This window comes from Oxyura jamaicensis, chromosome 3 (assembly GCF_011077185.1).
Source record: "Oxyura jamaicensis isolate SHBP4307 breed ruddy duck chromosome 3, BPBGC_Ojam_1.0, whole genome shotgun sequence".
Lineage (NCBI taxonomy): Eukaryota > Metazoa > Chordata > Aves > Anseriformes > Anatidae > Oxyura > Oxyura jamaicensis.
The window spans coordinates 85,112,106-85,256,284 of record NC_048895.1 but is presented as its reverse complement, the minus strand read 5'-3'; the positions used below and the strand labels follow the sequence as shown (position 1 = coordinate 85,256,284).

Here is a 144,179-nt window from a genome sequence, read left to right as displayed (position 1 = left end):
ACACGTTTTTTCCAAAGCTTGTTCCTGAAGCTGAAAATTTATGATGAATAACACATAACAAATAAAAAGAGACTGATACAAAATGTCCCATACTCACTATAAGGGAGCTGTTTCTACCAATAGCATTGAAGGACCTATCCAAGAGCCTGTTTAGAAGTTTGCGTCTTCATCTACTTTCCTTGTCCTATTTGTGACACTCTCACTCCTGAAGTTCTGTTTCATTACTTAGGTAACAAAGAATCCCCTTGTCTCAGGAACAGAAAGGAATTAGAATGTATGTGTCACAGAAATCACAGATTTCTTAGCATGGCAAAATATTTTAGTATACTGTGTTTAGTATACTATATAGCCTCTGAGAGATGTTAAAACTTGTATGCCTATGCAACATAAATGTTTATTATTTTTCTTTTCAGGTATGGAATAAAAATAGTCACAAATTTAGAGATTGCTACAGAGGATTTCAGTTGAAAGTCAGCATCAATACTATTTCATAACAAGATGTTCTTGCTTATTCCTTGATTGCTAACCTTGATTATTCCAGGAACTAATTGCCACTGAAACTACACAATGTTGACCCACTGATTTCTGAATATTAAAAATCTGACATGGAAGGAGAGAAAAGCTTTACAGAGAGTTCCTTTAACAATAATAAGTAGGCAAATGTCATCCTTAGCACTTGCCCAAGGCAGCTGTACTGAGGGACAATGCCATCTGAGCACATATTCAAGTATGGCGAGTCCTTCGAGATCATATTCAGAGATCCAAGTAGGACTGTGTCTGATTACAATACAGTTTCTTTTTCTCCTGAAACATTTACTCCAAGACATCACCTGTGAGAAACAGAGTTCTGCTTTCATAGTATATCTCCTCTTTCTGTTCTGTAATTTACTCAGGTTTTATAATAAAGTTTTTGTAATTTTAAAAGAAAAAGTAAATAAAAAATATTATATTATTATATCACAAGCAATCAGAAATGCTGTTGTTACACAGAGGAAATATATGTTTTCCAACTGTTATATTTCCCATTTTTTATTTGGAGATGATGAATGTTTATGAAAAATAAAACAAAAACAAAACAAAAAAAAAACACAAACAATACAAAAATAAAAACAGCCCCCAGTCTACCAGTGGAATATACAGGCAGTAAATAGATAAGTAAATGAAGTCTGCTTATAGTATGGTCAGGTTCCCTCCTAGCCCTTTTTGAACAAATGTTCAGTATCACTTTGCTTCTACTTCTTTTTTACTTTTTTCATTTTTCCTTTTACATTTATTTCCTTTTCCCTTTTTCATTTTTTCCTCTTTTTTTCTTTTTTTCCTTTTTTTTTCTTTTTTCCTTTTTTATTTTTATTTTTTTTCCCTTTTTTCCTTTTTCCTTTCTCAAGTGAAGAGTAGAGCTCCTTTTTCAACTTTGGGTAGAAATGTTAGCCCTGACTTTTGCAATGAGCTTTTATGGATTGCACACATACCATGCCATAACAGACATCACTGTCTTGAGAGTGAAGTGTTCTTGTTTATTGAAGAGCAATGTCCATTAATAATTAAAAATAATAATAATAATAATAAAATCAATTTTATCTAATTACTCAAAAGAAAATCTGGCAAACACAAATATTCACAGATTTGATGACTACTGACCCAAACTCAGCTCTTCAAAGACGGTGTTTACCTTTTTGTCTTTTGCTGTAAATATCACGTTTATGTGCATTCACTCATGAAGAGCAGCAAATCTTCCCTGTCAGAGGGAAGCATGATCCAAGCAGAGAGAACAATCTAACTTATGAGAGTCAAGTGAAAGACAAATGCCTTGTTGAATGTCCTTCAGCCTGTAACTCCACTAAAAAAAAGAATTAAAACATGCCAGTTTTATTAAGCAACATAAAACCACTCTATATTATGTGGGTTAAACTCTGCTACACCTGAACATTACTGCAGCAGATGTCCCTTGCTTTATAACATCTCAGACACTAGTCTGTAGTGACAGGTTTTTAAACTGCCTCAATTAAGTTGTAGTTAATTTCTAACTCTAGATTTAAGAAAAATCCGTTCCCTTCCCTTCCCTTCCCTTCCCTTCCCTTCCCTTCCCTTCCCTTCCCTGTGAAACAGAACATTATCAACTTTTTTCCACACTGTGTCAGGAAGGGAATTTTTTCCCTGTTCCTTTCCCATTAGGTTTTGCTAAATAAAAAGTATCCCCATGTGAGTAGGCATTAGCTTTGTTTCTTTACTGGCAGACTCCAGGAAACATGCAGTTAGAGATATGCCTTTTAAACTAGGTTTAAAAAGAGAGGGAAAAACAAAATCAAAAATAATTTAGAACAGTTTTTTTTCTTATTTGAAATAAACTTAGCTATATAACCTAAAATTTGAGAAGGGAAGTACATTTTAATGCAAGTTTATTTTTGCTGCAGTGAACTATCTTTACTCTTTATCTTGGGATGACTGGTTCAGACCAGTGTTTCAGGAACAGTAACAACTTAGTAAGGGTAAAAGGTGCAGCATTTTGGCTTCAGGAAGCATTGACAATCTCACAAACATCTGAAACAGCTCCTCCCTCCCCCCTCCATTTATTCCATTGTGAATAAATATTATGAATACAATGTAAGCTTTTTTCACAAATAATTGTACATTGTACAATTGTACCCAGTGTAACCAATATGAGCAGTTATACAATTACACTTGCTTTACTGACTGAAATCTTGACTGCCACACTGCAGGAGCAAGTCAAAGAGACTGGTTAAAGTTGAGTTGGCTAAAGATTAGTCCATTCTTTTGCAGGGAACTAATTCATTCCACTGCTCTAGTCTTTGAGTCAACTCCTTTCCAATAATTCCTGCATCCCATGCCACCTAGCTAAGTGGGGAAAAAGCAATTTTTAATTAAAGTCAATATTAGGCAAAAGAAATTAGCTCGTTGTTAATTTTTCCCATGAGCTCCATAGTATATGTTTGTGTGAAGAAAAGAAGAAATTAAACAAATAATGATAAAACTTACTCCTTGATTCTCTCTAAAGCACTAAAAATGAGAAATTTTTGTACTGCTGTTGTGAGTTACAGAAGGAATAGGCAGCACTAGAAGGCTTAAGGAAATATTTTTCCCTCCATGCAGGCAAAGAACACAGAGCCTGTGCATCTACATCTCCAACCATTGTGCATTTGCTTCCAGCGGGCTGGAAGAAAGGTTGCTGAGAAGGGAACTTGCATGAGCTTTATACTTTTGCTTTTGTGACAGTATTCTGCACAAAGAGCATACTGATATATAAATTCAAAAGCTAATGTGTGAAAATTCAGAAATCCCCTGGGGAAAAAGAAAAAAAAAAAAAAAAAGATAAGAAAATCTTAATTTCTGATTTGTTTTTATTTTTTATTTTATCAAGCACTAGGAATGTTGAAATGAAAATAATCTCATTCTTAAGCATTTATGTAATCCTGCTGTGTTGTCTTCATCTGGTGTCATCTGTGTCAGAGTAATGTCTCCCTTTTTCCTTTTAGAGACAAGCAGTTGCAGGACTGAAGAGAGACAAGTAGAAACTGGTGGTTTAGACTCTGTGAACATGTTTTGAGTGTTGCAGGAAAGAGTGAGTTCTAGTTTTAATGAATTTATTCTATAGATGTGGAAGAACTACATGAGCACAGCACAGCTGCAGTGGTTGGCAACACAGCTCCAGAGGAAACAGTTCTGGAGATCAGCCATACTGGAAGGTCTTTGCTTTTCTCCTTAACTCCAGAAACTCTGCATAGAACTGTCTGGTACTGGAGGTTAACACCGTAACTCTTTAGAGAATTGGGAGTGCTCTCCCTGGATGAGTTTGGTATCTGCTCTGCAGGGCACAGAGGTGAAGTAGTAGTCACTTATATGAGTGTTTCCTTCCTTCCATAAGGTAATGGCCCAGCTGAAGTGCATCTACACCAATGCACGCAGCATGGGTAACAAACAGGAGGAGCTGGAAGCCATCGTGCAGCGGGCAGGCTACGACTTGGTTGCCATCATGGAAACGTGGTGGGACCAGTCTCATGACTGGAGTGCTGCGATGCCTGGCTATAGGCTCTTCAGAAGGGACAGACAGCACAGAAGGGGTGGCGGTGTGGCTCTCTATATTAGAGAGTCTTTCGATGTTGTAGAACTCGAGGCTAGGAATGACAAGATCGAGTCCCTTTGGGTTAGGATCGGCAGGGACAACAAGGCTAGTGTCCTGGTCGGGGTCTGCTATAGACCGCCGAACCAGGATGAGGAGACGGATGAGGAGTTCTACAGGCAGCTGACAGAAGTTGCGAAATCTTCAGCGCTGGTTCTCGTGGGGGACTTCAACTTCCCTGACATATCCTGGAAGCACAACACAGCCCAGAGAAAGCAGTCTAGGAGGTTTCTGGAGAAAGTGGAAGATAGCTTCCTGACGCAGCTGATTAGTGAGCCTACCAGGGGTGGTGCCCCGCTAGACCTTCTCTTCACAAACAGAGAAGGACTGGTGGAGGATGTGATTGTTGGGAGCTGTCTTGGGCAGAGTGACCACGAAATGGTGGAGTTCACTATTCTTGGCGAGGCCAGGAAGGGAACCAGTAAAACCACTGTACTGGACTTTCGGAGAGCTGACTTTGGGCTGCTCAGGACACTGGTTGGTAGAGTCCCTTGGGAGGCGGTTCTGAAGGGCAGAGGGGTCCAGGAAGGCTGGGCGCTCTTCAAGAGGCAAATCCTAATGGCGCAGGAGCGGTCTGTTCCCATGTGCCCAAGGATGAGCCAGCGGGGAAGAAGACCAGCCTGGCTGAACAGAGAACTGTGGCTTGAGCTTAGGAGAAAAAAGAGGGTTTATAATCTTTGGAAAAGTGGGCAGGCCACTAGGGAGGACTATAAGGATGTAGCGAGGCTGTGCAGGGACAAAATTAGGAAGGCCAAAGCTCATCTGGAGCTCAATCTGGCTACTGCCGTTAAAGATAACAAAAAACGTTTTAATAAATACATCAACACAAAAAGGAGGACTAAGGAGAATCTCCATCCTTTACTGGATGCAGGGGGAAGCTTAGTTACAAGAGATGAGGAAAAGGTGGAGGTGCTCAATGCCTTCTTTGCCTCAGTCTTTAGCGGCAATACCGGTTGTTCTCTGGATTCCCAGTACCCTGAGCTGGTGGAAGGGGATGGGGAGCAGGATGTGGCCCTCACCATCCATGAAGAACTGGTTGGTGACCTGCTACGGCACTTGGATGTGCACAAGTCGATGGGGCCGGATGGGATCCACCCAAGGGTACTGAGAGAACTGGCAGAGGAGCTGGCCAAGCCACTATCCATCATTTATCAACAGTCCTGGCTATCGGGGGAGGTCCCAGCTGACTGGCGGCTAGCGAATGTGACGCCCATCTACAAGAAGGGCCGGAGGACTGACCCGGGGAACTACAGGCCTGTCAGTTTGACCTCAGTACCAGGGAAGCTCATGGAGCAGATTCTCTTGGGAGTCATCATGCGGCACTTGAAGGGCAAGCAGGCGATCAGGCCCAGTCAGCATGGGTTTATGGAAGGCAGGTCCTGCTTGACGAACCTGATCTCCTTCTATGACAAAGTGTCGCGCTGGGTGGACGAGGGAAAGGCTGTGGATGTGGTCTACCTTGACTTCAGCAAGGCTTTTGACACCGTCTCCCACAGCATTCTCCTCAAGAAACTGGCTGCTCTTGGCTTGGACTGGCGCACGCTTCGTTGGGTTAGAAACTGGCTGGATAGCCGGGCCCAAAGAGTTGTGGTAAATGGAGTCAAGTCCAGTTGGAGGCCAGTCACTAGTGGCGTCCCCCAGGGCTCGGTGCTGGGGCCGGTCCTCTTTAACATCTTCATCAATGATCTGGACGAGGGCATTGAGTGCACCCTCAGTAAGTTTGCAGATGACACCAAGTTAGGTACGTGTGTCGATCTGCTCGAGGGTAGGAAGGCTCTGCAGGAGGATCTGGATAGGCTGCACCGATGGGCTGGGGTCAACTGCATGAAGTTCAACAAGGCCAAGTGCCGGGTCCTGCACCTGGGGCGTAATAACCCCAAGCAGAGCTACAGGCTGGGAGATGAGTGGTTGGAGAGCTGCCAGGCGGAGAAGGACCTGGGAGTGATAGTGGACAGTCGGCTGAATATGAGCCAGCAGTGTGCTCAGGTGGCCAAGAAGGCCAACGGCATCCTGGCTTGTATCAGAAATAGTGTGACCAGCAGGGCTAGGGAGGTGATCGTCCCCCTGGACTCGGCACTGGTGAGGCCGCACCTCGAGTACTGTGTTCAGTTTTGGGCCCCTCGCTACAAGAAGGACATCGAGGTGCTTGAGCGGGTCCAAAGAAGGGCGACGAAGCTGGTGAGGGGCCTGGAGAACAAGTCCTACGAGGAGCGGCTGAAGGAGCTGGGCTTATTCAGCCTGGAGAAGAGGAGGCTCAGGGGTGACCTTATTGCTCTCTATAGGTACCTTAAAGGAGGCTGTAGAGAGGTGGGGGTTGGCCTGTTCTCCCACGTGCCTGGTGACAGGACGAGGGGGAATGGGCTAAAGTTGCGCCAGGGGAGTTTTAGGTTAGATGTTAGGAAGAGCTTCTTTACTGAAAGGGTTGTGAGGCATTGGAACTGGCTGCTCAGGGAGGTGGTGGAGTCACCATCCCTGGAAGTCTTCAAAAGACGTTTAGATGTAGAGCTTAGGGATATGGTTTAGTGGGGACTGTTAGTGTTAGGTTAGAGGTTGGACTCGATGATCTTGAGGTCTCTTCCAACCTAGAAATTCTGTGATTCTGTGATTCTGTGTGATTCCACCAATGGGTTAAATTCATTTATTTAGTTTTGTGCCTGGAGCAATGCCAAACAGAGCATTCTAAAGGACAGTTTCAGGTGGGGATGGGCTACTGATTGAATAGCTGAGGCACCATGGGCACTAATGTTTTTGGAAGTTTGCCTCCTCTATCTTTCACATGTGGTCCAGAGTTTAACTGATGACAAGATTCAAGTCAAGCTGAAATTTTCTGCTGCTAAGATTAGCAGAGATACTTCTTGGGGGAAAGGTGTTTCTTTTGCTGTTGTATTTTTCTGCAGTAGAACAGAGTACAGTCTATCTGAAAATGGTTTATGACAAATTTCCAAAATTACAAGCAAAAAAATTGCTGATGGTGCTCTTCTTTTTGTGCTGTTCTCATAGGTGCTGCTGTGCTTTAGTATTAGCTTTATATTTGCTATACTAAGACACAGAGTGGACGTTATCTCATGCTTTGGAGCTATCCAATCTTTATTTTACATTTTTCTGTGAAGTACCAAGTGTATACTTAAGAGCACTTGTAAGAGATAAACCTTGGGCATTTTGAAGCAGTTTGTACTACATTTCTGTCTTCCAAATACAGATAGACTATTTAAATATGCAAGAATTTTAATTTCTGAACCTTTCTGTCACTAACATTTTGTTTTACACTGTCTTTAGATTTTATTATTATTATTATTTTTACATACAGTGTGTCTTTCCGTGTGCTCTCTCTAGTTTTAGTAGGAACAGAATAACTGTAGAGCAAAACAATTTAGATGTGTGGAATGTAACTTACAGAAGAAAATGCTTTTGGAAAATATGCTAATTTAGGCAGTTTGTTGCAGTTCAAAGGGACTGTCCACACATTGCAACAAACAGCTTGTTTTTTTCTCCTCTGTCATAATTTTCCTCGTTTGGAATGTTTGGAGCATGGCAATAACTCATTGGTATAAAAGGTCTCTCTTTGAAATTTAGCCTTCATCAAGGAGTGCTACTCTGGTTTAACTGATATTGTAATCAAAAGCTATATGTGTGTGTGGAGTGACTTTGAACTAGCTGTGGCTGATAGTAAGGATACACACCTACTGGCATCCTTGATCCATCCCACATGGGCTCAAAGACAGTATCATGCCTGGGAGAAAAAAGGAACTTAATTCACGGAGGCCTCATACTTGCACTTTGGATGAATGTTCTGTAACGTGTTTCTGCATACAATCTTCAATGAATTTTCACTTGCACTAAACTCCGTGACTGTTCTGATATGGACACAGGAGCAAGTCAATTTAAGACTACTTGAGTAAGCCTACACAAATGATACATACATCTTCTGTGTTTCATTGTGGATCTTTTGACTGCTGGTTATTAGCCATATTTTTGCTTTTTAGAAAAATACGTACCCTCAGGTAAAAAAGAAACAGTCCAGACCCCAAAGAACATGAAGTTTGGGTGGACAGCCTTAGGAATCACCAAAAAGATATTTTTCTGTCAGACTGTCTGTCTGTTAAGCTGAACTGGAGCAAGTATGGGTGACACAACGAGGTTAGATTTCCTTGTAGAAGTTCCCGACCTTATCGTCATTCTCCCAGTCACTCCTGCATGGTCCTCTTACCATCCATGTCTTAGCTCAGCATATCTTTCTTCAAACCAGCCACAGTTTCTCTCAAAATCCATAACCCCTTGTCTTAATGGACATGTAGTAATCACTGTTAAATCTGAAAATGGAGTTTGTGACACTGGAAGAAAGTATTTCTATTGCCCATTTTGAGGACACAAATAGATTCTTCATTGACATTTTTACTTTCTTATGGTTATGGTAATGCATTTAATGTATCAGAAACCTTACCACTTCACATGTCTAATAGGCTCTCCAGTGGGTCTGTCTCTATCTTTGGAAATGGTATAGATCACCAGAAACCATAATTAACAGGGATTTGCACTGGCAAAAAACAATTCAAAGGGTAGCTGAGTGGAGCTCGGAGAAAAGTGAGTTTATTTGCTCTAGCCCCAAGTTAGATGGCAGCTACTCCATGATGGATCAGTATTTTCACTGGTGAATAATGCATGAAAATGCAGTAGCTTCCAACATTTTTTCCAACCATTACTTTATTTTCCTGGAAATACCAAATATTTGCCATTTTCATTTGAAATTTTATTGAAAGAAATGCTATCAGGTTAAAAAAGAGAAATAGAATAAACAAACAAACCAAAAAAAAAAAAAGAGGAGCATTTGCAAATAGTAACTGAAAGGGTTCCTCCAAATTTTGGAGTGGTGATGTCTTTAATTCAATGACAACATGAGCTTTCAGAGGTAAGGAGTGGATGAGAGATACTGTCAGGGAGGTGTGAGGGCTGGCTCCCCCATGAAATAAAGCCCTTCTTGAAATATACATAGATTTTATTTATTTATTTATGAGAAGAATTATTCTCCCTGTGTTGGAAATCAGATCTTCTCCTGCGGGCCACAGCAGTGTCCCATGGGTGGTTGCCCACTGCAGCCTCCCCCAGTTACCCCTGTCTCTCAGCTGCTGCTCTGGCACAGTGCAGGGCGGAGAAATGCATGCATGGGCTTCTGAAGAAGTTATTGCTTGTTTGCTTCGTTTCAGCAAACTGGGGGTAGCTGAAGGCATAGAATTGAAAATGTGGTATCTGTGTATCTCATTACAAAAATGTTTACAAATTGATGAACTTCAGAGTGAAAGAAAGCCTTTTCTTCGGCTTAAGGAGGAATAGCTTCAACACAAACAAACAACAACAACAAAACAATCTCCGTTGAAGAAAATTTCAACTGTTCAACTTTGTTGTCCTTTGAGGCATTCCAAATGTCCTTTGCTATTGTAATATAGCCTATCACCATTTGTTCTGTCCTCAGTTAACAGGCAGGATAGGTGTCATGGTTTTGGCTGGGACATAGTTATTTTTAAAGTCTCATATGATGCTATGTTTTCAGATTTGTAATGAAAATAATGACGATAACACACCAATGTTTAGTTGTTGCAGAGCAGTGCCTACACAGAGCCAAGGCCTTTCCTTGTCCTCATGCTGCCCTGCCAGCGAGGAGGCTGGGGGTGCACCAGGAGCAGGGAGGGGACACAGCCAGGCCAGATGGCCCAGGCTGGCCAAAAGGATGTCCCACACCAGGTGGTGTCATGATCAGCAATAACAGCTGGAGTAAAGAAGGAGAAAGAGGAGATGTTCAGAGTGATAGCATTTGTCTTGCCAAGAAACCATCACCCGTGATGAGTCCTGCTTTCCTGGCAGTGGCTGAATGCCTGCCTGCTGATTGGAAGTAGTGAATGGATTGTTTGTCTTGCATTTTTTGCCATGTGGCTCTTGCTTTACCTAGTAAAGTGTCTGTATTTTAGCCCATGAGTTCTCACACTTTTACCTTTTCTTTTCTCACCCCCATCCCAGCTGGGGAGAGTGAGCAATCAGCTGTGTGGTGATGACCTGCCTGCTGGGTTAAACCACAACAATAGGGCACTGCCTGTCCTATCCTCAGCTTGTTACCTTCTGTCTTGATTCTCTTGTTGGGGAAAAATTGATATGAAAATCTCCTTTACCATGATGTCCCTGCAGCACCTTCTTGAATTTTGGTTTCGTTTGTTTTCATAAACCTGTCTTATGGAACAGTTGGTTTCTGCTCCTTCCATTATGAGAAGTTCTCATACAAAGCTGGAAAAAAAAATCCTATGAAAACAGCTGCTAGTTAATTTCTATTCTAGTTTTTAAGAACCATCCTTTTTCCCCATCCTGTTTTTCCTTTGAAATGAAAGTTGTAAAAATCTGTAATGGAGATCATGGGAACAGATGGGGAGGGAAGAATAAATGTGTTTAAGTAGGAATTAAAACAGAAGACAAATCCCCTTTTATGCCAATAAATTTTCTGTAAACATCATATACTCTAAAATCAATACCAGAAGCAATTGAAACTCTTGACTAATATAACTTAATTGACAGTTTGAAGAAAAAGAAATCATATATGACTGATTTTATTGAGATTTGCATAATTTTAAATATGACCAAAAGGGTTTTAGACTACTAACACTACAATTAATATAAGATTGAAAAAGGCTTTGCTTAAACAAAACTGAAAGTTTATTCAAAGTTAATATTATTTAAACACACTGGGTTATTCTCTTTATACTTTGCATAACTTGAGGTATTGTCCCATAAGAATATTTGTGTCAATACTTTCCAGCACCTACTTCAATATTTAGCATGAGAATTAATTGATAGATTATCCCTATTTATATAGAGTGTAAGCAGTCCCACACTGTTATATCTACCCCTCTCAAATATTTATTAAAAAAGTTCTGCCTTGCCACAGAGATAATAAAGTTTGTCTACCACGTTGTTTTCTATGATGTATATTTCTATAACATGAATGTGATGACTGATTTTGTTACCAGAGGCAGAAGTTAAAACTTTTTTTTTTTTTTTCCTTTTTTTTTTTTTTTTTTCTCAGAGTTCCTGTAACGGTTAATTTAAAAAATAAAAATAAAAATGGAATTTATGTGATGGGTGTTTTGTTCTAAGATGTCAAACAAGAAACAGGTAAAGCATATTACTATTTCTAAATAATTGCTTGAAAAGACTGTGTTCATTTATATCAATTATAACTACTTTGTTACACAACAACACTTGAAATTGTTGCTTGAGGAGTACTGGTGCTATTATTCTTCTACATATGATGGAGTCATAAACATTTATAAGACAAAATAGTAACATAATAAAAGTAATTTTTGTATGTTTGAAATTTATTTGGATTCAATGGATGACACATTTAAACTTGAGATATGACTTTTATAACTAGTTGGCAACTGTAGCTGGTTGCCTGTAGTGAATATTCATATTAGAGCTGCAAGGCAGCCGGATTGTAAAAGATGGAAATTGTTTTATTTTTACAAGCAGCTCAGGGTAATTTTTACTTTATTGAGTACAGTTGAAGGAAAATTTCTTGCATGGCAATATTTACTTCAGGCTGTTTCTGCTCAATAGTAAACTAATTTTCTAGGCAAAATTAGAACTTCAGTGGGAAAACTCAACCCATTATGTGAAATTAATTATTTTTCTTATGAATTGATTTGAGATAACTTAAATGACTTCATGTTTCAGCAGATGAGCTCTCCATCTTCAAGAAACATTGACCTACTCATTACTAATCTTGTCCCTATATAGTCAACAACAGAAATTCCTGTTTCCAGAATAAAGATCAAAAGAATAGAAGGAAATTTTCAAAAGCCTTTATATTATTGTTAGTGAGCGTTGTGGTGCCTGTCCTTTAGACATTCTTGAAAATCTTTACATCCACAAATATTAGTTCTTACTCCCCTGTACAGCTTTTCCCTGTATAAAAGAAGGCATCTTATGGGGAAAACCTAGCTGTTCATGTAGTGTAGGTACTTCAGTATGTAAGGATGGCTACTAATATCAGATTATCACATTTCTGGTAGCTTTTATTTCAGTACTGTGCTCATAACAAGCCCAAGAATGGGATGTGCTTATGATTTCAGGGAAGCTTTGCCTGATAGAGGTTTCTTTATGAAACCTTTTTTGCTGAGTCTTCCCTCTGGTAGTGGCACCCTTGCTATGTATAGCTTTTGGTTCTCCATGAAAAAAAAAAAAAAAAAAAAAAAAAAAAAAAAAAACACTGCTGCTTTTCTCTGGCTGCAGACCTGAAACATCTGAAGGAAAATCTATTTTGGTTCCTGCAAAATCCCAAAGGTGATGTGGCTCTTGTGTTTTTGACTTTATACAGACACCTCAGCAGAGAAAGCAGTAAAGGCACGGAAGCAAAAGTGAGTAAAGGTGAATGGCCTCTGCAAAAGAACAAAACCACTTAAGATCAGTTAGGTGACAGTGAGATTTTTGGCTGATGATGTGTTCTTTACTAGGAGTTAGTTCAATATGGAGCTACGTTACTGCTGGATGGAACATACTCTTATTGCAGAAGAACTGGAATGCATTCCTAGATGTCACCAGCACTGAGCTCAAAAGTAGCAATAAGAGGCCATTTACAACAAACTTTAAATCATAAAAGGTACCACAGAATCTGGGCATAAAGTTTATCAAGTGCATTTTCTGCATCTACTAAAAATTATTCAGTTATTGAAGGTCTGTTGTTCTTCCTCAGCAGCAGAAAGACATACCAGTTTTACTCTTGTTGACTGCAAACAGGACCTCTGTTTTGGTGCTTTTAAAAGAGTCGTTTTCTGTTGCTGCTAGTCTTGCTGATAGTTTAACAAAAACTCACTTCATTTCCACAAGACTGACTCTGTCAGAAACTTGCACCCACCAGTTCTCTACAGTCTTTAGAGATGTCTCTGAGTCCTTTTGTTTAAAAAATTAAGCAAATTAATATAGAACTTCATAACTCAGATGCGATTCTGGTACACAGAATTCTTGAAAGAACAGGTAAATTCTGGCAACACAATTTAAATGAGATAAACTTAAAAAATCCAATGAGGATATCAGTGTATATCTAGAATACTGATTTTGACAACACCATTGAACATAGGTAACTCACAGATGAAGCCAAAGGAACATTTCTTAACTGAAAGCCTGAATAGTGATTGAGTCACATATACAACAAGAAACAAAGATATTTTCAGTTTGGAAGTGTGATGAAGTCAAATAGAATTTAAAATAAACGCTGCTTGTGTATGGCAAGAACAGAAAGAACAAACAGAATACACCGAAGAACTGAACATTGTAGTTCTCTTTGCTCACACTCTGTATACATGGAATTTCTCTCTTCAAAACAATTTAGGAAATCTATTGTCATGAACATTTCTTAGGAAAATATGTGGAGTTTGTCTGCTCGGGACTTCGCCTTAAGTAGGGGTTATTTGGGCATGCTTTTTTTCAGCAATGTTTCTTACAGGGTGAATGGGACTTACCTGAGGATGCATCATGGGTGTCAGCATAGTCCCCCCACTTATGTTCTTTTGCATCTTTCTTTTCCCCTTTCACAACTGAGCACATAATTGATATCCTAGGAAACATTTGTCCTTGACAACAGGCTTAACAGGAGTGTTAATTTAGGTGTACACAATATGATTGGCCTGTGTGATTAGTATAAAGTAGAAAAAAAAAAAAAAAAAAAAAAAAAAAAAAGATGACGAAGCATGTTTCTACATGTTCAGATAAAGTTATCACTGTCCTGGACTCTCTATCAAACTTCCTGCAGAATTTAGTGGAAATCAAGACAGATTCAAAGACCCCACCTCCCAGAAAAATCACACTGCTCTCAAAAGTCACTCCTGCCACAAAACACTAAACACAAGAAATAATGAAGAGTCTGAAAAGTACCGGTTAGTTTGAAGCCCTGTAAACAAACAAAAAGTCTGTAGCTACTACTGCAGTACTGCTCAGAGATGGTGCCTTGTTGTTTCTCTGTTGTCAACAAATCACTGAAACTTGGTAGCGAAGAGTGCAGCTTCTTCCCATCTAGTGATTGTCCATATGGAGGAATGTTACAGCCAGCTGTGTGTTGGCTTAAAAGGTGGAAGTGGAGAATCTAAAACTAGACTTGTTGATTTAAGGGAGCTGAAATCAGTTTGTTACTATATGATTCTTCCCTTTCACTTTGGTTTTAAATGTCAAGAGGCACTGTGGATCTCTCCAGATATATGCATGTTGCTAGAAGGGTGTATTTAGTAATGGTCAGGGTTGTTAGCAAAACCCAGGAAACCAGGGTTGTTAGCACAAATATAATTTAGCTGTCTAACTGTGCACTTCTTGAGGATTTCTTTATTCAGTGATCACATTTCTTTTTCCAAGACAGTAGGTGAGTTTTACTGCACAGGATACATCTGTCCAGTACACAGGGATGAATTAAGGTCATGTAGCAGAGGCTCCTGGGTCCTTGCCTCATTTGATAATGAAGTTGAGTATTATGCAGAGAATAAGAGAGGTGGCAGAGAGAGAAAAGACACTGAGGCTTAAGGAATATAAATGTAAGTTGGGGAAATCGGTTTCTATACCTGCTTCTGCCACAAAGTTGATATATGAGAAAGACCAAATTACTTAAACAAAAATCTTCTGAAGTGGACATTGAAAGTGCATTATCTAGGGATTCAACTTATGATACCTGAAGCCTTTTTAATAATTGCTGAGTAATCACAGCTGCAAGTAGAGTTGCTTGGAGATGTGCTATGAATATATAAATTGCTAAGAAGATATTTTCTTTATCTTAAAGGCACCAAAGCATTTCAAACGTACTACTTCAAAGTTAATAATAATTAGAATCTCATTGTTTGTTCACTAACTGTAAAAATTAGAATAATAAAATTTAATCTTTAACCATCTTCTTTTTGTATTAAAATCTGTGCCCACAGAGAAAGAAGTGATATTGTATTCACTGTGTGACTAGAGTAGCTGGCAGATCTAATGACTAATATTGATTAAAGAGTTAAGAAGGTTAGGTAAGGATATCAGGAACCTTTTAGAAATCATCTTCCATTACAGTATTACAGTATCAAAAAAAAAAAAAAAAAAAAAAAAAAAAAAGGTTTGCTAAGAGTCACGTAATTGACATTTGTCAGTTTTTTGAACAGTTTGGTTCAGACACAAATATTTTTCATTTTTAATGGACTGGGTATTATATGAGATGGAATAATAAAAGGTATTGCTTCTGTCAACTTTCACTTGATAATGTCTTATGTTGTCAAGGCTGTGATTCAGCTATTACTCTGAATCATGGAATCAATGTATGGGAGCAGTGGGAAGTGACCTCTGGAGATGGTCTAGTCCACCCTTCTTGTCAAAACAGGCTCAGCCAGAGCAGTTTGCAGAGAGCTGCAGTCTTTCTCCCTCTCTCATTTTGCCCCACCCCTCTGGGGCCTCTCCATAACCCTCAGCTACATGCTCTCAGCTGGCTCATTACCAAGGCAGAGCTCCATTCATTCTCACTTCTTTCTCACATAAAAGGTCTTCGCAATCTTTGGTAACTGGTATCATAAAAAAAATCATAATACTCTTGCAGTGTTCACATCAGCAGCATGCTTATCAGAGGGTTAGGGTTTTATGCTACAATGTGGTTTTAAAACACATTTTCCATTAGAATGACACATTTTCCATTAGAATAATTTCCTTCACAGTAGTAGTCCCAATTTATAGCTTGTTCTTGCAAGACATGAGAAAGACTTTCAAAGTGGAACTAAGTCATGACAGAGGCTATTCGTTCTCAAGACCAAATGCCAGATGTTGATACAATTAATCAAGCAAAAAGACAAGGCTACATAGCAACTTTTGATATCAAGTGCAGGTGCACAGATACAGTACCATACAGCATATTTGTATGGGTGAAGCATGTAGTGACAAAATTATATCATAGAATCATAGAATATCCTGAGTTGGAAGGGACCCTTAAGGATCATCAAGTCCATGTGATATGTGATATAGAGCACAGTACGTTGCTGGAAGATCTGGCTTCTATGTACTTTCTGTGTTGGAAGAGATCCTCCCTACAACACATTTCAGCTGAACTAATTTACTCAGCTAAACAGAAATGCAGATAATGTTTATTATTATTATTATTGTTATTATTTAATCATTCATTCATTTATTTATGTCATAATTCCCAGTTTATTTCTCCAGCTCTCTTAGCAGAAGTATAAGAAGCTTCAAATCAATGTGGGAGTCTTTCTTTTTCAAGTCTCTTCCATCTAATAAGGGAAGCAGGAGCTGTACCATGCAGTTCAGAGGATCATTTGCACAACTCTAAATGCAAAAAACAGATGGAAGCAGGCAGTGAAAGCCCATGGTACAATACACATGTATGTTTGTATAGGAAACATATACACTACAAAACTTCCCTTTGGTTTATTCCACACAACCTGGTCAAAAGCAAAACAAAAACAAACAAACAACAACACCAAAAACAAAGCAACAACCAATTGGGAATATAAATAAAGGTCTATGTTAGCAGACATTTTCTATAATAAAAAAATTATAGCCAGATATCCTGGTGATGTTTTCAAGATAATAACAGATATCATTGTCTACTTACAACCTTTACACAAGCACCAGCAAAGCATGCTGCAAAAGTTAGATAAAATGGGCAACCTTACACAGGATAATAGGAAAAATCAGATTGGAAGAAACCTCGGGTGTCCAGTCCAACCTCCCCCTCAAAGCAGGGGCAGGTCTGAGAGCAGACCAGGTTCCTTGTTGCTTTATCCTGTTAAGTCTTGAAAACCTTCTTGGATGGAAACTGCACGTTCTTTCTGTGTGATTTGTTCCCGTGCAGGGACATACAAGGAAGAAAAAATCAAAGTGTTGCTGAATTTTGAATAGCAAATAGGAAAAATTTATATTGGTATCTTTGTGATAAGCTCAGCCCAGGGTGCTCTAGCTACATGCTGTATTTTTTAGGAATAGGTATTTACACTGAGATTATTGTCGTTTATAAAATGTCAAGTGCTCCAGGCAAGATCAACAGATACATTTACCCCCTAAATCGTACCCACATTATAAGAAACTCCACTTTCTTTAGAACTCTTATGAAGGGCTAAAATCACAGAATCACAGAATCACAGAATTGAAGGGGTTGGAAGGGACCTTGAAAGATCATTGGGTCCACCCCCCCTGCCAAAGCAGGTTGCCCAGGTAGACGTCCAGACGGGCCTTGAATATCTCCAGAGAAGGAGACTCCACAACCTCCCTAGGCAGCATGTTCCAGTGCTCTGTCACCCTCACCATGAAGAAGTTATTTTGCATGATGGTACGGAACCACTGAGAAGAAAAACCACTGAGAAGAGGTTGGCCAAATCCCTCTTTCTCCCACACCTCAGGTACATATTGATGAGATCCTCTCTGAGTCTTCTTTTCTCCAGGCTGAACAGACCCAGGTCTCTCAGCCTTTCTTCATGAGGAAGATACTCCAGGCCCCTTATCATCTTTGTGACCCTCTGCTGGACTCTTTCCAGGAGATCCCTGTCTTTTTTGTACCGGGGAGCCCAGAACTGAACACAGTATTCCAGACGAGGCCTGACCAGGGCAGAGTAGAGGGGAAGGATCACCTCCCTTGACCTGCTGGCCACACTCCTTTTAATGCACACCAGAATCCCACTGACCCTCTTGGCCACAAGGGCACACTGCTGGCTCATGGTCAACTTGTCTTCCACCAGGACCCCCAGGTCCTTCTCCTCAGAGGCAGTTCCTTCCCAGGTGCAGGACTCTACACTTGTTCTTATTAAACCTCATTTGGTTTCTTCCTGCCCATCTTTCCAGCCAGTCCAGGTCTCACTGAACAGCAGCACAGCCTTCTGGATTGTCAGCCACTCCTCCCAGCTTTGTGTCATCGGCATACTTGCTGAGGGCAGACACTATTCCCTCATCAAGGTCGTCGATGAAGATGTTGAACAAGACTGGACCCAGCACCGACCCGGGGGAACACCGCTAGTCACAGATCTCCACCCGGACTCTGTGTCACCGATCACCACCCTCTGAGCTCAGCCAGTCAGCCAGTTCAAAACCCACCTTACTGTCCACTCCTCTATTCCACACTTTATCAGCTTTGCTATCAGGATGTCATGGGAGACAGTATCAAAAGCCTTGCTAAAGTCAAGGTAGATGACATCCACTGCTCTTCCCCCATCTACCCAGCTGGTGATGCCATCATAGAAGGCAATGAGGTTGGTCGAGCATGACTTCCCCTTGGTGAATCCATGCTGACTACTCCTCATAACAATCTTATTTTCCAATTGCTTGGAGATAGCATCCAGGACAAACTGTTCCAACACCTTTCTAGGGACAGAGGTTAGATTCACTGGCCTGTAGTTTCCCAGATCCTCCTTCTTGCCCTTCTTGAAGACCAGAGTGACATTGGCTGTCCTCCAGTCTTCAGGCACCTCTTCTGTTCTCCAGGACCTTTCAAAGATGATAGAGAGCGGTTCGGCGATCACCTCTGCCAGCTCCCTTAGCACACATGGATGCATCCCATAGGCACACATGGCTTTGTGTGCGATCCTAGAATCATAGACTATCCCGAGTTGGAAGGGACCCACAAGGATCATCGAGTCCAACCCCTGGCTCCACACAGGTCTACCCAAAAGTTCAGACCATATGACTAAGAGAACAGTCCAAACTGTTCTTAAACTCTGCTTCTTAAACTCTGCTTCTTAAACTCTGACAGGCTTAGTGCCCTGATTATGTCTCTGGTGAGCCTGTTCCAGTGCATGACAATCCTCTCAGTGAAGAACCTCTTCCTGACATCAAGCCTGAACCTCCCCTGTCTCAGCTTGACTCCATTCCATTGGGTCTTATCACTGGTCACTAAAGAGGACAGATCAGTGCCTGCCCCTTCACTCCCCCTCACAAGGAAGCTGTAGACCGTGATGAGGTCTCCCCTCAGCCTCCTCTTTTCCAGGCTGAACAGGCCAAATGACCTCAGCTGCTCCTTGTATGTCTTCCCCTCTAGGACCTTCACCATCTTTGTAGCCCTCCTCTGCACCCTCTCCAACAGTTTCACATGCTTTTTGTACTGTGGTGCCCAGAACTGCACACAGTACTCGAGGTGAGGCTGCACCAGTGTGGAGTAGGTTGAGACAATCACTTCCTTTGACTGACTAGCAATGCCATGCTTGATGCATCCCAGGATACAGTTTGCCCTCCTGGCTTGCAGGCACACTGCTTGCTCATGTTCAGCTTGCTATCAACCATAACCCCCAGATCCCTCTCTGTGAGGCTGCTCTCCAGTGTTTCGTGGCCCAGTCTGTAAGTATAGCCATGGTGCAGGACCCGGCACGTGCTCTTGTTAAACTTCATGTAGTTGGTGATTACCCAGCTCTCCAACCTGTCCAGATCTCTCTGCAAGGCCTTTCCACCCTCAACAGAGTCAACAACTCCTCCCAGTTTAGTATCATTAACAAATTTGCTCAAAATACCTTATAGTTCTACATCCATTTTTTTGTTTTGTTTTGTGGTGGTTTGTTTTTTTTTCAGATTTTTTTTTCAAAATTGTTCAGTTAAAATGCTTAGTAGCAAAGGATGAGACTAGAACCTGTTGTTTTTCTATGAAACTGAGAGAAAATACATCCTTTTTTGCCCCCTAAATTTTGAGGTTAAATGATGTTCAGCCTCAACTGTAATGATGGCAACTAGTCCCCATGCAAGTAGCAGAACTGTGCAGTAAAGTTGCAGTACTCTCCTGATATACAAAGTAGTGATTTTCACCCAACAAATAAATAAATAAATAATAAATCCCCATTTTCCTTGAAAGTAGGTTAGGGTTTAGTGTAGGTTTATGAGTTGTATTTCAGGAGTCAGGCCTAAATATTAGGCATAATGTTGAAGAACATTCCTTTACCTATAAAGTCTACAGAATTGCAGAAGAGGTTAGAAGTAACCTCTGGAGGTCATCTGGACCAACCCTTCTGCTGAAGGCTCAAGCATAGCTACCTAGAGCAGGTTGTCCAGGGCTACTTTCAGAAGTCTTTTGAATATCTCCAAGGAGGGAGACTCCATAAGCTCTCTGGGCAACCTATGCCAGTGGTTGGTTACCCTCACAGTGAAGAAGTGTTTCTCGATGTTCAGAGTGAACCTCCTGTGTCTGAGATAGTGCCGGCTGTCTCTTATCCTGTCACTAGGCACCCCTGAAAACACTCTGGTTCTGTCATCCTTGTTGCACCCTCCCTTCACATAATTTAAGACATTGTCATGACCTCCATCTCTTGTTTTCCAGGCTAAACAGTTCCAACTCTCTCAGCCTTTCCTTGCAGGAGAGGTGCTCCAGTCCCTTCCTCATCTTGGCAGCCCTTTGTTGGGATCTCTCCAGTCTGTCCATGTCTGTTATGTATGAGGGAGCCCAGAACCAGATACAGAACTCCAGATGTGTCTCACCAGTTCTGAGAGGAAGGATCACCAGCCCAAAACTGCTGCTGGCACCACTCCTCTTAATATGGCCCAGACAAGTGATACAGGTTCCTCAATGGTCAATCTTCGTCCTGTTATTTTTCACATTTGGTTGATCTTACATTAGAAGGTTAAGATCGTGATGTGGAAGCAGATGTTTCTAGCATTTTTTTAACCTAATAAATTCTCCAAATACTTTGCTGGGAGGGGACTTGTTGGGGAAAATACCCAAATAACCTGCTCCTTTGTCCTGTTTGGAATTTGCTTTAGTGATATTTAGTGCAGTTGGATTCAAAGAGCATATTTCATAGTGACTGCCTTGCTGTTGTATGAATACTTCTATGGTGTCTCTTCAAGTGCAAATGAAATTCAAAAAATATTAGTGTGACTAATGTTCCTTGAATTACTCCAGAGACAGATGTTTTAGGTCCCAGTCCTGCAAATATTTAATCATGACTGTAACCTGATGTTTCCAAGGATTGACCATTTCAATGGCTGTTCTGTACAAAGGCTTTTCTTTGTAGGTAATTTTGCACATGCATGAAGCAGTCTCTGATTTAAGTTTCTGTTCTTCCTTTTTTGAAGATTTACATACGGATATAGACCAGCACCCTCATCTATGATTCCTATGATTGTCTTTTTAATCTTTTGTAGAAAAGCTATAATAATTTATTTTAAGATAGTTTTCTGCATCTATCTAATGGTTCCAGTCCTCTAGTCCTCCTGGTATTAAAAAGTGTGAGTCTTAAGTGCTTGATGATATAACAAATTTAAACAATGGAGAAGAGAAGGAAAACTCATATAAGTTGCTCTTTGATTTTCCATTACTTTGAATCTAGATCAAAATCTCAGATTACAACTGAATAACAAGAAGATGGGGAAAAGGCATTTCCATTAGTTGTGAATCTAATTATCAGTTCTCTGTTTTCATTCAAGTCAATGGAATTAGATAATTAAAGTGGAAATTGATTGAGAGAACATAATTTGATTAGGACACTGTAAGAGACTGGGAGGATAGCACTTTATTGCAAAAGTCTTACTCTTGCTAGTTTTGTTGTTGTTGTAGTTGTTTGTTGTTGTGTGTGTGGGTTTTGATTGTTTTGTTTTTGGTTTTGGTTTTAGTTTGGTTCACTTTCCATCTAGCTGAACTTGTTTCAGAATTTCTTGGTTGACAGCTGTTTGCAAAGCTCAGGATGAAGTGGTTTATCTGTAAATATAAAATGGGCAGGGTTCTGATGCTGAAGCATAACAGGAAAGTAGTATTTCACTTTGTATTAAGGTATTTGTGAAAACATACTTGCAGAGAAAAACGTTCTGGAGAAATGCAACTTAGATTTCCAGAGTTGTCATGATTTCCTTTTTCTTAACAAAATGACGCTTCTTCAAATCAACTTCCTTATGGAATCAGATTGTAACAGCAGACTATATTTCTGTGCATGGTTTATAGACAATCCAATTCAAAAAAAAAAAAAAAAAAAAAAGCAAAAAGGCTCAGCTTCGTCTTAGTGCTCCTATAGTACAAAGATTTGTAGGCTCTGGCTTTCTGTAGAACCCTCTGAGTAGTGGCTGCCAAAATACTGTCAGTTTAAGAATGTGCAGCAATTTATGTGGTAGTACTTAAACCCCTGGGATTCAGCTAATTGTACCCATTCCTTGCCTACACAGTAGAATGGATTTATAATCATTGTAACCTTAGAAAACACTAATTTATTGGTGTTGAGCATGGGTTGTTTCACATTATGTTAAAGTAACTAAAACTAAAGTCAGTGAGAGAATTTTCTCTAAAGGCCCAGTGAATTGAGAACCCCTCGATAAACGTATGTATTACAGGCACTTTGAACTATCTTTAAATGCTGTAAATTCTCTTATGATTTGTTTAGGAACACATACTGCTCCTGTAGAACTCCACCTATTTAATTTCCTCTCTATTAGGGCTTTTATCTGAAAAGAGGGAGTATGATTTTTGTGATTTATTTATCTGTTGGAACTCTCAATGAGTTTGAATATATATGCATTATTGAATCTGTTTCTAAATTTGGATCTGGCTCTATTGATCAGGTAATTGTTAGCTGAAGACAGGTAGTTGCTTTCTTAGTAGAGAACCTCCAAACACATCCTTCACCCCCACACAGAAGCGACTCACAGGATGTGCATAAATGTTCTGTTCTATTCTTAAAGATATTTTTGTTTTCTAGACCACACTAGAATAATATCTCCCCTTCCCCTGGGGCTTTCCTCTGTTAAGAAACAAAAGGCACACAATCTCAGCTTGTAGCAGTCTTTTAGCCCATGTCAGCAATTAGCTCAGGCAAGCTGCGCTATTTGTTCAATAACTCCTTCATGTACCTTGTGATGTAGAACTTCCTTTACTTTATAGCCAGGTTACAATTTACAGAGTTCAGAATTCTAATACCAAGTTAAATGCAGGGGCACTTTCATCCATCAGCAGTTAGGTGACATTTTAGAGCTACTGCGGTTTGCAAATGACCTTTGGGGTGGTAAAAATATCTGTGCAGACACCAATGTGCTGTCAGCTCTGCTGCAGCCCCAAAATCCCATTGCCTTAAAAATATATCCTGAAAGACATTACCCTTTCCAGGAAATAAATTGCTTGAGTTTTGTATCCATTTTCTTTCCGTTTTCCTTGCAGTTCTCCATTGAAAATGGCTAGGTTGGTGAAACTTTCAAAAGAGAAAAGTTTGACCCTGAATTACACTTCTGCCCAAATGAAATAACTTGGCAATTAATGCCAGTAAAAGTAAAAATAAATATCTGGATATCCTTTTAGAAAAGTTAAGTGCTTAAGGCATTTGTAATGCATTTCCACAGCTAAAGTGTCCCAGGTGCTTCTCAGAAAGCACAACAAATTTTAAGAGTCTGATCTCAACCAAGAAACTTCCCTACAACAGAAAAAAGAGTATTGTTCCTAAAGCATCAAGAAGATTACTGCATAGAAAGTATACTGAAAAGTTTATCACATGATGTGATAAAAAGGAAAAACTTGTATCTGCCTACAAAGAGAAAACATGGGGGGTGAGTGTGTCTTTCTTTCTCTCTCTCTCTTTTTTTTTTTTTTTTTTTTTTTTCCCTTCTCCTTTTGGTAGTTTAATGATTGATAGAAAACATAACTTTATTAGAATTTCATGAACAATCTAGAGAGACTGAGCACCTATGTCAGTTTTACTAAATAGGGGTGGTGGTGTCTTCTCTTTTCCTCTTGTTTTCTCAGAGACACTAGTAGGAAAGACTGCTACATGGGGGGTAGGAAGGACATCTTCAAGTCTCAACTCTAAAGCCGTATCTTCTCTAACACAGACCAGGAAAGTTCTTAGATAAGCCTTGTTTTTAGGCTTTCCCCATGAAGCAGAATTGCCTAGTTTCCTTTAATACACAATACATGTATGAATAAGTATAATAAAATGTAAAAATTCTTAGCATTTTATTGTGGTTCAGAGTATTTGCAGAGGTTTCCAGTCAGGACAGAGTTGTAATTTGAAAATTTAAGTGGAATGAAACTCTAATGTGGAAGTATTCTAGAGTAAAAAAAAAACCTGCCAACAGTAAGGTTAAGATGGGCGTATGCTTTAGTACTCCAAGAGGCTGGGGACTCTCCTGTAGGACCCCACCCTCATGATTCAGGAACATTAGTTTCATGTCTAGTAGCAGAAAGGAGAAAAAGTGCAAGTCTTTCCCCACACTCTTCTGTATGTCTTATTGCCAGCTTGCCACACTTCTATAGACTTCACAGCCCCATTCCCAACTTTAATCTCACAGGTCTGACCTCCTGATTCTCTCAGGATGTGGCTGAGAGACACAGGCAAACAAGTACAGGACAGTCTGACCGCATAGTCTTGGTGACTTTAGGCAAGGTTAAAATCACAGCAATCACTTTATTTTGGATGGTGAACAATATTGCAGCTGCTAAGAGCAGCTAGTGAGTAGAACTAAGGAAATGATGTATTTTTGTAATTTGTTTTTTCCTTCTTTCGACAACTCATGAAATTTACAGAAATGTACTTAAGCTGTTTTATTATTATTATTTATAAATGTCATGCATGGTTTTGCTGGCATGCAGGTAGGCACTATAAGTACTCTCATCTAACTGTCTAGTATTTGGCTAAACTGTCTGTTCTCATTTTTAATTGCTTGAAAGCATCCTTAATTGCTACTTGATTAGTTCTAGAGAAATGCCAAAAATCTCTTCTGGGGTTGAATCTGGCCAAAGAACTCAAAAACTAGTCTTTAACAATACCTCAGATTTATGCAAATTTTGAAAAATAAAGTTACATTATTCTCTTCTGGAAATACAGCTGTCCTATGATTTCCCTATAATTTTTAAACTTGACATCTTTTTTTCAACAAAAGCAAATTTTGAGAGATGAATTCAATCCATGACAGAGGATTTCATGTGAAGGTACATATTTCAGTAGCTGCAATCTAAGTATGTATCTATGAAGAAAAATTTAGAAATTAAAAGTATATTTTTCCAAAATTAGTAGGTAGAAAATGACCATTACATAGCTGCAGTAATAAACTGCATGGAATTGGCGTATTTATGGAGTTTTAGGCCATTCACTTTGGCATTCACTTTTTATGTATACTCTATCCATTGTAAAATAATGAATATGTATCAACTGGCCCTGTAAACATAATATCTTGTGGCAACAGAAGGCTGATTTTGTTACATTTATTATATTCAAACCATTTAACTTGTTTAAAAAAGATTAAGTGTTGATATGCAAAGGACATATTTAAGATGCGCTGGGGACTTGCAGGCCTTGAGACTGTGACTTATTTGAAAGGCCTTCCTGAAGTTTTACAAAGTTTTTGGGGTAAAATTTTGTAAGAACACTTAATATCATTTTGTTATTTGAAGGCATTTAAGGTTTTGTTTTGTTTTGTTTTGTTTTGTTTTCCTGAACATAAGTAACGATATGCAAAAGCTTGCATTCATATGGTTTCATGATTATTATTATTATTATTTTTTTTTTTCAGAGCAAATCACCGGAATCTACAAGGTGAAAAGGGAAGATTGTAACTGTAACACTGATTCAGCTTCACTGCTTGGATGTAATATTTTTATTTTGTTTAGCTATGGTATGCAAATCAGGTAACCTGATGCCAAAATATTAGTTTTCTATTTGATTCATGTTAAGGTTGCAGCCTTGATAATGCCATATGAGGTTGTATTTGAATACAGTGCATGTTCTGTAAATGACTTTAATGGTTTTACAAGGTCAGAGTGATTCAATTAGCTGCATGGTCATATTTGTAATCACATTATTATACCTCAGATAATATGAGGCACAGATGAATAAAAGGTCATATAATCTAATATGCTCTTACACCAGTTGAAAACATCCCCTCTAAACTATGCTACCCTAGGTCTCTTATTCTGGCTTTAGTTTAGTAATACCTGTAATGTGATGCAGTGGATAGCTAGTTAGTGATAGCTAAACTGAATTTACATTGAAGAATGGTATGCTTACTTTAACTGATAATCTCATATCTATGTAAAATAGATTTTGTCATTGATGCTAAATGTCACTTATGTATTTAGTAGCAAATCTCTGCTGCAGGAAGGTGGGAGTATAAAATAGTCCTTGATTCATGTGCGAAAGAAATAATGTTATAGGTACACAGTGAAACCTAAAATGTACATTTATGCTGAAATGTACAAATTGCCTCTTTGAATACAATTAAAAATATCTAATGTATGACACAGGAAGGTGTAGATTTCTTACAGCAGTTTCCACTGCAGTTTCCAAAAGCATCTTTTGTATTTGTTTTTAAAGTATGAAAACTTAAATAAAAAAATAAAATTGCATGAGTTACTCACAGAAATACTAGGTGTACGTCAGTACCTTACCACCTGTATTCATTTTCCACTTCAGCAATGACTAATCAATTGCAATTTAACTTAAATAGATGGCGTTGTTCATGGATGTTTTCTCTTTATGCTGTTCACTGTTTGGTACACATCTGTCACATTAAGCTGTATACAAATTCATTTGATTGAAAAAATCTAAGTGGATCTTTAGTAGAATATTAAGGAGGTTAATGTAATAAAACTCATTGTAAGACATTATGGAAAAGGAGATGAAAATTATTAACACTGATTTATGTTATTTATGCTCATTTTCTCATGGGTTTCATTCCATATTTCATACATTGAGGACATGTATGTCCAAGCAGTCCATCCAGGATGACTTGTGAGATGCAGAAATATCAAGAGTGTCTGCTTGCTTGAGCTCTCACATGACAACAAGGAACAAACTTTTTTTGGAAAGCCTTTTATACCCTTTAGGAGTCAAAAGATACAATGAACAAAGGACTGTGATCAGTAGCACCAAGTCCATCTGGCGGTCAGTCTTGAGTGTTGTATGCCAGGGCTCACTCCTGGCACCAATACTATTCAATATCTTAACATGATGGGCCAAATTGCTCTTTCAGTAAAACTGTAGATGATGAAACTAAGAGGACCAGCAAATACACTAGATGTTTGCACTGCTATTCAGAAGGATCTCAACAGGCTGAAGAAGTGGGCTGACATGAATTTCATGAAGTTCAACAATGGGAAGTGTAGAGTCCTGACCCTGGGGAGGAACAACCCCATGCACCAGTATATACTGGAGGATAACTTTTTGGGCCGCTTAAAGGGCGTTTTGCCAGCAGATAGAGGGAGGTGATCCTTCCCTCTACATGGCACTGGTGAGACCATACTTGGAATATTCTGTCTAGTTCTGGGTTCCCCAGTACAAGAGAGAAATGGACATACTGGAACGAGTCCAGGGAAGAGCCATTAAGACTATTATAGGAATGGAGTATCTTAATATTAGGAAAGGCTGTTTAGCCTTTCCTAAGGCTGTTCAGAACATCTGGGGCTGTTCAGAAGGGACAGCATGGAGGGTGATCACATCAATGTTTATAAATTACAGATGGGGGGAGTAAAGAAAACAGAACCAGATTCTTCTTAGTAGAATCCATAGAATTTTAGAATCACAGAATGTTTTGGGTTGAATGGGACCTTAAAGGTCATCTAGTTCCAACTCCCCAGTGCTGGGCAGAGATAACTTTCAGCAGACCAGGTTGCCCAAAGCTGCATCCAACATGACTTTAGGCCATCCAGCTACAGGACAACAGGCATCAGGCACAAGCTGAATTTCAGGAAATTCCATTTCAACATAGACCAATCACTGGCACAGGTTGCCCAAAGATGTGGTGGAGTCTCCATCCCTGGAGACATAAAAAAGTCAAATGGACATAATTCTGGGAAACATGCTCTAGCTCACCCTGCTTTGAGCAGGATAGGTGAACAAAATGAGCTCTTGATATGCCTTCCCACCAAAATGATTCTGTCCAATGATGTGATCTTGTACTCAGAATCTTGTGCTCAAAATGATACGTACAGAAATAACATTTTCCTGGTATTGGTACTATTCTGTTTCTACCACTTCTTGCAACTGTATTCACTGTGATGATGGGGAAGACTCCTTGATACAGATTTGAGGAGAAATTGTGGTACCATCTGCAGCTGATACTGTCTGCAAGATCATTAGTGATAAAAGTTTAGACTGCTGAGAGGAAAATGGCAAATGACCCCAAAGAAATGCAAAATGATACAACCACTTATTGCACAGTGACTTAAACTTTGTAATGCTAGGGGCTTGCCACACATAAATGTGCAGCCCTTCAGTGGCATCACTGCAGTTTTCTTGTCATTTGGTAGCCTTCCTGCTCATGCCCCAAGGCTTCTGAAGCAGTATTTCTTTCTTCATGTGTTTGAAACTGCTTACAACTTTGTGTTGGCAGACTATTAAAATGTGTTATGTTATCTTGGGTTCTGCTGGAAGCAATTGCCACAGACAGTGTAGATTGTCCTTCTTTCCTCCTTTTCCACCACAACTTCATAACCTTTAGTTTCTAACATCATGCTAGGGAACAAATACAGTTTATCAGATAACATTAGTAGATAGCAGTTTTCAGGTCCACTGTAAGCATTTTTCAATAATGCACATACATCGGCTAAGATTGCGTCAGGGGAGGTTTAGGTTGGATATTAGGAAGAACTTCTTTACTGAAGGGGTTATTAGTCACTGGAATAGGCTGCCCAGGGAAGTGGTTGAGTCACCATCCCTGGAGGTCTTTAAAAGACGTTTAAATGTAGAGCTTAGGGATATGGTTTAGTGGAGGACTTGTTAGCATTAGGTCAAAGGTTGGACTCGGTGATCTTGGAGGTCTCTTCCAACCTGGACTATTCTGTGATTCTGTGATTCTGTGATACATCAGGATGATCAGCCAAGTAATCAAAGCATACCTCAATCACTACTGAAAGTACAATGTGCAAAATCAACCGATAGAGAAATTGAGTAGGTCTTGGATATCTATAGTTACAGCTGAAAATGTATTGGAGGAAAACAACTGCTGCAGTGGAGAATAAACCCAGAAGAGGATGCCTATCTGTGGAAATTTTTCCCAGCTACCATCTGATGAAATTCCATCTGCCTGTTCTGATAGAAACCTAACTGCAGAACTGCCTCATCAATCACAATGTGATTTTTGTGCTTATAATTTTTTGCTTAATTTCAAAAGGTTTCCTAAATGATATTAAAAAAAAAAAAAAAAAAAAAAAAAAGTGTTCAAAGCCAGATGGTGATCACAGCTCTAGTGTTTTTTTCCAAACATACAATATAGAATTATACCTGGCCCAGTTCTTTAGGATTTGTAGGGAATTTTTGATGCCATAACATATATACCATTATTGGCAAGCTATTCCCAATATTCATTTGAATGTCTAAAGTTTAAAATCTTCCCACACTGTGTGACAAGGTCTGAATATGAAATAAGAAGGAGTAAGCAGAAAATTCCTAGGACCAAATTCCTTCAGCTCATGCTGATATAGGGATGTAGAAAAAGAAAAATACTAAAACTAGGTATTCTTATTCTTACTAGGTATAAAAAGGTCTAGGTTAGACCTTTAGGTTTCCAAATTAAAAAAAAAAAAAAATCCTGAATGAGGGAGAGTAACAGAAAAAAGTGTAATCAAGCAGGCTGATTGCAGTAGAACAAAGTCATTAAAGAATGAACTTCAGTACTGAGACTAGAATGTTTAGTGAATGTCTTCCAAACTATGTCATTAATATAGATGTAGATCTTACCTTTGACACTGAAATGTTGTGAAGTCCTGAAACAGAAGATGGACAAAACCTCTCAAAAATAGTATTTTCATGAACTGGATGGAAAAGAAGACAATATTTGTATTTTACTTGTAAAAAAAATAAACTTCTGAGGGGAGTGTCTATGTGGGTTTAGCCTGTGCATTATTATAGAATCATAGAATAGTTTGTGTTGGAAGGCATTTTAACAACCATCTAACCCAACACCTGACCATAGCCAGGGACATATTTAAGTAGATCAGGTTGCCCAAAGTCCCATCCAGCCTGGCCTTGAATACTTCCAGGGAGGGGCTATGTACAATTTCACTGGGCAACCTGTTCCACCACCTTCATCATGAAGAATTTTTTTCATTATATCTAACCTAAATCTACCCTCTTTCAGTTGAAAACCACTACCCCTTGCCCTGTCTCTTTGAAAGATTTTGATTGAAAGATATTAGAAGAGATTGGAGGTCTCTTCCAACCTAGACTATTCTGTGATTCTGTGATTCTGAGATCGTGTTGCCCTTCTATTACATGGTAGCTCCAGTGTCATAGAGTCTGTGGGGCACAGAGTCTGTTGCAGAGGCAGTTTCCCAGGAGAAAGGCTTTAAATGCCCCTGACATGCTTGGTTATCATTTTGTAACAAATGAAGTAAGTGTTGTGCATGTGAGACTTCTTTAGGACATAAATGTCACTTGTTTCCATAATATTAATCCTGTGGGACAGTGAGTGAGGCATCATCTTTAAAAAAAAATAGTATGTGGCTGCACTGTTGGAAGAGGCTGAATGAACATACTATATATATATAAATGGCTGGTGGGTTCTCATCTATGAGTATTTATTTCTGCAGTCTTTTAAAAATGCATAATTTACTACTGCAGAAGCTATGCCAAGCTTTTAAAAGACAAGTTGAATAGAATAGTTGAATAGAATTAAAACCAGTTGGAAGCCAGACATAAGTGGTGTCCCACATGGCTCAGTATTGGGGATGGTTCTCTTCAATATCTTTATCAATTATCTGGATGTGGGGATTGAGTGCACCCTCTGTAAGACGACAACAAGTTTGGTAGGAGTGTTGATCTGCTTGAAGGTAGGAAGGATCTACAGAAGGATTTGGATAGGCTTGGCTGACAGACCAAGGCCTGTATGAGGTTCAACAAGGCTAAGTGCTGAGTCCTGCACTTGGAGCACAACAACACTATGCAGTGCTACAAGCCGAGGGAAGAGTGTCTGGAAAGCTTTGCAGCAGAAAAGAGCCTGGGGATAATGGTTAACAGCGGGTGTATATGAGCCAGCATTGTGCTCAGGAGGCCAAGGAGGCCAACAGCATCCTGGCCTGTATCAGAAATAGTGTGACCAGCAGGACTAGGGAAGTGATTGTACACGGCTTTGGTGAGGCTTCACCTTGAATATTGTGTCCAGCTGGGGCCCTCACTACAAGAAAGATGTTGAGGTCCTGGAGTGTGTCCAAAGAAAGGCACTGAAGCTGATGGAGAGTTTAGAGAACAAGTCTTATGAGAAACACATGTAGGGGTTAATCAGCCTAGAGAAAAGGAGGCTCAGGGGAGACCTTATTGCTCTCCACAACTGCAAGCCTCTGTTGGGGTGGGTGTCAGTCTCTTCTCCCAAATAGCAAACAATAGGACAAGAGTAAATGGCCTCAAGTTGCACCAGGGGAGGTTTAGGTAGGATATTAGGAGAAAAGTCTCCACTGAAAGGATTGTGAAGCATTGGAAGAGGCTGCCTGGAAAGTTGAGTCACCATCCTTGGAGGTATTTAAAAGATATGTAGATGTGGTCCTTAGGGACATGGTTTAGTGGTTGACTTGGTAGTGCCATGTTAATGGTTGGATTTTATGATCTTAGAGGTCTTTTCAAACATAAATGATTCTATGATTCTATAAACAAATACTCAGCTAATCAGAACATATGGCTTTGTTTTGACACCTTCTGGGTTCACTTGTAGAGCTTGACACTTCACATCTGAAGATACTTTTCCAACTTGAATTAACAGAGTTGCTAATGGATACAACAAACTGTCATCACCTTGCAGACCTGCTCTAGGTATTGTAATGTATTACAAAGTCTTCAGGCATTGTTTCCTCATGGGCTTCCTTGCCAAGGTCCTTCCTTTTTCTATAACCCACCTTTCTTTCTCATTTTCCAGTGTCTCATCCCTTTCCCAGTCTTTTTGTTATTTCTGTTCTTATTTCTCCAGGCTTGGAAGCCCCATTTTTATTTTATTTTTATTTTTATTTTTCCCAGACATTCCTAGATTCCCACTTGCTTTTTTTTTTTTTTTTTTTTTTTTTTTCCCTGTGATAGACTTTTTACTTTTTCCTCAGTCCTGATTTATCTATTTCACTGTCTCATTCTTACCAAGAGGTCTTGTTCCCACTCTTATCTCATCAGCTTAGGTTTCACTACATCCTCTCCACATTCAGCACAAATGTCTTTTCCTTCTTGGCTCCACCTTCATCTTGGTTTTCAGGCTTCCTCCTTCTTCCTAAGCCTGCTGCAAAAGTTTATTTTCCTTCTCCTTTCAGTTTTTCTCTCTCTTGCATTTCCAATTTCTTTGCATCATCTGAAAAGCCAGTTTAAGAGAAAGGGTGCAGTAAATTGGGGTTAGACTGGAGATATGAGGGAATGAACAACTTCTGTTCAAACAAATATTAATGTGCTCAAACTTCTGATCTAGCAAATCTTGCATAAAAACAGAGTTGCAGTAACAGAGAAGGTCCCAAGGCATCATAGTTTGCAGAATGCCAGATTTACCTAGTGCCTTCACTGACAGCTGACACTTATAAGGAGGAAAATGAAGATATGAACTGTGAATTTAAAACTTAAGTGATCTACTGAAGCATTAAAAAATCATCTTAAACTGTCTAGAAATGGCAGGTAAAATTTTGTCCCAGTTAAAGTCTGCCTCAGTTTTAGGCAGCTAAAAATAAGGTATTGGAAACAGGGGTCAAAATGAATACCACTCCTTTAAAATCTTACTACCGTATTGTTTGAATTTGTCAGAAAAACAAAAAACAAAAAACAAAAAACAAAAAAGAAAAAACATGGAGTGTATAAAGCTTATACAGCATTGAGAGAGGTGGGGCTCTGATTCAAGGACTTGTAAACAATAGCAAAATACAGACAATCAGAAGGAAGGATAGAAATTGACACACATTAAGTGATTGCAATTCTTAGTAAAATAAGTTTATTCAAGCTGTAAAAAAATAACAAAACTATTAACCTGGAGGGAGATGAAAAATTGATCCTGACTTGTAGAACTGTACATCTGTGGAATTTTCTTCAGTCTTTGTGAAGATATGTGTTGTATCCTATACATTTAGACGACATATAAAACATATAGGGGTAAGCTAAAGTAGATGAAAACACAGGTGAAATAAATGCATGCAAATTGACTGTAAGAGCAAACATTGAAAGTGGAATGGAGAACAGGAGGTTAGTTCATTACTGAACAGAGAACATGGTGTGGAGTCTTTTTATAATGTATACCATTTCTACTCTACTCAAAAAATTAACCCTTTTCAAATATCTATAATTTTCTCAAAGGCAATAAAATAAAATAAAAAAACAAACAAAAATACATTTCCTGTTTAATTTGTTTACTTAAAGCATGAAAAACAAACAAACAAAAACCAACCAAACAAAAAACTTTCACTGACTTTTCAAGGCTAGATGCATTAAACGTTCTTTTACTTCCATATATGCATATATATGTCCCTGTGGATATTTTGAAGTAATACTGCCAGTTAATGATTCATTTTCTTGTAGACACACCATCTTTTCAAGTTGTTTTATTTTGTATTCATTGAGGTCATCCTCTGTCTCATTTTTGCAAGCAGCTCTCACTCATGTCATAGGCAGTTTAGCATGCTTAAGCTCCATAGCATCTTTTGGTCCCAAATGTCTTCTCGGAGAGAAGCTACTGAGCTCTGCTGCATATGAAAATAGTAATACATAACACAGTAGATAACTCTATAGAAAAAGATAATAAATACAGATGTACAGTCACAGAAGAAACGTAACAAAGGAATTTAGAGCTTGTGCCCATGCAGTACTATCTTATTAATATCTCCTTAAGGGTTCTGTTTCCCTTATGGACAGTCTTGATTTTCTCAAAACATCAGTGTGAAAGCAACTGAATCACAGATGCTCTTGCATGTTTCTTTGCAGGCAGAAGATATCACCCATTGGGATTATTGTGTATTTGTTACATATGGTGTTGCCACCACTGCCAAGTGCACAACAAAGGAAACAAAGTCGTTCTGTGAAGCTCCTTTCCTGTACATTCTACATGATCAAGAGATCCATTAACTTTAATGACAGTCTAGTATGCAATCACAGAGTCATGGAATAGTTTGGGCTGTAATGGACCTTAACTTTAAAGATGATCTAGTCCATGCACCCTGCCAAGGGAAGGGACACCTTCCACTAGATCAGGTTGCCCAAAGCCCATCCAACCTGGCCTGGAATACATGCAGTATCCCCATCTTTCTGGGCAACCTGTTCCAGTGCCTCACCACCCTCATCGTGAAGAATTTCTTCCTTATACCTAATTTAATTCTATAATTTTTCAGTTTAAAACCATTGCTCTTTGTCTTATCACTACATGACTTTGTAAAAAGCACCTCCTTGTCTTTTCTGTAGGTCATCTTTAGGTTCTGGCAGACTACAATAAGTTCTCCCTGAAGCCTACTCTTCCCTAGACTAAAAACCCAAGCTTTCTCAGCCTCTCTTCATAGTAGAAGTGCTCCTCTCCTTGTGGTTATCTTCATGGTCCTCCCCTGGTCTTTAAGTCCATGACCTTCTTATGTTGGGGGTCCCAGATCTTAACACAGTACTCCAGGTGGAGTCTCACAAGAGCAGAGTAGAGGGGGAGAATCTTGCCCTACTAGCCAAAGTTCAGGTAAAGGTTTGATTCCAAGGTGAAGAGTATTACAGATTCTGATGATTTTTAGTTAGAGATGGATGGAAAGATCCTGCAGAGAAGACTGCCAGTTGAATATTTTGAAGTTTTGGGATATGGCATTTTTCTAATTTTTTTTTCAAATTGCTAATATTTTCTAAACGTGCCCATGTGTCCCAAACCATTTATATGAAAAACTACTATTAGCTGCAAAATGAAGTGCCTGTGAATGAGGAGGTGCCTCAATTTTTTTTTGTACGACCTAAATGCTTTTCACCCTTGCTCCTACCTGGCCTCTCCTCTGGAAATCCCATTTCTTTCTAGATCTCATTTCAGCTCCTATGGGAGCTGTCCTGGCCCTCTGCTTTAGAATCTCACTAATACTTTCTGGCTAATATTCCTGGCATTGCTTTGTGCCTTGGCCTCCCCCCTTCTCCCTTCCACTCATGTCAATTCACAGACACTCCTGTGACAAGTGTTATGGAAGCTGACAGAATTTGCTTTTTTTTAGGGCAATAAGGGTCTAACTTTATATTTCTGAAAAACCTTAAGCTGACTACAGGGACTGTATTTAACCTTGTAATTGTAATCTACTTTATTTATTTATTTATTTATTTATATTCTGTATATATGTTCCTGTACTTGTTTTTAAAAGCATAGCAAATTCAAACAGAACTAAAAAAAAAAAAAAAAAAAAAAAAAGCCCAGCTCTTTCACAGTTAGGATCTAACTGAGTTAGTTCTGAGTTAGTTTTTATTCTGTGTGCTCAGCATGATATTTCCCAGAGCATATCAGTGGAAGCTCACACCTGCAGGTGAAATCACCTAAAATTGTGCTTTGAAAATGCAAAGTCCTATGAAATGCTAAGTGCTCAGAATGATCATGAACACGTGCTCTTAAATAGTGTTCTTAAATAGCTCACATGCTCTTAAATTAGGTGCCTCACATTAGTGGCTACTTTAGACAGTTTTAGCTTTTACATCTGTCCTGATTTCAGTTAGGACAGTTATTTTCCCTCCTTGTAGCTGGTAGGGTGCTATGTTTTGGATTAAGATGAGAAGAGTGCTGATAACATGCTGATGTTTTAATTGCTGCAGAGCACTGCTTATACTAAGCCAAGGACTTTTCAGCTTCTCACTCTGTCCTGCCAGCAGGCAGGCTGGGGGTGCAGCAAGAGCTGGGAGGGGACAGACCCAGGACAGCTGACCCCAACTGGCCAAAGGGGTATTCCATACCATCTGACATCATGCTAAACAATATATAGGGGTGGCTAGCCGGGGTGGGGGGGCCGGCTGCTCGGGGTTGGGCTGGGCATCGGTCAGCGGGTGGTGAGCAATTGCATTGTGCATCACTTGTTTGTACATATTATTATTATTATCATTATTATTTTCTATCTTAATAAACTGTCTTTATCTCAACTCACAGGCTTCACTTTCCCGTTTCTCTCCCCCATCCCAGAGAGGGAGGGGGGAGGGTGAGAGAACGGCTGTGTGGTGTTTAGCTGCCAGCTGGGTTAAACCACAACAACATATTTTGGTCTTATTTTCTAGGGGTTAAAACAAATATCAGACCAAGTAATTATCAATGCTGTCAAACTCAAATAATTAAGGTCTCTGAAACATTAGATTTATATTGGAGAAGACTAAGAAAAACCATGCCGAGGGCAACATTTTAGTGTTCAAACACTAACAGTAACTGGCTTTTTTTTTTTTTCTTCAGAAGGGTTAACTATTTCTCAATTCTAAGGCTCATCCTTTTTAAGAAATGCTTGATATTTTCTTCCCTGAGATCTGTGAATTCTTTCTAAACCTTCTTTGTAGAGATCTGCTTGGTGCAAACGCCTGATATAGGAAATCAAAGCTCAGTTGATTTAAGTTTGGAAAGATGATAAGAAATGGGAAACAGGGTTGGACAGGCAACTATCAGCTGTTCTTGTGCCAGATGCTGCTGCTCTATCTTAGCTACTTGCGTACTAATGGTATTATTAAGGATTATAAAATGTGTGCCTGTGAGCCTATTAACACACCATACCTATTCCTTTATACTTTGACTGGAATCTTAGCAGAGGTGGAATTTAGATGCTCACAAATGGCTTCATATGGGTGAAATCTACTCTAATGCAGAAGCATGGACTTTGAATCTTTGCTCCTGCCAAACTACTCAGCTGACTCCACTGACCTTGTGTTAGATCAAGTCCCAGGTTACATGCAGTACAAGTTCTCAACAGATGGAGAGATGAACTCTTCATCCTCTAATTAGCACAACACTTTTACTTGCTATGGTTTACTGACACCCCCAGCCCTGATATTCTCATATTAAGACAATCAACTTCCAGTCATTTGATCACAATCAAGATATATGAAGGTGGCTCTGGAATTTTTATCTAATTTTCAAACTCAGCTGTGAGTTTTGTTTCTCAGAAACCTGCCATTTGATAACCAATGTACAATATATAAGCTTTACCTGATAGTAGAGAGACTTCAGATGGAACGATCTACTCTGCTATGTTCTGTTTCTGGAAGAGATTTCTTTTCATGGATTAGAGTTGCCAGAAGTACATTAGGGACCACTAAAATTTTATGGTTTTGAAATTAAGTGTTACTCAGCAGTTTTTCTGATCTTAACATTCATTCACAACCAGATAATAAAGCACAATATACTCAGAAAAACTCTGATAAAACGTGCCAAATCAAGGAACAAATTTTGGGTAAATCTTAGCACCTGAACTTCAATATTTTCAAGTAGAATATGTTGCTCACTTTCTGTTGTTATGTGGAAGCTTGCAGAATTACTCCCAGTATTGTGAAATTGTTCCTGTCAACACTTAATTCTCAGTAAATCCATTGATACTGACAAATGGGATGACATGTAGAGCTGTGATAAAATATAAAACTTGCTAGCTGTACGTGAAAAACATTACTGATGTTTAGCACTATAAAGCTGTAAATGTAGCTAGAGTTAATTAACAAAATGGTCAGTTACAGTCATATCACTTAGGTTTTTCATTTGAAGCAGCAACATTTTCAATTGTTGTGTTCTTCAATCAGAATATGTATACGTATATATATTCATCCAAATCTGATTCTGAATGCTGAACAAATTGTCTAATTATTTCATAAAACAACATCTGACCATCTACTTATTTTAAAAAGCATATGATACTGGATGAATTTGAATAAATCAGAAATTATTTTGAAAAGTGCACAATTAGACCAGAAATCCTATAACTCATATAATGCTAATTGCATATGCTCCCTGAGTAGCAATTGCTAATACTTAAACAGTTGTCTGAAATAAAGAACAGCAGCTGATGGAAAACTACTTTTCTCATGCACTCTTCTTTCATATTTTCCATTGTTCCATGTGGCTGAGATTGTAAACAGGATTTTAAATAAAGGAAGAGTACTATGACTGTAGCCTGATAATCTTTTTGTTGTTGTTGTTGTTGTTGTTGTTACTCACAGACAACTCCACTTGGTGTAAGGCACTGCAGCTTTGTAAAAGAACTTCTGAATGAATTTATAAACCCTTAGGGTAGCTGTGCTGTACTACTTTATAAATATTTTTAAAGGGTAGTGTGGCTGTAATGTGGGCAGGAGTAAAGTATTATGGGAAAATTCCATTGAACTTTAGTGGAAATTACTAGGTTTCCTACACATAGCTTTGTCACCCAGGAAAATGAGTAGCTCAGATACTCCAGGTTAAGGGAAGAGAAATAAGGCAGTGCTGTCCTTTTTCTCTTGGATTTAACCTCTCTTGTGCACCATTCCCCCTGAGCTCAAGACAGATCTATAAGCAAAATAATCACATTCTTGGGGCATTGTGTTTGAACTAAGTGAGTTTAAACCAGAATGCCTTGTTGACCTGTACTCATCTGACTTAAACACATGTAGTTTGTCCACATGCCATAGATACTGCCTTTACATGATATGAACCTGATCATGTTTTTGGAGTTCTATCTCCCTTTATTTTAGAAATAAAACAATTCTATTTTGGTCTTGGGGAAATTGGAAAGATTGATTTCTAGTGCTTCTGTTAAGGAGATACTTTGCATGTGTTTATAGCAAACAATGGTGGTAGACGGTTGGAACCTAAGATTTCAAGGCAGTCTCAGCACTGTGCCTGTCTTAGTAAGAAATTCTTTGTCTTGTTCCAAAGATAAATATGGTGCCCAGCTGTTGTTGCTCTTCCATCTTGGTAAAAATTGATTTATTTTTTTTTTCCTAGAAATTACTAAATTTGAAGAAGAAAAAAAAAGCTTACCTCAAAGAGGAGTTTGAGCTGTGCTGTGAAGCTGAATATTCTGAAGCATCTCTTTTAAAAGCAGTTTTATAATAAAAGATTTATTTGAGATCATTTCCAGTTTGAAATATTAGCTAAAGAGCATGTGTGACTGACCCCCTTTTTAAAAATCTTTCAATATAAATATATTATGCTAACAGAACAAGGACGATATATAGGAAAACTGAGAAAATTGAGTCTGTCTTTTATGATCAAAAAAGCACAGTTTCAATATAAGGAATAAAAAAACCTGACTGTTCTGTAAAAACTGGTTTCTCTAATACTTTTCCGTATTTTTGTAATTTTTCCAAACAGCATACAGAACTTTCTCTTCAAGAAAAATTCTAAAAGCCTCTTTGCAACTGGTGAAATGTTAGTCTTGTTAAAACTGCATTTTATTGTCTTTTTAGTGTCAATATATTAGCAATTTTAGTTTGTAGCCATTGCTGATTGGATAGGAATATATACCTTTGCTTTGATGGCAGTTTAGTATGGGTGGAAGGGTACATGATTCTCTTACTGATTTCTAGAGTTGTTGTAAAATGTGACCTTTCCTTTGGCTAAGAAAATGCCCTCCAGCAAATTAAATATTTAAAATTGAACTTATATTGAAATTCAGTAAAGTTTACGTGAAATGTTTTGGCATAGTTATACTGAAAAATTAGTTACATTTGCATTTGAACATGTTTTTTTCTTATTGTTAAAAAAAAATAAAAGAAACCCACAAAAACAAACAAAAACAAAACAAAACAAAAAAACAAAACAAACAAAAACATTTTTTTCCTCTTCATTCTCCCTCTCTCTTATACTGTTATAATTTCTATTTTCCTTGTTCTTTTCTTGTTTCAGAATTCCTTGATTCATTTTAAAAACAAAAGCTGTTTGTTTTGACTGACAGTGGCCTTTTGTTTTACAGTTGTGTATATTTTTGGACAGAGATGAATATGGCAAATGTATTGTTTTACAATATGTTTGTTTTCACTTTTTATAAAGATGTACTGTGAGCTCAGAATATGTTACCACAATCAGCATGAGCCTTTTTTTCTTTTAACAGAGGCATAAGTAACATGTTAATAATGTCAAAAGATCTTTTTGTTTGTCATCATATCCAGTCATCCTATCCTATGTACTCTAGTGCAGGAAAAATAAATAAATAAATAAAAATGTCAGCCACTGTTCCGGGAAGCAGGTATCAACTGTATTCTGCATGATCACATTGTCAGTGATTGCTCCAAGCAACTGAGAGATTAGTAAGAGACAGGCTTTGTAAGAGACATAGAGACTCTTCTCCAACATATCTCCAACATTTCCTCATTATAATCTTTAACTTTCCTTCCTTCCTTCCTTCCTTCCTTCCTTCCTTCCTTCCTTCCTTCTTTCCTTTTCTCCCTCACTTCCCCTTCTCTTTCCTCTGTCTTTGTCTCTGGAACAGTGATAAGAAATTACCAGATTTCAAGAACTCATTTGTGAACAGTGCTTACCATGGGGGCTACTGGATGCATCAAGAAGTAATGTTAATTTGGTGTTATCCTTGAATTTTCGTCAAACTTGTTAAGATGGGGATTACTTTTAGACAAATATGTATATATGAGAAAGAAATATGAAGCAGAATCTTCAACTGGGAGAAGTAATTGTCTTTCTACAATTCTTATTTACTGATTTGATTCATGATCTTCACACAGAAAACTTTGCTAATTATATTTCCTGATGATGCATGGTTAGGAAATATTGTCTATTCTGAGAAGCCTGAGATTTTATGCAAGAAGTATCGAATAACTGAAGAATGAAGCAAGGGAAGTAGGCTGAAATGTAATAGCATTAATTGTAAGCTTACTTGCTTACAAATAAGAAGCCTCTGTTTTATAGCAGGAGGTGTTATTAATTGAAAATGACAAAGAAGCTGTGAGTGTACTAGTCAGAATGATGACAATTTACTGATGTTATGTGGGCATGGAAAAAAAGGCAAATTTTAAGATGTATCAGAAGCACTAAAACATGTTGAGGGTGAATACTGTTCTGTATACTGAATACTATTCTGTATATTCTGAATACTGTGTCTGTATATTGCCCAAACCGTAAAGATCAAAATGTACTCAATTCTTACAGGCATTAAAACAGTTAATCTACTGTCTTGTTTTCTATCACACCACTACATATGACTTATTTGAAAAGCCTGTGCAAGTTTGCAATACCAGGAAGATAACTCGGATTAGGACAAATTCAAAAAAGATCTTCTAAATTCTTTGTCAATCTTAAGAATTGACAAAGCTCTGAAGATGATACAGGTTTCTGTTGAGAGTCACAAGAAGCTTGGATAGCTGATGCTGGAAAATGCATTTTGAGAACTGTGGCTAGTGCTTTTACAAATGGGGCTTCATGCAAAATCAGTTTCTTTTACATGAACAAGCTTGAGAACAAATTTGAACATTTACTTGAACAAGCCTTTGACTTTCTTTCTGAGCTTTAATATTTGGGAAGTGACATGCAGAACAAGGTTGACAGTGGATGGGTGAGGGCTAGTGCTAGTTTTATCCCTCAGTCTTGTGCTGCAGCCACTCACTGTCTACCTTGTTGTCTTAGTTCTCCAGCTGCAGAAGCACCAGTAGTACATCCTTTTCAGATTTTTGGCGTATTTAGTTTTTCAGATGTCTCCTACTCTTTTTTTTTTTTTTTTTTTTTTTTTTCTGTGTATCACCTGTAAGGTACAACAGATATCAGCTGAGAATTGTAAGCATGACTGGAGAAAAAACATTAATAAATGTGGCAAATTCAGGGCTCGGTTCTTAAACATCTCTTGCTTGAAGCTGAGAAGACAGGAGATTTGAGGGAACTGAAAAGCCATCCACCAAAGGGAGTCATGTAAATAAGATTTGTGTGATGGTCATGTGACAGCCCAAAGGCAGAATCAGGTTTAAGAGGTGGTTGACTCCACTCCTACAAAGTGTACACATGGATCTTGCATTCAGATCTGCCAGCAGCCTGCAGCAGGCAAGTTTTTCCATTTAAAGTATGAATTCTTTTAAAGTCCAAAATTGTTCTTTGAAGTTCTGTTTTGGTTTTTGATTTTAAATGGGATGAAGAGCAGTGCTTGATGATTGAGTAGTCAGTTTTTCCTTGTCTTATGCCTCTGTTCTGCATAAGTGTTGGAAAGAAAAGGGGAGACATGTAGGCAGGAACTGGGAATGCAGGTTTAGGGGAGTTGGTGCACATCAAAGGAAAGCAGAGATGAATAACTTTCACTTGTTCTATGCAACTTGTTCACTTGTTCTTTTCTGTTCAGCAGCAAACTGTGGGCATTTTTTAAATCAGTGCTTTATCCAGGAGGTGCAGTGAAAGTAAGGGGAAAAGTGGGGTGGGACAGCATTTTTAGCAAAGCAAGCAACTGAGAGAGGTGCAGACAGTTGCTTCTCAAGACCTGAGTGATTAGTATGAGCACAGAAGAGTTAATGATTCCATTGTGAAAACTTTAATTTTTAGCATAGCATCTTCTGAAACAGAGATAATACCACAGGAATAAACCCTATAGGAAATCTTCATTAATAATCTAGCAAGCTTGTAAGATTTTCCTCTATGCATGTGCATGCCTCTGTGTGTATTTTCAGAGCTTGCTGCCTCTGGAAATTATCAGTGAGTGTAATTAAACATCACAGTACTATCACTGGAACCCACAGACTCACTGGTACCATTTTTTACATGACTCTTCTTCTTCCCCCCAGTCTTTTGTTCATTTTGAACACATTGACAGGATAGTGGAGGAAAAATATCTGTGTCTCCTGGCTATCTCTGGAATTTATTACATCACCCCCACAGCAGTTCTGAAGGAGCTTTGTGTCAAGTGCTTGACTTTTGAATATCATGCACTGTAATGCTGTGTGTAGCATTAGGAAGGCAAAGACTGTGCCATGACACTGGACTTTCTCAGGAAATGCCAGCATTGAGGGTTAGCTACATAAGTGCTCCAGATATATAACAACTAGAATAAGTCCATCATTGAGAAATGATATTATAAATGTAATGCTGACTCGCTCACATTTTCTGTGGAAGATTTTGGCTTCTATTGTGAACAAGCCTGACCATGATTAACCTCCTTCAGAGAGTGAGTACTAAAGCTAGAAACTACATTTCTTAGAAACATGAGGTGGATTGTTTGCATGCCTTTTTTTTTAAAAAAAAAATAAAAAAAAAAAATTGTTTGTTAGGTTACTTTAAAATTCAACTATTAAATGTTTATTGACGAATATCACCTAGTAACAGTTACAGAAAGAAAACTAGGACATCACTCAGATATTGCATAGCATATTAATAATCTTAAACACTTCAGTGGAGAACATTGCCGAATAATCTTTCTGTTGCTATGTGTGAGAAAGGGCATTTTCTGATTGGAAGAGCACTTCACTGCAGATCTGAACCCTTCCCTGCAAACTCCAGCTGCAAAATGTAGTATCTGTCTTTCTTTGGGGCACAGCCAGTTCTGCTAGTGGTGGATTAGAAAGAAGGTGCCCCTGAGGGTAGCTTATGCTATTATGGTAGTTCACTTCAGAGTCCATTATAATAGATACTTCAGAGAATGTTGCTAATTGTATTCAGAGACAGGACAGAAAAAAGAAAGCCTGAGTGTGACCTGTACCTATCGTGGCAATTCCAGTTAGTGGGTCACTACTCTGCACTGTAAGTAAAGGGACTGTGTAGTCTCTCTACAGAACATGAGGTGAAGCAAGCAGTATTGTTTCTAGGATATTGTATTTGGCAGATGATATGAATGTAAAACAAGAGATGATAGAAGACCTGAGTACAGGCATAGATATAAAGCTCAGTGTGATTCATTCTGGTTATTTTTGGGGGGTTATGAAACATATTATGGCTGTCTACAACACTGAATACTGAGCTGAGGGTAAGCAGGTCATCTGTTACTCTGAGGGAACATTTTTATCTCTTCAAACTCCCATCTTTTTACTGTGGCATTTCCTGCACACTGTTTTTGTTTCATTCCTCCTTTATTGTCCCCACTTTCCATGCTCCTTAGGGACATGTTGTGTGTGGAACTAGTTATGATGGCTGTAATCTCTTAAGTCTTTGAGTTTTGCAATAGACTCTGGTATCATTAAAGACATCCATTCACTGGCCTCCTGCCATGCCTTGCAAGGAAGCACAAAGGTGAGAAAGGTTAGTACTTCAGTATGGATAATAGCTAAATGTGTCTGAAAGGAATTGAAGGTTTTGTGCCTCAGCACAATGGTTATGTCCTTACTGTGCTAGAGTGGCAGTGTTTGTGCATTCTAATATCCCAAGAGCCTGCAGCAGGCAAGCTTCTCTATTTTATTTATAAATCCTTTTTGAATCCAAGATAGCTGAAATCACAGGATTTGCTTCCTGGAGTTTGAATAATTTGAGGTTGCTCCAAGATCACATTTGTCAGTGTCCTCATTTGCTTGCTGCTTTATCTTTACAGCACAATCTATTTCTTTATCTGTTTGAAGAATGAGATATTATCCCTTACATTACCTAGATTTATTCAGGAGTTCTAATTATGCTGGTTTCTTCAGTTGAGTCAGCCAAAAAGCTGAGACCTTGCCAGAATGCATATGGGCAGACCGCCTTTATTATAATGTGCATTTCCTGAGGTATCCTTGGATTCCTTGAGTCAAGATAATTAGTGCTTTTTATCAACCGAATCCCCATTCTGTTTTGTGGTTCAGAAAAAGAACTAAAAATATTCTATTTGTTTTACTGTTTACAGAGCTGATATTTAACTGTTTCTATTTGGCTGCATTTTATTGTCACATTTGTGACATGCAGTTACTTGTGCCTTTAATAGAACTTTGAATATGGCAATGTTATTGAAGCATTCATTAAAATGTTTGTTTCTAGGGACAGAAGCTGCCAACTCTACACGACTATGAATCTCTGTAATTCTTCTTTCTTTGGCAATCCCAATCCTACTCTCTTAAAGTAAACAGAGGTAATATCTCAGAATGAGGCCAAAGGTTGCTAAAAACTATCAATGATAAGTTATTGACCTTTTCTTTCAGCTTCTGGGATAATCTTTGCCATCCACAACCATGAAACCTTGATTTTGGAGTCCTTTCACATGCCAGTCTTTAACTTTGTTTTTTCCTTTTCTTTTTTTTTTTTTTTAAAAAAAAAAAAAAAAAAAAAAATTTTTCTTCTGTTCACTAGGAAAAATCCATATGAAGGAAATCCATATGAAGGAAATAGTTTTGAATTAATAAAAGACTTCAGTTAAGCTTACCTCTGTTGAGAGCTAAATCCTCTACACCAAAGATAAACGGTCAGGTCTTTGTACAGCAGGGCTTGGGTGAGCCTATATCCTCTATCCACATCATAGGTGTCCTCAATTTAGAGTGGTCAGTTGACTCACTTGAAGACTAATTCCAATGCCTTTGTCAGATTTCTTATATTACTGAAATTCAAGGGGGAAACATCTCCTATCTGAAATTCAAAGGGTGGAAAATTTCTCCAGTTTTCCATTTTGGAAGAAAACCTTGAAAAATGTTTTTCAGAGGGCCTTTATTGCAGTGATTCCTGATCTAAGAGAGGAAAGAATCAAAGAAGATGAATGTGCTCTCAAAACCTAGAGAAGTAGAAACTACTGCACAGTGGCAGACTCCTTGTCCTATCTCTATTGAGGTCTGTAATTCTTTCTCTCAGCCAACACTCCTCTCTTGAAGGAGCTCTGCCTGATTAGCCCAAGATCTTGTGGTTCTTAGAGGGAATTGTTTTCATATTTCCTTTCTATTTTGGATTGTTTTCCAGGAAGTGTTAGGCCTGACCATGTTGTCATCTCTCCAGTTTCTTTTCCCAATTTATTTCCAATTTAGCATGGAATGGTTGTATCAGTACCTGGCTGTAGTGGCTGACTTGTATGTCCTGACAGAATTCATTACAAGTGTGACGCCACCTACAGTGTCATGTGGTACTGATTGCTTGTACACTCTAGCAGGCAGTTTTGCCTCAAAAGCTGAAGGCTTTCAATGAAAGGTGTTTTTTTTTTTTTTTTTTTTTCTTTTCTTTTTCTTTTTTTTTTTTCTTTTTCTTTTTCTTGTATCATGTTTGGATAAAGTCTTGTAGTTGTAGGAGAAAACCTAAAGGAAATCCCTTCATGGCATGTATGTTTGCTTAGTGGAAATACAAAGTGTGATGACTTCAGCTTTGCAGTTTTTCATCTTACAAAAGTGCCATCCAAAAATCATGTTTATTTATCATTGTGTTACTTACATTGTTATGTACGGATCACTGTTAAGTCTAATAAGGATTCTTAAATTCCTGTACCCTCACAGCAGAGCAATTACTGAAAAAAGAAAACACAAATTCCTCCTGGAATCATCTCTCTGTTCTGCTCTTAAAAGTAGATCATATCTTCTCTAATTTACTTTGTGCTCCTAAAAACAACTAACAAAAAGAATTTTAGCTTCTGTTGAGCTTCCAAAGTTCCATCTTTTAAGTCCAATAGTCCCCATGTAAATAATAAAATGACAGGATTATTTTCACTTCTTAGATTTTTAGTGTCATTAAAATTACTTTTTATTTTTCTGTACCTCTGAATTTGAGGAAAGACAATAAGTCTTTTTATAAAGACCTTCTTTGAAGGTTCAGAACCTGAGAAAGCACAGCCTTATTTTTTAAGATTATTGTCAGTGTCTGTTTAGGAAGGAGGACTTGTTCAACTATATGCTTAAGCTGTGAAAGACTTTTTTTTTTTTTTTTTTTTTCCCATTCTGTTAGGCTACCCTCTCCTTCTGGCTATATACAATGCATACCTTATCAACTCTTTTTATTCATTCATCTGTTTATTTATTTATTTACTTATTTAGTAAACTTAACATCTCCTAAAAATGTGTAATTGGAAGACTGATTCAGTGAAGCTTTTAAAATATTACTTCCAGAGGTGCCAGACAGTAGGCCTTTCCCAGAGTCAGTAGGCCTTTCCCACATTAGCCTTCTCTGCTGTTATCCATTCTTTCTGTTTCCATCAAAAACTCTTTATCAATTCCTTGTGTCTACTGTAGTCCAGCTTTGCTCTTCCTTTGCACTTTCTGTGGCAGCAGTGACAGGTTATCTATTGCTGGTAGGAAGCCCTTTTTGAGTTTCAGAGCCAGATATAGATAATAAGTCAGCTATCTGAAAAGGATTGTCATGGCTTTTCACATGTTGTGAGTCCTTACACTCTCTTCCCAACACATACATTCTAGTCTCACAGCTGAGGGTGATGATGCATCGACTCATTGAGTGTATGTCACTTCAACAGATACTCTACTGCAGATCGCACCATAGACCTGCAGTGCTCAGGACTCCAGTACGGTCTTCCATTTCAGTGGAAAGCAGATACCCATGGAGCACCTTTCTTTAACAAAAAGTTGAGAAAAATAATAATTCAGTCCAACATGATTGCTGTCCTGTTCACAGAGTATCTGGAAGACTGTTCCAAGGTGCTATGTGGCGTCTTTGAAAAACTTTCTTTGCTACCTGCTATCCTGCTGATTTACCAGCCTCCTGTCCTTAAAGTATATTGGCTAAACCATGTAATTAATAATCCAGTGTTGTCATTCTCATAAGAATGACTTGTTTCAAAGCACAGCTCCCAGCACAGGCTTCCTCCTTGCTGTACAGTCTCAGCCTTGAAGAAGACATAATACAGGACAAAGCAAATGATGAACAAATTAATTAAAAAAAAAAAAAAAAAAAAAAGTGTTATGAGTTGCATGATGTGGCAGACTGAGACATATCTTATTTTGAAGCAGTATCAATCTGGAGAAATATAACATGCATTCCTACCTGCACTGAATGATTGTACAGAAAAAAAGAACAAAACAACCCCCCTGCAAAACGTAAAATAACAAACAATTTTCGACTCTGTGGTTGCAGCAACTTAAAAACACATAAGTGTTAAAATATTTTATCTACTTCTTACTTATTAAGTAGATAATTTTCTTCCTGAGCTATCAAATGTGAATTAATTTTAAGGATTTTTAAACTGCAATCCTCAAGCCATTTAGGTTATACTGCACTGTTCTCAGGCTAGCCTTGTTCTGAAAAAAAGAGGGAAAAAATAGAAAATAAAAGAAATAAATAATAATAAAAAAGATTCTTCTGCTGCTTACCCATTCAGAGTAATTGGCACCTAAGAGGTTGCTGATAAATCTGAAAGCATGTGTTCATTATAAGATCTTCCTAGCTGATACCATCCAACATAAAATGGGTTTCTATTCTAAAGAGAAATGCAGGGTAGATTGTGTGATGTTTTTTTCTCTGTTTTTCAATGTTTGTTATTGATTTGAATGTGAAAAGCTGTGAATATTTTGAAAATAGTAAATACTCATCAAAATAGCTATTGACAAAAATCTTCAGAAAGCAAACAACTAATATTTAGAAGATTCACGATAATGTGGTGTCAAAGGTTTAGAGCAAACTAGCTAATGATTTTTCCAAGCCATTGAAGATTTATTAGTTTTTTATTTGCATTTTTTTTATTAACTAATAGCTTGTTAGAGATGCACTAAAGCACTGAAACTTTGGGCAACTAATCATACTGATTGCTGAGTTGTATATGCTTGACAACTACCATTCAGTAAATACAGCTTGAAGTTAAATTATATGTTTTGAAAAAGTGTTTCCTTTCAGGATTTTTTAATCCATGAAATCCTCTGTCAGAAAATATCACTGATGCTACGAATTTACAAGATATCAAAAATGATTAAGCATTTATGCGGATAGAGAGAACATCCATATTCTCCTTACTCTGGACTAAGTTTATTATTATTATTATTATTATTATTATGGATGTGATATTTGATCTTCTAGTTAAATCACTGAGAATGATAAATTCTCAGGATGATATATGTCCATGTTTAAGAGAATAAACTAGCCACCAAATTTATGGACCAGAGGAAAAAAATCTAGTTATTCAGCAGATGTTTACTGTAGGATTCCTTGTGACTTCCTGAAAATCATCTACCATTAGTCAAGTTTAAGAAGGAGGTGATGAATTACTACCAAGTCCTTCCAGTGAGTATAAAGCTGTAAGTATTGTACCTTGACTTTCATCCCTCTATTATTAAGATTTGTAATTTTCTTTTCCTTCTGTTTCCATCCCCTACTTTTCCTTCATTAATTTCTCTCAGCATTATCTATGAAGTTACTTTGAATATACTCAGGTTTTTCTTACCTGTAGTATGTGAATTCCCTTTTACTTTTTTTTTTTTTTCTTTATTATTTGCTCAAATATTGTGTTTTCCTAATTCTAAGTATTTCTGCTAATATTGCTTACATTTACATTTTACAGACATTTACAAAATGTCTGAAACATTTGTTAATTATAGCTCTTCTGATTTTAGACTCATTCTCCTTTTTACTCAGACAATTCATGTTTTTTGTTTTGTTTTGTCTTGTTCTGTTTTTCTTTCACTGCTGTAGGCAAACATTTTATTCAGTCATTAGTTTTGAAAGGATTGGAATCATTTAACAGAAGAGGAGGAATGAAACTGAACATCCTTATTTTTACCCCAAAATAATGATATATCTTCTTCTTTTCTCTTTGCTGCTCTCATGCAGCATCCTTGCGTTGACAATGTAACAACACTTGTTAGTACAAAATGTTCCTGTAAGCTTATTATGGTTAATAAGCTGCAGTTTTATGTTTAACACAGAGTGTATATCTCCTGTGGATTATTTGAGCCTCTTCTTTCACATGCAGAAAGAATGGAGGACACCTACCTATTTTTCTGATAGATAAAATTTATTTTGCAGTTATCTCACATAATCTCTTCAAAACTGCTGTTTATAAGGCTATTTATTTGTTTATTTATTTATTTATTTATTTATTTTCATACAGTAGAAAAATTGAAACTTGGAAACTGCAGTGATTCTAGTCCAATTTCCCCAAAACAGTGAGTTTGAATACTGGGCTTTGGTGCTGAAAATGGAGAGGAAAAGAATCCAAAGCAAAACATATCTCTTGTATTGGCTTTTTAGCTTGTCTTTTCAAAATGAGTCATTTTGCCTTGTCTTCTGTGTTTAAGGTTCACTTTTTAGAACATAAGTGAGGCCTTTCTGCCATGGATACCATGGAGAAGAGGTTATTAATGCTTTTCTCCCACTACAAGAATGAGGAGGTGCGTAATGGCATTCTGGAAACAAGCTTATAAGCTTTTAAACAAGAATGTATTTAGACACACAAGTAATTGCAGTATCACAGGATGCTGCAGATGAAAAAATAATAATAATAAAAAAAAATTCTTAGTATTAGACATGTTTTTAATAATACAGTTACTGATGACTGATGAACATTTAAAGGTGTGTCTGAATACACATTCTGGTTCAGGAAGTCCCTAAGCTACTGAAGTATTTATCTTTATGAGGATAGCTCTATACTTATGTCTGTTTTTTGGTTCATCTCTGTCTGCTTCCAACTACACTCAAAAGCAGGAGACTGGACGTATGGGCCTTTGGATTAACAGTTGTTAGACCATGTTTTGAAACTTTCATGTTGACCTTCTTCTTAGCCTTCTTCCTTTGAGTACTTATTCTCTGTTCCTGGTTATTCTTTCCCTAAATGCAGACAAAATGACTATCATTGTAAATGGAGAATAGTACTTTTCGAAGAGATGTATTTTCACTGAACAGAAATTTTGTGTTTGGTATCAGTAATCAGGTACTTCTAAATTGGAAAACCCCACTTACTAAGGTGGGAGTATATCATCACTATTTGCCTTCATTAAAGGACTTTCTGTTACTTTCATGTACCTACAAATCTATGTTGCATCAGACTGTTCAAACAGCTTCTGAATCTGCTAGTGAAAAAATGCTGTCTATCAAAAATGAATGTATTCTCCCTTTTGCAAAAATTGCAATCCTTCCATTTTCATGCCCTTGTAATATTACTACTGCTGATCTTCCATATTTAGAGTATTTTGAGGTATGTAGAATTATTTATTTCCATTTATTATTGTGTATCAAATAATCATAAAGAGTTTTTTTTTTTTTGTTTTTTTTTTTCAGAAGGCTGTTTCCCCGTATCCCCCATGTTGACTACAGGTTACCCTCCTATTAAAATAGTAAAATAAGGATACTGACACATAAAAGGCTGATCAAGGCCTAGGGTGAGACTAAGATCTTCTGAGTGAGAATAAGATCTTCAAATATGGAATGCAGACACTGAATTCAATACCTACAGTACATAATACCATGGTGGTTTTTTTGTTGTTGTTTGTTTTGTTGTTGTTTTGTTTTGTTTTGTTTATTTAAAAAAATCAAATTTTAAAATAATGCAAGGAATGTACCAGAGTGATATTGTTAATTAAACTGCATGTTCCATAAAGAAGCTGTGATGGAAAGACTAGGAAAATAGAATGGTTGTGGAAAGTAGTTTAAAAATATAGTCTGGCCAACTAATCATATATACCTATCCCATATGCTATCATATATATGCTATCATATATATGCTATCCCATATGCTATCATATATACCTATCCCATATACCTATCCCATATGCTTCCCAGGTCATGGAACCAAGCCTGCTGGAGTTCAAGAAGCATTTTGAAGAAAAATCTTAGACATGTGGTTTAATTTTTAAGTAATCCTGTTTGGAGCCAAGAGTTAGACCCAATGATCCTTGTGGCTCCCTTCCAACCTGATATATTCTCTTCTGTTCTACTCTGTTCTGTGGTGTCATGACTATTCCACATGAAGTAGAAATTTAAAGCAGTAATTTGTGTGCTTCATAATGCTGATGGACAATGTTGACCCACATTTCAAGCAGCATTTAATCACTGTGGACTTAGATGAATAGCTGAACAATTGAAGTGAGGCTCTGAAAAGCCACCAAATAAATCTGTGTTATAAGCCCCCATGAAAATTAGGTTTCTTTACTAAAGCTACTACAGAAATAAAGTGATTGCACAACAGGATCTACATGGATTTGATGGTGTGACTTAAAATCAGATATTCAAATTCAGATTCCTTTTCCAGTTGAGTGAAATCACTACATAATTAGTCTGTAGTGAAACTTTTGTCCTAATTGTACTTCTTGAGAGGTTTCCCACTAAATATTCTTTCTACCTTGATCTCAACAGGTCTATAAATTTGCTGACACATGCAGAGCACCCTGCAAAAAATGCACGTCCTAAATAGTTATCACGCAAGGAATTTTTTCCACACAGTTTGATTACAGCTTGACCTAGCAACAGCTCTGGGACAATGTGGTATATGCGGACCCATTCCATTATACTTGGTCTTGAAATGGCTGAAGTGCTGCCCTGAGGAAAAGCTCTAATGCTTTGTATGAAAGGAGTTCACTCACAGGGGGTGGCCAATGGAATATGGGCTGGTGGAGGCCTCCACTTCCCTGTCTGCTGCCCACCTTTCAGAGGCCACTGGTGTTACTGGGCTAACCTGCACAAGCAAAGCTGCTGAACAGGAAACACTTGACACGCGTCCTTGGCCTGTCTTGCCTAGCTGTGTGAACTGGGATCCTGCAAAGTAAGGTGCCCCAGAAGAGCCTGCTGTGCCTCTCAGATCGAGACTGGAGGGTGATTTCTCTTTTTGTCATAGGAAGAAAGCATCTCTATCATAACTTGGCACTGTGTTTTGTTCTACAAAGATTGAAAGAGGCAGAAATATGGGCACTTCCTCATCAGCTCACAACGTGGCCAAAGTCAGTTTTCAATGGAAGCTAATTTCATGCCAGATGGAGAGGTGAAGATGTTGGATTTACCTTCCCAGACAAGCTCTTGACTTCATTATCACAGCTGCTTAGCAAAGCATCCTACCAGACAAGATATGTTAATCTGGCATCACTCCTTGGTCTCTCTTGAGCCATATGGCAACACCTGTGTATAAAAAGAATATAAATGTAGCAGGAAAAGACATAGTCTGATTTTAATATCTCCAACTTTTAGTTGAAATGCAAATCAAAGGGAGCCAGAAATACAGGATCTGAATGAGCAGAAGGCGATCAGTGATGCATGTAAATGTAAGCTTGTCTTTGTCTGAAGCTGCATGAAGTTGTGTTTGTGCAGTGTGAGAACCAAAAAAGGTCCTACATAGGGCTGGAGGAAGAATTAATTTCCACATACAGTAGAGTTGTAAACCAGGTTTTTCTTGAATATCTCTAGGTGATTTTCATAGGGTTCAAGAAGATGAATTGAGCCAAGAGCAGTCTCTCACCTGTTTTGTATCCATCTGGTATTCAATAAATTGGCAATATCTGCTTAAGAGAGATGAAGGAAAAAATAATGAAGAAACTTTGTCTTCCTCACTTTTCATACACACTGCACTGCTGAGATCAGGATATACATTGGAAAAGGCCCAGTCAAAACCATGCTTGCATGATCTCCTGCAGTAAGTGACTTAAAAATGATGCAGTCCTGCAGGTGCAAGAGATGTGGTTTCTAAATGACTTGAGTGTACACTCATGTTTTATATTAAAGAAAGAAGTGTTTTCTTCTCGTTAATGAGATAAGCTGCTTTTTAGGCCTGTTGGTATCTTTCCTAAGATAAGACTGTTTTTAAAATGTCATTTAAGATTGACCTCTCATTAAACTCACAGTTTACTTGGAGATGTAGTTCAATACAGGCAGATTACTGCCTCTGCAGTAGTAAATACTGCAGAACATTTGTATGCATCTCAAATCTATATTTCCTAGGTTCCACTCCTCTGTAGAATAATTTGATTCATTTCTGCAATGCATCAGATTAAATTCTGACAGGAATTGTCTGAAGATATTCCCAATACTGTCTTTCCCTCAATGCTCTCACGGAAGACTGTATTTTTCTTCTGAAAATTCCCTGAAACAGTCTCCCTACAGATACAGTTTTAAGTATGATTTAATAATCTGACTAATGAAAAAAAAAAAAAAAAAAAAAAAAAAAAAGGCAAAAAAAAACAAACAAAGAAAAAAAATAAAAAAAAGATACCAAAAGTTAGCTCCAACAACAAATGAAAGCTTTCTCTATGAGTGCTTGTAAGTGAACTTTCATTCAAGGTTACATTCAGTGCACAGTCACCATTGCCTGATTTTTTGCCTGAACTGGGGAAAAGGAAAAAATGTATTTTTTCTTCAAATTTGTTTTGAAGTTGACCTAAGGAGTGAAAGGGCAGTCTCAAGGGACCTGTGGCAGCAGCTTCTTGAAGTACTCAGATGAAAGTCAATATCAGTGCTGAATTTGGAACCAGAAAGGTAAAGTTTGAAGTTGAAATCTTGTATAAGAGGAAGCCAAAGTTAAACGTAACTTGTGTGAGTTTAACTTTGGAGGAGGACTGTTCTGAGCCCCAGCAAGTGTATGAAAAATGTTTGTTAGGGGTAAGCACAGAAGACTGAAAATATAATGACTTTAGGGTTTTTTTAATCCAGCTTTATGAGTTTTTTTTTTGTTTGTTTGTTTTCATGAAATATATTAAAAAATAGCACCCATTAGCCTTTCTAAATACAAAATTTACTGAGAAGATCTATTCTATGCAAAGAAAAAAATCATAACATTCACTTTGTATTTATGTGTCTGTTTATGCATGCGTAGCTCTCATTAGAAAAATGAGAAAATATTAATACATCTAGAGTGCAATTTGTCAGTCAAAGCATTAGGTACAATTTTAATTATATAATCACTTACTGAATATTTATGGAATGAAAAGATCACAGGTGGAAAACCTAGAGCAGAAAAATGTATGTTACATTAGTAACAAGACCTTTTGTTACTAGTGTTACACCTTGTGTTCTCACTTGCGTTTTACTTCATATATCACCTGTCTCATTTCTGCTGTAATGTTTTTCTACTCTTCCTTAAATTTATTTTTACAAATATGTAAATCTGAATAAAATTTTATCCTTGTCTGAGAAAAGTATAAATTAATCCATTGCTCACCTCTGTCTTCTTTAATTTCATATGCATGGAAAATGTGTGGGAAATGTCACTGAGATTTTATTTGAAGTCAAATTCAGTTTTCATCTACTGTAGGAACCTTTTCTTAGGGGCCATACTAACCATTTGTATAGGTTTTTCTAAAACAATCTCTAATTGACAATCTACCATTATTCTCAAACAAGACATGTCATGGAACTGTTTTTCATTTCTCTTTTTTTTTCTGGAACTTTTCTCACTATATGTTTTTCATTGTTTGCTTGCCTAAATGTATTCATTTTCTTCAAAAATGCGTATATATATTCAGCAAAAAAAAAAAAAATAAAAAATTGTGAAAGCCAGAGATTAGTTGCAATTTTGCCACAAATTCATTGGATATTTTTTGTTATGGGGATTTTTTTAACTACAAAATAAATATTTCATTTCAATGTTTTATTTGCCTACAGTTAGTAGCAAAATTTTGTCATATAGTTGTCCACCAAGAAAATAACTTTTAAAAAATTCTTAAAATAAAAGATTTAAAATTAAATTTTCTTGATCAACCCTTTATTTTTTTTCCCTTTTCCTTTTGGCACTGCCCAAAATTCTGCATAAAACCTGTTTCAGTTCATCACAAGCCACTCTTTTCTCTGCTGTTCAACTACCAGACTGGAGCATCCTGTATTCCATCAATTCTGGCTGTTCACAAACTCCAACTTTTTATTTCAGCTTCAGTTCATCAGTTCATAGATCTGAAGGCCAACAGGGATCATTAGATCACTTAGTCTGAGCTAAATATAACACCAGCAGTACAATTTCACTTAGTTAAGCTCTGTAGTAAGCCAACTAATTGTAATGGGCTCAAGCTCATGTCCCAGCACAGCCGTCATTCTTGATTTGAGGATTTGAGGAACTGGAAAAATATCATCACTTTCCTTGATAGTTCTGATAGTTAATCACCACTGCAGTTAAAAAATTTGCCTCATTACTATTTTGAATATGTCTGGCTGTAAGCTCCAGCCACTGATTCTTGTTATACCTTTCTCTGTTAGCTGAAAAAGCCCATTGGTGTCCAAGAGTTCTCCCAGTTCTGCTCCAAATGTGCACCTTTAGGGCAAGCTATGCTGTAATAATACAATAAGCCTCAAAAGATGTCACATTTGAGAACAGTTAGGCACTGCATTTGGATGCTCTCTTTACTATCTATATTCTGCAGACTGCTGAAAACAGACTACTTGGAAGGAGTAGCATCTACTTAACTGTCTAGTTAACTAATTTAACTACTTGGCATCTAGTTAGAAACATTATTGCTGGGAACATAAGTATTGATTACATTAACCTTGTTTTGCAAGGAAATGAAACTTTTTAATCATACTGTTTTTCTGTCTCTCTCATCTTCTCTCACCTCCCAGGGAACTTGGGAACATACTGAATATTTTTGTTTGATCGGTCAGTAGAAATCATAAAGTGTTTTCCTTTATCTTCTTATAGAAAACAGGGGAGCATAGAGGCCTCCATTCAATTTGTTCCTCTCTGCCCATTCCTCACTCACTAAACGTTCTTGCCTATTTAACTTGTGCCATTGCCAACAAGCTGATCAGTATTTGAATGGTTCAGAACCAGCCACATTAAATGCATCTTCACCATCCAGCAAGAAGGGGCTGTAGGAGCAGTTTAAAGGGTGGTTATAAGAAGAGAAAGGGAGGTTATGGTGGTTGGATTCCTGCAAGAAGCAGGAATCACAAGGGTAAATTAAAGAATTGCAGAACTGGGATAGGCTAGAATAACGTATAGACTAATATGATATTCCCTGGAGAAAACTGCATTTTGTTTAGTTTAGCTACTGACTCCAATTTTAACAACAAGTGTTTTTTTTTTTTTTTTTTTTTTTTTTTTTTTTTTCTGCAAGCACTCAATATTCTAGCTCTGAATATAGCAATCCCTGCAATATATGTATCAGAATCACAGTAAACATTATATTGTGCAGTTTCTTGTTCTAAAAGGAGTATCAGAAAATGCATAGCTTATAGCCAGAAGACACGTTTCAGTGTCCACTTGACATGCAGTAAGGTTGTAATACACTGTTTAAAATGAATTCTCTCAGCCTTAATCCTGGTTTTGTCGCAGAAGAAAATATTATTTGTCTTGTGCTGTCATCTTCAGAAACTATCTTTTAGGACCAAAATATAACTTCATAAAGCCAAAAATCAGGTTTCTTGCTACTTTTCGCCTTTTCTTTAAAATTCTTTTATCTACTTTCAGGCTTATTTTACAAGCGATAATTCCCCTTCACATCTAAAACATGTGAAAGAAAAAATAACCTTTCAGAACTAATTAATGAAGATTATAACTCAGTAGGTTAAAATATGTTTTAAATAATTAACCATGCCATTTACTGGTTGGAATTCTCACACCTTTTTATTAAGGGTTTTCAGTAAAGGGTTAGCCCACAACATATGCTAGAGTATAAATAGGTGTCAGCTGTGTTTCTGACAGAAAACTATAATGACCTTACTTTAGTTCCAATTCAAAGCAAAGTTTTCTGTCTAAAAGTCTCTCTCATGCTGGAACTCTGACTGGGAAAATGAATGAAAACTTTAAACATATAAAAAGTTTCTTTACTGAGGGAGTCCTCTTTTGTGGGAAAAGGACACTACACAGCATTATCTGGTGTGTGTAAGGAAAAAAAAAAAAAAAAAAGACAAGTATGACAACAGAGAACTGGATTTCTGGCAGAATTGCTACATGGACTTTGCGAGAAAATCTCTTAACTTCAGGGTAGTGTTCTGGGGGAACCTGAAGAGAGAGAATTTCTCAAGGAGATTTTTTTTTTTTTCTTTAGGAGTATCGTCATTCATTTCAAAGATTTTTCTTCAGCCTGATCCCTCAAAAAACAGTGAACCTTTTAAAACATTTTTGAAGAAATTTTAAACTTGAAAGGAAAATTCATATTTGAACTGTACTGCTGAAGTCATACATTTCTCAATGGTCAAAACCTGTGGAGGATGACTAAATTTTAAGGAAACTAAGGGGAGAGGCAAATCTCTATCCTTAATATTGTGCATAACTCTACTGAGACATGCATGTGCTTAAAAACACTAAATTGAACAGATTAGCTGAGATGTGTTTTAAACTGGCTTCTAATCCCCTTTCTCAGCGTTCATAGGAAAAGTAAATTCACTGACAGCTATATCAAACTCTAGAGTCTGGCTACTATGGACCAATATATATTTTGAAATCAATAGAATCATTTTTGTTAACTTTATTGGTGGTTGGCCTAGTCCTTAATTCAAGTACCTCCTAATTACAAAATACTCAGATAATATGGAATAATATGTCTCATGTTAATCCTCATTATGCAGATTTCTCACCCTGTGCAATAAAGAATAAATAATCAAAACTTTAGTATTCTATTTGTGAAAGTCTCTTTCTATCTTGAGAAAAGTAAATTTCACAATTTTAAATAGTTGCTAAAATTCACCCTTCACTTTTCTAAGACACTGTCATCTTTTTGCAGCGTGTTTAGCTTAACCAATATTTGTATTTCAAAACCTCTTTTTTCAAGTTTCTTATTTCAAGTTTTCTATTTATATTAACTTCTCCGCAGCAGTTGTTTCAGCCATAGGAGTACTGGAGCCAGACTAAAGGATGGCTGATCATGGAGCTTAGTTTAAAAGGGAAATAAAACCACCACCAAAACAAAGAGTAATTTAAATGTGACACTGGATAAAGTGATATCATTAAACAGAAAATACGAGATCAATGGGAAAGACAGAACTATCACTTAAAACAACAATGACTGGGCTGCAATGCAATTAGTGCCTAATCAAAGATAGGCACTATCTGACAGGCAGTGGTCAGCTAAACACACCAGTGTATAAAGTATTTGTAAAGTAATGGCAAGACTACAGGCAACAGAATGGAAAAAGTAATAGGAGGAGTGCACAAGGTGAAATTCAATACAGGGTGGGCTAAAAGAAATGCAACTAGACAAAAATGACTGAAACAACTATAAAATGTATGTTGCTCATGAAGAATGAAATGGTGAGCTACATATTCTCTTTTGCTGTTTTTAATTGGCAGTACAAAACTGGATGTTTCCATTGTTAAATTGATCCTCTATGTAGTAGAATAACTTTGAGAAAAATAAATAAAAATTATCTTGCAGTATCCATAGGAGCTTGCTATTGAACAAACAACAGATATGGCTATGGTACAGGCAACTTTTTTCATCAGAGAGAAATGCTATTAGAAATTTACTAGAAAACTCACTAGCCTTGTATGGCCCTCTGATTATTATGCATTATTATGGATTATTATCCATTATTGTTTTTTCACATTGCCAGAGATGAAGTAACAAAGAGTGCCACTAGGGCTCTTACAAAACCTGTCACTAATCTGTCAGTTGTTTGGAGTAATCACTGGCAACGTGAACAAGCAGAATCCAGTTGATATCTCCTTCTCTGAGTAGTGACTCCAAAAGATGCTTAAAGAAACTGGATGTGATAGAGAATATAACTGCATAAATAAATAACTGAGAACTGGAATTGATGGTCAGCTTTTTCAGTAAAGCACAATGTACAGATGCCTGAAGTTATTCAGAGAATGAAAAATGAAAACCTGTTGCAGAGTTGTAGAAGGGCTTTGCAATGCTGACTGACTGAAAGAAATAGGATGGCTGGTGGAACTTAGCAAAGATACAGGCAAGATATGAAGGGAAAAACAAAACAAAACAAAACAAAAACAAACAAACAAACAAACAAACAAAAAAAACTTTACCTTTTACACAGATAATGTTGGGATCTGATCTGTCTGTTAGCATTCAGAAAAGAGTAATTGAAATTAAAATAAACTGTTCTTGTTAAGGATCTCACATAGTTTCAGCTGGGATAGTTAGTTTTCTTTCTAGTAGCTGGTGTGGTGTGTTTTGGATTTAGGATGAGAATAATGTTGATAACACACCAATATTTTTATTGTTGCAGAGCAGTGCTTACACTAAGTCAAGGACTTTTCATCTTCTCGTGCTACCTTGCCAGTGAGGAGGTTGGGGGTGCACAAGGAGCTGGGAGGGGACAGAACCAGGACAGCTGACCCAAACTAATCAAAGGGATATTCCACACCATGTGACATCGTGCTGAATAACAAAAATGAGAGGATTTGGCCAGGGTGGTGGTCACTGCCTGGGGACAGGCTGAGTATCAGTTGGCAGGTGGTGAGCAATTGCATTGTGCATCACTCATTTTGTATATACATTTCTTCATTATTACTATTATTATTATTATATATAAATACCTGAGGGGAGGGTGTCAAGAGTGTGGAGCCAGTCTCTTTTCAGTTTTGCCCAGTGACAGGATGAGAGGCAACAGGCACAAGCTGAAGCACAGGAGGTTCCAGCTGAATATGAGAGGGCACTTTACTGTGAGGGTGGCAGAGCACTGGGACAGACTGCCCAGAGAGGTTGTGGAGTCTCCTTCTCTGAAAATATTCAAAACCCGCCTGGATGCCATCCTGAGCAACGTTCTCTAGGTGATCCTGCTTAGAAGGGGTTTGGACTAGATAATCTTCAGAGGTCCCTTCCAACCTCAGCCATTCTGTGATTCTTGATTATTACTATTATTATTATTTCACCTTCCTTTTCTGCCCTATTAAACTGTATTTTTCTTCACACAACCTATGTGTTTTACTTTTTTTTTTTTTTTTTTTTTTTTTTTTTTTTTCCAGTTATTTCTCCAGTCCCACTGTAGGGGAGTTAGAGAAAGGCTGTGTAGTGCTTAGCTGCCTGTTGGGTTAAACCGCATGAGGATCCTGTGTAACTGTTGAATGCAGTGGAATCTGGGACCCCAACATCCTCTTTCTTAGCCAATGAAGCCCCTGACTGCACTCCAGACTCAGGAGGCTTCTCAGTCCCCACAGTAAATTTTACATAATCCCACAAATTCCCTATGGAATTCCATTAGAAATTTCACGCAAGTCCCTTGAAAAATTCTGTAGTGTTCATGATAATTATGTCTCTTCCCTTATCAGTTACACAGTTCAGGGTGATTCACCTCAAGGCTGTGCCTGAGCAGTTCCCTTAATGGTCATCAACCACTGGCCAAACAACTTTGCTACTGCTCACCTTTTTCTATATATATATTTGTCTGTTTAATTTATTACTTTCCTTGTTGTGTGTTATTTTATACTGAATAGATAATAAAACAGATGTGAACTCAAAAACTACCGATGCACTGAACAATGTTTCTGGTTATCTAAAGGATAAAGATACATAGAAAATTCATATGGATGAGATGAGTCTGTGGAGTGGTATGAGAGGAAAACCAGGACTCAGTATCCTGTAAAAGACCTGATGATGAAGGTCTACAAAATCACAGAGAAATTGAACAGGGAGATTGTTCATAATTTATGTGGGGCTGAAGTGAATTACTAGGTGAAAGTTATTAATGAGCAGATGGAGGTACTATTTCAAACCACACATTCTTAAACACTTTGTTTTAACATACTATGAATGCAAAGAGTTTGCATAGATCCAAAATGCAATTAGAGAAAGTAGTAGAATAAAAAGCTGAGAGGAACAGCCTTCCACCTTTCTACATTGTACAAGGAAAATTATCACAATATATCTTACATTAATCTTATACCTTCTCTCTACATCTGATGATGCTTATTTTGGGGGTCACCATATTGGGTTAGGGTAACAGCTTGTTGAACCTATTACAGCTATTTTATGTAATTCTGTGAAAAGATATGGCTTACTTGGCTAAACTGACACTGGAAAAGATCTCTTATTTGCAGCCTCCAAACCAAACCATGAATCAGTTTAGTGTCTTAGTTATCAAGACTCTAGGTCTCTGTAGGTTGCTCTAAGTCTCTTCCAGAGTCATCCAAATATTTTAATATTCAAGACTACCCCAGTGGAATAATTTGTTATTTATTACTCATCTGGAAAGTATCCATAACTCAGGCCTGGATAAAGTAGAAGAAAATAAAATTATTCATTTCCAAAATCCAAAATAGGAAATGAAGTTAAAAAGTCATGCAAAGACCACCTGAAAAAGAGAGGAAAGAATCATGATGAATTTTCTTATTAAGTAACCAAGATGAAATCCAGAATAACTCCCTCTTATGAATCCCTCTTGCTACCCCTCTTGCTATGTATTCAGCTATTCTGTTGTTTGGCATGCCATATAGTCAAGAACTGCATCTTTGCACACTCCATAACTCTCTGGCTTCCCTCACAGATAAAATATGGGGACTACACTTGTTTCCAGTGGTTAATTTAATGGTAAAAGAGTTGTTAACCCAGTGTAAAGAAAACATTTTTTGTCTTCTAAATTCTGCATTTTCTTACCCTAGACCTTAAACTTCATTTAAAACTTTTATCTTGTTGCTGAAATATCTTTGGAACACTTCAATAATATTTAATAGTCTGTCTTTTCCACGTAAATTGTTTCAGCAGTTCAGTTCTGAACTGGATTTGCTTTCATTCAATTGTTCTCTAAAATTCAACAAAATAAATTCATTAGTAGAATTTGGGGATGCTGACCTACAATTTAGAAACAAAAACAGATAATTTGCCATATGTAATGAAGAATGCCTCATCTGTGATAATATAAAGTGTCTGTTGTATGGAAACTGTTGACAATCATACTGAATTGCTTGTGAACTGGCCCTTATTACAATTATGCTTCAGAAAATCTGTTACTGTAAATGAATAATAGGATCCAAACTTTGACATTGCCCTGAAAGTGCATTCAAACTTACACTTAAATCAGCAGCAGATTAGACCTCTTCCTGAAACATTTTTTTTTTTTTTTTCCTATCAAGCCTGGTCAATACGAGCAAAACAGAAGCAGCAATAACGTGATCAGTACAATGATATGAAGCATAATTCACTGAAAGCAACAAATGTTGATTGCATGCATTAAGAACTAGTAATTATACAGCTGACAAAAAAAAAAAAAAAAAAAAAAAAAGCAATAAGGGGAAGTCAAAAGGATTTAAAATCAAGCTTTTCAATTGTACCACAGGAGGTTTATAGTAACTTGCAGATGTTATTTTTCATCATGAAACATCTCATGTTTAGAAGATATCTATCCCTTTTATTTTACTGATTTTGTGTTTTAAAAGATCTCAGAATCAAAGTGGAATTCAGGCAATGAATGTAAAGGGAGAGAACTGTGGATATGTTTGTGCCTACTTTAGTATCTACTGCTCACTAAGACCTGTTCATTCAAAGGCACCTCAGATATCTGTACTTAGCATAAGACTTGTATGTTGCAGAATACTGTGAGGACCTATGTCTGTTCTTGGGTGCTGTCTGCCTGCATGGAATAGGGAAAAATCACCTAATTGCACATATTAAACTTGTGGAATAGCACAGAGGCAACAATTTAAGATATAAAAATATTAAATAAATAATATTAATCTTCTCTTGTAGCTGAAGGATTAACTTTCTGGACATGTCATTAGAACTCTAGGTGGAGTTTGCTTAAAACATGGTAATATCCTGAAATATCATACTACAACCAGACAGAGTGCAGAGCATCTTTCAGAAATATGGTGTGGTTTTTATGCATTACTCAGTTTTTGCCTGTTTTAGAACTACAGTATGCTCTCCTAGAAGCTAAAGGCACTTATGAAAGAAAGAATTTTCCTAATATGTGGAATATCTTGTAATGAATTGGTGCCTCTCAAAAATTAACTGTGTAGACCATGTTCTGGTCCTGAACAATGTGATCTAACTTCAGAATTGGATCTCACTTTGAAGATAGTCCTGCTTTGAGTGGTATGGTAGAGCAGATGATCTCCAACCAATTAAATTTCCAGATTGAATATTTTGTGATTTTATGTTTTAAATGTTAATATAAATACTCATTATTGTGGTTTACTGCATTATGACTTGGGACAAAGTAAATTTTTCAGTACAAAGATTTCTGTTTTCAATGTTAACTCTCTCACAGTAAGCACAGGAATATGTTTTCAGGGTCAGCCATTATCCTTATATTAAATCAGTTGGAAGTTATCTGTATACATAAGAACTTTATTATATTTTATATATTTTGCTAGCGAAAAGGAGAAGATTCCCAAGATCTGTTACAATAAGGTTGTTCCAGACTCAGTTAGGGACTCTGTCTCTTGCACTTTGGTTCTTAGAATTTTACTCTTGCAAGGAAAAAAAAAAAAAAAAAAAAAAAGGATAGTTAAATCACAGAGTCAGCCTAGGACTATTCATTTACTCTTGAATCTCAGCATCTCAGCATGATCAGGACTTCTCAGAAAAATACTTATAAATCATTCCCTTGAAGGCAGATGGGGGTATCTTTGTCTAGACTTTCCTAGATTTCTCTGAGGCAAAGGTCAGAGTGGGAGGAGGCTCCTTTTGTGAACTCTAACGTTTTCATGGGCTTACCTAAGTGATTTATTTATGTTAAGGGCTAAACCGGAAGGAGAGACCACTGTTCATTTCACACAACACATTTATAGTCTAAAAAGCTCAGTGAGGTAAAGCAATTCTATACTTTATTTCATTAATTTCTGATTAAAAATAATTGCTGTAAGAGAGTAAGAAGATTTTTTGAATGATGAAAGGATCTTGGAAGAAAGAACAGACAATATTACCATCTGAATCACAACTAAAAAGGCTATTGGTAGGGGGGTTTATGATTATTAGGAGAGATTTTAATGTGTACTGAAGCCAGTTATGAAACTAATCACAAAGTTGGGTTGCACAGAAAAAAATGAGACTTTGACCTTCATGTAAATTGAGCTTTTGTTTTATGTTACTACAGTTCTTCCACTGTTCCAGCTATAGCACTTTTCCCCATGCTGCTATACCTTTCTCATATTGAATAAAATGAGTTTTTTTATTTCTATATTTACAATAACCCTTTGTATAAAACCCACTATGAATTATTTCTTTTTTTTTTTTTTTTTTTTTTTCTTTAGACCACAATAAAAGCCTTTTCTCTCTGTTTTAGTTTGCAGCTTAGTGTGTTGGGATTATCCATTATGTTTAAGAATGAGTTTATTATTAGTAATTCCAGTGCAAGGCCTTTAATGCACTTATGAACTTTCTTCCAAACCCTCCCAGAAGTTTTGCTCATGTGTTGTTGTGCTGTTACTTTGTCTTTGTTATATTCTGGGAAGAAAGGAAGAGAGTTTGGTGCATATTATGCATTTTTGATTGGTCTTATTACAAAAACATAAAAACAAAAAATCTCAGAGAGAATTATATTAACAGCAGCAGTTATAATGACTGATCCTTAACAATAGAATTTTTACAGTTATGCCATTATTTATCTCCTGATGTAAAAGCCTCACTTTAGAACACATTCAATTTAATAGTTTGATTAGTGTTGTTATAAATAAAATCCAAATTTTAGCCAAATATCATTATTTTCCCCAAATCTGACTTACAGATATACATCAATCACACCTCAATAAACTGCTGCTCAGTAATCTGTTCAAAAGTAATAACTTCAAAGTTAATCGGTTGCCTTGATGTGATAAGTTTATTCTTTTAGAAATTACTCAGCTAAAAATCCTTCTAAAATTAATATAATGTTCACCTATGTCTTCCTATTTATTTTATGATTTGCAAAGCTAACAAGAATGTTAAATGCATAATGACTGAATATTTGGGAACAGAAGTGCTACATCTTAGAACCAGAAATACTTAATCCAGCAATTAATATGTATTCTCTGCACAAATGTCTTCCTGTCAGCTTGTTCTATTAAACTCTAAGGACTGAAGAAAACAAATTATTAGGGCTAGCTCATGATAATCACCTTATATTGTACTTCCCACTGGAGTTCCTTAGGACACCAGAAATTGAAATCAATGGGGCTTTTGGAGGTGTAAGGAACTACTCAGAAGAAACAGAGATTTCCAAGGCTAGACATCAGCTTCTCTGAAATTGCTCCCTTTTCCTGGTAGTCCATCTGAATCATTATTTTTCTTAAAGACTTCTTGCTTCTGAAAATGTGAAGTCTGTCTTTTATTCTCTGTGTTCTTAGTTACTGTCTTTCAAATTACTATTAATCTTCTAGCTTGGATCTGTTCCTGTCACATTCCTTAATGTCATCTTTTTGTTTTATAAAAGTTGGTTTCTATTTTCTGAAGATTCCTGTCTGACTCTCTAACAACTTGAAAATCACCCTTAATTCTGATTTTTATTTTACATTGAATTTTCACCTTCCCATTTCATTTCTTTCTGTTTTTCTCTTACGTGTTACATTTTAGTGTGATTCTTCAAGACAGGTGTATTCAGTGTTCATTGTTATTGCAGTCATTGAACCAACTGCCGTGTTCTATTAGGCCTACTATTGATAAAGAAACTGCTTCATGAAATACTTGAGTTGAACTTTTTCACCTTGCAAAGGAGAGGTATGTTTTACATGCAAAGGCCTTTTTTTTTTTTTTTTTTTTTTTTCCTACTTTGAAATATCAATACCTGTTGCAGCAGTTGTTGCACTGAATTTCTTCTCATTTTAAATTTATGCTTAGTTCTTCTACCACACATATGGTTCTCATGTGAATAATATGTAAGGAAATAGAATTGGTTACATAGCTTAGGTATCACAAAGAGTATGATACATGAGTATTCATGACACACAACATTTAGAGTTGGAACCTGAGTCTGAAAGCTGGGAACCCCAGGAAACTCAGATCTGAATATTTACCCTTGTCCATCTCACATTAGGATCTGGGTAGGGAAAGTAACAGCTAGTCATGGAACGGTCTCAGGTTCTCTGAAGAGGCTGGGAGGGGAGCTGTAAATAAGACTGCAAAACTAAAGAAGTAATCCCACAGCCACGGAAAACCACATAGATAATAAAGCTAGAACCTTGCAAAAGGGTACAAGCAGCATGAAACAGCATGCAGATCCCTAAGGCCTTATTTTTCCTCCTGGAGAGAATGAGCAACTTGTGCCCTGAGAGACACTTGTGCCCTGTGATAGAGAATGGTGTCCCAAGAGCCCTAATTTGACTTAAACTGTGAAGATGAATAGATACCTGATGAAAGAGATGATTCAGTATGGTTTTTATTAGCATGCTAATTTTGGCAGAAATCATCTGCCAATTTTTGTATAGCTGCCATAGGCTGCAGAAATGTCTCTACTTTTAGTATCTTGACGTTGAAAATGTTTTGCTGACTGCACTTGTCTGATGGTTTCCTTAAACCACCTGTGTTTTGTTGACAGTTAAGAATTTGAGTTTTCCATATATAATCATTCAATGACTAGTTCTATCCCTCTTTCCAAGTCACTATAAAAATAAAATAAAAATTAACAAACTCTTTCATACTGAAAATAGGTGCGGGAAGAGCACTCTCTGATCCACTCTGCCAAGACATAGCTGTTTCTCAGGTAACTCAAAATGTTGTACAATCCATATTCTGCTCAGCACCAAATATCACAGAATCACAGAATCACAGAATTTCTAGGTTGGAAGAGACCTCAAGATCATCGAGTCCAACCTCTAACCTAACACTAACAGTCCCCACTAAAGATGAAGGTAATCTCATGGTAACAGTTGCTTTGTCTTCCCTCGCTGTTTAATTAAGATATTTTTTCCCCATCCTGTTTATTTTTCATCATATTGTTCATTATTTCCATGGTTGGTCCATTTTTATTTTTATTTTTTTTTTCCTAAAGGGCTCCATTAAACTAATGTGTTTTCCTGATCACATTCTCTTTCTTTAAATAAAATGTTTATTCAGGTGGTGCCTCTGCCATCTTTGGACTGTGATCTGTCAGCACCAGCAAGCTCACTAGAAGTTCTCACCTGATTATTGAAGAACACTTGGTTTTATTGTGATAATGCCTCTCTAATTGCCCTTATCAGGACAGGGCATAGAGAATTCCCAATCCACTTGTAACTCACAGATCTTATTATCCTCTGCTCATTCAAATGTAATTTTGTTTTCACTGCCTTTCTCAGGTCACATAAATGAGACAGCAGGTTCTTCTTTTCATTACATTTGATGTTTTGACCTCTGTTGCTTGAGGCAGATCATATGCTAAAACCAATTAAAGCCTCATTAGGCTTGTGGGGTAGCTTCAACAGAAGATACAGGGAGGTTTTTTTTTTTTTTTTTTTTTTTTTTGTTTTTTTTTGTTTTTTTTTGTTTTTTTTTTTGGTGGCAGGTAGCTTGCCCTGCTCCCTGCCTTGGCTACCTGGAGCTGAGAGCTGCCACGAATGCCTCCTCCTTAAAAGTGCTCGTGCCAGTTTCTCTTTCTGAACAGCAAGGCAGCAAGCCCTCAAGGCTGGCTGCTGTAGATCAGAGATGGGACGTGATGCTGCCAAGGTGGCTGGAAAAGGGCAGGCTCCCAGCTGCTCACCTTCCTCCAAGAATCGGGATCAGGGCTGATGGGAGGGTGTCTTTTGGCTAGTAGCATTTTCTGCCTGTTGCTGGAGGTGGCATTGATTATTCACAAACAGCACTTTAGCCTTTTAAGTCTGTGCTGACAACACATTCCAGCATAAAGCTAGAGTGCATGGGGAGGCCCTTTGAAAGAGAAAGAAAGCTGAAGCCTAACTCAGTGGGAGCATTAAATACCTTTTGATAGAGTTTATAATAGAATCGTCAAAAAGAAAGATTGTTTTCCACAGCAGTTTTGAACGGACTGGGGAATTGAGGGAAGGAAGTCCCTGCAGAAAACAAAAACAAAATAACTTTTCTGCTTAATTTTCAGATGTTATATATTTTAGCTATTTTCATGTATTCAAAGCCACTTTAAAACTTTGTGATGTTTTAAAAGGATATAGAAGGTTCTTTAAAGCAAACGGAAATAATATGAGATTAATGTGGAGAAAACTAATTTGCATCTTTTACTGTTCTGTTTTTCATGAGGTGGAAAAATGTAAGGATTTTTTTTTTTTTTTTTCCGCCTCCTGAGACATAGCTTTATCCTACTATATCAAACTTCCTCACATGTGAGCTGAAAATTGGATTGAAGAATAGTAATTGAAAACTATTATGTGAATTTTGGAAATATCCTGGAATGTTATTCTGAAACTTTTAAATACTAGCAATTTAGGAGTCATCAAGCGCTGTTCCTTTGGCTTTATGATTTCTGAGATTGCACCTCTAACATTTTAAAAGATAAAAGGTTCACCCAGCATGACTGAACTTGGAAATATATGAAAAATAATGTGGCACCAGATTTCTAAATGTCAGCAGAATGAGGAGAGTAAATTTCTTTTCACTACTTTGGAAACTATGTAGGAGAGAACAAAACAGACTAAGGAACGGTGACCCACTGATATGCGTTCTGTGTTTCTACAGATTGAGGAAGTTCAGCACTTGAGAGGAGCAATGTGTTGTACCATAATCTAGAAACAGGAAAGAAACCTGTATGGTGTGGCAGTACATTTGTAAAAGTGAACATCAGAGGTGGAATGTGTCTTTAATCCACCGTGTTAGTTTATACAGCATTTTATCAAGTATGTTTTAAAAACCTGCTGACTGAAAAATTTGATTCCAAAATTAAATAAGATCTAATGGATCAGCTCATATAGCTATGTGGGAAAAGATCTGCACCTTATAGGTGTATGCAGTATTGTGAAAACGTCAAAGAGGATAAGACCACTTTGGCATGTCAAAAATAAGCTGACTGTTTTCAGAACTCTTTTGATACTTTCTCGCTAGTGAAGACACTGCAGGCAATACCTCCATCTCCTCCTCTCCAGCCTTTTCTCCCTAAGGCACCCATCAGTCATCCCACAGATTCCATAAAACACAAGGATTTCTTCCAACATATGCAGGGTGGCATGTGTTATATCTCCTCCCTAGCAACAAGTGTCATTTTCATGTATTTCCATCCCCAAATCCTTTCTTCCTTACACCACCCTGTGGTTCGCTGTGTTTTTTGTGACCTCCTTTCTCTCCCCCACACTGATACTCAGTTCTCTGCTAGGCCAGTATTAATACCCGAGAGGTGGTGTGTTAGTATCCTTCTTTCTGTGGTGTGGACTGGCTGTATGATATAGGGGTAGTGCTATGCAGCAAGGCATTAACAGCTGTGGTCAGCAAGATTCTCAGACCGTGCTGCTTTGCGAAGCAAAGAGAGGGATGAAATATGTATGCATGGAGACATGGTGTTTAGGCTGATCAGAAGAGTTGCGGGTATTTTTCAGTTCAGTTAGCAATAGTACTCCTTTATCCTGGAGGGTTTACTGTGATCTAAGGGACAGGGAAGAGGTGAGAAATTGTTGCCATCCCTTCTCCTTTTTTTTTTTTTTTTTTTTTTTTTTTTTAATATACTAATTAATCCCCACCATCCTAAATCAATACATTTCTAGTGATCTAAGCCTGGAAAATTTCCAGGTTTGAACATGTGTTTCTTTCAGAAATTATGGACAAACAGAGCAGTGACATTAAATTTAGCATGGGTCCTCGTGGATTTACACAGTAGCACACTAGAATTTAAGATTTTTTTTTCTTTCTTTTTTTTTTTTTTTGTAAAAATGAGATATTAAATATAACTTTGGGTAGATTTTTTTTTTTTTTTTTTTCAGGGAGATGCTGTGGGAATGAACAAGAACATTACATGTCTCTGTGATTGGCACTGATATTGCTCCTGCTGAAATATCATGGTCTGGTAATGGGGCCTATAGAAATGCCAGTTTTAAAAGATGTTGATAAATTTGTGAAAAGAGTTGAGAGAAGAGCCACTGAACTGGAAAATATGCTTTATTAGTAAGTCTTGGGAGATTTATACACTTCGGTTTGTAGAGAAAAATTTAAGGAGCCTTAAATACAAAAATGGGGCATGGAAAAAGTAGAAACTCTAGAAGATTCTTCAGTTTAGCAGACAGACAGAAGACACCAGTGGCTACAAACTGAAGCTGAGAAAATTTGGACTAGAAACAGGGAACATGGTTTTAGCAGTTGTGACAGTAACTTCTTGGAAACACTATGTGTGCAAAATATTTTGTTATAATGAATGTCTTTCTGTCTGGACTTCTCATCCCAGACCCCATGTTGTGGTTTTCCAGAAGTGGGTCTTCTTTGTCTTGTGGCATTCATCCGGGGATATTTGGTAATCTCCCAGAATAATCCAATTGCTTAAATACATCCTTTCCCAGAGCTCTGTCTCACAGTTTAATTACTGAAATATGTAACACAGAAAATGTACAGAGAGATTCCCCCAAATTAGGCTTTACTTTTGCCACCTTTCCAAACCAATTTGTTTCTTGTTGTGTTTGGAGGCAGACTTTCTGTCTTTCAAAAATTAAAGAAAGAAAGGTCTATTACGGTGCAATCTCTTCTGTCATCTAACCATGTAAAATCTCCATTGTGTCATGAAACCTTTTATCTGCTACTTAGTTGGCAGTGCCTTCAAACAGGTTAATTTCCTTCATTTGGCCACCTTCTTTATACTTAGAAAAGTAAAGACCTTCTAAAATCAGTCCTGTGTCACTGCCATTCCACAGCAGAACAATGCAAGTAAAATTACATTTGTCTTGTGATGATGTATGTGAAACAGCACAGAATCTTATACTGGGATTCATTAACTGTACATAGGCTCTTCAAATAGTCATGTCTTTGTAGCACTCAATTATTTTGAATTAATTCTTTCAAGTGAATTAGAATTGAACATTTGGGAAGGGCTGAAATATGTACAACAGCATCAAACATTTCTATAGGGGGTATTTTTCAAAGCAGTGTTTATTATTCAGAAAAATCAAAGATATAAGATAGGATCAAAGTAGCTGCACTTCAGAATGACACAGAAGGAGAGCACTAGGAAGAGAATCAAGTATTCTGACCTACTTGAAGGCTCCTGGGCTCTCTTTAAGTTTTGGTTGAATGCATCAGCAATGCAATATTTCAACTCTAAAAACCAACATCTTTGGGGGGAGCTTATATCAATGTTAATGTTCGTTAAGCCTGTGATTTCCTGAAAACATGTTTCTATGTAGGGCAGTTAGAATCATAGAACCACAGAATAATTTAGGCTGTCAGAAGGTCATCTCGCTGGCATCCTGCTCAAAGCAAGGCTTTGATGTTTTCTTGGGTTGTTGTTAGGTTAGGGATCTGTAAGGGAGGATCTTAACTCCAAAAGACAAAATTTTGTCCTGTTAAGGCAGAAATCTCATCAACATTAATTTATGTCTATTCCAAATAACTATGTGTATTCTGAATGGTTATGAAAATATTTTCTTTTGCACTCTTTATTACAAGCATTATTCTTGATGAATTAATTACTGTCAATATCAGCCAGTATTCAGGATCCAGTAAATAAAAAAAAAAAAAATCATGCTGTGGTCTATTGTAAATAAGATTGGTATTACCATTTGCTAACTGATATTTTCATTTTTTGGCCCTATTATATCTGTATTACCTGTAAGAATAATGTTGTTTTTCATTTCTATGTGTAACAAAAACAAACAAACAAACAAACAAACACCCTCACAACAAGCAAAGCAGGAATTGATATGATTTTTCAGAAAAAAAAAAAAATCTTATGGAAACTACTCCAAAACCTGCAGAACTAAGAGACAAAAATCACTTTTTTATACATTTCAGTCTCCCCAAGATTTTATAGCAAAGATTCAATTCAGCATTCATTTCAGAGTTGATCTTAAGAGTTATAAAGAAAGCTGTCCTTTCATTCTTTAATTTTGGTGTATGATGAAAGTATAAGTCATTCATCGTCCTGTTTGGGCCCCGTTGATCCTACATAAATTAGTTTTTGTTTTCAGTTGGCTAGAGGTTTTTTGATAGCTGAAGAAAAGATGATGAAGTTGTTAGGGTGAGAAGAGGACAAAAGCAAGTAAATATTTTATAATGGTTGTATTTGATCAGATTGTGTCTTCTCTGTCCTAATGCACATATAATTCCCCTTCCCAGCTATTGAAAAATGCAGCTATCGATATTTTCTTGATCTGGCCATAATATTTTTACACTCTGAATCCTTGCATTGATCCCCTTGTTTTGTTGCTGACTGCAGGATCTTATTAAGTTCGAGTGAATGTCTTATTGAAAATCTGAATTTTTCACATCCATCTTGAGTCCCCAGTCTTCAGTGCTTTTTCTGCAGATGGAAAATTCTCCTTTACTGGCCTGGAAGAACTGTCTGCTCTCCTTTTTCCCTGAAAATGTGCTTCTCATAGGGTGTTACAGCAGGAAAACTAGCTCTAAAGGAGATAAGAGATTCAACATTTATTTTGCTTTTACTATTTCTTTTTACAAAGTGGAAGCTCTCTTCTCAGAGATTTAGGTCTGTAATTTTTCACATTTTAAGAACTGTTCAGATTTTAATACAATAAACTTAAATTTGTTATTTGCTATTGGATTCAAACTGGACAAAAGTTCCTTTAGTATTATTTGATTTAGAATATGTTTTGTGTTAAACAGTTTCCTTCTCAGAATAGAATATAAAGGTTTAGAGAACTCCATTGAGCTATTAAGGCAGCAGGAGATTTTGATTATTTCCCAGTTAAGATCCAATCCCAGCATTCAAATCAGGGAAATTCAACCTCTTGTTATCAAGTCACACATTTTCCACTTTGACTTCTACAAACAAGTGACACCAAAGCTGGAAATACTCCACATTGTTTTTATGGATATTTTTATTTTGCTTTCCAACAATAAACTATTTTTTAGTCAAGTTGCTGAACATTGAAAATAGTAATTACGTATTTTTCTCCTGGCCCCTTTCCTTTTTCTTAACTCTGACTGCAGACTTAAAAGACAAGGTACCAAGGAAACTACCTGATCTAAATTTTCCTAGAATACAAATCACTGCTTTTCAACCATTTGACCATGCTTCAGATTAATGAAAATTTCCTAGGAAGAAAAAGATATTCTTGATCATATGCATTTGATCAGGCCATTTACAAAACAGCATAGCAGTGTGACATTCACCACTGCACCAAAGAAAACTAGGGCATGAACTACATGAATCTATTTTCAGCTGTAGAAATTACCACTTTTACCGGCAATCTTCCCAGTTCAATAATGATTAGCGAATTAGTGTGTAGAAAACAGTTGTGATACATAAACTTTCTCCAGCTGTTGCCAAGTCAAAAATGAATAAAATCACCAAGAGGCTTACAACTCTAAGAGTTTCACTAGAAGCTAAACTTAATTGGCTAACTTAATTTCTGCATTTACAGTCTTGACTGTCCAATATGAAACAGTGAAAGTCACTGAATACTTGACCAAATGACCAATGAAGCCTTCTCCCACAGCTAGAGCTGCCAAATCAGTGAAATGGCTGTATAGATGCATCACAACCAAAGGGGTTTTACCTGGCCTGTATGTATATATAGAGAACACAACAGTGGGTTTGAAGGATTCTGTAATATACAAGGACATGGAGGTTCTATTTGCTAAAGATTTCTGCTTATTACAGATCACCACAAATCACCACTAGCAAGTATACTAAGGTTAATAAGACAAATATATATAGATAATAAACTACTAGAAATATTATTAGAAAAAAATATAGTAGTAGATATTAAAGGTATAGAAGCAATTAATGCTAGCAACAGTTAGAAACAGTAAAATCCCTAATATAGCAGCAAATATGAATCAGTATGACAGGTTCAACAAATTTATCAATAATACTATAGTTGTAAATATATTTAATAATAACAAAGTTAGCAATATTTTGAAAATATACTTATCAAGACTATACCTATCACGAACATATTTGTCACTTCTATACTTATTAAGACTATACTAATATACTTACAGACATATATGTTCATAAAATCACTGGTACTGATCACATTTAATCAATCCCAGAAGGGGGCAAGTCAAGGTCATAGTGTCCTCAGATGGCCCAATAAAACTGATCTCAGAGACCAATATTCCCTCTAGAAGTTAGCCCAGAAGGGAGACCAAAGTAATGGAGAGAGTCTCACTTTGAAGCTGATACACATCTATGCGATTCGTAGTGCTGCAAAGTTTAAGGGTCAGTCCGATGTCAGTGTCACGGAGTTAACCAGATATTCAAGTGAAAGCTCAACCTGTTCAAAAATAATATAGAGATATAATATAGAGAAGCACATGCAGTACAAGAAGCTAGAAGAGCTCCATTTTGGGTAAAAACCAGGCCCTTTTTATACCATTGAGACATAAAGGGGGATTAGGATACCACCACATGCTGTTCATTTCTACCTTCCTTCTGAAATAAATAATAGATGTTGTTGCATCTTATTTTCTCTTATTTTCTTTAAACAAAATTTTATTTCTTACACCAATTCCCACTTTGCTCCCTGGTTCCTACATCCTGTTCCTAGGTAGCAAAGACCAAGTTCCCAGGCAGAGTTCCCAGGCTGGCAGACATTTTCTCCTGTCAGAGTTTAGCAGCCATTTTATGTTAGTAGCTTCTCATCATAGTTAGGTTACCTCTGTAACTGCTCAAATCATAGTCCTACTGCTAATACCATTTTAGCACTGGTTGAACCTCATATTTCATAGCTGCTGGAGACTGAAAGAATTGATAAGTACCAGGAACTCCATCTCACTGCTCTATCTGTGCTCCTTTTCTGATTGCTTTATTTTGAAAACTTCCAACAAAGGTCATATAACCCAGCTCGTAAGATGATACTTTTCTTAAATCAGTAGCTCTGTGTGTCCTTCACTGCCTTTTCTGCTGTTACCGTCTCCAAGGATACTTCCATAGCAGACTTTTTTTTGTCCTATCCAATGCCTGTTTGTATCAATCACTGGGAAAAAAAAAAAAAAAAAAAAAAAAAAAAAAAAAAAAAAGGTTGTCTTTGGAGAATCTAGAGGTATATCCAGGTTTGGAGAATCTGGAGATATAGCCAGATCTAGAACATAGAAAAAAATAGAACATGGAAACATAGAAAATTCTGAACTCAAAGGCTGAGTTAGAATTTTTTGTTCAGCAAAATTCATATGCCGTCTATGTCCCAGTTCCCTTCTTAAGTTGTTCCCATGGGTAAACATTCCCTCTAATTTTGAAATTTATTGGATGGGACATGCAAACAGACCATTAATACTGTTTAGTGCCAGTTTCTTGACCATGTGTTTTCTTCTGAAATTGTGGAATATAATTTTCCAGGATAAAGCATAGAAGCAAATACGAAGGGTAAGCCACTTTACTTTAGAAGTAGATCTGAGTGAAGAAATATAACAATATATTTCTTATAATCCAATTTTAGGTAGATGCCAAAACCAGAATTCTGGTGCTACAGACTTTTTACTTAACACTGAACAGCCAAGAGTTATATCTTGCATCTCTGCCTAGTTAGAAATCCTATAAGCACGTGTGATGCTTTGACAACATCCATAATGCTTGCTTAAATATTCTGTAGATATCCTTTTGCTTGCAGGCCTTGGAGAGAAGCAAAAGCTGACATATTTGTCCTGTATAAGCTTCTTTACATTTTGTTCTGTATCTTTCTTTATGTGAAATTAAGGCAAAATGCATTATTGGTGTGAATACAGACTGGTGTAGGAGTTACACATTTGACATACTTCTGTACTGAGCATTATGCATTTCTGTATAACATATAACAAAATCCAATGCAATTTTCAAGTTAAAAATATTACATTAAGCTATGAGGTATATGGAGGGACACTAAATTACCTTGTTACATGTAGTTATTGTAGAAAAGTGTAGAAATGAAACTGAAAAGACCATATAACAGACCCCAGCGGGGTCTGTTACAGACCACCGAACCAGGACGAGGAGACGGATGAGGAGTTCTACAGGCAGCTGACAGAAGTTGCGAAATCGTCAGTGCTGGTTCTCGTGGGGGACTTCAACTTCCCTGACATATCCTGGAAGCACAACACAGCCCAGAGAAAGCAGTCTAGGAGGTTTCTGGAGAAAGTGGAAGATAGCTTCCTGACACAGCTGGTTAGTGAGCCTACCAGGGGTGGCGCCTCGCTAGACCTTCTCTTCACAAACAGAGAAGGACTGGTGGAGGATGTGATTGTCGGGAGCTGTCTTGGGCAGAGTGACCATGAAATGGTGGAGTTCTCTATTCTTGGCAAGGCCAGGAAGGGGACCAGTAAAACCACTGTATTGGACTTTTGGAGGGCTGACTTTGTGCTGCTGAGGACACTGGTTGGTAGAGTCCCTTGGGAGGCGGTTCTGAAGGGCAGAGGAGTCCAAGAAGGCTGGGCGCTCTTCAAGAGGGAAATCTTAATGGCGCAGGAACGGTCTGTTCCCCACGTGCCCAAAGACGAGCTGGTGGGGAAGAAGACCAGCCTGGCTGAACAGAGAATTGTGGCTTGAGCTTAGAAGAAAAAAGAGGGTTTATAATCTTTGGAAAAGTGGGCAGGCCACTAGGGAGGACTATAAGGATATCGCGAGGCTGTGCAGGGACAAAATTAGAAAAGCCAAAGCTCATCTGGAGCTCAATCTGGCTACTGCCGTTAAAGATAACAAAAAATGTTTTTATAAATACATCAACACAAAAAGGAGGACTAAGGAGAATCTCCATCCTTTACTGGATGCGGGGGGAAACTTAGTTACAAGAGATGAGGAAAAGGTGGAGGTGCTTAATGCCTTCTTCGCCTCAGTCTTTAGTGGCAATACCGGTTGTTCTCTGGATACCCAGTACCCTGAACTGGTGGAAGGGGATGGGGAGAGAGATGTGGCCCTCACTATCCATGAAGAAATGGTTGGTGACCTGGTACGGCACTTGGATGTGCACAAGTCGATGGGGCCAGATGGGATCCACCCGAGGGTACTGAGAGAACTGGCAGAGGTGCTGGCCAAGCCGCTTTCCATCATTTATCAACAGTCCTGGCTATCGGGGGAGGTCCCAGTTGACTGGCGGCTACCAAATGTGACGCCCATCTACAAGAAGGGCCGGAGGACTGACCCGGGAAACTACAGGCTTGTCAGTTTGACCTCAGTGCCAGGGAAGCTCATGGAGCAGATTATCTTGAGAGTCATCACGCAGCACTTGCAGGGCAAGCAGGCGATCAGGCCCAGTCAGCATGGGTTTATGAAGGGCAGGTCCTGCTTGACGAACCTGATCTCCTTCTATGACAAAGTGACGCGCTGGGTGGATGAGGGAAAGGCTGTGGATGTGGTCTACCTTGACTTCAGCAAGGCTTTTGACACCGTCTCCCACAGCATTCTCCTCAAGAAACTGGCTGCTCTTGGCTTGGACTGGCGCACGCTTCGTTGGGTTAGAAACTGGCTGGATAGCCGGGCCCAAAGAGTCGTGGTGAATGGAGTCAAATCCAGTTGGAGGCCGGTCACTAGTGGCGTTCCCCAGGGCTCGGTGCTGGGGCCGGTCCTCTTCAATATCTTCATTGATGATCTGGATGAGGGCATTGAGTGCACCCTCAGTAAGTTTGCAGATGACACCAAGTTAGGCACGTGTGTCGATCTGCTCGAGGGTAGGAAGGCTCTGCAAGAGGATCTGGAGAGGCTGGACCGATGGGCCGAGGTCAACTGCATGAAGTTCAACAAGGCCAAGTGCCGGGTCCTGCACCTGGGGCGCAATAACCCCAAGCAGAGCTACAGGCTGGGAGATGAGTGGTTGGAGAGCTGCCAGGCAGAGAAGGACCTGGGAGTGATGGTTGATAGTCGGCTGAATATGAGCCAGCAGTGTGCTCAGGTGGCCAAGAAGGCCAACAGCATCCTGGCCTGTATAAGAAACAGTGTGGCCAGCAGGGCTAGGGAGGTGATCGTCCCCCTGTACTCGGCTCTGGTGAGGCCGCACCTCGAGTACTGTGTTCAGTTTTGGGCCCCTCGCTACAGAAGGACATCGAGGTGCTTGAGTGAGTCCAGAGAAGGGCTACGAAGCTGGTGAGGGGCCTGGAGAACAAGTCTTACGAGGAGCGGCTGAGGGAGCTGGGCTTGTTCAGCCTGGAGAAAAGGAGGCTCAGGGGTGACCTTATTGCTCTCTATAGGTACCTCAAGGGAGGCTGTAGTGAGGTGGGGGTTGGTCTGTTCTCCCACGTGCCTGGTGACAGGACGAGGGGGAATGGGCTAAAGTTGCGCCAGGGGAGTTCCTAACATCCAGGTTGGATGTTAGGAAGAACTTCTTTACCGAAAGGGTTGTTAGACATTGGAACGGGCTGCCCAGGGAAGTGGTGGAGTCACCATCCCTGGAGGTCTTTAAAAGACATTTAGATGTAGAGCTTAGGGATGTGGTTTAGTGGGGACTGTTAGTGTTAGGTCAGAGGTTGGACTTGATGATCTTGAGGTCTCTTCCAACCTAGAAATTCTGTGATTCTGTGATTCTGTGATATATTTTGTATAGTGTGACTATATAAGGTCTATATAAGTGTTATTATTTGGATATGTCCCTACTGTGTCTATTTTTTTCTGTGACCTGTGAGGAATTTTATATAATCTAAGGAGTACTTATTCAACTCATTGCCAAGTGCTGTCTGCCTTTTTTTTTTTTTTTTTTTTTTAATACTTATGTTGATATGTTGATATTTTTTGTTGTCATTGTTGAGAACACTCATTAAATTGAAACAATATATTTACCAGTATTAGCAATAAAGCTTTGTGGATCAAAGACATTATTTTAAGTATTACAGTCATGACATTCACAATTTCTTTGTCCCTCACAATACAATTTTAAAAATAAAAGTCGTGGGTATTTCTTACTGGGTTCTTTTTATTTATCATCTGGGACATTTTTCAAGCTTCAAGAAACTTATTTTTTATTAAGTAAATTCTTACGGATTTCTGTGACTTCAGAGCAGGGACTTCACCTTAAATATCTACTTTTTTCTAGACTTACTGTAAATTCAAAAGAACCAGAAAAAAAAATATGTTCCCTGTAAGAGCCTTTCTGATATAGAAAAGGACAGAAAGTTGATTGAAATTAAAATTTCTTAATCTATGTTATGATTCTGGTGTAAACAAATGATTGTTGTAGCTTATACTGTGATCAGTGATATCAGAATACATATGATTGAACACCGCAGTAGTGGTTTGTTATCTTCAAAGCAATTACTATGTATAACATAACAAATATCCATGATGTCTTTTCTAGGAAAGTACCTAACAGGTACAGTCACCAGTCTGCTGTATGACTGTATAAAGAAATCAAGGGTCTTACTGAGGCCCCTGACATAATTCAGTGGGTGTCCTGATGAAATACAGGAGGACTAGACAGAATAATGGCTTTATTGAATGAGGCAGAAATCTAATTTAGTCTTTTTTTTTTTTTCTTTTTCTTTTTTTTTTGGGGGGGCCCCCCCCCTTTCTAGTTATCTAAAGCCCAAAGTATTCCACATCATGTAACATTCATCATACATCATGTAAGATTCTTATCTTTAAGACACTTTTCTTCCATGAATACTTTAAAGTCTCTGCGAATCCAAGTTAACTGTCAGCATCTCCAGCAAACATAACTCTGCACTATGAATAAGTGTCAGAAATATGTCCTCTTGCTCCTTTTTAACTTGCTGTATATTAATTATATTTCAAACTCGTTAGTTCTGGTTGTGGAGAAGACATTAATCAACCATTCCTTGTTTGCTGTCTCTGTGTCACACATGATTTTGTTTCATCCCCCTTCAGTTGTCCCTCCATGCTGAAGTCACTGTGTATTTCACTTTTCCTCATACACAAACCTCATTATATTTTACTTGCTGCTCTTATTAGTATAATTTCTGGTTGAACTGTACACCTTTTGAATGCGTAGACTAGGGCTGCACAGAGTGTTGAAGATGTTTTTCACTTTTCATAATGTTAAGGTTTCTCTTTTTCTTTTTCTCTTTTTATTTCTCTCTTTCTTTTTCTTTTTATTCTTCTATTTCTTTTTCTTTCTCTTTCTCTTTTCTCTTTTTCTCTTTTTCTTCTTCTTCTTCTTTTTTTCCCCCGTTCCTTTATTCCCAGCTCCTACATCGCACTTGAACTGCTTTGTGCTGATAAGCACCAAGTTCCCCTTTTCATCACATTGCTTTAGTCCCAAAACTCCATTCTTGAGTAGTTGCAGCTAGTGCAAAGCCTGTCTTTATGTATGCAAAATCATTTTTTTTCTTCCCCATGCAAATTATTCCCCTATACAGACTACAGTACTACTAGCACTGAAGCAGACTGGTTTTTCACTCCTCAGTTTGTTTTTATTAAATAGTATCTCAATCCCATATAAAGTATCTGTGTATGCTGTTGTATTCACCCCATCAAGATGTTGTTTAGGGAGGAAAAAACAGCACCTTGTGGAACTCTGTATGTAACAGCTAGAGTAGTATTATCCTCAGCTATAACACTGTCTGTAGCAGAGCTACCAAAATACTACAGATGGGAGTAACACATGTGCCGTAACATTATGAACTCCAGCAAGCTATTGAATTCTTTTCTGAAAAGTGTGAGAAAATTTGCATGATTCTCATCCACCAATATTAACTTATGCAAGGAACTGATTAAGCATACCAAAAAGTAGTAGTTGTTGTTTGATTGTTTTTTTGTTTGTTTGTTTTTAATGGTGAAACAATCACTCCACTTCCTGATCCTCAGGGGACAGCTAGAAGATACCTCAAGAAAAGCAAGCATAGGAAAGCTTTAACTGTGCAAGATACTAAAATTCCTGGGCTGGAGAGGAGTATTAGTCTTAAAGCACATTATAATCTTCCTCTCTTCTCTTGACAGCCCCTCCATTTACCACTGGTGATAAATAACCTGCCTTACTCTTTTATCCATAGGAGATAATCTCTTTCTCACATTTCCCTGCTATTATTCTTTCCCCAAACCCAACCTCTGCATTTTACATCTACCTTTTCCCTTTGGTGACTGAACTAACATTATCTAGTTAAATTCAAAGCAGTTTTTCTCAGCTCATATTTGGCTTTGAAATTTGCTGTTTCTAAGCATTTCTAACTCAAAGTTTACCTCTTATTTTCTAAATAAACTGGTAAGTTTGAACTTTTCCCATAAGCCTTCGCCACACCAGTATTGAGGACAGCCTGTTAATTAGTCTCCTTCCAAATGAGTGATTGTTTCCTAAGACACTAAAAATTCCTGAGCCCCCAGGTGTTTCTGGGAAGATTCTAGGTAAGAGGAACTGATCACTAAAAAGACCAAGATCATTTAACAAATCAATTACTAGTGCTAAGTCATTGCACTGTAGAGTTTCAAGGGGGGGTACACATTATTCCTCATATATATTTATGAAAAGTAATTTTAAAGGAAACATCCATATATTTGTTTGTTTTGTTTTAATATAGTGTAGCTAATTCTTCAGCTTTCTGCAGGTTTCCTCTTAGCTATGGCTGAGTTTTGCTTGCATACAGGAGCATTTATTTCTATATGAAGGGAATTTGGCTGCATGGATGCTCCCTGAAGGCTGCAAGACTGCAAGAAAAGTTCCTTTTCTTCAGGGATGATTATGTCTATTTCTTCCTTTGCTTGACATATTTACATCTTAATGAAACACAATGTTCAAAACAAATTAACCTTATCACCAGCACACCTCTCCCTGTTACTATTACTAAAGCATATTTTTAGCAAACACTACTAAAAGATATGCACATAGTACTTGTACTCCTTAGGATCAGTGCCAGAAGGCAGAAAATGTGCCTTGAGACATGTTTAGCTTCATGGACTTTTCAATTTCATCAGCTATGACAGCCTTTTGTTTACACAATTTCACAGAGAAATCCAGCTTTGAGTGACATTTTCTGTTTGGGAATATTGAAAAGTTTCCTGTGTGGACTGACATTTTGGAAGTAGAAGAATGGCTCATAACTACTGGAAGAAATCAGACAGCACAGTAGGCTTATGGAAGGACTTTCCAATACAATCTGGTGGTAAACCACATTTCATTTTTAACCCACACATCAAACTTCAGGTCAGTGATAGTGAATCATGACAAACACAGTCCTCTGCTACCTTTTCAATTTTAAAGCTGACAATGAAAAACAAAACCAAACATGGCTAGGAGCATAGCAGAAGGAATGGAAAGCAAAATTCTGCACTTTCAAAAGAATTCAGATTCAAGCAAGAGTACTGAGGTGATGAAAATAAAAGCTGAATGTTAAGACATTGTATTGTGAGTTATCCAGTGTTTCTAAGTGATTCTGCGAGATTATTACCAAAATCATTCAAAATGGCTGCTCCACAACATATCCTTTTAAGGATTATTTTAATCTTGGTTCTTAAGCTGAAGTAAACCCCTATGAGGGAAATATCTCAAAGAGGTGAGGGCTGATTAAGGTACAGATTCTCAAAGGGCTTTCCATTGCTATAGACTAACAGAGTGTGTATAGGAAACATATCTGGGCTTAATGTGGATGTGTTACTGCTTAAGAGTCTATTGAGGGGAAGGTATGTGTGACCTTTAAGGGTTACTGAGTTCTTGTACAGCATGACGTTTTGCAGATCATTTCAGCTGAACAGACCTGTTATCTGGTAGCCTCTGCTCAAGACTGTCAACTTGAATTGTTGACTAAAAAGTGCAATAAATAGCATTTCTGTCTTTAAAATAATAAAATCATAGGATTTTGGAATGGCTTGGGATGGAACAGACCTTAAATATCATCTAGTTCCAACTCCCCTGCCATGGGCAGGGATGCCACACACTAGATCAGGTTGGATAGGGCCCTGGACAGCCTGGTCTTGAACACCTCCAGGGATGGGCCAACCTGTTCCAGTGTCTCACCACCTTCTATATGAAGAACTTCCTCCTAATATCTCATATTAATCTCCCCTCTTTTAGTTTCCTTGTTCTATCATTATTTGCTTAAATAAAAACAAACAAACAAACAAACAAAACTGTATTTTTTATGAGCACCCTTTAAGTATTGAAAGGTTGCAACAAGGTGTCCCTGGAGCCTTCTCTTCTTCACACTGAACATCCCCAGCTCCCCAAACATTTCTTCACAGGAGAGATACTCTTTAATATATTTGTGACCCTCCTCTGGACCTAATCTAACAGATTCATATCCTTCTCGAGCTGGTGGCCCCAGACCTGGATGCAATGTTCCAAGTGCTCCAATGCTCCAATGCTTCACAAGGACAGGGTAGAGGAAGACAAAATATTTCTAGGTTCACCTATGCAAAGTCAAATTTTTCAGGTAGGGGTTTGTCTGTTTGCTTTATTCCTTTCTTGTGTGTGCCACGGCAGAAGGTCTCTGTGGAGTCATTCTGTAGCAGGTACAGTACTTAAAATGTTGTGACCATTCTTACACTTACAGATAATTTGGACCAAAATTATCAAGCATGGTTGAAAGGAACAGTAGTGGTTTGAGGTAGAAAATTGGAAGAAATGAACAGTGGAAATGAACAGTTGTTGTGGTTTAACCCGGCCGGCAACTAAACACCACACAGCCATTCGCTCACCCTCCCCCCTCCCTCTCTGGGATGGGGGAGAGAAACGAGAAAAAACTGAAACCTGTGGGTTGAGATAGAGACAGTTTATTAGGACAGAAAAATAAAATAATAATAATAATATGTACAAAACAAGTGATGCACAATGCAATTGCTCACCACCTGCTGACCAATGCCCAACCTATCCCCAAGCAGCCCCCCCACCCCCCACCCCGGCTAGCCACCCCTAGATATTGTTTAGCATGATGTCAGATGGTATGGAATACCCCTCTGGCCAGTTTGGGTCAGCTGTCCTGGGTCTGTCCCCTCCCAGCTCTTGCTGCACCCCCAGCCTGCCCGCTGGCAGGACAGAGTGAGAAACTGAAAAGTCCTTGCTTAGTGTAAGCACTGCTCTACAACAAGTAAAACATCAGTGTGCTATCAACATTAGTCTCATTCTAAATCCAAAACATAGCATCCTACCAGCTGCTGGGAGGAAAATTAACTCTCATAAATAAAACCAGGACAACAGTCACTTGTCTAGTAAGAACCTGAGTAATGGTTTCCCTTGAAATATTTAGCAGGAAGAATATTGTCAAATATTTGCTCAGTTATATGAAAGAAATAGAAGAACAAAGCATTGAAGAAGTATCTGTTGTGAAGAACAAAAGCGACTATTTTCCCTGATTCTTCTCTCCCTCCTTTCTTCCTGCTTCCTGTTTATGATTTGATAATTTATTGGCCCAAATCATTTATTTCCAGGTAGTTTCTCCTTTGTTTGTTCAGTTTGTTTGTTTATTCATTTTGTAGCAGTAGATGTAAAATCACAGAGGTACACAGTTATTTCACTACACAAAATTGAAGCTCCTTTCTATTTCTATCATTACTGGCATTAATAAGTTTCTGTACTGTTTGCAAGTATTTTAACCTACAATCTAGTTTGTCTCAAAAGTGAAGACCTTGAAATACCATGCAGTTGGTTGCAACACTGTAAGGTTCTTGGTGATTTCTTGCTATCATGCTATGAAAGTGACTGCCAGGAACTTAATTTTATTAAGCAGCTGCAGGTTTTAACAACACAGCTGTTAGGAATGGTAATTGCTAGAAACTAGAAGGGAAACAAAATAAATCAAAACAACAAAATAAAAACAAACCAACAAAGATTGCTTACTGTCTATTTCAATAGAAAATTAAACTTGTGTTGAAATGTACCTGATGACTCCAAAACCTTACTCCCATTTGAAGTGTCAGTCAGTCCTTGAACCTTTTAAGACTTTGGATGTCACTAAAAGATGTTGGAGAATTGGACTAAAAATATTGGAGAATCTTAGAACAATTTAGACGTGAAAAGACCTTTAAGATCATCAAGTCCAACCATCCAGCTAACATTAAAAGTTCACTGCTAAGTATTCCACACATCTCTTAAATACTTCCAGCAATGGGGACTCCACCACTTCCCTGGACAGCCTGTTCCAATGCTTGATCACCTTTTCTGTGAAGAAGTTCTTCCTGATATCCAATCTAAACCTCCCCTGGTGCAACTTGAGGCCATAGTTTCATGTCCTATCAGTTGTCACTTGAGAAAAGAGACCTGTACCCTCCTTGCTGCAACCTCCTTTAAGGTAGTTGTAAAGGGCAACGAGGTATTCACTGGGCTTCCTTTTCTCCAGACTAAACAGCTCCAGTTCCCTCAGAAGCTCTTCATATTTCTTGCTTTCTAGTCCTGCTTTGTTAGTCTTCTCTGCACATGCTCGAGCAACTCAGCATCCTTCTTGTACTAAGAGGGAGAAAACTAAACACAATACTCAAGATGTGGTCTCAAGATGTGAAGTACAGTGGGGCAATCATTTCCCTAGTCCTGCTGGCCACCCTATTTCTGATGCAGTACAGGATGCCATTGGCCTTCTTGGCCACATGGGCAGACTTTTGGCTCATGTTCACCTGGCTAGCATCCAATACCCCCAGGTCCTTTTCTGCTGGGCAATTTTCTAACCACTCTTCCCCAAGCCTGTATTACTGCATAGGGTTGTTATGACCCAAGTGCAGCACCTGACACGTAGCCTTGCTGAATGTCATGTGTTTGGACATGGCCCATTCACCCAGCCTAACTAGATCCCTTTGTAGGTCCTTCCTACCCTCAAGCAGATCAACAGTCCCACCACACTTGGTGTTGTCTGCAGACTTAATGAGGGTGCACTCGATCCCCTCATCAGTATCATTGAAAAAGATATTAAACAAAACTGACCCCAATACTGAACCCTGGGGAACACCAGTTGAGAACAGCCACAAGGAAACTGAACTTGCTCAAAACCTCCAGGTGTTCAGATTCCAATAGCTTGTGTCAGATTACATTTTCTCTTGAAACAGCTGTCTTTGGTGACAAGAGCTGTTTAGTTTCTATGGTGTTTAGATGAGAGTCACTGTCCATGTGACAGCACTTACAAATGCAAACCATGTATTTCAAGTTCACATGACATTTCCAGAACTTAGGAACGTGGTGTATCAGATTTCATTTTTCTTATCAGGACAACAACATCAGCAAAAATTTTGAATTCTCCCCTAAGGACACGTGTCTTTCTCTTCAGTAAAAAAAGGAAGAGTTAGCAACAAATCTGAAGCAAATCGTGCATTATTTCATCTTCTTTTCATCAAGATCTGCTTATTAATTATATATTTCTCAGCACACATTTGACCTGAGATCCACACTGGTATAGAAATATATATATATACATATACATATATATTTTTTTCCTAATGTTGTCTTGTATATTTTAGTTTCAAAAAATACATTTTCTCCTCCAAATCTCGCATAACCAAACCTCGTACAAAGCCATGCAGTCATTTCTTGAGTCCTGTAAACCAGTAATTCTGTACATCGTGTTGATATATCTACAAGTATGGTGGTGTTTAATACTTCATTCACAGGGCTTGATTACTATTTCCCAACTTACATTAAAGTTCCTTTGTCTATTTTATATTCAGAAGTGACTACATTACTGACTCAAGACTTATCTGGCTGGAATATTAACTTTCCCTGCATCAGCCCATACAGTGCTGTGCTCTGCACTTGGAGCTAGAACAGCAGTGGTATCACACCGGTGTTGTGTCTGCTGCTGAGCAGCGCTGGCACAGCATCAGGACTTTCTCTAACCCTCCTAGGGGGTGGGCAAAAAAGTGAGAAAGAAACATCACCAGGGCAGCTGACCTAAACCAACCAAAGAGATATTCCATACCAGATGATGTCACACTCAGCAATAAAAGGTGGAAAAAGGAAGAAGGGGGGAGGGGTGGGCTCTCGTTGAGAAAACGTCTGTCCTCCTCCCAGACACCAGCTACGTGCGTTGAGGCCCTGCTTCAAGGACGTGGCCAAGCATTGCTCATTTGTGGGAAGTAGAGAGTAATTTCTTTCCTCTGCACTTCCACATAGCCTTTACTCGTTTTGTTTTGTTATTCCCTTTCCCCCTCCTTCTTCCCCTTTCCCTTTTTTCCCTTTAGTTGATTTGTTTAATTAATAATAATATTTCCTTAATATTTTTTTTTCTCTTTAATTAAATTATCCTTATCTCAGCCCGTGAGTTGTTCTTTCCTTTAGTTCTTCCCCTCCTCATCTGAGGAGGGGGAGTGAGAGAGCAGTTGTGGTGTTCAGCTGCCTAGCACGGTAAAATCACCACACTATTCCAATGAAAATATTACATTCTGAGAATATTATATTCTGAGAAGAGCCCATTAAAATAGCAGTATGTTATACATTCCAAGTGGCACTAGACTGGCAAAAGAAAGGGTGACAAGGTATATCAAAAAGGAAGGTTGAATTATATGAATTTAGTTGGTAAGAGGCCTTGATGTTTTTTCCAAATATTTTTATAGTATTGTAATCAAAGTATTAAACTTTTCATTTATAATGTAAATAAAAGTATTAGTACATCTTGACAAATGTCACTACTGAATCAGTTTTTTTTGTTTGTTTGTTTGTTTGTTTTTGTTTTTTGAAAATAGGAGAGGGTATAAGCTCCTCTTGTAGAACTAGAAATAAGGAGGACCGGACTTATCTACCTGGGGGAAGGGCCACTCCACATATCAGAAATGGAAGTGGTGTAATGATCTGTTTGGACACAGAAGACTGTTTTCTTAATTGGATATGAAGTAGTAAAGCCTTATTTCATCTTTTTTTGGGAATATAGAAAAGTGATAAAGCATATCCCTTCAAAACATTTTTTATTTTAAAAACTTTTACCAGGTTTGGTTCTTAATGCAGGTATTTTGATGATTTATAAATTCCCTGTGATCTTAATGGTGCCATAAATATAAAAGTGATAAAATATGCAAATTAATGAATGTTTAACCAATTGAATAAAGTACCCCACATGTAAAAATAAATTATGACCCAGCTGAGCTGTAAGTGAATATGTAAATTAAATGGTTTGGGTTATGAAAAGACATGCATAAGAAGTGATTACTTCTCGCTTTCCATAAGCTGACACTTTTAAAATCCCTTGGCTCTCAAAGATTTTTCAAGCCAATATTATGAGAATGAAAGGGATAGCAAACTGCTAGCAAGTTTTTGCTCTGTTAGAGATCTTCTTTGGATCACTTAATAAGCAAAGGTAATATTCCTGTTTGAGTTCTGTTCAAAAAGTTTTTTTTATATATATATAAAAAAAAAATAGTGTGACAGATAAGGAAGGAACCTAACAGAAATGATAAACGCAAATTGGTCTCAACATGAACTCAATTTAAAATGATGGTCAATGTAATAAGTGCTTCCCACAATGCATGTGAATTGTAAATCTTATGTTGTCAAAGTAAACAATGTCTGGCTTACAAACCCTGTCAACTGGCAAGAGAAGACCCAAGAGGAAATACTATGGACAGTAGTCTAAAAGGGCTTCTCACAATAGAAGTGGCACATGGACCCCCTGGGGAATTCCAAGTCAAGATTGTGTCCCTCCTACATCAGTCCACACAGGGGGCAGAAGAGCTGTATTGTGTTACCACAATTCAGTCCTTAATTTAATATTTATCTTGCTTTTTTACTTCTCTTTCTCATTTCTCTTTTCTTCTCTTTCTTGGAACTATGAACTTCCTTAAATCAATCAACAGACACCAAACTAAGCTACCAAGGAAACAACCTGCAAATTTAGCCAGTGTTCTTTCTGAAAAAGAGCTGAAAATTTCTGAAGTGGACATAAGCAGATTTGTGACAACTCTGAACTATGTTCACACATGCTGATTAAGCATTTTTTCAGGCTTCAAACAATGTGTATAAAAATAGTCTCTCAGCTTGCTTTGATGGGTTCTTGATAGCACACCCAATCTCAACGCACAGCCTTGTTCCCTCAGCTATCCCCACCACGCAAGTTTCCTTTACACCTCTGACTAACTCAGCTTTCTGCAGGAAGGATTGGCTGAGAAGTCCTGTACACCTACTCTCATGGTCTCATCCAGACAGACCTGGCAGGAAATTTGAAGTTCTCCAGGAACCATACGGAGATACTGAAACTTGCCTGAAAATGAGATTGCTGCCTTATGGCTTCAGTCAGAACATTTTTTGAGGGGGTGTGGATTGCAAGAGGGGTTGTGAACAATGCCAAAGCTAGACATAGAAATGAAATGAGAGATAAAAGTCACACTGTACTAATCAGCAATCCATTCAGATACTTCAAAAATTAAGAAGCTAAGTAGAGCATACTGATTGAGAGAGAGAGAGGTAGTTAATAAAGGAAGCTTCCACAGTAGCAAGTTTTTGTGTCTGATTAAGAATTTGTGAGGCCACAGATTCCTTTTTTTTAAAATATATATATATATATATATATAATTCCTATTTCCCTCAACAGCCTTGGCAATCCCAAAGGCTTCTTAATACTAAAGAACTGTATAAGAAACTACTCTGCTTGCTTAATAGACCCTGTTCATGTTGGATTGTGATTTACCTCCACAGAAAAGAAAATGACATTCTTTTTGGAGTGTTTGGATCATTGCTCACTGTGGACTAGAACAGTAGAACACAGAACTGGTTAGAAAGTACCAGCTGTAATTATGTTTTGCATAAAGCGCGTTTTATATGTGGAGCATATGAGCAGTGCAGAACGTATTCTCCCACAAAGCAGAAAGGAATAAATGTATTTAAATATGGAGCTAGCAAAAATGTGGAGGGAAAAAATAGATTTCACTAGCAATATAGCAGAATTTCACTTTTTATTATAAGTGTAGAGTGCTGTGAGGTTTTACTGGATGTCTTAGTCAACTGCCTTTAGCAGAAAAGCCTCGTGAAGAACTCTAATCTCACTCATACATCTTAATTCCTTTAAATCAAGCAATGGCTTTCATTGTACTTGAAAATAGGTACATGCAACATATTCCTGAGTTGTCAATAATAGTAATCTTTTTAACAAATGGGAAATTTTAGTGAGTCCTCAAGAAATTACATGATCAAACCTTCACATTTCCGTATGAGTATTTGGCTAATTATGAGGCTCTGATCCAAAAATCAAAATCATTTTTTTTTTATATATTTTTTTAATTTTTTTTCCATCATGGATTTCAACCACAAAGAGAAAGAGAACAAAAGTAATGAAATTTCAGTTCCTGAAACTTGTAATTTTGGTCACTGGGTGAGGGGATAGAAATGATCATGTTTTTTACTTAAGTATTTATTTGCATGTGTGCCTCATGTCCCTAAAAAGGATTATGCCGTGGTGCTCGCAGCACCATCCAAGACTGAAATCTGTAAATCTGGGATTTAGCTTTAGATGCATACTTTTTAGACATTCAGTGATATTTTATAGCAGAAATATTTGAGAACAGGGGTTAAGATATTTATATTCTCTCCTTTAATCTGTTACTTTACATTTTGGTGTTGCAGTGAAGGTAAACTGCCTCCCTTTCAGATATGAGAAGTCAATCTCTAGTCCTTTTGGTTATTGATACGTATACTAAATACATTCTAAAGCTGTTGTTAAAATATCTAAGCAAGGCTCCAGCTGAGGAAGGCATAACATTTGCATGATTCTTTCAAAGTTCATATATTTAATCTTCACAAGGACTCAGTTCTCTAAGACTCATCACCCAATTCAGCTCAACAAAATTTTAGTTTAACTTCAGGCCAAAATCTGACATTGGCACTTAGGTCAAGCTTCACTGATTTCAAGAGGAAATCTGGCAATTGGAGCTTGACTTCTAAACTTGTCTTTCCTTTTGTCCTCATCAACAATGGTAGGCACAATTTTGTTCTGTGTAATTGCAGACATAAATAATGTCAATTATCTCTCTGACTGCTTGATTGTACTGCCCAATCAGGATAATGTCTGTCTGATAATATTAATGTCTATACCTCATAATGTTTGAAAAATTGCAGCTAAGTTTATTTGACCACAAAAAGATTGCCTTTAGTGACTTGTCTGAGTCACTAAGATGGTATCCTATATCACTCTTTTCTCCTTCCAGCTCTTCACACTCTTTATTTTACTTTTCTCTTTGAATTTCATCAGAAGCATCTCTGGAATCTCTTTCCACTTATTCAGATGCTAGTTAATATAGAGAGAATGCAAAATTTAATTTCAAAAATACCCTAATACCTTCCCTATTTTGTTTGTGTTTCTGCAGATAAATTCAGGCTTATGTTGGTCTTTTTCTTGCTAAAATACAGTTTCCCGGTGAAAATAAATAAATAAATAAATAAATAAATAAATAAATAAATAAATAAATAAAACCACTCATGTTAAATTCCCTACCTCTACTAAGCTATTAGCTTTCAGAAGAAAAATGTGTTTTGATGAATTACAGTCATACAAGAATAGTAGAATAATTACATGAGAATAATGCATTAATACTTCTACATTTATCTTACAGACCGTGCAGAACAATTATGCTTCTTAAATCTCAGGGGATCAGGGACATACAATTAAAAGAATAATTCTTCTCTATTTGCTCCACCATCTATTTACAGCTATAATAATTTGTACACAGTACATGGAGGTCTTTATTACACCTACAGGCTATTTTCATTCTATGCTGCTTAAATAGTAACATTACTAATGCAAAAACTTACTTTGCATTGTTTGAGAGTTGTGATCTTTAGAGGCACTTAATAACATTTCTGTTTTCCATCTTCAAGATTAAAAGCATATGGATATTACCACTTTAGTATGCATAAGACAATCTAAGAGAAAATAAGTCTTTTTTGGTCAACACTTAGTAATTACCTGAAATGTTTCTTATATAAAAACAAACAAACAAAGACTGTACATATGCATAATGGCTTGTCACAGTACCCTACCTTATAACCTCATGTTCTTTATGAGTATTCTTTTCACTATTTTTTCTGAGGTAGTACTGTACTGTTTCATCTGTAAAAGTAACATGTTACCTGTTCATTTGTCCTGCTGTTAACAGATACTGAATACTGTGAGGTACTTAGCTGGGCAATATGCTTGTATTAATGTGTTCATTATTACCTATTAAATTAATAAGGACTTGAAACTTGGATATCAGATATTATGAAAATGATAGTAATAAAAGTAGCATCAGGGATTTGGATTCCTGCTTGTGTTGCAGAGACCCATCTCCCTGCCTGTAGTAAGAAGAGAGCTAGAATGTCTTTCCTATGTTGATATATTACTGTGGTCCTCAAAGCAGCCTAGGCAGAGGACACTGTTGCAATACTAGTTTAAGAGTTACACAGAGAGATTTTAAATCAATTCTCTTAAATTTAATCTTTTTCTGTTCCCTGACAACAAGGGAGTTGGGCCTTACTGACTTAACACTGCCTAAATGAGGCTACTTGTAACACCTCAGATCAGGTGAGAAAGAGAGCTTCTGACAGGAAAGATCTTGTGGATTCCTGAGACTCAACTACTTTCAGGATTTAAATGTAAACCACAACCAGTCTCAAAGCTGAGCAGGTCATCAGCTTGGTATCCTTCCAGACTATCTGCATATTGGCATGTAGGAAAGTGCAGTCAAATTTTGATAACACCTTGATAAGGTAAGATCTAAGTTTCTGTAATCATAGAGTGTGATTGCTCTTAATCTGCCTCATTAATGGGTAAAATATATTAATACATGCCTTAGCTAGAGAGTTTTAGGAGGTCCCATTTTCACCTGGGGCATGAAAGTTGAGTTCATGCCCCAGCTGAGTTCATAATTAAGCTGATGAACTCCAATAGCTCAAAAATGTTGTCACTGTAAAGCAGAAATGTTTAATACTGTGTTTGCACCCTTTCTACACCAAAGCATTATTCAGATTAATTCTTTCAGCTTATCTCCACTTCTAGTTTTCTCTTAATCATTCTCAGAAAAAGAAAAAAAATAAAGATACAACAAGAAGAAATAAATTTTCTCGGAGAGGGAGGCACATGAAATAATAAAAAAAGACATCAATAACTACCATTTTGACTTCTTTAGCTGGCAGTTCTTGCTCCACTTGTGCACATTTATAGAGGTGAATGTCGCAGTGGGTGGTGCAGAATGTGAGCCCTGATTCTGGTGCTCCACCCAAAGACCATACAGCAGCACACCAACAGAAAGCCCGTCACCTTATTCTTCACTATGCTTATGCTACGGCAGCCTGTCACCTCCTTTGTACATCAAGAAAGAGATCATGGAAGGAGAACAAAGCAGAGTCTGAAAGAATGTCTTCTTGCTTTCTTGCTTTTCAAAGGCTATACAATTTGTCTTGGAAATAAATACAAGTGTTGCTACTCCCTGTTAGCACTTCTCCCCTGTCTCCCTGAAGAGTGAAAGAAGTAGAAACTAAAGCTGTATTATTTTGACTGGATTTTAAAATAGCTAGTGCAATTAGTCCAAACTACTATTGCAAGAAAACACATACATTAGTCAAATAACATCTGCCATTCAGTGCCTAAGCCTAAACATGAGCTGTGTATCCAAAAGCTCTTCTAGCAATTTCAGTGTAGTTTAATATCACCAGCACTGAAGTATGCAAACAAAAGCAGATTAGTTCCAAAACAATAGCAGTGTTGATATTTCTCCTGTTTTTATTTAGGATCTATGGGTCATCTGCAACATTTTTGAGAATAAGGTCTCTTGTAGAACCAACATTAGTGGGACTCATACTATGGGTTAATTTCACACATCCTGGACATAATTTACACCAATGTATTTAATGTATTTTAAGGACATCATATGAAGATTGAAGTTTTTGTTGTGTATTTAGGCTGATTTTTGTATTCACTGGGTGCTGTCACTGAAGTATTAATCATCAGTGAATGGAAGCAAATATCAGTTAGCTATATTAAATTTCCAGTAACTTAAATATATGTTTTTTTCAAAATGGGAAATTATTGGGATGGAGTTACACTTTTTTTTTTTTCTTTTTTTTTGTAAAAAAATTTGTAAATTCTTTGTAAATTTACTTTGTAAATTATTTTAAAGCATTTTAATCCAAGACTCACGGATGAGTGCTTCAGTAGGCTTATAGGACATATATTGTGTGAAGTAGCCTTGTGTGACAAGTCCATGTTCTAGATAATGGGTCTCCATTTTCTGAGACAGGACCCTTAAATAGTATTTCAGCTTTAGCATCTGAAAACTGAGATATCATATAAACATGTCATATGATGATATCCTGAAGTGCAGTGTATGATTGATCCCCTGTGAGTTCCAACCTCATTGCACAGTGCTAAGGCGCATGGAGCAGGGACTGTCCTTTGCTTTATGCCTGCATGGTGCCCTGAGGTGTTAGAGAAGAACAAACTGTCAGGCAGATTGTGGCAAGTGCATTATTTCAGTGCTCAACAAATATTCCGTACTGATACCCTTGAGATCATTAGAGAATGGAAGAAGGAAGAATATATGACATCTTCATGCTTCTAGTCCCTTCCTGGGATGTTCTGGGGTAGCTGTAGGATATTACAAATTGTGGACCACAATTTTGTAACACGAGGAAAAGAGATATAGCTCTCCCACTTTTCTTCTTGGGGGGAGATGGGGGAAGAGGTAGGGATCAGAGTACTGACTTTTTTTTTTTTTCTTTTTTCTTTTCTTTTTTTTTTTTTTTCAGTTCTATGCTGAAACATTGTATTGTTTCTGAAATGAAATGAAGAGCCTATGGAGACTATTCTTATCCCATTGCAAATTAATAGCCTACCTTCCTGGTTTCTTTTATCTTTAAACTGTGGATTTAAAGACTTTTTCTGATTCTCTTAAGGTATGCTGGTGTAAGATATGTGCTAAATGTACTGTTTCAGAGTCTTTTTTTTTTTTTTTTTTTTTTTTTCCTGCTTTACTTATCTGTATAAACACAGCCTTTGAGACCTGACACAGACAGGATATGAGAGTCATGTGTATAGTGATCTCTCTTTGATATATATCACAACATGAGGAAGAGAACCAAGCTGGCCTTGCAGCTGAAGTGATTTGGAAAGTGGGAGCTCTTTGCTGTCTGAGAGCTCCTCCCCAAAAAGATGTATTACTTCCTTCCAAATTCTGCCAAAGTTCTTTTAATTAATGCTTGTTTGCTTAACTCACTACTCAAGAGTAGAAGACTTGTTTGCTATTGAGACTTGCTCAATTTTGTTTGATTGCTGACTTTGTTACTGCTCTATTTCTGGTAGATGTTTTGCAGAAATCATCAGCTGACCCTTAGAAAAGTGGTAGCAAGAAACCATTATTTTGAAGGACACATTAATTTTATATGGGATTATAGGATTTATCATTGATAGTATATAAAATGTGAACAGAAAGTTATACAGAGAAGGTATGGGAAAACAATAATCAAATAACTCCTGGTAAATGATGCTGAGGAATCAGTGGTTTAATGCTACTGCCTGTCATTTCTGGCTATCAAATCTTCTGCATGCTCAGTGTTATTAACAACCTTTGCTCAGTAACCACCAAACACTGAAATAATAGAGAATATTATGGGGTATACTGGAAATATTAGCAGAGTCATGCAATCAAATTTATTATACTGTGGTGAGTTCACTCTCCCAGTAAAGTCACTCCCACATTTTTTATGAAATAAAAGTGGCATAATATGTTAAGTATTTCAGTTTCCTAGTAGGACAACACCAAAAATGAAAAACATAAACATAGAATCACAGAATAGTCTAGGTTGGAAGAGACCTCCAAGATCACCGAGTCCAACCTCTGACATAGCACTAACAAGTCCTCCACTAACCCTATCACTAAGCTCTACATCTAAACGTCTTTTAAAGACCTCCAGGGATGGTGCCTCAACCACTTCCCTGGGCAGCCCATTCCAATGCCTAACAACCCTTTCAGTAAAGAACTTCTTCCTAATATCCAACCTAAACCTCCCCCGGTGCAACTTTAGTCCATTCACCCTAGTCCTGTCACCAGGCATGTGGGAGAATAGACCAGCCCCCACCTTGCTACAGCCTCCTTTAATGTACCTATAGAGAGTGATAAGGTCACCCCTGAGCCTTCTCTTTTCCAGGCTGAACAAGCCCAGCTCCCTCAGCCGCTCCTCGTAAGACTTGTTCGCTAGATCCTTCACCAGCCTTGTTGCCCTTCTCTGGACTTGCTTGAGCACCTCAATGTCCTTCTTGTAGTGAGGGGAGGGGAGGAGGGGAAGTCGGCAGAGGTAACAGGGGACAGGTGGGTATGTAACTCAGGTAATTTCATTTCATATTACATTACAGCAGAAATGTGCAGTCATTGAACAATATACACCTGACATTCTACCCTGTTATAATTGTATAGATAAATTCATACTTCACTAAAACAGTAGCTTTGTCTAAAGGTACAGTAAACACACTCATATTGGTGGCTCTTTATTGTCCCTGTATGTTGTTCCTGTGGTCAAAAGCCACAAATGTTACTTGTATGTATTTATTTATTTATTTTCTGAAATAATGCTGTAACCATGTGAAGCCCATCAAACTGGTTTTGAAGGCCTTTTTTCAATAGTTTTAAACTGAAGGATTGCATTGGAAGTATATGGGGGGATCCAAAACCATATAATCTATACCATATTTGTAATGGTGCTTGGCACATAATGGCCCCTGAACTGGGCCCAAGGATTCCATCAGAGGGTACTTGTTGCATCATCTAAATTATGCCTGCTGTGCTCAGTTTTCCTCCACTCCCTGTTTATTTAGTTATGTAAATATAGTCATAGGAGTCCAGCTGCTGTGTTGTAGCCCCCTTCTAGAACTACACAATCTATCTTAGCATCTCCAGAACCATATTTTTTTCCTGTAGAGAGGCCACACACAACCTATCTTAGCATCTCCATGACCATTTTTTCCTGCAGAGAGTTTACATGGATTCATACACTATTATATCCGTGGTGCACCGGAGTCAGATGGGTCTGTATTCCACTGTATTTGCCACTGACTTGCTGTTAGTCTGCAGATGCTTTGGGTAGTTCTTAATTTTTAATACAGTTTGGTCATATAAACAGTCCACACAAAATCCCCATCACATAAGTAAGATATATTTGACATCATTTCTTTCTTCTCAAGAAGCCTGTTTCCCAGGAGCTCTGTCATATTAGTGAGGCAGATTCAAGTTTTTCTTTAATGCATAAGCTTCCCCCAATGTTTGCCTTAATGCAGTTGTAATTTTATCTTTAAGCAGTTCTCAATAGAAATGCATCAGAATATAACAAGACCTGAATACTGATTGTGTATAACCTGGCACAGACCCTTAACTTGAGTCGGCTCCATGCTCTCCAGCGGATACCTTTACATGCCCTCAGTCTTCTCCTGTCTTCCAAGAGGAGCTGCTTTTCCTATCCTTCTTCCTTTCTTGTCTGCACACTACCTAGTTTGTATGTCATACAACCAATTCCTTCAAAAAGAGTGTACCTCATGTTTTCTGTCAACACCAATTTTCTCTGAGCATAATACAGTTTTGAGCAAGACATTCAATTTAACTGGAACACAGACTAGAAATTCCTGTGGCCTTTCAAAGCTCCAATCAATTTAAACAAAAATATTTTTAAAACTTTGTGGTTATGAAGAGGTGAAACATTTCTGAATTATACATTTTCAAATACTTGCTGTGTTGGGATGGGGCCTACTAGCTCCTGTCCACAGCACTGATCAGTGAGGATTACTTGGAAATCTCACCAAGTTCTGCCAATGAGTTTTGTTTTATGGCATCTGACTTCTATATAGGCTTGTAAAATCTGCATTGCTCAAACATAAGCATTTGCAAAATCTCCACCCTTAGGAAGCCTGTTTAATTAGAGTGACATTGAAAAAAACTAATAACTTGCCAGATTCTGTTATTCACATTTTGGTTTTCCAATAAGGAATGTAGATTTTTATACCTGAATCTCATTTTTAATAAGTCAGAAAACAAAGAGAGAAAACAGAAGGAATTCCCCTTCTGAGTACGCATGAAATTCTAAATAACAATACAGGCTTGGTATTTTTTGCACTAACTGTTCCTTGAGCAGGCTTTCTTTAAAACTTTGAATGGCTCCATGCATTGCAAACGTTACACCCCAGCCTTGCGTTTATGCTTCAAATTTGAATTAAAACCATTTATATGAGGCTCAAGCAGCCCTATCATCAAAGCTGAAAAGGCAAACTCTTCATCTCACACTATTTAAAAGAATATTAGAATTTAATTTTGATTGATTTATAACTCCTTTGTAAATTACTGGTTTATGTTAAAGAACAGGTTTTCTATTGAATCTGGGTTTGAACAAAATTAAGATCAGAAAGAATTTGATAAAATGCTTTAGAATTTCATATAATTTATGAATATTTTAACATGGTCTTTACTGTATAGTTACTCCCTATTATACTATATTCTAGGCCTTATATTCATTCATTCACTACTAAAGGAACAATTTATTGTGAATTGTTCATGCTCTAAGTATTATACCTTTGTCTACATTCTTGCTAGTTATTTCACATTCTTTTGTCATTGTCTTTTGTTGAGGCTTTCATTTTATGCTGGGTTTTATTTTTGTTCATTTATTTTTCAAGGTGATCTTATAGAAGATGTCTGTTGTATTACCGTTGATAGTTGTGATAATTAGGCAAATATATATAGTTACCACTTGATAGATAAATTAGTAAGAATTGTTCTTTTTTTAAACAATTGAAAATATTTGTAAATCACATATATCTTAAAGGATAAAGGAGGTCTGCTACGTGGTTTAATTTCAGAAAACAAAAGTTTCAACTAAATAAATTGTTTTTCATTTTTAGTGGGCATTTTTATTTTCATTTTAAATGATAAAAGAAGCTAGTAAACAAAGATCTGAGAATTGATCAAGCTAGGAAGATGTTCTTTTGGTATTTCTGAGTCAGAGGTTTGAGAATAACCAAAACCAGATGCAGATGTTATTAGATAGATTATACTTAGGCTTGCATGAGCGCACAAAGAGAGATACCTGTTTGATCCCATGCCTTTTCTCTATACCTGTAGATGGCCCCCGTCTCTGTCCCAGTGCTCCTAGAGTGAAAGTGGGAAAGAGACCATAGCCAGCAGTGCTTCCAGCTTGAACAGTTGAAGGGTGGACTATAACTCTGTCCTAATTAGAATCAGCTGCCAGATTCAAATTGTCATAAGCTCTTATTGTCAAAAGTGCGAGGCAGTTGCCAGTTCAACTCTCCCAGTGTCTCAGAGCATATGTGGCATACCCCATAGATGGCTTAAGACTAAGTTAGAGCAGATTGCATGTTAAATTCCTGATAAATATATGTTTTTCACCAGCCAGAGTGCCATAGCTTACTGAACAAGCTTTTAGTAGAGATTTTATTTTCAGTCTTGTATTAATGCACACTGAACAAGGTCAAAGGAAATCATTGCATCTCTAGAAAGAGCACTGCTCATTACAATCATATCATAAAAATGAATCATCTGCAAGCTGCCTGCACTTACAGCTGTCTAGCTCAACTTATTGGATGGCACATCATGTGTTGTTTAGATGCAGTATAGGGAATAGGTGTCAGAAAAGATGATTTTACCAGGATAATTTAAATAGAACAACAACTGTTAGCTTGTTAGCAATAATTTCCCTTTTGGTGACTGAACAAGAAAGCATTATTCCCCCATGAAGCTTTCCAACCTGCTGGCACCTGCTCCCTGCTTCAAGATCATGAAGCTTTAGTCAGTTGGTCTCCTGGACTGCTTGTCTCTGAGCTCAAGGCTATTCTTGCCAGGGATACCAGAACATCAAGAACATGTTTTCATCTTACTCAAAGTGTAATTCTTGCTTTGATGTCAAAGACTAAGAAAGTACAGAAAAGGAAATGTTACCTAGCCAGTTTTTTTTTTTTTTTTTTTTTTCCCTCCTTCCTCTGTCTCTTGCTGGATCTAATTCTCCCCAAAGTGCTTCATCTTCTCAGCTAGACAAACTGTTCTGAACTTATTAAACCTCTTGGATCTACTGAAAAAAAAAAAAAAAAAAAAAAAAAAAAAGATTATGAGAAAAGGCTAAACAAACCCATGGCCTCTGTTTTTAAGCACTCTGAATTCTTATGAGAGAGACACCAATTGTGTCCTCCCAGGTGGGTCAAATAACTGCAGGAATTTGAGTTTAATTAGCCTTCCCTGCCTGTTTAACTTTTTTTTTCTTCTTTTTCAACAGTCAGAACTATAAACATGAAAATAAACAATTCTTGCTCAGTTTCTCATCACAGTGCAACATAGTCCAAAACACTTCTCAACTCCCACTCAACTTTCAGAAAACAGAACATCTCACACAGAGCACCTGCCATCTTGCAGGATAGTGCCATATGTGATTATCTAGCAGATTTATGTAGAAAGATAACAGCAAACTTAAGACAGAGAAGAATGCTTTTTCTTACTGCAGGCTCTTCTTTGCCACTGAATTAGCCACTGCAAGTGTCTCCTTGTACCTTTTGTTGTTGTGATCTTTTTAATAGTCAAACTCACATAAGCAAGATATGTCAGAAAAAGTAAGACTGCAATAGGGATAAAAATACTTGAACTTGCATCATGTTACTGATGACGTTTAATTTTGCCTTCAAAATCCAATCATATATCTTGAAAATGTCATTTATTTAAGGACGTTAAGCACAGTCTGGCTTCAAAATCAAAATATGGATTTTTAATTTCTGTATCTCACAAAGTATAATAAAATATTTTAGCAAATTGTTTTCCATTTTAATGGGCTAAATTATCCTTAAAATATTCATACATTGAAGTTTATGGTCAAATCTCAACTAAGGTATACAAATTATAAAAGACGATCTGGAGGAAGGGCAGCATGTATTTCTTTCATAAACAGCAGGAGTAAATGTTATAAAAGATGTGTATTTTAAGAGCCAACTGTGTTCTAGTCAGCTGACAGCTCTAGAATCTGTAGAGAGTGTCTATGAAATGCAGGAAAACTCATGACTTTTTTCCTATGAATCATTCGATTCCCTGTCTTTATGTTGGAGAAAAAAAAGCCTGCTACATATTTTGAACAGCAGCTGCCACCAAAACTGGCTTCTAGGAGAATTCATTAAAGTTTATCCTCTTATTGATTCTAAAGAAAATTCAGGAAATAATGATGCTATACATAGTGGGGATAATAAGAATGAATAGCACTATTCATAATAATCTTCATATCTATTATGCATTAGCATATGAACAATAGACATCTAATATTTTCAGCTGCTTTATTTATTCCTTCTCTTTTTGTGTATGTGACATGTCAGTCTTCTGTGTTTTTTACTTCTCAGCTGACTACGAGAACTAGAGTATAATAAATCTGAATTATTTTACTAGCTCTGGAAACCAGGTGTGCCATCCAACTGCCCAAATGGAGAGTTGCAGAATTCCTTGGAGTGCAGTTGTATAACATGTAGAAGACTAATTAATTCAAATCATTTAAAAATAAAAGATAGGTTCAGCCTTTGCTATAGTCCCAAAGCTGCAGTAATTTATCAATTGGAACTAGTGTTAACAGGGACCTGAGTTAACTGATTGAAATGAAAGAGATTCCATACGCATCTTGAAATTTTAGAATAATTCTTCAGTGCTATTCATCTTAGTGACAGAGAAGAACTTTCCAGAGTGTATGGCAGCTAATCACTAATATTTAATTCAACTAAATAAAGTTGTTAAAATAGGTAGAGTGTTCCATTTCCAAATTTAAACAGATTAAGTAGATGTCCCAAACACAAATGAAGACGTGTTTAAATCATCTGTGAGAAGTCTCAGACATGCAGCTATGTACATTCCACAGTTTAAAAAGGGGGGGCTGGGGAGGACAGAAATGCAATGTGGCTTCTAATCGGCCAAGAAAACAATACTTTTGATTTTGAACACATTTTAATGATATTTGTGTTAATAATGCTTTCATTATGCTTAAGACTTGTCCAGATTCACCTTCCACAAGCAGGCATGAGCAGAGGGCTCATAAAACAAAGAGAGAATTACCAAAATGGAAATCTATAAACTACATCAGAGCCAAATTGTGCTAGTAGGTGGCAACGTAAATCTAGTCTTGCATATTACAGAGGAGGTGAGAAAGGCAGCACTCTTTCTTCAATCTCACGCTTTCTTTTCCTGCTAGCAGGAAGCTCCCAAGTGGTTTTCTCACAAACGCATCCAACTCTCCAAATGGTTTCTATTTTCTCTAGTGAATGAGGGAAGTAGGAGGAAAGAATCTATCCCTGACCTGCATGCATCATATTTTTTTCAGCAAAACTCTTTTACTTCATGAAATGGTCCTTCTTCAGGTCTAAAACATTTTGTGAAAATGCAGAGGTTTACAGCAAGAGATCTCATAGGATCCCCAGGAAGGAAGTTAATCTTCACAAGAGGTGAATTTCAGAGGAGGTGAATGGTTTATATGTTGAAACACTTGGCGCAGCGCTGTGTACCAGTTGTAGGTGGCTTGGTTCCAGACATGGATGTAGAGTAGCTTCAAGACTGGCATTTGAACCACTGGCTCAGGTACCTACACTTTCCATGTGCTGAACAAAGAGAGCTGGCAATGCTGAAGAGGTAGGAGAGTGCATACCTCAAGTCACTAAATATGCTGGGGGAGGCAAGTTTATGAAGGCATGCATTTTATCTTTCTGAAGTGTCTCACCTTTTTTTCCCCTAATGTTAAAATGTTCAAAATTTTGTTTTTCTTAACCAATTGCACCTCCATGAAGATTCAAGAAGAGTAAAAATAGCCACCTTGCTTGCATTAGACTTTATCTAACACAAAGTCATTTTCAAACAGATGACTAGCCAGATCTTCAGCAATGCAAAATTGCATCTACCATGCCAAAACTAAAGTGAACCGTGGCTGTGCCTATGCCACAGGGCGAATACACTCCCCAGTTCTCCCCACAGTCCTGTGCCTCATCTGCCCACAGCATGGGACTTACCAGTGCACACTACAGCTCTCCTTGTCATCTTCTTTCCCCAGCCTTCCTTCCTTAGCCAGCTAGGGGAATGGCCCATATCTTACATTGGTTTGGAGTTAGGTGATGGCTGAGGGCACATTTCAGGGGACCAAGAAGGCATTATACAGGGCACCTGCCCAAACAGACACAGACACTGGTGATATTTACTGATGACACAAAGCTGGGAGGAGTGGTGTGGAATAATTGCCTGAGGTAACTTGGAAATTAAACTGATATTCACATTTTAAAGTTAAGGTACAGCATTGAAGAAGCTTCCAGGGTGGAGTTTAGCTGCACTACATAGAAGTTCCCTAGGTGTCCGACCTTATGTGTTAATCACACTGTGGGAACTTAGTGTGTTGACTCTAAGAGGAAAAGTACGGAATGTGGAGTGGAGTGGAGGCTAGGTTCTGTGATAAGATGGGAACTTGATTGTTCTTGTGCGCACTGAAACTGATATAATAAGCTGCACATTGGCTACCCTGAGCCAACAGCCTCTCATGTTTTTGACAAAATGCTGTACTTTAGTAAACTTTGCTCATTATAATATCGTTATAATATGAAAACACACCTCCATCCCAAAAGCTACCCACCTCCAAGTTGCAACGACCCGTCACTGAGCATACACTCTGAATTTCTCTGAGTGTATACCTTTAAACAAAAGCAAGCAAAACTTGCACCAATCGTAACCAAGATATGCATAACTAGAGTCACTCAAGCTCCACCTAAAAGATAGAAAATTATATAAATAGGCTTAAGAGAGAGGATGTTAGGGAAGATACCATTGTGAAGGATATCTTCTGACTTCTGTGATCAGTTGAGTGGCTGAACCTCTCTTCCCTCCCATTAGGACACTTTTGAGTAAGATTTGAACACTTGGTTATGACGAGTGCCTCCCCAGGGAACTTAAGAAATCTCTATAGAGTTGCTTTATACTTTTTAATATATTTATAGACAAGCTGAGTTACTCATGCTTTTGGAATTTGCATGTGCTCTGAAGACAGTTAACTTATCACCATCAATCCAAAGAACCTGTGTACCTGTTGCTTTAATACTTGTTGCACTACTCAAATCTAGCTGTGCTAGTTCTCATTGAACATGACCAAACTCGGAGTGTGGCTATGGTAGTTCATGGAATGTGACCAGATTGAGGGTGTCTTACGTTATTTGTGAGTCCATAATCATGATAGTTCAGTACCCTGAACATGACCAGACTTATAACTGCTAATTGGGCATCATTCACAATTACTGTAACCTTTAACACAACAAGTGGCTGATACCCCAGAGGGCTGTGCTGCCATTCAGGGGGACCTTGACAGTCTGAAGTGGTGAGCTGAGAGGAATCTCATGAAGTTCGTCAAAGGCAAGTGTAGGGTCCTGCACCTAGGGAGGAATAACCCCAAGCACCAGTATAGGCTGGGAGATGACCTGCTGGAGGACAGCTCTGCAGAGAGGGGCCTGGGAGTCTTGGTGGGCAGCAGGTTGACCATGAGTCAGGAATTTGCCATTGTGGCCAAGAAGGCCAACGGTATCCTGGAGTGCATTTGGAAGAGTGTTGCCAGCAGGTCAAGGGAGGAGATCCTGCCCCTCTACTCAGCCCTGGTGAGACCACACCTGGAGTGTTGTGTCCAGTTCTGGGCTCCCCAGTACAAGAGGGACATAGAACTGCTGGAGCGAGTTCAGAGAAGGGCTACAAAGTTGATAAGAGGACTGGAGCACCTGTGGTGTGGGGACAGGCTGAGAGCTGGGCCTGTTTATCCTAGAAAGAGAAGAGTCATGGGAGACATCATCAACGTGTATAAATATCTGAGGGGAGCATGTCAAGAGGATGGAAACAATCTCTTTTCAGTTTTGCTCAGTGACAGGACAACAGGCAACAGGCACAAACTGAAGCACAGGAGGTTCTGTCTGAATATGAGAGGGCACTTCTTTACTGTGAGGGTTACAGAGCATTGGGACAGGTTGCCCAGACAGGCTGTGGAGTCTCCTTCTCTGGAAATACTCAAAACCTGCTTGGATGTCGTCCTGTGCAATGTGCTCCAGGTGATCCTGCTCAGCAGGGGTGATGGACTAGGTGATCTTCAGAGGTCCCTTCCAACCTCATCCATTCTGTGATTTGTCCGAATGTGAATAGGTACTTCTCACTCTGAAGGTGGCTCTATCAATTGGGCCCTGTGCTCTGAAGAGAGGGGACAGGTGAATGTTTGTTAGGAATTTGTGGTCACCTTTGTCTGCAAGTTCTACCTCAGCAGCTTGGCATTAAAAATACAGTGGCTTAATTGGTGAAAAGCCTGTCAGTCATATTTACTAAATGCACAAGATGTACTTTTAAATTCTTGCATTCTTGAAACACTTCTGATCTTTTACATGTATCTTTTAGCCTATCTCTCTCTTCTTACTTGAATAAAAGAAGTGGGAGGATGAAAAAGAGAACAGCAAGGGCTGGAGAATCTCATTATAAATATACAGAGTATCATCTGTAGGTGGTGATATAAAAATTACAATAAATGTTCCTATCTGTTACTGTATATAGATATGCCTGTTTGGTCAAAGTCTGCTACTACAAACACCAGGAATATAACAACATATGATGTTGCTGAACGTCATTATCCTACTTGCTCCAGTCATCTCATTAGAAGCTCTGCCTTTGAACTCCTTCAGTTTTTGTGAATTGCTCTTGTTGTCTCTAGAACTAATCTGTCAGTTGCTGTTTTTTTCAATCACTTGCTCATTGCAGCAAATGTTACTCTGGAAAGGTGTTGCTTGCATGACATTAGCTCTTCTCTCTGTGTGTCAGTCATATGTTACTCTGATTTGTGAGCTATTCTTCATTTTAGATGAAGCCACCTGAATGGTTTGGTCCTTGTTTTTCCCCCTTTCCAGACCATTGTGACCATTTCCACATTCTAGTTTTAATTTTCATGAATTACTGGCTTGTTTCTGTCTCTTTTGCCTCACTAGGTACAGTAACCTTCAGCAACATCTAATTTTCCCATAAACTAATCAGAAGTACATACTCAGCCCTCTAAGCAGTGTTTCACTAGTAACTCAGGTAAGTACCAGAATAACTACTAAAACATTACCAGTGTATATAAATATTCATCTATCAGTTCAAATAAACAAAACTTTTAACTAGTTTCCATTACTTTAAGAATACCCAGAAGAATATAGGACTGTCTGAAAACATATTTTTTGCAATGAGATATTGATTTTGAGGAAGTGTTTGCAATAGAAAGGTTTATGAGATCTAGGGTGCTCCAGTCACTTCTGATGGCAGTTAGGAATAGAGATCTGAAATGAAAACCTTGTATTATTGATCTAAAAAATATGGTTTTGACAGAGTGTCATCTTTGAAACCAAGAAGATACGGGGTTTGTTCCAATGTGAAATATAAACCAATTTCAAAACCTTTAGAGCTCACAAAATTGCCAGATAGTCTGGTGCTAATGAGTAACATGTCAGCAGGGACTCACGTGGTTACAAAGATTAGACTGGTGTTTGCTCATTTTCCATAACAGAATATGCTCTCTGAACAGGGACATCCCTGATTGGCAAGAAGTGTTGGTGTCATCTCAGTTACAGTGTTTGCAGAATAGACTTCTTGCTCTGAGGACAATAGTATTCTGAAGGGAGTAGAAGATTACTCCCTGTTTTGCAACAAATAAATAAATAAATAAATTACTGAAAGAATCCTGAGGTTCGTGGCTTGCTCTGAGCCCAGGCAAAACATGCTGTTCCTCAGAAGAATGGACTGGAGGGGCATAGCAGAGGGTCTGCTGCCTACATCTTCCATTTCTGAACTGTTTCCAGAAAGCTGGTCTGACTACTGCTTCTACCCCTTCAAAGGTTAGGGTGAAGGTATATGCAAGACAAGTTATTTTTGGAAGACGGTCAAGATGAGAACAGCAGCAGGAAAACTGCTGTGCCCACTTCCTTGCCGATATTCAGAAATAAATAAATAAATAAATAAAAATAAAAGTACTGAGCTGAATTTCTCAGGGTTCTCCTGATTCCTCAGGCTCCCCCAGCTTTTCCTGTCAAGTAAGTTTAACCTTATGTGCTCTGCTGAGAAGACATAGGCAGTTCACATAAAGACCTAACATGACACCAGTCCTTCCTCACTAGAGATACAGTGTGGGTTGTTAGGTTGACTCTGGTGAGCAGCTAAGCTCCCACCCAGTCACTCACTCACTACATCCCAGCAGAATGGGGGACAAGGGCCAAAGTGAGAAAAAAAAATCATGTGTTGAGATAAAAATGTTTTCTTAAGTGAAGGAAATATGAAAAAAAAAAAAAAAAAAAAAAAAAAAACTGATTCAAAAGCAATCATTCACCACCTCCCACTAGCAAACCAATGCCCATCCAGTCTCTGAGCAACAGATACTTTTGAAAAAAATTGCCTGAGCTGAATGGCTGAGCATGACACTATATGGTAAAGAACATCCCTTTGTGCAGTTGGGATCAGCTGTCTCTGCTGTGTTCTCATGCAGCCTCCTGTGCACCCCTACCCTTGAGCAGCGCTACCTCTTGCATGGGCAGAGTGAGAAACTGAGAAGGTCTTGATGCTGTGCAAGCACTGCTCAGCGGTATCTAAAAGATCACTGTGATGTTAACAGTGCTTTGGTCACATATCTAGCACATAATACCATACAGGCTGCTATAAGCAAATTAACAACCCAATACAGAAAAGGACAGCACTAGGAATTTTCAGGGAGGTATATTTCAAAGTCAGTAGATAGAAAACAGTATTTTAATGCAAAATCTTAAAATGGTGTTAAAATAAAGTTGGAACATGATTTTAGATATTGTCTTAGATTCATGCTGCTATGTGTTGTTTATTACATATGGCAATGCTGAAAGTTTTATTTTGTTTGGAATATCACTAAACATTTTCTTAAAGCTATTTTTCATTATAATGTTTAAGTGCACAGAAATATACTTTTGTTGACAGTTGGGAGCTGGACTAGCAAGGACTAAAATTTATGAGCTTAGTTTCTTGTTCATTTTATTTGTTTTGTGTTTGTAGCTATTTATATTTGTTTACTGAAGTGAAAACTTTTTAATCTTTACTTCCTGATTATTTTTAAAATGAAAATATTCTTACTAATGAAAAGTCACTTGCCTTTATTTTTTTCACATGGTCATTTCCAATTCTTTTTTTATACATTTGAGATTTGTATATTCAAATAATTGGAGAATATTTGTCTCACTTTTGGGGCTCTTTGTTCTGTGCTTTTCTTCAGGTATATACATGGAAAGACGCAGTATGGGAAACAAACAGGAGGAGTTGGAAAATACAGCAGAACTAGAAAACTAGGACCTAATTGCTATCACCAAAATGTGGTGGGACAAATTGCATGACTGGGACACTGCAATCAATGGCTACAAACTGTTCAGAAGAGACAGGCAAGGAACAAGGGGCAAAGGGATTACCCTCTATGTAAAGAAACAGATTGTGAAGAGCTCTCTCTGGTCAAGAGTTTATGGGACCAAAGGAATCCTTGTGGTTGTTTTGACTACAGGCTACCCTATCAAAAGGGAGTATGCTGATGAATACTTCTTGCTCCAGCTACAAGCATCACAATATCAGGCTCATCCTGCAGGAACCTCATCCGCTTCAACCACTTGCATATCTTTGGGAAAAGCAACATGACAAGCTGTAAGCAAGCCAGAAGACTCCTGGAGTGCATTGAGGATGACTTCTTTGTCCAGGTAATAATTTAATGAGAGGAGAAATGTCACTGTACATAGTGTTCACCATAACAGATCAATTAACTGGAGGCAACCTGGGTTGCAGTGATCAAGCCCTGGTGTAAAGTCAGGACCCCAAATTTTAGAAGAGCTTATTTCCAATTTAAAGAATTAGTGGATGAAATCCCCTGGGAAGTTTTCCTAGGGGATAAAGGAACTGATCAGGCTTGGCAGATCTTTAAGGACACTTCATATAGTACAAGATCTCTACATTCTCATCTGTGAAAAATCAAGCAGGGAAAGCAGGAAACCAGCATGCCTAAGTAAGGGCCTGCTGGTCAAACTGAAGAGTGAGAAGGAAATGCACAGGCAATGGAAGCAGGTACACATGGCCTGGAAAGAGTATAGACATTCAACCCACATGTGTAGGGATGAGATCAGGAAAGCATGGCACAGTTGGAGCTAAACTTGACAAGGGATGCAAAGAATAATATGTTCTACAGTTACGTTAGCTGGAAAAGGAATACTAAAGAGAATATACCAACTCTGATATACAGGATGAGAGAACTGGTGACAACAGACACGGGGAAGGCGAGGAATTCAACATATATATTTTTTTTTGGCTCAGTCTTCACAGGCAATCACTCCTAACACGTCTCTCAAGTCCCTGAGCCACAAGGCAGACACTGGGGACAGAAATCTCTCCCACTGTGAGAGAAGAGCAGTTTCAAGACCACCTGATGTACCTGAACTTACATAAGTGAGATGCATCCCAGGGTCCTGAGAAATTTGGCTGATGTAGTTACCAGACCATTCTGCATCATGTTTGAAAAATTATGGCAGTCAGGTGAAGTCCCTCATGACTGGAAAAAAAAAAAAAAAAAAAAAAAAAAAAAAGACCCTGAGAACTACGGACCAGTAACCCTCACCTCTGTGCCTGGGAAGATCATGGAACAGATCCTTCTGGAAGCTATGTTAAGCCATGTGGAAAACTGGGAGGTTATCTGAGACAAGATTTCACAAAGGTCAAATCATGCCTGACCAACCTGATGGCCTTTTATGATGGAGTGACTGCATCAGTTGACAAGGGAAGACAATGTCATCTACCTGGACTTCCATAAGGCTTTTGACAGGGTCCCACATGACATCCTGACCTCCAAATGGGAGAGGTATGGATTTGAAGGGTGGACGATTCAGTGAATACGGAAGTATCTTGAAGGTCACGCTCAGAGAGTGGTGGTCAATGGCTCTATGTCCAGGTGGAGGCCCATGATGAGTGGTGTCCGTCAGGGGCTTGTCCTGGGACTAGTATTGTTTTATATCTTTATTAATGACAGAGACAGTGAAATTGTGTGCACCCTCAGCAAGTTTGCAGATGACACTAAGCTGAGTGCTGCAGCTGACATAACAGAAGGAAGGGATGCCATCCATAGAGATTTTGACAGGCTCAAGTGTTGGGCAAATGGGAACCTCATGAAGTTCAAGAACACCAACTGCAAGGTGCTGCACCAGGGTCAGAGCAATTTCAAACCTCAGTACAGTTGAGGTATGAATGGATATAGATCAGCCCTGAGGAGAAGGACTTGGGGTGCTTGTTGATGAAAAATTGTACATGAGCTAGCAATGTGTGCTTGCATCCCAGAAAACCAACTGTATCTTGGGTTGCATCAAAAGAAGTGTGGCCAGCAGGCTGAGGAAGGTGATTCTCCCTCTCTGTTCCACCCTTGTGAGACCACATCTGGAGTACTGCATTCAGCTTTAGGACCCGTAACACCAAAAAGATGTGGACCGGTTAGAACAGGTCTAGAGAATAGCCATGAGGATGGTTAGAGGGCTGGAGAACTTTTCCTATGAAGAAATGCTAGGAGAGCTGGAGTTCTTCAGTCTGGAGAAGAGAATGCTCTGGGGAGATGTTATTGCAGTCTTCTAATACTTAGAGGGGGCTTATAAAAGATGGAAGGGGATGCCTTTTCACTAAGGCCTGTAGCAATGTGACAAGGGGTAGTCTTTTTAGACAGAAGATATGATGCACTGGAACAGCTTGTCCAGAGAAACTATGGATGTCCCTTCCCTGGAAGTGTTCGAGGCCAGGTTAGATGGGGCTTTGAGCAACTAGATCTAGTGGAAGAGGCCCCTACTATGACATGGGGATTGGAATTAGATGATCACAGAATCATCTGTGATTCTAGAAGGTCCCTTCCACCCCAAAACATTCTATGGATTTATGATTCTGTGCTTCTATGATTCTATGGTTCTGTGATAATACATTGTATGAAATAAATGATCAACCCCTTTTTCTTTTGCTTTCTTAATATATTTCCTTTATTTTGCTTTCTTGATCTTCTTCTTCCTCTTCCCTAATATTTCTTGTTCTGCAAAAAACATTTTTTTACTTTTTAATTCCTGTTTCACTATCTTTAATTTTACACAAAAAATAAAGTTTTTTTTTCTTTTTTTTTTTTTTCCCCAGCTTATTCCTTTATCTTGCTCTAGTCTCCTTTTCAGCCCTTTCTTCTGCATCTGTTCTAGCTGTAATAATTTTCATTTACTCTCAGATCCAATAAATATTTTCTGTTGTTTTCCCATTGTAGTAAATCTTCTTTCATCCGATATTTTTCCTTCACTCTATACCTAGCTATCCCTGAAGCAGTAGCCAGTAGTCATGCTAGATATTGGATTTTCCCAAGAGTGAATGAAGATGAGCGATTTTTCTCTTTTCCCCTGCTTCTTTGGAGTATAGCATGAATTAAAATTCTTTCTAAGATGTTTATATCTCCTCTTAGCTAATAACTTTATGTTTGTGTCTCTATTGTAGTATTTTCCATATAACTTTTTTCTTATTCTCCTTCTGACTATATTTGGCTGTTTAATTTGACTTTAAAAAACTTGAAAAAGCACAACAATAAGCTTTCCTTTTTACCTTAAACAGCTATAGAAAATTAACTAGAGAATACAAACATCATTAAAAATAATACATAAATTAAACAGATTGTTCTCCCTTTTAAGACTTTTTTAATGTCAAGAGAAGGTTATCGGCAAGCCACTGAGTGAAATCATTATGTACTGCCATTATTTGACTCTGATATTTGGTAGCAAACCATGTGTTGGCACTGCTCAACTTTTTATATTTGTAATTAGAATAGTTCTCTTTATATTAATCTCTACCTGTACATATGGAGAGAGACACAGTGTTGTGCCAATTAAATATTCTAAATAGGTTTATAGCCTAAGAAACTGAATACAGTGGTGTTAATTGCCTTTATGAACAAATAGCTAGCAAAAAGACTTTAGGTAATGGTTTTAGAATTTCTATTTTAGGCTTCACATAGATAGATGAGGTAAAATTTTCTTTAAACCTATCTGTGGTGTTGAAGTCTGAATCCATATTTCTTTGATGTACCTTTGAAGGTCATTATGATTGATTGCTTATGCTACTGAGGCTATAGAAAATCCAGCCTGAAAAAAAATGTCAAATACTCTTTGTATCAGACATAGCACAACAACCAATTCACTTCTGTCTTGAAATTCACTAACAGCATCAGTGACATTGTTATTTAATGTTTCCTTTTCACAGTAAATGTTTAAGAGGAGTGCTGAAAAAGAAGCATTACATTTCTTACATGAAGGAAAAGTGTTAAAAAATTCCCAAGCTGTTAAGAGCCATTAGACCGCTTTATTTCAAGCTTGTGTAGGTGTCACTGCTCTCAAAGTGAGGCTTTCATTCTTCAGAATTGTTTTAACAGAGGCTGTCTTTGGGGACCACTTTATAGTCAATGAGACCAAGTTAAGATTTGACAGCTTCTTTGCTAAGTAAGGATGGGCACATCTCTGGGACTAGGGCAATTCGTTCTAAGGGAAAGGATGTTCAGCCTGTCCTTTGAGGTTCTGTCTTCTCTTCTGGCAATATTCTAGCTCTCTCATATGTTCAAATCATGCAAGGATTATTTCCCATAACAGAAATAAAACCTCATGTTCCTTAGGAGTGGAGAAATGGTTTGCTCGTAGGCTGCTAGCAGAAGGAAACATTTTCCCTGGTCGTGCTGCACAGGTTTGAAGGATGCTGCTTTCCCAGGGGCTGTCTGTACAACATCTCCTATGAGCCTTATATTGTTTAAGATCTCTTAAAACATAATTGCAGAGACTATTCATCTTCTGTTTGAATGTGCAAGCTGAAAAAACAAAAACAAAACAAAACAAAACACAGCCTCTGCTGAAGACAGACTTAAACTATTTCTTAACTTCAAATCCTAACCATTTTGCATGACAGAGCTACATAGAAATACTACTCGAGAATTTGTAAAATTATACCCATTTGAGAAATCTGGATCCTTCCAAAGACTTAAATGCAGCATAAATCTTTGACTGAATAACTCTCTGCTTAATCCAGACCCTGAAATCTCATCCCCTATTACTCCATATTTTACCAGGACATAGCTCTGTAGAAATCCCTCAGGGAAATTCCAGCATGTTGCCATGTCTATAAGGGCCCATGGAAAAATTTCCTATTAATTCCAATTTTGCCATTGACTTTAGCAGAGTATTACCTCTCTTCTTATATTCAATGAATAACTAACTAAATGAGGACAATTAATATACTTTGAAAATTAAGTTTCATCTGTTTTTGAGTATTAATAACATATATTTATATCTATATTTGTATCTCATATGTATAACATATAATTTGTATCGTTATTTGATCTAAGAATCAAAGAAAACTTTTGTTATTCATCATACAATCCAGTGACGTTATTTTTGGTCATCAGAAGGGACAGATTTAACTGTGGGAAAAAAATGCATACTTTTAAAAATCTGATGGTGAGTTAGCATAGGAACAGTCTTTAACACTTTGAAACACACTGAGGATATTGTATTGTGAGAGGTTTTATGCTTTAAAGCAAAGCCAAGATACTACTCATAGAATATGCATTATTGAACAAAGAGCATATTTATTTATTATGCAAATTCTTCAAATTTAAGGTACTTCATCAAAATGGCTGTTATGAGCAAGGCACTATAGAAAGAAGATATGCAAAAGAATATATATATATATATATATATATTTGTCATACCACTGGAAGAATTTACAAAGAGGTCAAAGGCTGGTGTTTGTTTTTTTTGGAGATGTGCCTAAGTAAGAGTGGTGAAGGAAATGATGAACAAATTTGTGCAGACAACAATTCTGTTTTTGTTCTAATTATGTCTGTGAATACTGGAATATATAAACACCAACATACTGGGTAAAGCACTCCAGTAAATGCTTTTCTGAACTTCCCTAATAGGAGAATGTGAGAATTTCAGATGTCTATCTGAGCCCAAATATTTCTGTATTCTCTAACACTTTTTTTTTTTTTTTTCCATTTTTTGAGTGTGACACCACATAGTATGGAATATCCTTTTGGTTGGCATTAAATGCTAACTTATTGAAGTGATATGCAAAACAACTGAAAACCTTTACAATACATCAAAACTTTAGTGGTTTGCAAAGAATTACCGAACCTATAATTTGATTTACATTTATTGCAATCACTGATAGGCTAGGAGAAAAAAAAATATTCATTCATGTGTAGAAAAGTTGTGCGCTTTTTTTTTGAATAAATTAATTTTATTATGGAGCAAGATAATATTTTTTCAAGATACCCCATATTTATGTGGAGAATTATATAAGTTTAATATTTATCAGACATTGAGAAATTATTATTTTCTATTTAATTTGTAGGTTTTCTATCTATTATCATTGATGTTATTCATGGAATAGGACTATTATTCATGAAGTATTACTATTGGAAATATTATTCATGGAATAGGAACAACATAATGCAATTGATTTTGCACATTCAAGGAAAACTGCCTTTCTGATTAGATCCCAAACTATGCCAACTTCATTGCATAATAGTGCATTACAGGACAACATTAGAGACTTGTTGAAAGTAGTCAGAAGGTAGATGGTCTTGTTTGTTGTAACATTTGGTTCAATAGCAGGTTTAAAATTTTAAGGCTAAAGCTGGAAAGACACATGCAATTATTCCATGATTCTTAACTCAATTCCATATATTTTTTTTCCTCATCTTGCTCCAAGTCTGGTAAGGTTTTGCATAAAAAACTAGAGGTTCTTCTTTGCAACAAGTTGACCATGAGCCAACAATGTACCCTTGCAGCAAAGAAAGCCAGCAGCATCCTGGGCTGCATGAGAGGGAGTGTTACCAGCAGATGGAGGGCAGAGAATGATGATCCCTCCCCTCTACTCAGCACTGGCAAGACACATCTGGCATACTGAGTCCAGTTCTGGGCTTCTCAGTAAATGAGAGACACCGACATACTGAAGGGAACCCAGCAAAGGGCTACAGAAATGATGCAGGGTTTGAGGCAGGAGAAATCTGAAAGCTCTGGGACAGTTCAGCATTTATGACACTGTGATATATTCTCATTATACAGACAGTGGCTCTGTCTGGATGCAATACAGGAATGTGCCCTTGCACTTATGCACCTCTCCTTCCTTTCTTTTCATCCTTCTGTTCTCTCCACAAGTAGTATCATATTCTCTGAAGCTATGGACACTGATGAGTGTGGAGGATATTTTACCAGGGATGCTCCACATTCTTTCTTGAGTATTGAATCTAAATAACAGATGACCTCTGGTTCATTTCTGTGAGACTAGAAGCTGCCTTCTTTCAGAATTAAAATGTTTGTTTATGTAGAACATCTTTGTCATTGTGTCCACACCCACAGAAATTCCCTGGTATTCCTTCCGGTTTCCAGAGAGTTATCCATGGAACTCCTTTTAACTTCAACTGAAAGAATGCATCATCAGTGTTCTCTGGCCCTAATACCAGGTTATATAGGCTGGATGTGTCAAATTTGTCTCCAGGTCTCCTGTTGGGTCCTTCCAAACCTAAGATGTAATATGGCTTTCTCAGATGAAGTTTTGTTTTGTTTTAACTTTAAAGTCACTGAAAGAATAGGACTCTGTTGCTGCCCTTTGGAGTAAAGTTGGGAGCAGTATTCCCTCAGCCCATGTCTGAAAGTGTGCATGAAGTTTGGTCGTGCTAACCCTCACGGGACAGTGCTGGAAGACTGTGTAGAGTGGAGGAAGCCAAATCTAGTGGAGTTTCTGGTGCCTACTGGAAATAATTCTTGATCCCCCATGCCCCCAGCCAATGACTAGTATTGCCCTGGACTAAACCTGACATGTGGTAGTACAGAAGAACATGGCAGTTCTGGATAAGTCTTCCAGAGAAACAGTAATCTGCTATAAAAAGTCTATAAACCCTGGACTTGTTTTAACTGGCAGCACAGAAGTGATATCAACAAATGAACTTTGTATCCCAGTATCAGGAAAGGGACTTATTTTAAACTAGTTCTTTTAATGTTCCTGCATACTAAGTATAACTACAGACTTTTCCTGCTGCTTCATAAAGACTCCTCAAATCTGTCACTCTTAAGTGTTTCAGATTCATTTCCTTTTTAACCTGGAAATTGAAACACTCTCAGGTTGGCTTTTAGTTGTAGTCCAGTAGCCTGGATACAGCATGGTTGTCAGCTGCTGTTACAATATATACAATATATATTGTATATATATGTATATGTATATATACATATATCTACATATATGTATATATAGATGTGTATATATGTATATATAAATATGTATATTGTATATATATTGTATATATATACATATATATTGTGTATATATATATATATTTCTCATCATTTATCAACAGAGTCATTATAATAGCATATGCATAGGAATACAGAGAAATAACTCATGGAAAATTAGATAGGTCTGAATCAATGTATCAAGAAATAAAGAAATAAAACATAGATCTAAGCCTGAAATTAGCAAGTCAAGCTATTTCTAATTTAAAGACTACTGACAGTACTCAGTATTTATTTCTGCTGAATTTGATTTTCTTCTTTAAATTGCTCCACTGAGTTTATAGATTGACTTTAAACCAAAATCTGAAACCATGTCTACTCAATTTTATTTTATAGATTTTATTTTTACATTGTTGTTTCTGGAGAAATTTAGTTGTTGATTGCTTGATGGACAAGCTCTGCTTCTGAGTTTTTAAAGTAATTTTCATTTCCTTTAGAACATCTTGAGATGTCAACTGATGTATTTACTCTGATAAAAGGTGAAATTAGTTGTCAGCCAAGACTGATTTAAATGTGAAGGAAGAGGCAAATAAACATTTAACTAGTATACCTAGCCAAATTAAATTGCTTTATCATGTTGATTAGCTTCTTTGGAATTCACAGGGGAAAGAAATTTAGAAATTCCATGGGTTATATTTGAAATGATAGTTTAATTTTAAAACATGAAAGACCAAAAATAATGTTCTCTTTTATTCATGCCTTCAAAATTAGTGGTTTTTTGTTGTTGTTGTTGTTGTTGTTGTTGTTGTTGTTTTTTTTTTTTTGTAAGAAAATTTTGACTATATTTTGATACTCCTGGGAATGAAGCTCTGCTCTTGGAACAGTATTTCAGACTGTCCCTTCAAACCAGTATTTCCTGTACTGGAAATTGGGTAGTTATAAGTGTGATCACCTCATTACTATTTGTAAATATTAGTTTCTCTTCTTGCAAAGAGATGTATCTGCACACTCTACAGTTTCAAGAAGGCTGGAGAAAAAAGCTTGGGCTTCTGAGTTTCAGCAGTGATGACCAAATACTGAAATTGGAAGACGTTCCTCTTCTGCTTATAGCTCTGGTAAACAGTTAAAACACCTATGGTAAAATTACATCCCAGACTTCTGTTGTTGCATAGAGGGGATGAGTTCAGATAAGAGTAAGGGAATAACAGATAAGATAAAAGGATAAGACTTTTACAGGTTTTAATTTCCTTTTAACTTTTTTTTTTTTTTTCCTTGTCGAAACTGTTGCTAAATTTAATATTCATTGAAATCCAACATCGAGAAAACAACTGGTAAATTTTCCCACATAGTATTTCTTCAGTCTTTAAAAAGTGATCTGGCCCAAGCACTCTAGTAGTGAAGTGTAATTTATATTGTTGTGGGGGAGGACTAAGAATGTTTGTACTGATAACATGGAGAAGAGGAAAAGAGTTAGTCTTATTCCACCAAGGAAAAGAAAAAAACACTAAAAGGATAAAATTTCTGTCCATTAACAAACTGAGAAGGGCAGGTAGACACCAGGGAAGTAAAAGAGCTACTTAACGTAAAAGATTATTTTGGCACAAGTACATATACATATAAATGAGCCATGAATATATTTAGGTGGGGAGTTCTATTGACATTCCTAATTATCAGAGTATTGAGATTCAGGAACAATCTTTCAATTGGAGAAACTGGGAAAAAAGCCTAATCATTTTTAGAGAGGAGTTTAATCAGTGTATGAGAGGGATTGTGCCTGTAGAACTGGCTTAAGGCACAGGCAACAGTAAGCAGTTACTTAGTTTATCAGAATTATTAATGGGGATAGGGAGAAGAAAATTTGGCTCCAGACCATATGGGGTACTAAAGATTCCTACGTTTTCTTTTCATGGCTTTAATACTAAAAACTCCATGACTACCAGGAGAAATAATAAACTAGTGCTTTAAATACCTGACACCAATATTGATCTCCATTGTCTCTGACAAGGTCTCCAGGGTGGAGCAGTTTCATGTCACTGCTTCACCCACACACCCTCACCGTTCCTCACTGCCATGATTTCAGCATACATCTCAAAAGTGCATGCACCACTAGTCTTGCTTTTGCAGACCTCAGAGGGGACTACTGAGATAAAGGATTATTTGAGTCTGCTTAAAACAAGCTCTATGCATATGTGTGTGCATCTGTCTTTGGGCCTTTCTGTACGATCTAAAGTTAAAGGTTATTGTATCTGAGGCATGACATCTGTTCACTTCCTCAGCAAAATAAGGCTATCAACTTGAGTGCTACAGTTATGGAATCCAGTGAAGACCAGATTGAGCTTGGTTGACAGTGTGGAGGCCCACATGGAGATAGTTTCATTGTAAAGCAAAATCAGATAATCTGGCAAATTAGAGGACTGCTGAAAGTATTGAAGATATCCCTGATCCCAACCCAGAGCATACATATCTTCCACAATTTATGCTCAACAGCTCAAATGTCACCACAAGGAGTTTTCTGCCATTGTGACTTGATGACATAAAACATATTTGCAGTCCTTGATTCCTACATCCTTATAGAAAAAGCTTTATTCCCTTTGAGTTTCTCTTCTCCTACACAATAAAGAGTTTGAAATGGAGACCTCTCTCACATGATTTTTGTTAAGGAAAATTCCCTGAAGAATTCCAATATGAAATGTGAATGAGTAGGTGGAGGGTGCATTTTGTTGGACATTTTCTTTGGTAGGAGAGAGAGCCTAATTTAGAAAACCTTGGTTGCTAGTTCTTATTCACATGCTACTTTGGTTTATGTTAGCACAGCTACTAGAAGGTTGCATAGTGAGCCAAGCCAAGGGGCTGAGCAGAGTTAGAAAAAAAATGTGGAAAAATGTGAATACATTTTCTGAAGCACTTCACTGTGTGGTTGCACACACAAAAAAATGGAGTAGGATTAAGTGAAGGAAAGATGTGGAGCAGAAGCTGTTAAATAGACTGCTGGTTAAAGAAATACTTTTTAAGCCACTGTTTCAGGTATAAATGAACTTTTTTTTGAAAAGAAAATTATCTGGCAACTGAGGGAACAGTGGATCAGGACAAACTGCAAAAAATATGGGGAAAAGGGTATGATAGAGGTCCATTAAGACCTCCTTTGGAAGAAAATGAAGCAAAATAGTGCTCTAAAGTGTGAGCATATTAGGTGCTAATGAAATATTAAAACTTTGACAGAAAAATAGAATATATCAGTGTACACAATACTTATGACAGATAAATTATATATCCTTCTAGAAAATAGAACAAAAAATTAGCAATTGAAAGAGATGCCTGGAGGATTCCAGATAGACATAGTGTCAGTAGAAATTGGATAGTATCTTGTGAATAGATAAGCAATATCTGTGCACTTCACAGAAATATACATTTCCTTCTAATCATTTAATGAACATTTCTGGTACTTGATTTTAGCTATTTCTTCATCTGCCTCGGATTTATTTGTGAAGTACAAGCTGGTGTTTCATGCAGGGACTGAAGGAGTTTCAGGACTGGGCTTGATATGAGCAAGACATGAGGTCTCTTTAAAACACTTATTTAAGAAGCCAGCAGTTACCAGTTTCACTGCCTTTTTAAAAGAAGAATTGTTTGAATAATACTTAAAATCATTCTTTATAAAATAGTCACTTCTATGGGGTAAAGAGTAATGTGAGCTAAATTGTATGTAATTTACCAGTAGATACATTATAACTGTAGCTTATATTTTATTATATATTTTAATTAATAAATATATTAATTAAATAGATAATATTTTATAGTGTGTTCATTTTTTATTTTAATCAATTTTATATAATTAAATACATTTAACATATATTAAGTTATAACTGTACATTGCACAGAGATTTTCTGTGTTGTAAATGTAATGCAGGGAAAAAAAGAAAAAAAATAATAAAAACAATAAATGGAATTATTAGAAATAAAGTGTAACTATAATATCTTAAAATCACTTTCTGAAATTATGTTTTCTCAGTCTGTACATTGCAGGAGTATGACACTCTGGGTTATAACTTTTTGAAAAATGATTTCTAAGTCTCTGTTTTATGTAAATTCTATCCTCCTCTGGCTCCAACACATTTTATCAACCTGAGTAGTTTGGAGTTTTTCAGCTTTTTTTGCCTGAACTAGGGGCTGGAAGTTTTCATGAGTACTGCAGTAGTACTTTAGGCCTTTTTTCATCTTCTCATTTTAAAATGACTTTACATAATGCACACTGGACTGTGAGATAGGCCTACAGTAACTGTGCAAGAACTCCTCAGGACTAGTAAATCTTGTGAAATAGCTTCTGACAATCTGGTACATTTTCAATAATAAAGAAGCAGCAGCCACCAGCACCAGCTTTAAGGTTTAGAGTATTTAGAGGTATTAGCTACTTTGGTGCACTTAAGTTCAACTCTTACCACCAGTTCTGGCTATGTGTAGCAGTGTAGAATACCTTACATATTTAAGGCAGTCAGTGCTTCAGAAAGTGGAAATCAGACACCAGATAATCAGGTCCCAAAGGGCAGTCCTGTTAAAAACAATGCTAAGCTAGAAGGGTGCATTTTTGGAAGTGATTTGTATTCCAGTGACAATAGGGAAAGCCTTCAAAAGCAAAAGTTAGGAGTTAACATAAAATAGTAAACCCTATATGAGGGTTGTGCCATTATTTTCCAATGTCTTCTTCCCCAGCCTTTCCAGGGAAAGGTTGTTTTTTAGCTCTATTGCAGTAGAAATTGCAGAGACCCTTATTAAAGATTTAGACCCTCAAGACCCCTTTTAAAGATTTAATAGGGTGAGGAACGTGCTCTACCTAGGAAAGATGATATTTTATATAACCCTCCACATTCTTGGAAGCAGTAAATTTGGATCGATGGAAAGCTAAGACTGTCTGAAGCTGTGTTGACATCTTGAGTAGTACATAAAGCCTGCCGAAGCTATCTGTCCCTGAGGTCACCTGGCACAGCGTGTCCATAGGACTGAGTAGTCTTCCATCCCAGCACAAAACATCAGCACCCATATCACCTATAGGATATGATCACTGGCCTACATTGAACCTAAAATATTGCCTGGGAGGAAAGCTAGTTGTCGTAGGTCAAAACCATGGAGCATACTAACAGTTTTACAGTGTCAGTAATTACTTGCCAATGCCCAGACAGATCCTCTGGTCCTGTTTGTTTATTGATACAGACTTAAACAAAGACTACAGTGGTACAGATAGATGCCTAGAAACCACAGAATTACAGACAGAAAAAGGGGCAACTAAGGCAGTGGATGTATTCAGGTTTGGGCTTCCACACTGAGGTTCAGTGATTTAGGTGTAGGTTTAAGATTTGAAAAATAGGGTTCAAACCAGAGATGGCTGCTCAAGACACTTTAGAAAAGTACCTAAACTACGAACATTTAGGCATGTTCTCTTTTTTAGTAGGAGTGAAGTATTTAATGTAGCATTAATGACATTAAAACGGTCAGATGGATTCTGCATTTTCTTTCTCAGCTTCTGCTGCATATCTACTGGGATATGCGAAGATAATCAGCAAATACCTTTTAAAAGCAAGGTAATATACAGATATATGTGAATCAACAACCCACGTACAATCTTTCAGTAAGACAATGTTGTGTTGGATCATTGTTCAAAAGTTGCTGTATTTAATCGATATTAAATGTTCATGACATATTAAGGTCATAAAATGGTTTGGTCAAGGTTGTGGCCAGTTTCAAATGTGACTTTTGCTCCAAAGGTTGTCTTTTCAAGGTTTAGGTTAGGTAATTTCTTTAATATTACTGTACCTTACTGAACATTACTATACAGTCTATGGAAAGACCACTCTATAAATGGAATCTTGAACTCTTCACTCTGGCAAACACTTATGGGGTTTAGTGGAAGTTAGTCATGAAATATTACATTAAAATGACCACCTCTTATGATGTTACTGAAAAATTTTACCAGTCTTTTTAATAAATAATGGATATTCTGCACAAAAAACGACAATAAAAAAAAAAAAAAAAAAGAAAAGAAAGAAAAGAAAAAAGGGGGTGGGATCTGAAATTAGATCACTTGAAAAGTTTGGCTCCTGGCAGTAACTAAGTCAGCAGCACATACCTAGAATCATAGAATGCTTTGGATTGGAAGGGACCTTAAAGATAATCTAATTCCAGTTTCCCTGGGCATGGACACCTCCCACTAGACCAGGGCCCCATCCCAATCCGGCCTTGAGCACCTCCAGGGATGGGGCACCCACAGCTTCTCTGGGCAACCTGTGCCAGTGCCTCAACACCCTCTGAGTGAAGAATTTCTTCTTCTACCTGTTTGAGGATGGTATGTTTGCTCTGCTCACTAGCTGTCCAACACAGGTGAGAGAGTGTAAGGAAGATGATGCACTGTAGCTTATACATTGCAATGAGATGCTAATGAGATTTTGCTTCACAGAAACTTTTTAAAATTAATCCAGTACTTCAACTGTTTTGAGTGTTGAAAGATATGTTTTCCTTCTGAGGTATTTTGAATGTTTTGTGCTTACTATTTTTAATGTATTTGCTCATATTTAGTGAACAAAATGTGCCCTGAATCTTCTGAGGCCATTTGCGCAATATTTATATATATATATATATATATACATATATATATATATATATATATATATATATATATTTTTTTTTCTAAAATAAATAAATTCAGCATGCTGGGTTTTGTGTTGCTTCTGGGAGATAATTTGGAAGGATACACTAGAATTCATGATCAGCTATGATTAAGCTATGAAAAAAATCACAGACTTAGAAAAGACTATATTTATATTTTGCCAGCTATCGTATTGAATTATTATCAACATTACATTTTTTTAAATGTATTTTAAAATCAGTATTTTCAAATAATGCAGAACACTTACTTGCTTTCCAAACTACTGAAGAATTTGAAAAACTGTCACTGGAAGTGACAATTTTTCTGTTTACACATCTCTATTTTCTTTTTAAGAATGAAAAAAAAAAAAAAAAAAAAAAAAAAAGTAATTTATCTTTACATGAAAGGGATCGGTAACACCTTCTCATACTCAATATTCAAAATTGTTATTTATGAGAAAGTATGCAAAATATGACAAATATCTAAGCAAAACTCAATATCTGGAAACAGATATAGCATATATTTATTTCAGTACATGAACTGATTATATTCTACTATGCAAGAATGGAAGGTGACTCCATCCTTAATTGTTAGAGTCTGTGCTGTGCAGAAGGCTTCCTCACCAAAAATCTTTGAAAGGAAATGAAATTTCTCAGTCTCCCTGAGTCACTGTCTGTGATTCAGTAACCTCCCTTCCCCTCAATGCTAAGGATCATTAATGCTCTAACTTTGACACAGATCTGCAAGTCTGGTTTGCAGTCTGGATCAGATTTCAGTCTCATTGTAGTTTTGTGCAGTTGGATTTCTTCACTCTCTTAATGTCACTGGAAAGACTCCCCAAATTATACCAGATTATTCCAGGAAGTGAAATCAAATTGTTGGTCAGCTTCTACTCACGGTGATCATTTTGTGAATCTAGGATTGGTCTTGTACACCTTTGTTTGGTTTACAAGACTGTTCCTGTCATTAATATATCTTTTTCATACAAGTACATATGAGAATTATCTAACAGTCTGTGCTGTAGTCATTTTTCTGTCCATCTTTTAATCCTGCTTCTTTTCCATTATTATGTCTATAGTTGTTGCAGATGCTAACCTATTTCACTGTCATTTCATTCATTTTTTTTTGGTGCAATATCAATATTCTTTGAATCTTTAAGATTTATTTGATGTTTGGGGATTTATTATAAAGCCCAGAATATATATATAAAATGTATTATTTGTTATGAGATTTATTATTTATGTTATAAATTAATGCCAGAGACCTTTCCAGGTTACTGGATGATCCAAGACTGGTCCAATAGAATTTAATTTAGGGCTTTGTGTCAACAGTGACATTCTGATCTGCAGGCATCAGAACTAGGCATAAGGTTTGAATTGGTGTGTAGAAATGGTTATAACAGTCTGCTACATTTTGACTGAAGCTAGGATTTGTTCTGCATAGAAACAAATATAATTTCTGGGTAGAAACTGTCCAGGAGACTGAATGGTGGTTTCTTCCACATATGTTTAGTACAAGGTAGTCCTAATAGACATTCTTGCACTTCTGTGTGCCTGTTACAGCTTTTATTCTCTAGGAAACTCTGTCTCGTAATTTTTTTTTTTCTATCTCTGGGAACAGCAGTTGTACCAAAAATTAGCAAGAGGAAGTGGCAGTATAAATATATCTCAAAGTTGTAACTTAATAGATGTAATGAATATGTGATGGGATTATTCATATATAAGAAACAATACAAACAGCATGACTTGTACAGGATGGATAGAAAACAGAAAAAGATGTTACCTATGTGTTACCCTACATATTGGTGTTACTTTCTCTGAGATTAAGAATAAAGAGGGGCATGGAATGCCTCATTGCTCCTGAATAACATTTAAAGGAGAAAAAGTGCTAATGTTCTGATGGCAATCAATAGCAGGACACCTATCAAGGAGATCATGCAATGGGTCTTTTGTGAGCAGAATTATTTAAAGCCCATTATTTGATGACATCAGTGAATTACAGAAAATTCAGAGAATTACAGAAAATTCTCTGTTGGGGAAAGAATACAGCTGGCTAATGGCTAAATATTCAAATGTTTTGGTAAATTTTTTGATACATAAGTTGGAGAAAGCAATAAGAAATGCCATTTTCCAGATTTAAATCTCTGGTAAAGCATGAAGGAAAAAAAACAACAGTTAACCTGGGCACTTCATGAATGATCATGAAGCAGAAGAATTCATGATGAACAGGGAGGTAACATACTTCAGCAGAACAGATTATAGAAATTCATAGAAGTAGTAAGTGAGATCTTGTGGGAGACAGTTCTGAGAGAGTTAAGAACAGTAGGCAGTTCTTTAAAGAAACTATGTTAAATGCAAGTTTATGCAAAACTATGCAAAAGAAACTACATAAAATTGCAAGTTACAGGCGTGTGGAGGAAGGACAGGAGCTGTAGATCACTCACCAAGGACAAGACTTTTAAGATAAATGGGTGAACATTTGAGGGCAAAGTGAACAGACTAAAAACAAGTGATGTATAGGTGCTGTTTATTTTCAATATTTTGTTGTCCTAGCAGGTAGATGAAGCCCAGAAAAGACCAGGTCCACTTCTCTGAAAAGTGAAGGCTCCTGTCAAACAAAGCCTGGAAACCTGGTAGTTTTAGTTCCTTTTTGGTTTATTGTACATGGTAATCATGAACAGCTGGTATAACAAAATTTGTATCCTTTAACAAAATGGGCAAAAAATATGCTGAGAGGGGAAAAAAGATATCAGAATTTGTGTGGCTAAATTAGATATTTTCTGACCAGCTAGACCAAGATGACATTTCGAAAGTCTAGAAAAGGGAAGAGTGTCTATCTTTAAAAAGAAATAAAAGGGGAGGCTTAAAATTATAAACCAAACAGTTAATTTCAATTTCTGTTGACATAGTGAAAAAAAGAAAAAATAACATTAGTTGTGAACATTTAGAAAATAGTACATAAAGTGGAGGGAGTTGTCAATAAATATCTTATCAAGCCAAAATAATCCCATTCTGTTAAGAGATAAAGGTTCATGGGGCTACAGAAAAGTAGTTGATGCCACATTTTTATTTTAGTGAGTATTCTGACATGGTCTCCTAGAACACTCTCATAAATAAGATGGGAGCATATGGTCTATATGAAAATGTTGCAAGGGAACTCAGTCAACTACAGCAGTACACTGAGTGGTTCTTTTCAGGAATCTGTCCTTGTTCTGGAATTAGTTGATATTTTCTTCAATGACTTAGCTGACAGAAAAGGGAAGGTGCTTATTATATTTGCAAATGACATGTTTGCAAATGACACCTAGCTACGAGGAAAAGCAGGTAGAAGATTAAAATTCATAATACTTATGATGATTTAGAGAAAAGATAACAGAAAGAGGAGACTGAAATACAATAAGAAAAAAAGTGTGTGGCTCTCTATTTCACCAATAATCATCACCTGCCCAAGCACAGGTGAAAGAGTGCCCGTGTAACTATCCATGACATCCAGAGGGACCTTGACAAGATTGAGAGGTGGGCCAATGAGACCTTCATGAAGTTTAACAAGGCCAGCTGCAAGGTGCTGCACCAGGGTCAGGGTAATTTCAAGCACAAACACAAGCTAGGCAGAGAATGGATTGAGGGCAGCCCTGAGGAGAAGGACCTGGGGGTGTTGGTAAATGAGAAAATCAACATGAGCTGGCAATGCGTGTTTGCAGCCAAGAAAGCCAACCCTATCCTGTGCTGCATCAAAAGAAGCATGGCCAGCAGGTTGAGGGAGGTGATTCTCCCATCTACTCTGTTGTCATGTGACTTCACCTGGACTACTGTGTTCAGCTCTTTTGCTTCTTATCTACTACAGTCCTGAATCATTCATAGAATCATAGAATCATAGAACCATAGAATGGCTTGGGTTGGAAGGGACATTAAAGATCATCTACTTCCAACTCCCCTGCCATGGTCAGGGACACCTCCCAGCAGACCAGGTTGCCCAAAGCCCCATCCAGCCTGGCCTTGAACACCTCCAGGGATGGGGCATCCACAGCTTCTCAGGGCAATCAGTTCTAGTCCCCCCAAACCCTCTGAGTGAAGAATTTCCTCACAACCTCTTATCTAAATCTCTTCTCTTTCAGTTTAAAACCATTCTTGTCCTGTCATCTGACTGAGCAAAGAGTCACTCTCCATCTTTTTATAAGCCCCTTTTCAGTAGCTAAAGAGCTAGTGAAAAGCTGCAATGAGGTGTCCCCAGATGCTTCTCTTCTCCAGGCTGAACAACCCCAGCTCTCGGCCTTTCTTCACAGGAGAATATGAGGGAGAGAGGCTTGGCAACTACATCAGCCAGTTCCTTCAGGACCCTAGGATGCATGTCATCAGGCCCCAAATACTTGTACCTGTTCAGTTTCATCAGGTGTTCTCGAACTTACTCTTTACTTTGGAGGGGACTTTGATCCTCCAGCTCTCATCTACAGGTTCAGGGAAATGAGAGACATGGGAAGCCTGACTGGTAGTGAAAACTGAGACAAATAAGTTGTTGAGTACTTCAGCCTTCTCCATGTCTGTCATTACCAATTCTCTTCTTATTTATCAGAGGGGGAAAATTCTCCTTGGCCTTTCTGTTCTGACCAATGTACCTATAGAATTCTTTCTTGTTATTTTTTGCATCCCTTGCCAAGTTCAGTTACATCCGTGCCTTGACTTTCCTTAACCCATCCCTGCACAACCAGATGATTCATAGCTGTTAACTCAATGGAAAAGATACCATCTTACATTTATATAGTCATTTATTCTTCACTATGAGTGGTGGTATCATGTACTAAGGAGTAGCCCCTGCTGTGAAGCAACACTGGGGATCTATTGTGTGTGATTATACTTCTGTAGGACAGAGGGTTTTAGAGCTGAATTCAGATTTGCTAAAAATCTTACAGCATATTGTAAAAAGTGTATAATTTCACTTTTAGAACCACCTATAATATTTTATAGGGAATTTATGCTTTTACTGTTTAAGATGTGTCCTTGAGCAGTTGATTACCCTAATCTCCTATAGCCATATTCATTACCCAGAATTCCCCATTGTTTCTGGACACAGTTCCTAGCTAGAAGACTGTTCTCAGGCATTTCAGTCCCCCCAAACTTCAACTTGGCTGAACATTTTCAGGGAGAGGTGGAAGAACTGATAATAGAGAGTGTCATGGAGCAATTAAACAACAGACAGGAGAGCTGTCACTGGGGTGGACTACTCCAAACAAGCTCCAGCAAAGCCTTTCACTGGGTATATACATTTAAGAAGAATAAGAGGTTGTGAAGCATTCTGCTACTGTCATTTCCCATCTGTATCATAGTAACAGGAATGATATAAGCTTTCACAGTACTGACAGTAACTGGAGTCTTACTGTACCACACCAGACTAGTGCATGTTCTCTATGTGAAACACAAAGTACAGTAAGTGTTTTCAGGAAAATTGTAAAGGTATTTATGAATTACATTGAAATTATATTGATTCTGTGACTTTGTGAATTTCTTTCCTATCTCTCAAAAAGACGGTTTAGTTGCTGTGCAGCTAAACAATCAGTCTCTCAGGGGGAAATATGTTGTAAAGTGTAGTAGCAATAGAAAGGCCCTCTGATACATGACCAGGTTACTGTATAATGAATTACCTTACCCATCCCCAACCTTACAAGTCATCACTAAGGCCTACCACAAAAATGTAACTGACTTCTAATGCTGAGGAATTAAAGCCTTACAAATGGATTTTTCATGAATAAATCACATAAAATCCTCTCTTTCAAGTCCTCAATCTGGTGTCATGTCATTGGGAATAAAGGTACATTTGATAAGACTATGAGAAATACATTTACTGGCAAACTACTGTTCTACACTTGTTGTATTATTATCATTTTGAATCTAAAAGATCTAAAAGCAGTTGAAAGCTGCTTAAGAGGTTGGGATGTTAAATTAATCAGAGATGATGGATTACTGTGCAGATGAGATTGGGTGATATCGTGAATTCTTGGCATGTGACCCCAAAATTAGAGGTAATGTCAAATTGTGTGGTTGGTATGTCTATATGACATTTATAACCCATATGTAAAGTAGATGATGTGATATTATTTTCCTCTTGGTTTTGGTGGCCTGTTAGTCAAAGAGAAATCAGAAGCATTAAGTCAGTCTCTGTATAAAAGTCTGCAAGGAATGGTACCATTTTTTCCTGAATGTGAAGACCTTCCATATTGCTTCAGCAGGAGTTTGGAAGCAGTGCACCAGTCATACCTATCCTGGCCTTCAAATCTGCATTTGTCACTCGAAGGTGGAATCCTAGTGGATTCTTTCCAGACTGGCATGTAAGGACCCTGCCACTTAGGGCTGACATTAAGATTTGTGTGACAGGCTTGAATCATTGTTCTGCTCTTTTCCCAGTGTGTTTCTGTGCACACCCTCAACTAGAAGCATAATTGACAATAGAATGCTGTGTTTAGGACTGAGCTAACTTAAGGGAAAAACTAAATTGAGGTATTTTTACGTTAAGATAGACTGCCCATAGTCGAAAACAATAAAAAGTAATATACTGTCATTCCAGTGATGATTGAAGTTATAATACCAGTTTAATTTATCAAAGTTGGTCTGAATTTTTGTACTTCAGATACAGATTAATAAGAACTTGAGTTACACATTTTATTAATTAGAAAAACATAATTGTTTTGTTTTCTGGTTTAGGAGCACAGATGGAGTGTAAAAGAGGGCAGGTGAAGGAGAGTTAAACACAGATTTGTAACAATTTATAAGTTGGATTACAACTTGTAAGTAAGAGCCATGTGATATAAATAAATCTTTCCTCTGTGGCACATTTGAGCTATATATTGGATATAAAATAGCAATTAAATGGCTGTAAAGCAGCTGCTTGCCTGTCTATAAGACATCTGGCTTTTTTCTTCGGCTCAGGAAGAACTTGCTGCTACAGCCAACTGTTGTGTTTTGGGGACCTGTTTTATTTTCCGGCATAAAATGTAAGTGTAATGTGACACAAACTGATTTCCTCTTTTAGATTGCTTAGAACATTTTTTTCATTAAGATCTCTACTGCAGAAACCTCTGTTGCTTCTGCCATTCTTTTCTGCTGCCCTTCCTGCCAGCCTCCTGACCCAACAGTTGGGTCGGTTTAATCATTATTTTGGCATAGATTCCCTGCCTTTAAAAGGCCCAGCACCTTGTCTCAGTGGTGCTTTTATTATTTAATACAGGTCAGGGAAAGATCATGATTAAATACTTGTTTTATGAGCTAAATACAGCCATCTGAATGCTTTTGAGTCAGAAGGCTGTGGCTATGCCTATGGAGGCTGTCAGCATGACTATCAGTGCTGTCTCCTGGTGCTCTCTACTAGCCTGGAGTCATAGGGGATGTTTTCTTCATATCTTTGCTGATTTCTCACCCTCATGAGGAATGCTGAAGTGTTGAAACAGTTTGGAGGCATTCACTTGTTGGAGAGACACACAGTGCAACGGTATGAGCTAAAGCTCACAAACTGAAATTATTCTATCTTTTTTAAGGAACATAAGAAATATGATTTCCTTTCTAATATGAGATGAATGGAACTTCTGTATTTCTGAAAACCATTGAGCCATGAAAAAAGAAAAAAAAAAAAAAAAAAAACGAAAAAAAAAAAACATGAAAAGTTGAAAAGCCTTCTGCTTTTATTTTCTATTTTTTCAAAAGTTTTCAAAAGTTTCATGAAACAATAACTGATAGACAAAGAAGCTGAAGCTAAAGATCACTCTTTCCCGCTTTTTTGCTCAGAACTGGTTAGTAGTAAAAACATGTCATCTTTCCTGGAGTGATGAAATGCTTATATATTTTTCTTGTGATTTTTGGGGAGTTAATTGAGGTATAATCTGGCATCCTGTTTATCTGTGTAAAAAAAAAAAAAAAAAAAAAAAAAAGCAAATCAGGTATTTTGTGTGGTATCTCTTTTAGAACAAATTATGGAAAGGGGAAAATTACAAATAATTCTAGTAATGTAGAATGGATCACAGAATGCACGTCAAACTTGCTTTCAGTGGTGATAAAATGTAGACCAGTGCAGGATCATGGTAAATTCATTGTTAAGTTATCACTTTAAAGTTTTCACTAAATTATTATAGCAATTGAATTAACAAGTTGAGACATCAGGGTGAATATTTAAGGAGTTATTCAACAATGTTACATTCCAGATGAGTTCCTCCAGAAGGAAGAAGAAACTGTAGCTCTAGTAGAAGAAAGTTTCTCCGTTTACAATGTTTAGTCAGAGATGTTTATTTGAAGACTCGTCCCTTGGTTGCAGCGCATTGGTGGTAAAATGGGAGGAATCTCACAGTGAGCAACTAAATTTAATCAAAACTATCATCCATTTTAGCTAAGAAATATATATGTTCAAGTCATTTTGAAGAAAGCGTGCACTCTTCTGTCCTTTAAAAGTACATAATCTGATTTGGCAGGGCACATTTGTGGTGTCTCTGTGGTAGAATTTCTATTAAACTTATGTAAATGCTCCCATTCTTGAGAAAATAAGCCAGATGAGTTGGTTAGAGACATTCATTAAAGCCTACTCCAAAACATGTTTTATATGAAAAATAGCTTTGCTACTGAGAATGATTGGTATGTCAAGAATTTCATTTCAGGCAACATTTTTGTTATTAGAACAAGCTTCTGTTGTCTACTCAGGGGTTTTGTTCAGAAAGATATAATGCAAGATAGGAAAAAAGAATCCTTCCAGTGTTCTTATCTACTATGCAGTACTTCTATTGTAAGCATAGATAATAACAATTCTAATATTTTTTTCATTTCCTTGGGTGCTGCTTCTTATAATGGTCCTTATGATTTTACCTCTGCTTTTCTGGTGGCTAGAAAAATAATCAAAGAGCTTGTTTGTCAGTGAGCAGTGTACTTGTTTATTGATACCTTAGAACTGGAAGTCTCAAAGGTGATCTTTTAACCCCCTTGTTACCTTTTTGTATTTCTTGTGTAAAATACAAAGACAATCACATTAAAACATTTTCCTTATTGGTTTTTGCATCATTAAAACCTGATAGGACCATTTCTCTCCTCTTTACATTTTGAAAGACTACCATTTTTTGAGAAGAATAGAAGGAAGGTAGGATAGGGTACGTCTTCTGGTGACATCAGGCTCAAACCACCCCAAGAGGAAAATTAACTGTAAATGGGGAGGAAAATGAGAAGCTGATTAAAGCCAAAAGAAAAAGGAGGAAAAAAAATAAAAATAAAAATAAAAATCATAATTTGTGAGGTGGGTTTCTGTGGTTTATGTATTACTCTGTTTTTGTTTATATCCTGTCCCACCCTTGCCCTTCTGGAGATATTAATTCATATTATTATGGTAGACACCTACCATACTTTTTTTACTACAGTGACTATTTTCTATTTTTTGCACAACCCTTGTTTCCTGAACAGCAACCACATTTCCAGAGACTGTTTGCATATGGCAGCAGCAGATAAAGTTAACATGTTAAGCAGCAGCAGCTGGGGCAGCAAAGGAATGGGGGTAATGCACTGGATGGTGCTTGATCTCTCTCTTTTTTTTTTTTTTTTTTTTTTTTTTCCACCTATTCATTTATTTATTTACTTTTTTAAATCTAGATTAGAGAATGAAAGCTTGTAATACTTGCTGGGACATAAAACACCTGCGTAATATATGCTGCTTCTGACCATAGGCTGGCAAGACAATGTTCATCACAAGATCTTCACAGCTACTGGACATAAGGCACAGCACAACATCATCACTGGATCACATGAACTCCCTGGATCTACTGTTAAAGTATTACATGGTAGCTCATTGCAACAAGCATTTTCTTAATGCAGTTTTTGTCTTCTCTAATGTGTACAGTGTCGTGGCCAGTAAGCTATATTGCTGGAGCTTCTGAAAACCTGGGAATTGTTTGGACATTACTGGACAAAGAAAACTAGAAGGAAAGGAAATAAAAGGATAATGAGAAGAAGCTGAGATGATCTTGTCACCCAGGGTCCCCTCTCAGGTCAATGTTAAATAAAGAAAGGAATCGAATAAAGGATAACCAGCAGACTTCTGCTTGCCAGCTGAGCAAGCTACACACTGCATCCTGGAAGAGTCCTGGGATGTCTTTTAAATACTCCTCTACCCTATCTCCAATCAACAGGATCCTGTTATTTCCAACCACTTCCCTGCTTGCCTGTCTCTGAATGTCAGCCTTAGGTGAAATTGACACCAAAGAATTTAAAGGATCTGTAAAAATTAGTGGAGAAAGTTTATTATCATTTGGAATTGTGCTTGATTATTTAAAGGTCATCTATCTTCTGCACATAATCAGTTTTCTTTGCATTTGTTTTTACTTTAACATTTGCCAAAATGAAATAATTAATGGAAATTAAATATGGGGGCAAAAATGACTTTTATATACAGATCACAGAATGGCTGGTTTGGAAAGGGCTTCTGGAGGTCATCTGGTCCAACGCCCCTGCTCAAGCAGGGACACCCAGAGCAGGTTGCCCAGGACCATGTCCAAGCGGCTTTTGAAGGTCTTAAAAGGTGGAGATACCACAGGCTCTCTGGGTGACCTGTGCCAAATCATGGTCACCCTCACAGTGAAAAAGTGTTTCCTGTTGTTCAGATGGAAACTCCTGTGTTCCAGTTTGTGTCCATTGCCTCTTGCCCTGTCAGTTAAGGAGGGGATAATAGCTAGCTGTGAACTAAGTAGATGGAAGTTAATTTATGTATTTTGTTCTCATGTCTAACTAAAGAATGCAGCACAGGAAAGTCTCTGGCAAAATCTTTGGTTCATTTCAGGGAAAGGAAGGTGTGAATCTTTCAGTTCATGCTGAAATGCCCTCAGCATTCCCAGCCACTCATGGATGCAGGCATTGGCACTAGACTTGTCTTTAATTCCAAAGGTGTAAAATATTACCTTCAGTCAACTCCATGAGCATTTGTTTTTCTTCCATAATTTGGTCTTCAGATCCACAAATCTCAGCATGAAGCACCAAACAAATCTTTAAAACTGGACAGTGGGTAGGATGTGCTGCTTTTTATTCTCTTTCAAATTCTGCTGAGCTGCTATTCTTTAAATTGCTTCTACAGCTTCTTAATTGCCCTCCCCAGCATTATAAGTTTAGGGGGTTTAATATTAATATTATTCAACAGTCTCTTCTTGCTTGCAGGGTGGAAGATAATAGCCACATCACAGCAATACAGCACTAATAGCAGACACCAGCCCTGATGATATCATGGCTGTGTCACATCATGCAGAATGCTGTGGGTTGCTGGGTCACAGGGGTGACATGGAGGATTTTTAGGAAAACTTTGGGGACTTTAAGAAAATCTTTTGGGACATTTTCTTTTGAATAAGGATTGCATAAGCCTCAATTTCTTAGGAAAAGAGTCCCCACAGGCCTTTCCAGGCAGACCGGGTCCTTGAGTGCAATGACTCACCTTCCAATATCCTTCACCCCAGTTCCAATTATCCTTTTGATCACAGCTTTCCATTTGAATGGAGAAACTTTGTTACTGAGAGCAAATCTGTTTTTCCTCACATAAGGCTAGAGTCCCTACCCTGCCTTTTTCACTAAACAAAGAGCATGAAACAAAAGGGAATGGCAAAAAATTATGAAAGCCCCATCCTTCCCTCTCCACCAATGGTTTTACCTACAGCTGCACAAAGAAAAACAGAACTATATTATTCTGTATTATCTGCAGAGAATAAAATGTAGCCCATCTTTTCTAGTGTCTTGGAGAAAATGTCTGTATTACAAAAAAATTTCAGTCTACTTCTAAGCAACCAGCTCAGGATGCTAGAATTACTTTAATTGTGTTAGCATGGCACTCTCCTAAGTCTATTCATCTGTCTGAGTAGTGCCATCAGCACAGGGAAAACACTATTAATATAATAATACTTCTTCAGTGCCTAAGCAAGCTAGCCTGTTCACATCTAACTGATACACTACATTATCTAGACTTGGACTTGTTTTAAGCCTTGTTGCTAAAGCAGCAAGATTACAAATGTAGAATAACACAGACATTCTTGGACAGTGTTAAAAAATGTTAGGCACAGGTTAAATAGGTGGAAAAACAAATTCTGAACTGCTGTTCTGCTCAGCTCTCACAGCCAGCTGGCCCACAGTCCTGGCTGGCCACTCCAGAACATGCATGATCCATCACTACTGAGCACCTTACACTAAGTAAAAAGCCTCTCTGTTCTTAACTATGTACATAACCTACACATGCATTTCAAAACCTGCAGGAACAGTTTCTACTGACTATTGTCAGGTATCTTACTGTGTATAGTTTAATCAATTGTGCATTAAGAATCACCTGGTGAGTCTGTGGGATGGCCAGATTTTCCACCCAGGATATTATTCTACACACTGAAAGGTACAAATGGTGCCTATTATTCTTCCAATTGCAGAAGAAGCTCCCTGGGGCAATCATTGTTCAAAAATCCCAGCTGGATTGCTCCTGTGCCTATTAGTCATATGCTTTGTCATGAAGGTGGCTGGGAGTAGAGCCAGTCACCTTCTCTCAGATCAGATCATGGTCTCCAATCAATCCATTGTCTCATCTATTAAGATGTCTAGCAGGAGAGTATGTATAAAACCTAAGGAAGTGTGCTGTGTGGGCATAACAGCACAGCCCCAGTCCCCAGCTACTCCACAATTACAACTATCGGACAAACCTGAATTTAATTAGTCTGTCTAGGTTTTAGTTTAACTTTCTTATATCTTGCCAGAGAAGCACATGGTTTTAGTGATTTGAACTTCTAGAGAATGATAGTAGGCTAGTCTGGGATTCCCCTTCTCTGCTGTATGATCAGACAGCTTACAGAAACCTCTGAAAAGGTCCATCAATAATCTTCATGAATTGAGCCAGATTTAAGTAGTAAAAAAAAGAAATAAACGTAAGAGGAGAAAGCAGACATAAGGCTCTGAGCAGCTATGAAAACAGACATGCACTCCAGGTAGCTGTCAAGACTTAGATTAAGTCATTTTCATCTTTTACTCTGAGCATAGTGGAGCCGTCTCTCCTTTGTGTTGAAGATCACAAAGGCCTGGGGATGTAGAAGCAACAGTTGCAATGTTAAAGGTCATTTCATACTATCTAGCCCTTCTCCTGCTAATCCATGTCATGTTGTTGGCAGCCACAGAGATGGAACTGCAGGGTAAGTTTAGTGTCCTGAGGGACTCCCCAGAGTACTACAGACATTTGGATTTGGACCTGCCTTGTTTAACATCTTTATCAATGATCTGGAGGATGTGACAGAGTGTACCCTCATTAAGTCTGCACATGACACCTGAAGGGGGGCCTGGTTCATATACTCAAGTACAGGGTTGTAATCCAGACAGGCTAGAGGACTGGATTGATAATTTTGTGTAACTCAGCAAGGACAAAATGCAAAACCCTGTATGTAGGAAGGAATGATACAAGCTAGGAGTGTGTGGATGGGGAGCAGCTCTGCAGGAAAGGCCCCTGGGGACCCTGGTGGGCAGTGAGTTGAGTTGAGCCAGAAGTGGCTCTGGCAGCTATAAAGGTCAACAACATTCTTGGGCTGTGTCAGCAGAAACACTACCTGTTGATTGAGTGATTATCCTCCTGTACTCTATACTCATTAATCCACATCCAGTCTACAACAGCCCATTCTGGGGGCCCTGGTGCAGGAAAGATGTCAATAAACTGCAGAGAGTTCAGTGGAGTCCAACAGGATTGTCAAGTCTGAACCAAATGCCCTGTGAAGAGAGGCTGGAGCTGAAGGAGCTGGCCTTGTTCAGCCTGAAAAAAATGTTTTCTAGGGGACATAACAGCCACCCCCAGTGCCTCTGGGGAGGGTATCAGTGGAACAGAGCCAGGTTCTTCACAGCAGTGTATGGTAGAAGAATCCTTCTTTCAACATCCTGAGATGTTGAAACAAGATAGGTTTAAACTGACTGTTAAGAGAAACTTTTTCCCCACTTGAAGGTGGTCAAGCAGTGGAGCAGGTTGCCCAGAGAGTTTGACTAGTCATCCTTGGGGTTTTTCAAGACAGATGGATAAACCACAGAGCAACCTGGTCTAATCTCAGAGCTAACCCTGGTCTGAGCAGGATGTTGGACTACAGACCTCATGAGGTTCTTTCCCACTTGAGTTGTCCTATGAGTGTATGATTCTCTTGGAAGACAAGTGATTGCTGGCTGCTGTCATAAAAGAATTTTTCATCTCAGTATTTCAGTTTGCCTATTGATCTCATACTAATTCTAATCTCTTCATATCTTATCCAAAATATATCTTTGTTTTTCAGGTATTGTCAGAAGTTAGTCTCTGCACTTGAAGGCTATAAAAGACTCAGTTTTATTACTGTTATTATTTTTAATCTTGAATTTTGTTAGCACTAGGTGTGTGTCTTTAATTTCTATTGAGCTTGACAATTTTATGTGGCAAGCTGTCAAGGGCTTAGCTGTCTATGGCAACAAAGCCTAGACCTCCACATGAAAGTATTTACTATTCTTACCCTGATTCCAGTGTGATAGAAATGTTCTATCCACCTGAATATGAGCATCTGATTCAGAAAGTTAGCAGCAGCCACTAGTCAAACCAGAAAGTGAGAAAATGGGTCTCAACACTTCCTTGGCTTGACTGACTGAATAGAGCAACAAGGTATCAAGTTCAGAAATTGCTTGCCTGTCAACTTGCCCTGTGTTCTACTTGCACTCTAGTCAGAGGAAATCTGCTCAGTTGCTAACTTTTAATTTGTTATTATTTCTTGGTTTTGATAATAATATAAATTTAAATCTTTACATAGCTTGGATATAGGCTTATGTGGCCAACCTTGTAGGAGTAATAACTAAAGATCTGAATTTAGATTGAACAGATTATTATTTTTCTTTTAACAATTGATTGATAGATATTGATAAAATTGTATTGATAAGTCATAGTGATAAACCTACACAAGCTTGAAATGGCTTTTGAAATGGTAATGTCCTTCAAAATATGAAAGTACACACTGTAAGATGCTCTTTCCCCTATTTCTCTACCTGGGACACACTCACAATATCAATGTGAAGAAAGCACACGCATAACAACATATAACATGTATATGGTGTCACTAATGTAACTGATCTACCTGGACTCACTGTCTTTACAAAATGACATTGTTACAAAATAATTAAGTCTTTAAATAATCATAGAATGTTTTGGATTGGAAGGAACCTTAAAGACCATGTAATTCCAACCCCCACAAGACAAGACTGCTCAAAGCCCCATCCAACCTGGCCTTGAACACTTCCAGGTAGGAGGCATCATGAGCTAACTGAACAACCTGTTCCAGTGCTTCACCACTTTCTGAGTGAAGAATTTCTTCTGGATATCTAATCTAAATCTACCTTCTTTTAGTTTAAAATCATTGCTCCTTGCCCAGTCACTACAGTCCCTGATAAAGAGTCTCTCTCCCAAGGAGAACTCTCGTCCCAAGGGACTTTACTAAGCACCATGACTTCTATCCACCCAAACTAGCAGTTACCATTCATTAACTTACCCATATTGGATCAGTATTTGGAGGAAGAGGTGATATCCACAGCTCAAAATTCCTTTAATTCCCTATAATTTTTTTAGCAGTTTCCTGTGGTTCTTGAAGAAGAATGAAATGAGGCATCTAATTGCAATTTAGAATTCATTATCCATTCCTTCTACAGGCTACCACAAATTAGCCAGGAGAGGCCAATGTCAAATCATATGGAGAACCTGGCAGAATACCAAGAGTAAGAACAATTACCTGACTTGGAGAAAATAGTAAGAAGTTTGCTTAATGAATGATATAGTTCCTTAAATTAATTTCAACACTTCTGTCCATAAACAGAATTTTAGATAGTGCTACTGAATACGTAGAGCCACAAAGGAATGCTATTTAAATTAATTTCAGTCACAAGAATTTGAGGTTTTGCACAAACTGTGAAGAAAAGGACATTTTCCTATAGGATTTTTTAAGTTTTCCCTGAAGCGTGGATAAGCTTTAATACATAAAAGTACTGCATATAAATTAGCAATCACATCTAAAAGCAATGGACTGAAAAGAGGACCTTTTAAAAGGTGACATTTATTTCACCAGGAAAGTGTTATCTTAATTGTCAGTAAGTTCATATTTTACTAATAATTTCCTATGCTTTTTGCAGAGGAAAATGAGTTCTTTCTAAATAGTCAAGAGAAATAGTCAATAGAAATGAGTTCTTTCTAAATAGTCAAGATGCATTTAAAAGATCCATCTTAAGTAAAAACAAGGCTAAGAGCATTACATTTCTGCTGAAAGCATGTTTCTGTTTCACTGACCACTGTGCATTTCCAGGTGTCCCAGATGAAGCAGATGTATGAAGACACATAAACTGTGATGCACTTTTAACCAGGTGTGAACTATTTCTGGGAAATTAGATGTAACTTGGTGCTTTCACATCTAGCCAGTTGCTTGCTTTTTTGTTGTTGTTGTTGTTTTTGTTTTGTTTTGTTTTGTTTATTTGTGTTTTTTGTTTGTTTTTCTCCCCCAAGAACTGAAGAAGCAGAGAAAAGCACCAAGACTGAAATGATGAAAATACATTATGTACTAAGAGAATTTATTCACAGTTGTGACTTCTTTGATTGCTCCTTTGGTACATGCTCTTGTTATGGTCAAAATGTTTGCCTACATGGGTAGATATGGACAGATCCTGATTTCAGTGCTGGCTTGGCAAAGACATTATCCAAAACCTGTGTGTCTGCATTTACCATTGTGTGCTCTGATAACACCACACACCTTTGTGTGTCACATATTCTCACAATTACCAAACCAGCACAGCAGTTGGAGTATCTGAAGGTCTGACTGGAACACATGCCTGCTACAAGTCAGCTCACTGGACAGAGTCTGTAGTTCTTGTCATCTTCACAAGTCCCATAAGAATCTATGGGAATGCCTGTAGCAGAGGGTGCAGGCAGCCTGAGCTAATACAGATTAAGAAGTGACAAGTAACAATACATGAATTTTCCAGTTAGCAGATGCAGGGTTTGGATTTCCTGACCATCCCTGTTAAGCACATACTGAATCAGAAACATGCCCCAGGATGTGGAGGAGCACTTACAAAAGGCTGAATGAAAGGGCTACATTTATATGTTTACTCTTCTATGCTGTGTGATTCTGTATTTTTCAAGCTGTGCCATTCTATGGGAACCTTATTTTCAGTTCAACTACAAGCAATATATAAGCAAACAGTAGCCACATTTAGGTATGTAAATCTATTGAAATCTGAATAACACTTTAGAATATCAAAGGACATAGTACTTCGTTAGTAGTTTGTCACCTCTCATGTTCTAAAACAGGAAAAAACAAACAAACAAACAAACAAACAAACAAAAAACACCTCAGTGAGATTTCTAGTTTGTTTTGCTTTCAATCATTAGAATACACACATTTTTCAACTTGTAGAATATCTTGAAGTTAACATACTAAGATTGTAAAATGTTATACTTTGCATGCTTTAGTTCCCTATCCAAGAGTCTTCTGACAGCAACCTGATGCCAGCTACATTTTCAAAAGTCCCTTCTTCTCCTTATTGAAGATAATTGGAAGCATCTGCTCCATTATCAAAGTGTACACTACTGTGCTTATAGCTATAGCTGAAAACTGTGATTCCATCATATCCAAACATCTCTTCATCTTTCCAGCTTCAATATCATTTCCTAGCTCTGATCATGTACTGGAGTAAGGAGTTGGTTATTTTAAGTAGTCATTCCTTGATTTATATCAATTTGAAGAAATTGCAGAACTGTAATTTTCAAGTCCGTTCTTTCTCTGCTTGCTACCTGTGAAGTAAAAATTATGCAATTTCCAAAAGAGTTTCTGTGGCTGGTGGTCAGTGATAGGTTCCTCTGCCATTCCTGAAATTTTGTAAGTGTTAAAAGCCTGGCTCACATGGCAGCAGCAATTCTGTGGTACAGAAGACCCTGAGTCTCAGAGGTCTGTTCATGAAAATTATCAATCTGGGCATGCCATTCCCTTTGGTTTGTGAGGATCCTGTCAGGCTGACTGCCCAAACACAAACAAAGAAAAGAGATTCCTACACTTTTAAAGGATCCTGTAGGCTTTTTTCTAGTACCATATTTTTCAGCTACTGCTGGTCACAAGGGTCAAGAGCCTGACAATGGGGATGGTCTCCATGGGCATGTTCAGTGAGCTTGTGACACATAAGCATAAAGTTTTAGTCACAGACATAAGAAATAGGGTTTGCAGCTCTGCAGCAGAGGTTGGTTTTCTGTCTGCAGAGGAGACTGTGCTTGCCTATAGGTGGTAGTTCCTATTCAGAAGAGTTCACACACAAAATATGCAGGTTGTTGTTGCACGAGAGCATTGCACAAAGAGGGCAGATTTAAAGGAGCTTGAGAACTAGCTCAACTATAGCATTCCTGCTTTTGACAGGTTGCTGTTCTTGTAACAGATTTCAACATCCCCCAAAAGACAGATAACTTTAGTCTAGGTTGATAAAGAGTTTTTAACACTGAGAATGATTAAGATACTTTATGTCTACATATGAATTAGGTGTCCAGCCTGACATAATAATTAATGAAACCCATACCAGTGTGTCTAGTAAGCAACTCAGCTCACCTTGTATAGAGACTAGCAGCGAGTCTGATTCCCTCCCTCTGCTGACTATGTAGAGACCTCAGACACCTGCCTCTAAGATAGCAAATTCTAGTAGATAACTAGAACTGTCTGCCTTCATTTGCAAAATTGCATGCCTGCCTGAATCCCCTGTCACTGTTGCCATGAAAGGGACCTGCTTTTGTAGGAGTTAATGGTGCGGTACATGACTGCTTGGGGTGCTACAGTGCGAAGTGGGTGACACTGGGGGATTTCTAAATACTTCTTCCTACTCCTGGGCACTTATCTATGAAACAAAGAAGATGAAAATATCTTTTCATGCTCCTCTTACAACACAAAAGCCTTTCTATCATCCTCTCTTTCTTTTTAAATAATTACTGTTTTGAAGCCACTAGCACACGCAGAGTTGTTCCAGACTTGAGTGGCAAGCAGCAATTTAAAGGGTGACTGAAAGCCATGGGGTTTAACCTGAACTACACATCTAATCCCTTTTTGGCAAGCATCCAAGCCCTGCCTCCCATCCTTCTACAGTCCTGGAAGTCCTCAGTGCTTCCCCATACATACTTCTGTGTTATCTGACTCCTTTTGACTTTTTCCATTATTTACACACTTCCCTCATGAGTGCCACAACTCATCTTCTAATCCTCTATGTCTTAAAGGCAGCATTTGCTGACGTAATTTCTCTTTTTCTTGAAAATAATGTGACCCCATTGTGAACTTCCTCCTGCAGAGGACATTTCTACAAAGTAATATTTGTTAGAAGCTTCAACCAGCTGACAGATTGCAGCAAGTAGCTTCTTTCTCTGGATATATCTGCCAACAGTCATGCTTGAGTGACTCTGCTTGGGGCTGGGCAAAACTGGCTTACTGAATGATGTACATTCACAAGAGCTGCCTGATTCATGTAATCAGTCAGATCAAAATGCTTTGGGGTTAGGAAGGTTATTTCTACACAGGCAGATGCATACAGGTGCAGTCCATATTAAGTCTTGAAGACACATACTCTACCTGATGTGTTATGCTTCTTTGGAATGTCATCATACAAGCTTGGCTATCTGGTATCCACTAAAGAGGATTGCTGTGAAAATAAACTGCATCAGTCTGCACAATTAATCTTATTATTGTTTTACTTTCAATATTACTGAATTATCCAACAGTCCATCTCCATCTCTTGCTTTCCTTGCTGGACATTCAAAAACATTTTCCATTCTGATGTTTCTCTACTATTGGATGCTCTTTTGTCAAAAATACAAGCAGGTTTAGCAGCCACTCTTCTGAGGAGTGGGCTAGCACTCAGTTAAAGCACTTTAAGGTTCAGTGCACCAAACTTTCTAATGGCCTCCACAATCTGAATACAGAAGAAGTGGTGAAGACTAGATTCCAGGTCTGCTGGGACCAGGTACCAGATCTGCTCAGAGGTGATGGAGAAAAAGTGAAGAATCAGAAGATATAGAACTGCAGTCCTCACCTATGCCCAAGCCTGCCAATTACTCCTGATTTCTTTTTTCCACAGTTCTTGTCTTCATTAATGGTTGGCAGGATCAGACCACAGGTAATATTTTCTTTGTATTGTGGAGAAAAAGTCAGTATAACCCAAGTACAGCTTTTAATAGCTAAATGGCTTTTCTTGCATAACAACTCGTTCTTGCAAATTAATAATGTTCCAACAGCCTCACTCTAGGCTAACTCAACCTACCATCTTAACTCATTTTCCATGCTCTGAATGTGGAAACATTAAATTTAGGTCAATATTTTCAGTAAATTCAATAAATTATTCACGGAGTCAATTATTTTCTCAGGATCTTTTGTACCGCAAATTTTCTAATTCATACCACAAACCCATTTTAATATTCAAGGAAAGAAAGCATTCTTATCTGCAAAGGAATTGCACAGACGTGCATCCAAATTCTGAATTTAACATCACTGGGTATAACACAACAGGGAATAAGTGAATTTCACCCCATCACACATTTGATTAGAATGAGATATACTTGTGTCTATATCATATTATTCACAAAGTCAAGTAGGTGAAAATCCTCCATTAATGCAATAAAATGTGTATATTCCTAGAAGCAAGAAGTTGTTAAGTTATTTGTCTAACATTGGCTAGAAATTGAATATAGCTTCTGATTACTTGTCTGGCCTTGTAAATCAAAATGTGCTCATTATGATTTAGCAAATTTTATTTTTTTACTTATTTCCATTTTGGTATTTGCAGCTTATATGTAGGATTATCAAAATCAAAACAAAGTAAAAATTAAAAGTAAAAAATCAATAATAGTCTCCTTTCTTCATTAGATTTATAGCCTTTTTACAGAAGTGAACTGTAAGAAAAAGTTGAATGAAAGG

At 37.7% G+C, this 144,179-nt stretch overlaps 2 long non-coding RNA genes across 2 annotated transcripts; both read right to left on the bottom strand.

The window, feature by feature from the left end:
• Window positions 1–55,357: 55,357 nt before the first annotated feature.
• Window positions 55,358–76,433, bottom strand: LOC118165101. The gene is made up of 3 exons (XR_004749853.1): window positions 75,814–76,433; window positions 59,201–59,204; window positions 55,358–55,371 (listed from the first exon to the last, which is right to left on the bottom strand). It is a non-coding gene; the product is annotated as an uncharacterized LOC118165101 (long non-coding RNA).
• An 8,062-nt stretch (window positions 76,434–84,495) lies between these two features.
• On the bottom strand, window positions 84,496–97,905 carry LOC118165100. The gene is made up of 3 exons (XR_004749852.1): window positions 97,894–97,905; window positions 97,222–97,226; window positions 84,496–84,560 (listed from the first exon to the last, which is right to left on the bottom strand). It is a non-coding gene; the product is annotated as an uncharacterized LOC118165100 (long non-coding RNA).
• Between the last annotated feature and the right edge of the window lie 46,274 nt (window positions 97,906–144,179).